General features: G+C 38.6%; 1 protein-coding gene and 3 pseudogenes across 1 annotated transcript; 2 read left to right on the top strand and 2 right to left on the bottom strand.

Annotated features, from left to right (window-relative positions):
• Nucleotides 1–8,111: 8,111 nt before the first annotated feature.
• On the bottom strand, nucleotides 8,112–79,220 carry LOC132294463 (peroxidase 3-like). The gene is made up of 4 exons (XM_059792334.1): nucleotides 79,014–79,220; nucleotides 78,316–78,507; nucleotides 9,170–9,335; nucleotides 8,112–8,518 (listed from the first exon to the last, which is right to left on the bottom strand). Exons 1-4 carry the CDS (start codon nucleotides 79,218–79,220, stop codon nucleotides 8,112–8,114), a joined length of 972 nt encoding a protein of 323 aa, XP_059648317.1.
• LOC132284274 (small nucleolar RNA R71) lies at nucleotides 24,523–24,622 on the top strand (annotated as a pseudogene).
• On the bottom strand, nucleotides 44,264–44,362 carry LOC132282629 (small nucleolar RNA R71; annotated as a pseudogene).
• On the top strand, nucleotides 62,614–62,712 carry LOC132282680 (small nucleolar RNA R71; annotated as a pseudogene).
• Nucleotides 79,221–124,235: the final 45,015 nt, after the last annotated feature.

Below are 124,235 nucleotides of genomic sequence, written 5' to 3' on the forward strand. Positions count from 1 at the left end.
ATGATACCAGAATTTTAGCGAGGAAACCCCAGTTGATAAAATACGTCAACTATTTGTATGGGAAAAACCTCGTGGACTGTGCAGTCTGAAGTAAACCGATCCACTATGCTTGAAACAAAGTACACTAAACTTTGACACTGGTTCACACCTTATCATTCTACCAAACACCAACTGCTGACAATTCTCTAGCTTTGCGACTCCCCGTCCAACAACAACTTGACCACAGGCTTATACTTGCTCTTTGTAGAAGAGTAGCAGGTGGATCAGACAACACTCCTCGAATGCTCCAACCCTTTCAAAGTGTGATCACTTTTACTTCCATTCAACTTCTGGATTTGATGAAAAAGTAGATCTGCTTTTTTCTGATCGATGTAGATGCAACTGTATGATCACGATCAGGGTTTGAACAACACAACTCTAAACTCAGTGTTTATGTGTAGATGTTCTAGGAAGACAAACAAAAAATTCTTTAAGAATTTCTGCGACAAAAATCTTCCTAAGGCTTTTTGAGAATAACAACCTGATAATGCAAAAGTCGTGAATAAACCAATGTATATGACATGGTTTATACAAAGTATAGAATGACCTAATCCTTCTGAAAATAAGGAAAAATTCGTGCATAGGATTTGGTACAATTCTAAACCAACGGGAAAACAATTCAGGATAAGGAAACTAAAGTTATATAATGAACAGGACTTCTTGAACCGGTTCAGACGGGCTAAACCAGTTCAAGTTTGGCAAAAACTTTTCGAAGCCAAACTTGAGCATCTTGAACTGGTTCAAGTTTGGCAGACTTGAAATTTTGGTTCCTTAAGCCTAAACTCATTCTACGGTAAGTTCTGAACAAAATGGAAAGTGTAGAATGTGTCCAACCTTGTTTGGAATCCTTCTTAAAGTGTTGTTCTTACATTTTTCTTCAAAAGATCTTCAAGCATAGTAAGTTTGAACAACTTTCCAATTCTTGTAGTCCCTGTCGAACTTTATAACTTACACAACAAGTAATTTGAATTACAACTTGACTTGAACTTGTTTTGTCTATGATAATTGCCAAAAATAAAATAATATCTCACATTACAATCTTGAAAATAAGAGGTACGCATCCCAAATATCTATTTTTTCTTTCATTGAGGAAATTGGCATTCACTTGTTAGTAACCGAAGTAGGGCCATACGAGATCATAGTCAATTGTCCTCAATTCTTTCTCTGTTCAACAATGGCTATCGATATGCACTTACTTCTTTACATAAGTCTTTCATCATACACATGTCTTCACAAGTCAAGTAATTGATACTTATTAACATAGTGCAAGAATATAATTGTAAAATTATATTGAAGATTAATTAGGCCTATTTCCAGTCTTTTGCTCCCGACACCCCGTATAAGTGGGACATATACTGTATAATGTACTTTCATGTAAATAAAAAATTAAAAAAAATTTATGGCCATGTATACAACATGTCTCTTATCTTAACAGGATTTGATGTGTTAACATGTCCATGTCTTATTTTTCTCATGTCCCGTGTCCGTGTCGAATTATTTAAATGTCCCATGCCTACATTTGAGCTTGTGCCACTTGGGATAGAATTTCTAAGAATCCTGTTTTTTGCATTCTCATATGCTGTGAATGGTGGCTCTTATCTGTAGTTTGCAAACCATTATGTAAAGATGTACCTTCTATAAATTACTTCGCAAGCTATAGTAACTTACCATCAACCCTAAGGTCATGAATCATGATAGACCATTTTTTTGTGTTGTCAATATCCACACCATTTATCAATGAACAGCTAAAAGCTTAATGTTCATGATATTCTAGTACTGCTCCACATAGTACAAATTAGTGGTTCTAATGGGACGATCTCCCATGAGCCTATTTTGAGTAGTTACCAATAAACCTTTCTTTTAGTCCCTAATAGAACCATATACCAGAAAGAATGATGCGGAGATGCAAAATGACCATATTTCCAAGAGGATTCCCCTATGGCTTCCCAATATCATTTAGAAGTAGGTAGATTTTGTTCTCGAAGTATATAATCTAAGAAGCGCGGATATGACACAACGCGGCGACCCGGCAAATCTTAAAATATTAGGATATGGACACGGCGGGAACACGGAAAATAAGAAATATATTTTCTAAATATACTATGTTGTACTTTAAGAAATTAAGAGTAATATTAAGTTTTACAATCTCATAAAAAAAAAAAAAAAACTGTGTTTTGCTGGAAAAAAGAAAGAATGATAGAAAGAGGGTTAAAAAAAAAAACAAACAAACAAACAAAGAGGATTAGGGTTTTGTTAGAAAAATAATTATGCCTTAGTTAAAAATAAAGGTAAGAATCCATAGAAGAGAAAAAAGTTCATGGGGAATAGAGGAAAAAGGAAAAAGAGACGCGAAAAGAAATTTATTATGAAAGGAAAAAAAGAAGTATTTAGGGTTTGTGAAGAACAAGAAGAAGAAAGAAAAGAGGAGGACGAAGAATAAGAGAGAAAAGAGCAGAGAGAGATGGAAAGACCATTCACCAGATGCGAAGCTTGGTTGGTGGGACAACAAGAGAGTCAAATATGATCGTGCAAGAGTTCGAACCTTTGAACTAAAATATAAGAATAAATATCTAATTGTTTGAATATAAAATTGTTTTATGAAACAAGAAGTTTTTATGTAATTGTGTTATTAAACAACTCCTAATATTTGCACTTCAACTCAACGTTGTTTCTAAAACTTTCTTAAAAATCCCCAAAGTGTAGGGCACACGTGTCAGACACGTATCCATGACGTGTCGGAAGCGTCTCCACGGCATGTCTGGATATTCGAAAAAATATAAAATATTCGGACATGTATCGGTATCCGACACAGATTCTTTGCCCTTTTAATTAGGCGAGTCCGTGCTTCCTAGTATATCATCTACGCTGGATTTTTACTTGTTCACTTGGTACTCAAAAGATGAATTACAAAACGTCATGACATTTTCTTTGTATTGTTTGTTTTCCAATTTGGAGGCATTTTACTTTAGAGAGAAACATGAAGTAAATTTAGCTCTTAAAAGCAATATATGTAAATTGAAAATGCTACCCAGATGGTGCCTACATTAATTAGGGTGTTGTTCTTATTTTCAGTTCACTTTATATCACATGTTATCAAAGTATCAAGATAGGATGGTGAATTACTTAGTTGATTGAAAGCTGAGCTTTTTTCACATTTTTCTAGTGTGATTTTTGATTTTCCTTTGAGTTGGTTTGAGATTTTTTGGAATATTGAATTGTTAATGTTTCATTCAACTTCGTGTGTTCTACTTGTGTTGTGATTGTTCGTTCCCGCGAGGTGCTAAGTATGACACTGGTTTAAATGTAGTTGAATCTATATTAACTATTAGATATTGTCGTGATTAGTCGATCTTTTATAGTCACTTAAATACATACATACATATATATATATATATAGATTATAAGTAGGAATTGACTTGCTGAATGATTATAGTGTTTAGAAATTTTTTGTTGAGCTTGTGAGTTCACCCTTTTATCACTTTTAGATGCACTTAGATTTAGCATGCAAAGGAGGATCGGTGGGAGAGATGGAGACTTTCCGGATTTTTTTCTCATATTTATTTTATTATTGTTTATTAGCAAGAAATTTTGTAATAAGGTTCACCGGTTTGGAGCTCCATGTCCATCCCAAGGCATGATAGAGTTACCCTGTGGTTAGCTGTTCTTAACAAATTGCCTGCACTTGCCAATCGATCAATGGCATACAGGCACGTACCGAATCATTGTTCCTTGTGCCTCTCATCAGCGGAATCACTGAATCACCTCTGTCTTTTCTTGCTCATTCACTCCCCCTATCTGGTCTCATATCTAAAACACGTGGTTTTTTACACTCAGCACATTGGAATGATTTTATCAAAGAATATTTCGAATGCCATAAACAAGCTAGCATTCTCAGCATCCATTTACCAAATTTGGGCGGAAAGGAATACAAGAGTCTTTAAGGATCCCTCTTTCTCACAGAATTATGTTCTACAGAAGATCACAAATTCAATCAAGGAACGACTCTTACCTTTGTCAATTAAAGACGTCATGGCTGCTCGGCGTGCCCGTGATGTTTTGATTTACCTTCTTCATTCTTCCGTCCACCACTATGTATATGTTATGGGTAAAGTGCAAAAAACCCCCCTTCTAGTATTGATATAATGTGGTAAAAAAAAACCTCTATATTATCAATTCGGTGCAATTAGGTCCCTAATGGTATAAAATGACAATAACAATAAATTAATAAATATAAATATAGGCCATGTAAAATGACCTTTTTATCCCAAACATCACCTAAACCTAATTTCCCTCAACCCAAACACAGCCTTATGCCCATGTGACACTGTTCATCTTCTTCCCTCAGTCTCCACTTCGATCACCCGCCACCACCCATCACCGCCACACCCTATAAGCATATAGATATACAATTTTAAAGCGGTGAAAAAAGAAAGCAAAGGGAGCAAAGAAAAAGAAAAAGAAGATAGAGGGTGTGCGCCAATTTGTATGGCAGCAAGGATCCCAACAAATTTGTATAATGTGTCAATATACAAAGTCCAAAGAATTTGGGGGAAATTGTAGAGCAACTCGGCAACTGGTCCATCACTTGACCCGAACTCGTGGACACCTTCAATTGGCATTCGATCCACATCCAACATAGAATCACAACATCAATTTAACCCATCAATTATGAGAAATTGTTGCAGAGCCACCATGAGAGAGGGTGATTGGTTAGAGAGAGAAAACGTGTGTTTAAAAGGTAACGGTAGTGAAGACAAAGAAGGATGGCAAGGAGTTGCTCGACGATGATGAAGGATTTACTGGCGATGAAGGACAGCAGCTGAGCTCGGTTTGAATGGACTGAACAAAACGGCGGCCATAGAGAAGATTGAATGTTAAGATTGAAGCTCACCGAACTGATTGTCACCAGATTGAAGCTTTTGGGTCACTACAATTCACGACTGAAGTTCGCCGAATTGTTGAACGAAGCTCGTCGGAGCTAATGGTGTTGAAGCAGCTTTTGGGTCTAACTGAAGATCATCGAAATTGTTGAGTCTTTGAGTGCAGCTCGTTGATCTGAAGTGGAGTACGTCAGAAATGGGTCTCATATGTAACTCCGGCCAGAATGATTCTTCAATGAAGAACACTGTTGGTTCATCTTTGAGGCACACTAGTTTGGTCACCAGTGGTAGTGCATGTAGATGGTGGAGCTTGTGTGGACGTTACCGATTTCAGTCTCTCTGTTGTTAATGTAGATGAAGTTAAGTTGGAGCACGTTGAACTGAGTGAATGTGAAGCTTGCCGGACTGAACTGGGTGAATGCGAAGCTTGCCAAAGTGAACTAGGAATGTGAAGCTTGCCAAAGTGAACTAGGTTCGCCAGAATTCGGGTTGTTGTTCGCTGTGAGCTTCTTAGTTTGGTAGTTGAAGCTAAATTAGTGGAAAATGCAGTTTGTGGAGGTCACAGTTCTGTCACCAATATTGTTCTTATTGGTTAGAGCTCACTGGCCTTCAATACAACTCCAGACGAGATGGGTCTCTAAATTCAGCTTGTCAAAATGGTTGAATCTTCGATGATGGGTCACCGACAAGGTAGAGCAATGAAGCTTACATGAACCGGATGATTGAACTGGGTTTCGATGAGGTGGGTTCGAAGGTCACTATCACTGGTGGAGCAAGCAGAACTTGGGTTCGCCGGATTTAATGGATAGAATGAAACTTAGCCGAAGGAGTTGATGAGGAAGAAAACAACTGATTTTATTTGAGGGGCAAAATGGGAAGAACAAAGGGCAAATTTGGGTTTTTGTATATTTTTTTGCCAAAAAGTGGTCAGAGGGATTAGTTGTGCACCTTTTTTGAATTTTGGGGGCTTACATGCACATTTTCAAAAAATAGGAACTAGTTTTGCACAAAGTCTATATATCGGGTCCACCGGGGGAGGGGGGTTTGCACTTTACCCATATATTATTAAAGCACTTCTCTATTTTGTTCCTACTAATTATGTTTTGTTTAGTTAAAATGTTATATTTTTTGGCTTAATATTTCATCAAGGTAAAATCACAAATCTTTTTCAAAGTCGAATCAAAGTAATCAAAATTTTATTTTTCAAACATTGAAACTAATTGTTAAATAATTTTTAATTCTTGAACGGTGTTTTTTCCTTGCAACTTCTTTTTATTTTTAACATCTGGTTTCCTCTTCTTTATTTTTCTTTTAGTTCTTTTTGACGTATTCTCTCATAACTACTTAAGTCTCATTTTTTGAATTGTATGTTATACTGCTAAGAATAATTTATTAAAAAAAAAATCACATTACAATTTTCTTATAAAATTTCAATTTTTAATCACATATAGTACTGCTTCGGCTTCCCAACTGGGCAATAACAGAAGTCTCACATGCACTGAGTTAACTTCTTTCTAAATTTTTTGAATTATTCATAAATCAATATGGAGTGAATTACCCACTCTTATCTTTGATCTCAACTATGAAATTGATTATACATGTTCTAGAATTATTTTGTGAGCAAGAAGCAGGCCGGTCCTGAGATTTTCAAAATTTTGAGGGGCTCTAGGCGAACTTTCAAATGCGAGGTCTCTATATATAAGGTTTCACCCGTACAAAAAATTTATAATAGTACAAAATTTTCATTAAAATGAACGATAAACACCAAGAGCAGCTCGAAATAATTTCGAGCCTTAGGTGATTTTTTTATTTTTTATAAGAATGCGGATTTTGCATTAAAATGAACGATAAGCACCAAGGGTGGCTCAAAATAATTTGGGGCCTTAAGCGAAAAAAAAATAAATTATAAAAGAGCGAAATTTTCATTAAAATAAACTAGGAGCCTTCCTTAATAATTTGTGGCCATAGGCAATATTATAAAAAGTGACCTTTTAATAATATATTAATATTAGATAATATTTATTTAAAATTATCAGTCTTGCTTTTGTGAAATTAAAAATTACTAATTAGATTATTGTATTTGAGTTTGGATAAAATATACAAATATATTAAATATATAGATATACATAAATTTATAATAACAAAAGTTAATAAAACTAAAAAATAGTTAACGAAAAAGAACAATAGAACCCGATTTAGAAAACCACAATCCAATGCTACTAAAATTCTTTAATAAGATAAAAATAGGTTCAAATCGAGAGTAATGAGTATTGAGTGGAGGAGAAAAAGAACTAAAAATTTGTAATGAGAGAGGAGGGAGACGGCTTGTTGATAGAGTTCAGAGAGTAGAGAAAGTATGTGATGAATAAGAAAATAAATAAAAGATAAAAGCAAGAAAAAGAACATGCAAAAAAAGAAAAAATTGATAAAATCAAGAAAAAGAACATCGAAAAAAGAAAAATTTAATGTCGTTGTAAAAAATGCCGAATGAGATAAAGAGAAAAAAAATTAGTTAAGAATATATATATTTGAGATCGATATTAAAATTCAGTATGAGGAGAGAGAGGAAGAGATACATAATTTATATCATTTAAGGATATAAATCTTTGGGCTCAATATTTCTGTATTGGTTAAAATTTAATTTAAAAACCTGAATGAGGAGAGAGAAAATAAAAAGTTATTTCAGGATATAAATTTTTTATGTTCGATATTAAATTTTTTATGTTGATTATATTTGTAAAAATATTAGGAAATAATTATAATATAACATATATAAGAAAATTTTAAATTTTGAGAACCTTTCATATTGGAGGCCCTGGTCGCCTATGCCTAGGCCGGCCGTGGCAAGAAGTGAGAAGAAATAATATATCAAAATTTGAAAGTTATAAAAGTTGTGTTCTACTTCTTCAATTGTGTTATAATGCTATAGCATGTATAAACAAGCCACTTAATGAAAATAATAAGATAGAAGTATGTTGAATTTTCCAAATTACATTATCTAGATTGAAGGCTTTTGAAGTGGATTCAAAGAAAACCCCATGAAACATTTTATTGTCACATTACAGCAAAATTAAAATAACCAATTACTTTGCATGTTTAATAATTATTTGAAGTAAAACGTACAAAAAATTAAAGAAAGTAGCTTCAGCTACTAATTAAACAGATTCTCAACCTCCAACTCTTAATTAGGAATTAATTAACGACATTGCACTTTCTCCGTATCTCTCCTGAAGTTCCAGTGAGCACTCCGATGGCACCCATTCTCTTTATCGATTGGTTGAACTCGGTGAAGAACTTCGCGGAGCCAACGAGCATCTCATCGACAATGTCGCTAGCACCATTGTTGGTTAAAAGTGCAGCATCAGATTGGAAAACGCCTTGTTGCAGCTTCAAGTTAGTGAAGTAATGGTTGTCGAATGCTAGCGAACTCCCGGGGTCCATTGCAACTGTAGTTGTGTTGTCTGAAAGGCTTTGGCACTTGGTTTTCAATGTAGCAGCATAGGTGGAGTTCAGAGAAGGATCTGCGTCGCCTTTGCCGGTGAAATTGTACAGCCTGTTGCTGAAGAAATTGCAGAGTCCAACACCAATGGTGTGTGCACCTGATCGACCAAAAGCTAATTCTTAATTAAATGTTTCATTAATTTCATGACATGAACATATTATAGATGAACTAGCTCCTAACATTGTGTTTTGAATCAAATCCTTTTGAGAATTGGTTTTCAATCCTTTATGAAATCCCATTTCTGTTTGGAATAATAGAATTTCAGATACTAAATTAAAATAAGTGTACAATTATTTTTTTTTTTGATAACTGGGATACGTGTTCAATCTGGTAAGGCTCGGACTATGTCCACGGTTGTGGGCCCCAGGAATTGCTCGAACCTAGGAGGAATCAACCTTGAGACCAAGACGTTCCGGAGCACAAGTCTTTTTCATTAGGCCAACACCTTGAGATTAAACAAGGGTACATTTGATAAACTACAAAATTCATTTATTTTATTCGTAATTTTCAAATTGTATGAATCTGACCATTTTTTTATGGGATTGGGAAACACGGTTTCAAGGACTCAAAAAATGAAAAAACAATTCGAAGAACTATAAAAGATAGTATAATGAAATCATACTATTTTTTTTTTTTTTTTAACTCCGATTTTTGAAAAAACAAGTTTTGGTAGAGTTTTCTGATTTTCGAAAAACCAAATCAAATAAAATTTTGTGATTTGAAATAATTAAAGTGGCAACACACTTACCTGATAAAACAGCAAGATCCTTGAGAGTGAGAGTTTTGTTGGCAAAAGCTTGTTTGAGGGTGGTGAAGTTGGAGAATGGCGAAGGTATGTTGGCAAGGGCCTCCGAAGCACTAGAAATACGTCCATCTCTTCTTCTAATTAACACGTCCCACATCAATTTATTGAACTGCATGTATGTATGCAACAATTTATTTAATTTCAGTTTTAGCAAACATATAAACCCTTTTGTACACATCCGAACTCGAACTCTTTCATCCATTTTGAGGATGGGCAAGTTATACCGTCAGGTCAAAGACCCCTTGGTTACGTTTGGGCTCTCTCGAGTCTTATGGTATGCTTTTTATTTATTTATTTTTTCCTTCAATATGATTTGAGACTGTGGGTGTCGCCTATTAAAGGCTGACATGGCATGTTGACAAGTCAACACAAGCCTAACCAAATCCCCCGTGGCAATTTGAAAAGTCAAAAGCTTTGAGAAACCTACCCTCGAGCATTCTAAACCCTGGCACCAAGTTAGGCCCACCAAGCCTTGAGGGACCAATCCTCAAGCACCCTAAGCCATGGCATCATTCTAGGCCCATTAAGCCTCAAGAGTCTACCTTTAAGCACTTTAAGCCCTGGTAGCGTTCCAGGCCCATCAAGCCTCGAGAAGTCAATCCTCGACCACCCTAAGCCCTGTCGTCGAGACAGGCCCATCAAGCCTCGAGAAGTCAATCCTAGAGCACCCTAAGCCTTGTCGTCAAGACAGGTCCATTAAGTCTCGAGAAGTCAATCCTCGAGCACCCTAAGCCCTGTTGTCAAGACAGGCCCATCAAGTCTCGAGAAGTCAATCCTCGAGCACCCTAAGCCCTGTCATCAAGACAGGCCCATCAAGCCTCGAGAAGTCAATCCTCGAGCACTCTAAGCCCTGGCGTTAGGCCAGGCCCATCAAGCCTCGAAAAGTCAATTCTCGAGAACTCTAAGCCCTGGCGTCAAGCCAGGCCCATCAAGCCGCGAGGAACCAACCCTCGAGCACTCCAAGCCTTAGTATCATGTCAAGTAACACCATTGCAATAGAGCAGAGCTCTAAGAGGTTTGTTATTAAAACTTGCACATAGCACGAAGAGAAGGTAGGATCTTCGCAGCTATAATAAAATCTAACATTGGGAAATTTAGGAGGATCTTAGATTGGTGGATGAGAAGTCAAGAAGTTCTTTTGCTCTTAGTAAGGCCCAGTTAACAAGATGATAGGATTACACACTATTGCAACAACCCTTACAACCACATTTAATGCTGACCAACCAGCGGTCAATCAGCATTTAATGCCACAGATGGGGTAAGAGTAGTTCGGCGACGTAGTGCAAGGCTCGAGAGAGGGATTAGACCTCTTAGACCCCTAAAAGTCTTAGAGCTGCCCATGTGATCCTGCCAAAGTCATGATAAAAAAAACCAATGGGCTCTGAGTCTATAAATGGAACTACCCCACGAGGCCAGAAGAAGGGAGCTGTGATAGCATATTATATACTGGCCCTACCACCATTAAAAATCTTGTTAGCTGGTCTTCTTCTCCTCCGCCTACACTAAGTACCCCCTCTGTTTCCTTCGTACTTGTATTTTGATATTTCCATTATATATTTATTGCTTGATTAAAAAGAACCCCTACATTTTGGCGACTCTGCTGGGGATATCAGTACAAGCAGATGGAATCACAGGATATGCCAACCCATCATTCAGAGCCCTTTGTTGGGGGGGGGGGTAGTGATGCTCCTCTCCAGTCTCAGTCACCATCACATACTTCTAACGCTCGTGCACCATACGTCACATTGCCAGAAAGCTCGGCAACCCCTTCCATTCAAGAAGAGTTATTGCAGTCTCACCGTGACCTTAATGATCGTCTTGATCGGTTGGAGGCCTTAATCATGGAAAGCGCACGAGCCAAGGCCGCTTCTCCCGCCAGAGTGACCTTGCCTGAGCACGACCAACCAGGCAGCTCATCCACTCATGTACCTCCACTATGGTACCCGCCGAAGCAGACTCAGGCAGCCCCAAAGCCTACCCCAGTTCAAGTTGTGCCTCCAGCCACTTCTCTGCCAGAATATGTCACCGAGCCCATGTTACAGGATTTCCTCATGAAGCATGTCACAACCGCTACGCGCGCCTTGATATTATGCACCGAGCCTCCGTACCCAAAGTGTTTTGCTCAAACTCCATACCCGCAAGGGTACATCATTCCAAATTTCCCAAAGTATGACGGTGTAAAGGGGGATGCTAATGAGCACTTACAGAGATTTATAAAGTCTCTAGGCCAGCATAGCCACGACGAGGTTCTACACCTCTGAGAATTCTCCAAGTCTCTTACAGGACTCGCCTATAGATGGTTCAGAAGCCTCGAACCTGACTCGATCACCACATGGCAGCAACTCTCCCAGAAATTTCATAACAAGTTTGGCCAAGTCATCGAGAGGGTCACTACTCTCTCTCTCGCTAAGGAAAAATAGGAGCCCCACGAGGAGCCCCTTAAATTCATCTCTCGATTTCAAGCATGTGCGAGGGAGTGCTTCGAGGGTGATGAGCACTAAAAAGTGCGCATTTAAACCTGTTAAGCTTAGGTATACTAGTACCTTTATCTATTTTATTTTACCATTTTAGATTGATTTCATTTTACTTCCGTTTTCAGGCACTTATCCCGAAAATAAGCTAACTCAGCCAAATAAGAGCTTAATTGAAGCAATTCTGAGATTTATCAAAGAAAGGAGCAAAATGGAGCAAAGTAGAGCAAAAGGAAGAAAAATGGTGGAATCCAAGATTTTTGATCAATCCAAGATTATGGTTCGATCGATCCAACATGGATCGATCTCAACATAAAAAAGATAGATCCAAACCTTGAACCGAAAACAGAAAGTCTAAAGTTAGATCGATCCAACACCATCCTTTGATCGATCGAACACCTTTATCCTCATCCAAATAATTGACCTTATCCATTTGTACCACCCACTAACCACTTTTGTCCTTTTCCCCATAAATATCTTCAAAATATCTCAGCTTTGTTCTTATCCGGAGAGCTTAGCCAGATTGGATCAATCCAGCCTTAGTTCGATAGATCTCAGCCAAGTTCAATCAATCCAAGTCCAAGGTTCGATCGATCGAACTTCCTCCAGTGCAAAAAAGTTAAAAAGCCAGCTCATTCAAGTTGTCTTGTATCCAATCATTGGGGAATATTTTGTGCACGACCTCAGCTCATTTTGTGTGTCACTTGACCTACGGTTTCTTAGAGAATTAGGGATACAACTTTAGAGGCTATTCTTAGTGTAAAAGAAAAGAGGAGGAAGCTAGAGACACTATTGGAGGCTTTTCATCTTCCAATGAGCTGATTTCATTCATGGAGCTTGCCCTTGAGGGTTAGAGGATCATTACCATGAGTGGCTAGACATCCTCTTGGGGCTAGAGTTAGCCCCAAGCATGCTTTCTATATCTTAATCTTGTGTATTATTGAGGGATTAGTGTTGTAATACATGTTTTGACACTTTGATATATATAGATCTTGTTTATTCAATGATTTATATGGTTTAATGCTTTCAATTAATCATTTCATTCTATCCATATGTCTATGTATGCTAGAATAGATGTTCATGTGCTTGTCTCTAGATTTTGTGTTATTGATGCATGTCTATGTGTATTAATGCTATAGATCTAGAGATTGTCAAAACATAGTACTTAATGGAATGCTCTTGTGATTTAGTAGATGGTTCATACTTATTTCTTGATGGATTGTGCCTCTTCCTTAGTTTAATTTCATGCTAGTAGTGTAGTTGTGGTGTAGTGTAGTGTAGATGTTAGATGAGAGGACAATCCATGCTTGTTGTTTAATGTTCTATGCTTTTGAATGCAAGTAGTATATGTCTCTAACCTTGTGGTGTATTAAGATTGTGAGCTTAATGAAAGGTTAATGGCTTGTTTTGATCTATTGTGCTTTTCACATGTTATTTAGACAATATACGCTTCATTGATTAGATATATTGTGCATTTCACATGTTGTTTAGACATTATATACTTGACCAGTAATTCTTGCTAATTGAATCAACCAAACACACACACATCATTATTGCAACACACATCTCCCTCATTAGTCACTTGCTAATGCCATAGAAATGCATTGCTTGGTGGAAATCTGTAAACCCCAAGATCTCTCTCTCTCTTACTTACTCTACATTGCATTCATACTTAGTTTAATTTAGTTTCTCTCTAGTTTAAACAACCAACCAACCATTTGCTTGATCATTCGACCTACGAACCCTAATCGCAATTCCACAACCTTGTTCGACCCTCACAATCCCTTGGGACGATCCCTACTCGCCCTAGCTATATTTATAGTGAAGGTAGTAGTGGCTTATAAATGTAAAACTTTTGGCCCTCGCTTTAATGCACACTCTTAAGCTTATGGCATAGCGACCGACCATAGTTTTTGGGCCATAAGCTTAAGAGTGTGCATTAAGGCGAGGGCCAAGAGTTTTACATTTATAAGCCACTACTACCTTCACTATAAATATAGCTAGGGCTAGTAGGGATCGTCCCAAGTGATTGTGAGGGTCGAACAAGGTTGTGGAATTGCGATTAGGGTTCGTAGGTCGAATGATCAAGCAAATGGTTGGTTGGTTGTTTAAACTAGAGAGAAACTAAATTAAACTAAGTATGAATGCAATGTAGAGTAAGTAAGAGAGAGAGAGAGATCTTGGGGTTTAGAGAGCACCACCAAGCAATGCATTTCTATACCATTAACAAGTGACTAATAAAGGAGATGTGTGTTGCAATAATGATGTGTGTGTGTTTGGTTGATTCAATTAGCAAGAATGACTAGTCAAGCGTATAATGTCTAAACAACATGTGAAATGCACAATATATCTAATCAATGAAGCATATATATTGTCTAAACAACATGTGAAAAGCACAATAGATCAAAACAAGCCATTAACCTTTCATTAAGCTCACAATCTTAATACACCACAAGGTTAGAGACATATGCCACTTGCATTCAAAAGCATGAAATATCAAACAATAAGCATGGATTGTCCTCTCATCTAACATCTACACTACACTACACCACAACTACACTACTAGCATGAAATTAAATTAAGGAAGAGGCACAATCCATCAAGAAATAAGTATGAACCATCTAGTAAATCATAAGAGCATTCCATTAAGTACTATGTTTTGACAATCTCTAGATCTATAGCATTAATACACATAAACATGCATCAATAACACAAAATCTAGAGACAAGCACATGAACATCCATTCTAGTATACATAGACATATGGATAGAATGAAATGATCAATTAAAAACATTAAACCATATAAATCATTGAATAAACACGATCTATATATATCAAAGTGTCAAAACATGTATTACAACACTAATCCCTCAATAATACACAAGATTAAGATATAGAAAGCATGCTTGGGGCTAACTCTAGCCCCAAGAGGATGTCTAGCCACTCATGGTTGTGATCCTCTAACCCTTAAGGGCAAGCTCCATGAATGAAATCAGCTCCTTGGAAGATGAAAGGCCTCCAATGGTGTCTCTAGCTTCCTTCTCTTTTCTTCTACACTAAGAATAGCCTCTAAAGTTGTATCCCTAATTCTCTAAGAAACTAGATGGATCTCCCTAAAAAAATGTATCATATTCTATATATAGGTAGGTCAAGTGACACACAAAATGAGCTGGGGTCGTGCACAAAATATTCCCCAATGATTGGATACAAGACAACTTGAATGAGCTGGCTTTTTAACTTTTTCGCACTGGAGGAAGTTCGATCGATCGAGCCTTAGACTTGGATCGATCGAACTTGGCTGAGATCTATCGAACTAAGGCTAGATTGATCCAATTTGGCTAAGCTCTCCGGATAAGAACAAAGCTGAGATATTTTGAAGATATTTATAGGGAAAAGGACAAAAGTGGTTAGTGGGTGGTACAAATGGATAAGGTCAATCATTTGGATGAGGACAAAGGTGTTCGATCGATCGAAGGATGGTATTGGATCGATCGAACTTTAAACTTTCTGTTTTCGGTTCAAGGTTTGGATCTATCTTGAAATGTTGAGATTAATCCATGTTGGATCGATCAAAAATCTTGGATTCCACCATTTTTCTTCCTTTTGCTCTACTTTGCTCCACTTTGCTCCTTTCTTTGATTAATTTCAGAATTGCTTCAATTAAGCTCTTATTTGGCTGAGTTAGCTTATTTTCGGGATAAGTGCCTAAAAACAAAAATAAAATGAGATCAATCTAAAATGGTAAAATAAGATAGATAAAGGTACTAGTATACCTAAGCTTAACGGGTTTAAAAACGCACTTTTCAGTGCTCATCACACCCCCAAACTTAAATATTGCTAGTCCCTAGTAATGAACTACAAAGTAAAGGAATGGAATGAACGACTATACAAGTATAAACTAGAAAGCAAATAAATGATAACACCACTTTCGTAGGGAACACAATTGCACTTAGCACATGCAACAAGCCTTTTAAACCCCTAGGTTACCCCTAGTGGACGAGTGAAGTCTCGTGAGGGTTTCCAGAAATGGTACCAACAAACATTAAGCTCATTCTTTCAAAAGAGATACCAATATTGCAAACAAGCATTTAGAGAAAACTACCTCAAGTATGCAATTTTTCAACCCTTTTTAAGCAATCTCCCAAAATTTCAACATCGAGCAAGCAAGTATGGTCCTCCACACATCAAGAAAATGATCATGCAAATCAAAACAACTCTAGAATCCTTTTTGAGTGGACCGGCATCAAATGTGTTGCTATCTTAGCCAACTAAGGAATTAATCACATCCTTACCCTCAAACTAGCACACAAATCTACTACCGATCATCAAGATAAAAAATGGACCTTTTATTAAAGCTTTATTGATCTAGGTGCGCTTATACTTTTCACTCAATATATATATATATTTTTTATAGGATTAAAGATGGAAGTATGGTGTAATATGTTGATCTATTAAGCTTTCTAGTGATCCATGAGATCGAGTGTTAGGTCAATGATTCCCAAACTAGACGGCTTTAGGGCATTAGGCATTCAAATACCCCTACGGACTTACAAGCTCAAATCAACTAGGCTACAAATCAAGACAACCTCCATCTAATCATTTCCCACTTCTTACCTTTTGGGAGAAGTCCTCACTTTTATTGCTTTTGCAACTTCTTTTTTTTTTTTTTTTTTTTTTAAACATTCAATTATTAATCTAGAGTTTGGGCCCTCCACCTTTTGGCGCGAGAAGTTCAGTGCTTGATGAGGCTAGAATCCTGGCTACTTAGTGAAAAGGGGTTGTGGCAAGAATAAAAGCTTTCAATGCACTACTAGCTCAATTGGGATATAACCAATTCAATAATCAACAAAGCATGTACCCCACAAATGAATGCTAGTGTGCACCTGTGCTAGTGTAGAATACTAGAGTGAATCTTAAAACAATCACAAAATCAGGATGATGTGGACCACAAGTGCAAGAATGATATCAATCTTTCGAAAAATTTACTCCTAAATGGCGTCCACGAGGCATACAAGGAGTATTAGACTCTCAAGTCAAGCAATTTTTAAATTTTAAGCAATATAGTCCTCAAAAGAGCAAAATCATAGCTAGTTATGGACCAATCATAGAAAAATCCTCAAATACACAAGACATGCTCAAAATTTATGCAATTTAAAATTAACACTGCAAACCACCATTCCCCCCAAACTTAAATGGCACAATGTCCTCAATGTGCAAAGAGAACAAAGGAAAGAGTATACCAGTGCAACTAAGCAAGAATGATCGGGACTGAAGTATCCAAAGTGGGTGGCATGACCCCCCCAAACTTGGGATTAATTGTGGTCCTGAAAAGATGGCACTTGGATAAATGCATCAGATAACAAAATAGGATAATCAGTGCACAGTGGACATGCAAGTGTAAATGGGATAAATAGATAAAGAAATGAGAGAGGTATAAGGGTGGTCCTGAAAATTGGGTAGGACTCTCTCACTGAAGTCACTGTGATGCACCTGATAGAGTCAAATGGATAGATGTATCAATAAAAGCATACAACATCCATCATAGATAAAAACAACCATAAAATGCAATACATCTAGTGTCAAAGCCAACAGACCTGGCTGTAAAAATAATAATAGTGTTACAAATGTAGCAGACACACAACATAGATATAGAGCATAAAAAGATAGAGAGATTGGGGGTTAAGGCAGAGGGGGCAATGCGAATTCCGTGGATATCTTCGGCTAAACCATCAATGGCAGTTAAGATCTCCACGCAAAGGGAAACAATATCAGCTCTAATGGCTGCCACCATATTCAGATGGAAGGTATTAATGTCAGCTCTAAGGGCAACCAACATATTCTCCAAACTCTGAAGGTGCTCTTCTAGGCGACGTATCTGATTATGAGCCTCAGGTGCGGCTGAAGTAGAGGAACCGTCATTCTTAGTCATGGTCTGTAAAAAGGAAAAGAAAAACTTACAATGGAAGTTAGTATCAGAATAAAGAATTGAAAGCACAAAATAGAAATATGTATGTCAAGTAGGATAGACAAAAAATTTATGACATGAATCTATGCAAGTGATAGAATGTGAAGCATGCTAAGCAATATAAGTATGAAATGCATCCAATGTGGAATATCACAGGCATTGGGTATAAATAAGATAGCATGAACATAATACATGATGAATGAAGTGTGTGTGAGATCTATGAAGTTCGATCTATCATAAAAGAATGTGAGATCGATCACAAAAGTTGGATCGATCAAAAGTAAGTGAGATCGATCTCATAACTTCGATCGATCAGGACACAAGTTCGATCAATCGAATTGTACGATGCGAAAACTGAAAAGTCATAGATCTGTGAATATGGAAGCACGGGGCCCACACGAGCATGGTCGTGGGCCCATCAACACAACAAATTAACAAATTTCATCACCTAAATATGGCCCATACTCCCACGAATCAAATCAAAGCACAATATATAGATATACAAAGCATATATATGAATATAGACATGTATACATAAAAAGCTTAAAACTTCATTCATGACCCACAATCATTATGAATATGGAATGGATCAAACATTGAAACATATTTTTAACCAATCAAAGCTTGAAATCGATGATAGGGTCTCGGATCTTACCTTGAATCAAAGAGAGGAGAAATGAGATGTGAAAAGGAAGACGATCCGAGAAGAGAGGGAGATCGACACCTGGTTCTCGTCGGAGATCTCGCCGAAGATGGAGATGATGCTGAGGTTCAGTGGCTCCTAGGGGTTGGGGTTTGTGAGGGACAGAGGGTTAGATCGATCTATGGAATCGATTCTGAAACCCTCGGTTCTATTTTTTAAAACATCCCCGACAGAGTTCGATCGATCGAACCTCAACTCAGATCGATCGAACTTAAATATATATATATTGAAAAAAAAAAAACTAAAATTAAAAATTTAAAAACAGAAAATATTTTTGGATTTTGAAATTTGAAAAGTCAAAATAAAGTCAAAATAATGAAATGAAGAATTGAGATCGATCAGAACAAGAGTTCGATCGATCAGATAGAGAGTAAGAATATGCAGGTTCTTGGCTTAGAAAATTGGCTAAGTGCTAGAACTTGAGATCGATCGAACTGTAAAATTTTTGGAGATCCTGAGAGCATGCATTTTCAAGTTGGATGCAGGTCCAAAAATTTTCTAAGTGTTGGGACTCGAGATCGATCGAACTGTGAAGTTCGATCGATCGAATGTTCTATGATCGATCTGAAAATAAACTCGAACAATGAGATAGAGAGGTGGTTTGGATGCAGGTTCTGCAGGCTCAAAAATATTCTAAGTGTTAAGACTCGAGATCGATCGAACTGTGAAATTGGATCGATCGAAGGTCTTCTGATCGATCTAATAGAGAACAAAAATATGCAGACTTTCTTAGATCGATGGGACAGATAGTGATTTGGATGCAAGTCGAAATTTTTTATAAGTGTTGGCTGCAAATGGGAGTTCGATCGATCGAAATCCAGAGTTGGATCGATCGAATTCATGCAGAATGCTCAAAAATGACATGAAAGCTCATGCAATCCTCACCAAAGTTTCTTTCAATGCATATGAGAACCAAAAACAAGTGTCTAGACTTTGCAAGAAACAAAATGAAAGATAGAAATGAGGGAGGAATAGGGTTTTGACACCCTACGAATGCTTGTGCTAGTCTTTAACGTCTCTAGCATGACATTGGGTTCTTTTAGCCCGGATCAAAGATCTTGTTGTTCATCCCCTCCTTTTTGGGGTGATAGATACCTTAAGCTCCACCCAACAAATGATTCTTGGAAGAACTTGTTGGATAAAACTCAAAAGAAGCTTTTGATCCTTTGTCAATGCAAACTTCTATATTTTCATACACCGGGTCAACTAGATGTGCAGCCTCTAAATGTCTTTGAAAAACTTGACCTTCAATGTAAGGTTTCAATCTCTGCCCATTGACTTTAAAAATGTTCCCCTTCTTCAAATTTTTGATTTCAACCGCCCCATGAGGTGCAACAAAGATGATTTCATAAGGACCCTCCCATTTGGTTCTTAACTTCCCAGGAAAGAGTTTGAGCCTAGAGTTGAAGAGCCAAGCTTTTTGACCGGGTTCCAAAGACTTTTTCACAATATGCTTATCATGGAAGGCTTTGGTTCGTTCTTTGTGGATTTTGGCATTATCATAAGCATTGTGTCTCAACTCTTCCAACTCACTCAATTGAAGAAGTCTATTCTCTCTAGCTTTGTCAAGGTCAAGATTGAGCTTTTTAACCACCCAAAAGGCTTTGTGTTCTAGCTCAACCAGAAGATGGCAAGGCTTTCCATATACGACTCTATAAGGAGACATGCCAATGGGAGTCTTGTATGCCGTCCGGTAAGCCCAAAAAGCATCATTTAGCTTTCGTGACCAATCTTTTCGGGTGGGATTAACCGTTTTCTCAAGAATATGCTTAATTTCCTAGTTAGACACTTCAACTTGCCCACTTGTTTGACGATGATAGGGAGTAGCCACTCTATGAGTGACGGAGTACTTAAGAAAAAGGTGCCTCAAGAATTGATTGCAAAAATGCTTTCCTCTACCACTTATTATAGCTCTTGGCATACCAAAATGAACAAAGATATTGGATTTAATGAATTGAATAACCACGGAGTGGTCATTTGTTTTGGTAGCACAAGCCTCAACCTACTTGGAAACATAATCAACGGCAAGAAGAATGTATTAAAAACCATAGGACATAGGAAATGGACCCATAAAATCGATGCCCCAAATGTCAAAGATCTCCACAACTAGTATATTGGTCAAGGGCATCATATCTCTCCTAGACATTGTTCCCATCTTTTGGCATCTCTCACATGATTTGCAAAAATTGTAGGCATCTCTATGAATAGTGGGCCAAAAGAGCCCACTTTGAAGAACCTTCAAGGTGGTCTTCTTTGCACTAAAATTCCCACCACATGCAGGAGTGTGACAAAACACTAAGACACATGGAATTTCACTCTCCGGAATGCATCTCCTCACAATTTGATCGGGACAATACCGGTATAAGACAGGGTCTTCCCAATAGTAATTCTGGATATTAGCAAAGAAACGATTCTTTGCGTTCTTTGACCAAGAAGTTGGAAGCTTGACTATTGCCAAATAGTTTACAATGTCGGCAAACCAAGGCATTTTTCCATTGGAAATTTGAAAGAGTTGTTCATCCGGAAAAGAATCACAAATTGGTGAACTACGAAAAGGCTCTATCGACAACCTAGAAAGATGATCAGCCACCACATTTTTTATGCCTTTCTTGTCCTTGATTTCAAAATCGAATTCCTGGAGGAGCAAAATCCTTAATCAACTTGGGTTTTGTTTCTCTCTTTGTCAAAAGATGTCTCAAAGTGGCATGGTCAGAATAAACAACAACCTTAGAACCTAAGAGATAGGATCGAAATTTGTCAAGAGCATACACTACAGAAAGTAATTCCTTCTTGGTAGTGGAATAGTTCAATTGAGCTCCCGAGAAAGTTTTACTTGCATAGTATATAGCGCATGGAAGTTTACCTACTCTTTATCCCAAAACTGCTCCCATGGCATAATTTGAAGCATCACACATAATTTTAAATGGAAGTGACCAATTGGGAGGTTGCATGATAGGAGCTGATGATAATAATGCACGTAATTTATGGAAGGCGTCTAGGCATGATTGATCAAAGACAAAAGGAGTTTCCTTGGCAAGAAGATTACACAAGGGTTTAGCAATTTTGTTAAAGTCTTTTATAAATCTACGATAGAAACCGGCATGACCTAGAAAGGAGCGAACCTCTCTCACCGTTAAAGGTGGAGGTAATTCAGAAATAAGCTCAACTTTCACCTTATCTACCTCAATTCCCCTTTTTGATATGACGTGACCCAAAACAATACCCTCTTGAACCATAAAATGGCTCTTTTCCCAACTAAGAATAAGGTTTGTTTCACGACATCTTTTAAGCACTAAATCCAAATTCTTGAGGCATAAATCAAATGAAGACCCAAAAATAGAAAAATCATCCATGAAAACTTCAAGATACTCTTCCACCATGTCTGAGAAAATTGACATCATACACCTTTGGAATGTGGCGGGTGCATTGCACAAACCAAAAGGCATCCGTCTATAAGCAAATGTACCGAATGGACAAGTAAATGTGGTTTTCTCTTGGTCCAATGGGTCTAGGGCTACTTGATTGTAACTCGAATAGCCATCAAGGAAGTAATAATATTGTTGTCCAGCCAATCTCTCTAGAATTTGATCAATGAATGGCAAAGGGAAGTGATCCTTTCTAGTGGTGGCATTCAATTTGCGATAATCAATGCATACACGCCATGAATGTGCGGTACGCTTAGAGATTTCTTCACCTTTTGTATTTTCAACCATGGTAATCCTCGATTTCTTGGGAACTACTTGAGTAGGACTCACCCATTTACTGTCGGAGATTGGATAGATGATCACAGCATCTAAGAGCTTGACTACTTCCTTTTTAACTACTTCCTTCATGTTTGGGTTAAGTCTCCTTTGGGCATCCCCAAAGGGCTTTGCATTCTCTTCCATAAGTATGCGATGCATACAAATAGAAGGGTCAATCCCCTTAAGTTCCGCTACACTCCACCCTATGGCTTCCTTATTTTCTTTAAGTATATTTAAGAGAGCATTTTCTTGGTCCTTTTCAAGACTTGAAGAGATGATGACCGGAAGTGTGTCTTGTGGACCTAAAAATGCATACTTAAGATTGGAAGGTAGAGTTTTGAGCTCAAAAGTTGGTGGAGAGACTAATGATGGAACCGGTGGAGTGCTAGAAAGTAGGGGAAGAGATTCTATTGGAGTTTTTCAAGATGGGCAATCTAAATTTGCGACGGACTCCATGAGATTGGTTACTTCATTCATTGAATTTTCATCATCAAACCCACAATTACCATACATCTCAAGAAGACAAGAAGCAAGGGGATCATCGGATAAAAGAGATAAAAGATTATCCTCAATTGGTTGTTTTATTATCATGGTGGGAATTGATTCCTCAACAACCTCATCCAACACATCAACAAGACAACACTCGTCTTCATCTATGGGATGTCGACTTGCATTGAAAACATTAAGTTTGACCGTCATGTTACCAAAAGAAAGGTCCATAGCCCCGGATCTACAATTGATTGTTGCATTTGCGGTGGTAAGGAATGGTCTTCCCAAGATGATTGGAATGTGGTTGCTGGGATTAGTAATCGGTTCGGTATCAAGAACTACAAAGTCAACTGGAAAATAGAATTTATCCACTTTGACAAGGATGTCCTCAACCATGCCCTTAGGTGTTTTGACGGATCTATCGGCCATTTGAAGTACTACCGAGGTCGGCTTCAACTCATTCAACCCTAATTGGACATACACGGAGTAAGGAATCAAATTGACACTTGCACCTAAGTCAAGAAGAGCTCTACGAATTTCATGGTTTCTAATTACACAAGAAATAATTGGAGCACCGGGATCTTTGAACTTAAGCGGAGTGTTTTGTTGAAGAATGGAACTCACTTGCTCCGTGAGGAACACTTTTTTAGGGCCTTGTCCCTTGCTCTTCCTCTTTTGTGTGCAAAGATCCATCAAGAATTTTACATAAGGCGGAATTTGCCTAATTGCATCCAAGAGAGGACGATTTATGTTTACTTGCTTGAAAACATCCATCATATCATGTATTTTCCCATCTTGCCTCCCGTAAAGCGAAGTTTCTTTCAACACTCATGAAACCTTGCAATTTGAGAAGATGATGGTGGAGGAGATTGAGATTTTTGATTTGGAACATTTTTATCCAAGGAGATAGGTGTAGAAGTGGGAATTGGATGGGTGACAACTTTTGGTTGTACCGGTTCACTATCTTCCCTTGGTAGTTCAACCCTATTGTCCACTTGTTTTCCACTTCTCAAAGTGGTGATTACTTGCACTTGAGCTTAGGAAGAACACCCCGATGTAGGGTTTGCTTCCATACAAAATTGGGCTTTTGGGTTCCTCTCGGGTTGACTAGGTAACTTACCAACTCCCTTGCATTCAGTGCATTAGCTATAGTCCTAATTTGAGATTCAAGCTTTGATATGGATTGAGAATGCGAATGCAATAAATTGGTGTTCTTTTCTAAGCTCCCTAAAGCTATTAAAACCTTACCTTCAAATGTAGGATTGCTAGAAGGTGCATGAGGATGATAAAAATCTACTTGAGAATCATACATTTGAGGATGCGAGAAGTCATTCATTCTTTGGTAATGGGAAGTAGAAGGGACGAATCCTTGAGAACCTACATTTCTTTTATGAGGTGGAATGTACTTTCTTTGAAAATTCTTAGCTTGATAAGGATTTGAATTTTCATTCCACCTTGGAACATATGCATTTGAAAAAGGGTGAGCAAAAGTAGCATTGACTTGCTCAAAGTGTTCATTAACAACGTGTCCATGGGGACAATTGAAAGTATTATGCAAAACACTTGAACATGTCATGCAAGGCTCACAAAAATGAGAGGTATGATGAAAGGGAGATGAATTGTTAGCCGGTTTTTGATTCAATAAGAATTGATCAAATTTTTGAGAAAGAGTTTTAATCTCGGCTACAATTTCTAGTGGACTCTCTACTTGACACACTTGCAAATCTCTCTTCTTTTCTTTTGAATCATGGTCAAATCGAGAAGCATAATATTTTTGCAAAGAATTTTCGCTCATTTTCTCGAAGAGTTGCTAAATGTCATCTTCATGTTTTCCAAAATATGATCCTCCACATGATGTATCAACAATGTCCTTATGGGTGTCGGATAGACTTTCATAGAAATATTGAACCACTTGCCATTTTGGAATGCCATGATGTGGACATTTGTTTAGCAAATCATTCAATCTTTCCCAAGCCTCATGTAACCATTCTCCTTCCCTTTGAGAGAATTCTCTAATAGAAGCACGCATTGCATTAGTCAAACTTACGGGGTAAAATATTTTAAAAAATTCATTTTGCATTTGTGCCCAAGATGTTATTGAATTTGCCCCCAAAGTGTTAAACCAATGCTTTACTTTGTTTTTAAGAGTAAAAGGGAAGAGAAGTAGTCTAAGGACTTCCTCCGAAACATCCATGTATCTAATGGTGGAACATATTTCAAAGAATTCATTAAGATGCTTGTAAGGCTCCTTATCATCTAAGCCATAAAAGAGTGGACACATTTGAATGGTCTCAGGCTTGATTTCATAATGATTTACCTCAAAATTAGGTAACATAATGCAAGTAGGTGCATGATATGCATGAAGATGGTAATGATCACGAAGGACCATTGGAGCTTGAACTCCGGAACCGTGTTGGTTAGGAAGGAGGTTTTGCATGAAATGTGGATCTAAATAGCCAAGATTACCTTCTAGGTTTTCCATGGAAATGCCTAGAATGAATACTATAACAAGGTCTACATAAGACTACAAATGACACACTAAACACAACAAAACAAGCACTCCTCCTTCACAACAAGTCAATGATCAACAAACTTCCTCCACATACAATGATCCCATACTCCCATGCTTTGATAACAATGCAAAGAATAATTAAAAAGCCTCTACGCGGGCTCACGATTTATCTACAAATGAAATGCAATGCCTCCACGCGGGCTCACGATTTAACTAAGGAGATTGAGTAGAGAAAAGCTCACAAAGGTCCTATAGCACTTCAACTCCAAATTTTTAGCTTAGCTTAGCAATTTTTCAGAATTTTTATTTAGGTTTTTACTTTTTGCTTTGCTTTGCTCCTTAGCTTGGACGCTCCTTTTTCTCCAACTCAATGCACCTAGTCAAAGATGAACAAACACAATAAGAATCAAATGAAAGACAAAAAACAAAGTAAAAACACGATCAAAAGAGTACTAATGCTAATTGAATTCCAGAAATTCGACATTGCCTAATCAAATCAATCCCCGGTAACGGCGCCAAAAACTATGGTCGGTCACTAGGCCATAAACTTAAGAGTGTGCATTAAGGCGAGGGTCAATAGTTTTACATTTATAAGCCACTACTACCTTCACTATAAATATAACTAGGGCGAGTAGGGATTATCCCAAGGGATTATGAGGGTCGAACAAGGTTATGGAATTTTGATTAGGGTTTGTAGGTCGAATGATCAAACAAATGGTTGGTTGGTTGTTTAAACTAGAGAGCAACTAAATTAAACTAAGTATGAATGCAATGTAGAGTAAGTAAGAGAGAGAGAGATCTTAGGGTTTAGAGATTACCACCAAGCAATGCATTTCTATACCATTAACAAGTGACTAATGAGGGAGATGTGTGCTGCAATAATGATGTGTGTGTGTTTGGTTGATTCAATTAGTAAGAATGACTAGTCAAACATATAATATCTAAACAACATTTGAAATGCACAATATATCTAATCAATAAAGCATATATTGTCTAAACAACATGTGAAAAGCACAATAGATCAAAACAAGCCATTAACCTTTCATTAAGCTCACAATCTTAATACACCACAAGGTTAGAGACATATGCTACTTACATTCAAAAGCATGGAACATCAAACAACAAGTATGGATTTTCCTCTCATCTAACATCTACACTATACTACTAGCATGAAATTAAACTAAGGAAGAGGCACAATCCATCAAGAAATAAGTATGAACCACCTAGTAAATCACAAGAGCATTCCATTAAGCACTATGTTTTGACAATCTCTAGATCTATAGCATTAATACACATAGACATGCATCAAGAACATAAAATCTAGAGAGAAGCACATGACCTTCCATTCTAGCATACATAGACATATGGATAGAATGAAATGATCAATTGAAATCATTAAACCATATAAATCATTGAATAAACAAGATCTATATATATCAAAGTGTCAAAACATGTATTACAACACTAATCCCTCAATAATACACAAGATTAAGATATAGAAAGCATGCTTGGGGCTAACTCTAGACCCAAGAGGATGTCTAGCCACTCATGGTAGTGATCCTCTAACCCTCAAGGGCAAGCTCCATGAATGAAATCAGCTCATTGGAAGATGAAAGGCCTCCAATGGTGTCTCTAGCTTCCTCCTCTTTTCTTCTACACTAAGAATAGCCACTAAAGTTGTATCCCTAATTCTCTAAGAAACTAGATGGATCTCCCTCAAATAGTGTATCATATTCTATATATAGGTAGGTCAAGTGACACACAAAATGAGCTGGGGTCGTGCACAAAATATTCCCCAATGATTGAATACAAGACAACTTGAATGAGTTGGCTTTTTAACTTTTTTGCACTGGAGGAAGTTCGATCGATCGAACCTTGGACTTGGATCGATCGAACATGGCTGAGATCTATCGAACTAAGGCTGGATCGATCCAATCTAGCTAAACTCTCCGGATAAGAACAAAGCTGAGATATTTTGAAGATATTTATAGGGAAAAGGACAAAAGTGGTTAGTGGGTGGTACAAATGGATAAGGTCAATCATTTGGATGAGGACAAAGATGTTCGATCGATCGAAAAATGGTGTTGGATCGATCAAACTTTAGACTTTTTGTTTTCGGTTTAAGGTTTGGATCTATCTTGAAATGCTGAGATCGATCTATGTTGGATCGATCGAACCTTCATCTTGGATCAATCGAAAATCTTGGATTCCACCCTTTTTCTTCCTTTTGCTCTACTTTGCTCCTTTGTTTGATTAATCTCATAACTGCTTCAATTAAGCTCTTATTTGGCTGAGTTAGCTTATTTTCGGGATAAGTGCCCGAAAACGGAAGTAAAATGAAATCAATCTAAAATGGTAAAATAAGATAGATAAAGGTACTAGTATACCTAAGCTTAACGGGTTTAAATGCGCACTTTTCAGTGCTCATCAGAGGGAAGCAGCGAGAGTGACCTGGTTGACATTTGCATACAGGGCATAAGCAAAATTTACAGGATACACTTGGTTAACCTTGGATTTAACAGCTTCAGCGACCTCATCACAGCTATACGAAATATTGGCAAAGACCTCGCGCCTCACAAAATAGAAGTCGCTGGACAAGTTACTCGCGAAGATACACCAGTTGCTCCTCACAATGACAGAGGCAAAAAGCGCCGCGTAGCATACGATAAAGCCAAAGGATCTCGCACCGAGCGAACCAATGAGCCTCCCCTATTCCTATTAAGTATGGAAAAAGTGGCCAGCACTCTCGAGCAATGGGTAAAGCATGGCGTGGTTGCACTACCTGTTCCTCCCAAAGAGCCAACCACGCAAGAGCGCGCCAGTCCCAATTTCTGTATCTTCTATCAAGCCACCACACATCCGATGAATGCATGCAGAATGACGAATCTTCTAACAATGACTCAAAGGTGGTGACCTCGAATTAACAGCGCCAAAGGATGTGCGGCGCAATCCCTACCCTCGCCATCGCGGGGTAGCTGTGGTCACATACTATGATAAGATCGAAGAGACTAATCCGATGCAGTCAAACACTCAAATACCACGCAATAAGGAAGAATGTTATGTAGCAGCTTCGTCGAGTCAGCAAACCTCCCAGCAGCCCCCTTTAACTTTTTCTTTTTCTGAAACTGATAAGAGGGTGTTTACTCCTCAGAATCATCCTCTTTATGTTACTGCGTAGGTCAATGGCAAGGATTTCTGACTAGCTCTTCTTGATAATGGATCCTCCATCAATATCTTGCCATGGGTGAATTTCCAAAAGGTTGGTTTACCCTAAGATCACTTTGTCAAAGAATCTATTGAAGTGTACGGTTTCGATAATGAATCTCATCACACCCTTGGTTATGTGAATGTTAATCTTGCAGTAAATAGGTTTCGCGCTCCCACCAAGTTCCATGTCATTAAGGCTGACACATCTTACCATGTACTCCTCGGCGGGGCATGGATGCACCGTTTTGGCATAGTGGCTTCCACCTATCATCAATATTTTAAAGGCATTTTGGGCAACAAGGTCATCATGGTTCCATGCTCCGATAAGCCCTTTGCAAAGCACGAGGCTCACTTTTACTGAGGCTCTTTTTTTGATGATTTGGACGAGGAAGACGAAGAAGGAGAGGCGCATATCATTTGCACCCCGTTGCCCAAGTGGAAAGAGGTCCAGCAAGGTATTTTCTACCTCCCGTAACCATACATTCCCAGGCGTAGTATGGAAGCTACTACTCCTCGAGAATGCAAACGAGTCCTGCTGCTAGATGGGTGATATGTCTACCGCTTGTGACGGTGTGCGGGCTCGACTTCGGCGAGCCCAATTGTTGAACCTGCGTCTTTAGAAGAAGAGCCCTCACAACCTCCAGATCTTGAGGAAATTAATCTCGCCTCTAATGGGCAAGAGCCGCGAACTACTTTCATTTCCTTGCAACTAGACCGTCATTGCATGATAATCTCATCTGCCTTCTAAAAGAATTTTTAGATATTTTTGCTTAGACTTATAGCGAGATGCCAGGGTTGGATCCTCAGCTCGTGACACACCATATTGACACCATACCAAGTTCGCACCCTATCAAACAAGCACCTCGAGTTTATCTCCCAGAGCTCGAGCTTCAGATGAAGACGCTTCAGATGAAGACAGAAGTTGAAAACCTGCTGCTTGCTGGCTTCATTAAGCCGATCCTGCACCCTACTTGGTTGGCCAACATTGTCCCCGTGAAGAAGAAGAATGGCCAAATTCGTATTTGTGTTTACTTTCGAGATCTCAACAAAGCGTGCCCAAAAGACGATTTCCCGCTCCCAATCATAGATACGCTAGTTGATGCAACAGCCGGGCATGCAATTTTTTCCTTCATGGATGGCTATAGCGGTTATAATCAGATATGAATGGCCGAGGGTGATGCCCACAAAATCGCATTTCGAACGCCACTCGGCAATTTTCACTACACCATTATGCCTTTTGGGCTAAAGAACGCGGGTGCTACATATCAAAGAGCCATGACAGCCATCTTTCATGATATGTTGCATCATACCGTGGAAGATTATGTCAATGATTTAATAATAAAATCCAAGCAGCCAGAAGCTTATCTCTAGGATTTACACACAGTCTTCACAAGATATCGGCTATACATGTTACGCATGAATCCTCTCAAGTGTGTTTTTGGGGTAAGTCGAGGTAACTTCTTAGGCTTCTCGGTGCACCGTCAAGGAATTGATTTGGACCCTACTAAGGCTCGCGCAATTTTAGACATGCCCCGCCTTTCCTCTTTCAAGTAGCTCAAGAGTTTTTTGGGTAAGGTTTCTTATTTGCGCAGATTCATACCAGTACTGTTAGAGGTCTCTCACCCTTTCAGTTCATTGATCAAAGGTAATGCCAAGTTTGTTTGGACAGCCGTTCATCAAGAATCCTTTGAACAGATTAAGTCCATCCTCAGCTCCTCGACCACAATGCACCCGCCTATCTAAGGGCAACCATTGCTGTTTTATCTCACTTCGACTGACAAATCCATTGGTGCCCTTCTCGCACAAATGGTTGAGGGGCAGGAGTGCCCAATCAATTATCTTAGCCGGCTCGCTCGAGAAGCAGAAACTCGCTACTCAGCCATTGAGTGCCACTGCCTCGCACTCGTCTTTGCTGCACAGAAGTTTAGACATTACTTTATGGCCTATCCTGTTCGTTTAATCACATGGTGTAATCTATATAAACATCTCCTCTCTAAGCCCATTATCTCTGGAAAAGCATCGCGATGGCTCTTGGCCATCTCAGGGTTTGACATCACCTGCCAAGCATCGTGAGGCATTAAAAGTCAAGCTTTAGCGGATCTACTCGCTGGTCGTCATCTTACCACATAGCTTAGAAGGTGCATTAAGGTGAGGGGCCAAGTTTTACATTTATAATTGCTACTACTACCTTCCACTTAAAATATAGTTAGGGCGAGTAGGGATCGTCCCAAGGAATTGGTGGGTCGTATAAGGTTGTGAAATCGAGATTAGGGTTAGTAGGTCGAGTGATCAAGAGATTGGATGGTGATTGAATTATACTAAGGTGCAATTTAAACTAAAGTAAACAATTAAATGCAATAGAGAGAAAATAAAAGAGAGAGATCTTGGGGTTTAGAGATTACCACTAAACATAACTTTTCTACACCCTTAATGAAAGATCAATGAGGGAGAAAACATGTATTGCAACAATAGTGTGTGTGTGTGGTTGTTTCAACAAACATGGATGACTAATTAAGTATATATTGTCTAAGCAACATAATGGATAGCACAATATATCAAACTAAGCCATTAATCCATTCTTTAAGCTCACAATCCAAACACATCACAAGGTTAGAGACATATGCTACTTGTTTTCATAAGTATGGAACATCAAACAACAAGTATAGATTGTCCTCCCATTTAACATCTAAACTACAACTACACTACAATTAAGCTAATGATATGAAATTAAACTAATTAAACTAAGGGAGAGGCACAATCCATCAAGAAATGAGTATGAACCATCAAATAAACCACAAGAGCATTCTATTAAGCACTATGTCTTGACAATCTCTAGATCTATAGCATCAATACACATAAACATGCATTAATAACACAAAATTTAGAAACAAACACATGAACATCTATTCTAGCATACATAGACATATGGATAGAATGAAATGATCAATTGGAAGTATTAAACCACACAAATCATTGAATAAACAAGATCTATGTATATAAAAATGTCAAAACGTGTATCACAATACAAATTCCCACAAAAATACATAAATCAAGATGTAGAAAGCATGCTTAGGGCTAACTCTAGCCCTAAGAGGATGTCTAGCCACTCATGGATGGTGTCCTCCAACCCTCAAGGGCTAACTCCATGGTAGAAATTGCTCCTCTTCTTGGTTGATGGAAGAACTCCAAGCTTGTGTCTCTAACCTCCTCTCTTATTTTCTTCCTCATTAAGAATATGATATGGAAATTGTGTCAAAAGTCTTTTTGTAAAATTGGCTCATATTCCTTATATAGGTAGGTTAAATGTCACCTCCAATGACCTGGGCTCGTACACCAATATTCCTCCCAATGATTGGATATGAGACAACTTTTAATGAGCTGGAAATTGAATTTTCTCGCACATAGGGAAGTTCGATCGATCGAACCTTGGCTTTGATCGATCGAACATGGCTGAGATCTATCGAACTAAGGCTGGATCGATCCTCTATGACGGCGCCTTTTTGGATAAGGACAAATCTAAGATATTTTGGAGATATTTTTGGGAAAGAGACAAAAGTGGCAGGTGTGGTGGTACAACTGGATAAGATGGAATCTTTTCGATCGATCGAAAGAAAGTTGGATCGATCGAACTTTGTGGGATCTTTGGATAAGGACAAAATAGCTTGGATCCATCTTTAAGTGCTGAAATCGATCAATGTTGGATCGATCGAAGAGATTCCCAGATCGATCGAACTTGCTGAATTTCCACCATTTCCTTCATTTTGCTCCCACTTTGCCCCTTTCTTTGATTCATCTCAAGATTGCTTCAATTATGCTATTATTTAGCTGAGTTAGTTTATTTTGGGGATAAGTACCTGAAAATGGAAATAATACAAAATCAATCTAAAGCGAGAAAATAAGATAGATAAAGAATCTAGAATACCTAAGCTTAAGGGGTTTAAATGCACACTTTTCAGCGATCATCACACCCCCAAACTTAAATATTGCTAGTCCCTAGCAATGAACTAGAAAGTAAAGGAATGAAATGAACAACTATACAAGTATGAACTAGAAAATAATAAAAGGATAACACCACTTTCATAGGGAACACAATTGCACTTAGTACATGCAATAAGCCTTTTAAACCCCTAGGTTACCCCTAGTGGACGAGTGAAGTCTCGTGAGGGTTTCTAGAAATGATACCCATAAACATTCAGCTCATTCTTTCAAAAGAGACACTAATATTGCAAAGAAGCATTGAGAGAAAACTACATCAAGTATGCAATTTTTTAATCCTTTCCAAGCAATCTCCCAAAATTTTAACATCAAGCAAGCAAGTATGGTCCTCCACACATCAAGAAAATGATCATGCAAATCAAAACAACTCTAGAATTCTTTTTGAGTGGACCAACATCAAATGTGTTGCTATCTAAGCCAACTAAAGAATTAATCACATCCTTACCCTCAAACTAGCACACAAATCTAGTACCGATCATCAAGATAAAAAGTGGACCTTTTATTAAAGCTTATTATTCTAGGTGCGCTTATTCTTTTTACACACTTTTTTTTTTTTTTTTTTTCCCTAAGGATCAAAGATGGAAGCATAGTGCAATGTATTGATTTGTTAAGCTTTCTAGCGATCCATGAGGTCGAGCGTTAGGTCAATGACTCTCAAACCAGGCGGCTTTAGGGCATTAGGTGTTCAAACACCCCTATAGACTTACAAGCTCAAATCAACTAGGCTACAATTCAAGACAACCTCCATCTAATCATTTCTCACTTCTCACCGTTTGGGAGAAGTCCTCACTTTTTTATTGCTTTTACAACTTTCTTTCTTCCTTTTTTTTTTTTTTTTGAATAAACAATTATTAACCTAGAGTTTGGGCCCTCCACCTTTCGGCGCAAGAAATTCAGTGCTTGATGAGGCTAGAATCTCGGCTACTTAGTGAAAAGGGGTTGTTATCCACCTTTATCAAGAATGAAAGTTTTCAATGCACTATTAGCTCAATTGGGATATAACCAATTCAATAATCAACAAAGCATGTACCCCACAAATGAATGCTAGTGTGCGCCTATGCTAGTGTAGAATCCTAGAATGAATCTCAAAACAATCACAAAATCAGGATGATGTGGACCATAAGTGCAAGCATGATATCAATCTTTTAAAAAATTTACTCCTAAATGGCATACAAGGAGTATTAGACTCTTAAGTCAAGCAATTTTTAAATTTTAAGCAATATAGTCCTCAAAAAATCAAAATCATAGTTAGTCATGGACTAATCATAGAAAATCATTCAAATACACAAGTCATGCTCAAAATTTTGAATTTAAAAACAAACACTGCAAAGCACCATTACCCCCAAACTTAAATGGCACAGTGTCCTCAATGTGCAAAGAGAACAAAGGGAAAGAGTATACCAGTGCAACTACAACAAAGAATAGCCGGGATAGAAGTATCCAAAGTAGGTCACATAGCCCCCCAAAACTTGGGATTAACTGAGGTCCTGAAAATTTGGCACTAGGATAAAACTCATCAGATAACACAAGGGATAATAACAGTGCACAGTGGACATACAAGTGTAAATGGGATAGTCAAATGAAATAATGAGAGGGGTATAAGGGTGGTCCTGAAAATTTAACAGCTTTCTCTCTCACTGAAGTCACTGGAATGCACCTGATGGAGTCAATCACAGACAGATATAGCAATATACAATATGACATCCAAAAATAAAACTTGTATAAATGATTAAAATAAAGATCAGTATATAATACATCCAAACAGTACCAGGGCCAACAGACTGGCCAAAATAATAATGTATCAAAAATCACAGATATAGAGAGGGATAAGAAATATGAAAAGATCATATGGAGGATGAAGGACGGGGAGGGCGTGCTCCGCGGATGTCTCTGGATAGATCTCACAATGCGGCTATGACATCCATACGGAGTGAAGCAATATCAGCTCAGATGGAAACCATGCCATCCTCTAGAGTCTGAAGACACTCTCCAAAGCTGGGTATCTGAACTAGAGCCTCAGGTGCTGTTGGATTGAGAGAATGATGATCCTGAGCCTGCTCCTCATCATGAACGGGCGACCCAACTGAAGAGTGATGCTCTGGGTCCTTTGCGGGCTGCTTCAAATCTATGTCCATATGCACGGCAGCTGGATCGACTGGTACATCGTCCGCCGCCTGCTTTGCTATTGCTGTCGCTCTCTCCTACTCCTCAAGTTCCTCAGCTGCCTCTGCAGCATCCTCCTGTAGACTCTTAGTAAGAGCCTTATAGCTCTTATCCCAGTCTTTCTTCTTGAATGAATAGGCCCCAGACTCAGTATGCTCTCGGTACTGGAAGGAATAACGCTGGTCCCGCAATATCTGTGTAATGAGATGGCTAAATGGAAGAAAATTAGCCCATTTAGGCTTGGCCTTGCTGATGTGGTCTGTACAGAGCTTCATCATGATGCTCCATATCAGTGCTGGAATGGACAACCAGTGCCCTATATAGAAGGCAAATAGAGCTGTCAGAAAGTCGTCACGCCTCTGTATCTTATGGCCGGCCATGAATACATTTTGGAATAACACTGAATCAAAGAACCACATGTCCTCTGGTAGATAAGTGCCATGGCAAAAGTCTCGCCACCGGCATAGTGACCTGTGAGTGCAACGGCCATGTCTGCATATAAGGGCCTCCATATAGTATAATAGGTATCCTGGAGATCGGTAAGGCAGACATGTGGACATCAGTAAGATCTGGATAGAGTGTCCATAGTGATACTGATAGGGTGGCCGTCAATGGTAGTCCGCAGCTCCCTCAGGTTACTCAGGGTAGGTCGGAGGTTCTGGAAGAACATCTGGACCAACCTCGGGTACACTGGATATGTAATAAAGGCTAATATAGCTGAAATGCCCCTCCAGTCCATGTCATCATATGAAGCTCTTATAAGAACAGACTGGGAGAAGAAGTCTATATTGAAGACCGACTCATGTGCCACTAAAAGGCGTGAGTATCTCGGCAATGGTCGGTGTATGTCCTGGGCTGGCTGAGCTGGTGGTGGTGATGGAAATGGTATATGCTCAGCCTTAGCCTGAGGAGAAGATGATGCATCAGCAGAGGAGTGTAAGCTGCTGTCAGAAGATGGAGACTGAGGTGGAGTAGGCTCTACTAGCTCTTCCTAAATATGAGAGGGCTCTCCTGGCTCCTCTGTCCTCTGCCTAACTCTCCTTTGCGGGCCATGTTGCCGCTTGGCAACAGTCTTTAACCGAGTCATGGCCTGCAAAAGAAAAGAAAACTCAAAAAGGAAGTCAGTGCCGGTATAAAGAATTAAAGCACAGTTTATAGAATCATGTATGTCAAACAAGATAGATAAAACAGATAAGGAACATGAATCTATGCAAGTGACAAGGAATAAGTGACATGATGTGAAGCATCCTAGATAGTATAAGTACGAAATGCATCCAATGTGGAAAACACAGGCATTGGACATATATGAGATAGCATGAAACACAAAAGATAGTGTGTGAAGTGTGTGATGCAAATCTGTGAAATTCGATCGATCACAAAAATGTGAGATCGATGTAAGTTCAATCGATCTTTAAGAAGTGACATCGATCTGTGAAAAAGTTCGATCGATCGAACTATGACGAAGAACTTGAAAAGTCATAGATCTGTGACGTGGATGGCACGGGGGCCTCTCGAGCAAGCTCGTGGGCCCCTCTACACAAAAAATCAACAAACATAGTCACTTTATTAGGCCAGTGACCCCCAAAATAAAAAATCAAAACCAAAAATATATAAACTGATATATACATATATATACAAATATATATACAGGGCTTCAAAGCTTCATCAATGGCTATAATCATCATCATCATCATAAATCTAATATGGAAAGCAGTGATGACATCAAAATAAAGCTCGAAATCAAAAAAAGAACACGGATCTTACCCCAAACCGAGAGAGAAGATGAGATACGAATGAAATCCAAGATCCGGGATGAGAGAGAGAGATTCGGGATGAGATGAAGTCGCCGGAGGGTTCGCCTGAGATGGAAGAGAAGGTTTGCAGTGGCGATGGGCTCTAAGGTTTGAAGATCGATTTCTTTGAAATCGATCGAATGACCCTTGGTGATTAGTGCTTAAATGTTACACATTTCAGCACCTAAACTAGGGTATTTTAGTCATTGCACCTACCTTATTTTCATATTTTAGTTCTAATTTATTTTTTGTCAGTTTCAGGTGAATAAGGTTCAAACGAACTAATTTTGGTTCACTAATGCCTTTTTGGAGTTAAGTAAAGACATTCAGAAAAAGTTCAGAAAATGGCAAAAAGAGGTCGCAGCCCATTGCTCGTATAGTGTGTTTATTCTTCAAAAGCGATGCAAACCAATTAGCCCGGGGCCAAAATGGAGCTAAATAAGGCTTAAAGGAAATTTCCAACTCTGAGGGATCGATCCCCCACTATTCACAGAACTAAAAATGCCCTTGGGGGATCAATCCCCAAGGTTGTGGGATCAATCCCCCAGTACCTAGCAGCATTACGGGATTTTCTTATTTTGGGCTTATTTTTGTAACTTATGGGCTTTAATAGGGTTTGTTACTTAAGGCCCAGTGAGCCATTAGTTTAGGGTTAGTTATTATTTTATTTAATTGAGTTTTTAATTTATTAATTAGATATTATTAGTTTTCTGTATCGTGATATTTTATTCTCTCTGGAAAACGCAAAAGAGGAGAAAAGAACGGGCTAGGGTTTGGAAGAGGAAGCTCAGAGATGATGAAGCAGATGATGGAGATTGTTCCGTCTTCAAATTCGTCAACCATGAGTGGCTGATTCTTCTACTTAGGGTTGGATAAACCCTAATAATGTAACCTATTCTCTCTTGTTTCATACTTTTAGGGGATTTAGTATGTAATTATTGTATAGGCTTGAAATATATGAATCAATTCTTCCAAATGTTTATTTGTGTTAATTATGTGTTGTCTTATGTGTGGTTGATGGATAAACAAGATTTACACTTGAATTCTTTGTAAATTGATTCTTCTGATGTCTATACCTGGTGATATTTAGCAATAGTTGTGAATCAATTTGATGGATATTGCTTATACTAGATGGATTGCTCTACACAATTAGGTTAATTTCTTGTTTAATTAGTTAATTTCATATTTAGTTAGTTTAATTTAAGGTTAATTAGTTAAATTGCAATTTAATTCCTAGGTAAGTAAATCATCCATGCCTGTGTTTGGAATCTATGCTTATTGTCACAATTGCATTATCCTCTAGATTAATGTGTGTTGAAATTGCAACTTGAATTGATAAATCATACTTTGAATTGGTGAATTGCACTACACTTAGTTTAATTGTCGTTAAGTAGTTGATTCATTCTTAAAATTGATGGTTTACACTTTTCATTGCAGTTGTTAGCCACATTTAGATTACACATTATTATTTCCCCAATAGTTGAAAGTGAGTGAGTTAGGGAATGTGCTTAGTGGTGAATCCTACACTCTAAGTCTCTTTCCAATCTTTTAAACTCTACTCTTTATTTGCATCATTTAGTTTAAAATTAGTCTAATCACAAAACCAAACCTTTTTATCAATCACATAAGCACTAAAGTAGAATTCAATTCTGGAAAACCTATAATTGTTTAGATCTCTTGGGACGATCCCTGCTCACTTCATGCTCCATAGTATAAGTGTTTAGTGGCTTTATAAATTTTAAAATACGGTGCCCACTTGACATTATTTCTAAACCTAAAGTGTTGTGCATTATTTTGTGCACACGCTCGGTCGCACCATAGTTTTGGCACCGTTGCTAGGGATCTAAAGGTTTTAAAGAATTGAATTAGACATTAGTTCTTTGTTGATTGTTTACTTTTAAGTCATTTTAATTTTTTATTTTCTCATTTGAATTGTCAATTAGGTACTTGAAGGAAAGTGGAGCAAACCCTGGACTTAGAAGCAATTAAAAAAAAAATTTAAGTTGCTTAAGGACCATTTGTAAGTTTCTCTTTAATTTTTGTGCTTAATTTTTTACTGTCTTGCATGCTTTGGACAGCCCAAGTGGAGGCTTAATTTGAATTGTTTTATTTTTAAGTTCGAGCATACCTTCTTATAGGAGGCATCGGCCCGTGTGGAGGCATTTATTTGTTTTAAGTGCATTAATATTATTGAGGAGTTTGGGAACATCGTATGTGGAGGTTGAAAAATTGAAGTATTGGTGTGTTGACTTATTCTAGTGCATGCATGGTTGTAGATCACTTAATCGTCCTCTTGCTCCTGTAAATCAAAATCTCAAAGTTTTCTTTCGGTATTTAAGAGGTAGTTGTAATGACCCGGTCATTTGACTCCCTTTCCTTTTTCCTGAAATTTTACGGATAAATTTTTTTCGTTTAATTTTCCTTTCTGAGCTCTGTTTCTCATCTCATAGTGTCGTCTCGAGTGCTTGAAAATGGTTTCTGAGACACTTTCATTTGGATTGACAACTTCCTTTGAGGATCGAGTCATTTCCACATTTTTCGTTTTTCGACACTATGCACTATTTCGTCTTTTTCCCTACTCTGTCTTATCCCCGTTTGTCAATTTTTGGCATAACCTCACTTTTCGTGTTCGAAGTTATTTTTTGACTTCACATATCTTGATCTTGAGTGGTTTCCACGAAATACGTATCTTTACTTTTTCAAGAAAGTACTCTGGTTGCTCCCGGTGTCCATAGGGGCATGAATGCACAATTCTTTGGAATTATTTTCTTTTCTTGGGGTGTTTTTCAAAAATATCTTTTGAAGATATTTTATTTTAGGTGTATCTAAGAAAATATCTTTTGGAAGATATTTTCATTCTGGGGCAGTTTCGCAGTTAACCCTTTTTGTAGGGGCCATTGTGCAATTAACGAAAGTTATTGCAAAATATCTCGTCTGGAGCCTGGATCCTTGTATGGAATTCATTTTTACTTTTCGTTAAGTCGTAAATTCATAGAATTTCCTTCTGGTCGTTTTTCTCCAGTTTCAGAGTTTTTGGACCCGGTTGCCGCTGAACTTGTTCGGGGAATAACTTTCTGTTCGGGACTCGGTTTTTGACGCTGTTTCTTCCATTGTTCATATTTTCTCATTTTGAATCTTTTTCATTCATGGAGTTTTGCCGTTTGAGCGCGTTTGCTCAAAATTCACCTTTCCGGACCCGGCGGGGCCCGTTCAGGGCACTTTTTGAGATTTCTTTAAAAGGGGGGTGAAATATTTCATTTTTCATCTTCCCCACTCACCTTGCACGACTAGAGCTCCCATGGCAGCCCAAGGGAGGCTGCCACCACCTCTCAACTCTTTTGAACTTCATTCCTTTGTTAAAAAGTTGAAGTGCCTTTACGTTTTGTGTTTGTGTTGACTACGCGCACCATTACCCCTTATTAGAAACCATTTCTGACCAAATTTCGAGTTCGGGATTGAGGTCAATTTTGGATTTTCATGGGGCTTCTTGGGGATTCATATAGATCGTGTTGTCCCCGATAAAACCTAGGAGTTTCGTCGGATTCGGAGCCGTTTCAATTCGGTGGGGATTTGGGATTTTCATCTCAAATTGAGGTAGGGGGTGTTATAATTTATTTTTATTTTCATATAGCATTCTTTTGATGCTTGTACAACTTGTTAGAATGATTAAATATAAAATCTAGAGATTTTATTATTTAATTTTCTTGTACTGGATCTGATTTTCCCAGTTGCTCATGACTCGGTTTAAACATGTAGCATGATTTTATATTGCCCCTTGATATACTCATTGTCCTGTATAAAACTTAGAATATTTGAATAAGTATTAAATATTTTATTTAATATTTATCTTAAGTGAAAGATTAATTCACATCGCCTTAACTAGCTTGAAATCAATATGTGTTAGCATATTATGATAAGCCCTAGCATGCTCTTCAACATAGATTAATTTGAGAGTATTCGGGTGTGTTTTGAAATCTAGAGAATATTTAATTAATTGATTAATTAATTTATTCCAAGTGCACTATTCACTCCTTTTGAAATCCGGCTTGATATTCATAATGTACATGCTATGTAGTTTCATATATATTAAATCTAGAATATTTGATTAGGTTTTGAAATCTATCATTTATTATTATTGTTCTCGTATTTAAGTTTAATACTCGTGGTTGTATCTTGCTTAGAATGAATTTGTAACTTGACATTGGACTTGCCTTGTAATCTAGACAATTTAATCTCTTAAATAGATTGAATTTCCTTATATGCTTCTATCGTGTTAATCATGCCTCGTTAAGAATTCTTGTTAAACTTGTGAACTTGACTTGAATTCCATGAACCTTATTCTTTTTATCAAGCATCGTGAACACTTGTATCTTGGTTTCATTAATGTACTTAATGAACATGCACATTTGTCTTGGAGTGATTTAATTACACATGTGTTGCTTAGAAAGTAATTAAATCATGTAACTTATACTTGTGGTATGTTTACTTCAATGAACTTTATGCGCTATATATATCTTGGTTGTTGTCTATATAGTTGCATACTATGATTTCTTGACATTTCACATGCCATTATAGTTAAGTACTTAAGGCATGACTTGTGTATTCCAAAATCTTGGTTGTGTATGAAACATGGTAAATGCATATCTTATATTTTTGATACTATCTTGACTTGCACAACATGTTCATTTTGGAACTTGGGATATCAATCAAGTGATGACATGGCTAGGACTTGGTTCTAGTACGGGAGATAAAGAGCTCCCTGTTATCAGTGCGCATTGGGGGAAAGGTACTCTTGGGTTAGTAGCCCTAAATTGATCTCAATTGAACGGCTATCCTATAATGCGCACTAGGGGAAAGGTACCTTTGGGTTAGTAGCCCTAAATTGATCTCAATTGAACGGTTATCTTATAATGCGGACTAGGGAAAAGGTACCCATGGGTTAGTAGCCCTAAATTGATCTCAAGAGAACGGTTTTAATCCGGGCGATATCCGAGTTTTCCACATTTCTTGATTTCACTCTTTAAATTCCAAGTTGCTATGCCTTGAAGATTTAAACTTGTCGTGTATGTGAAATGCTCTAATCTTGTCATTAGCATAGATATTATACCTTGTTCATGATTTCAAGTATACTTCATGTCGTGTATTCCATTCTTGTCTACTAGCATAGATATTATGCCTTGTTCTTGATTCCGAGTATGCTTCTTGTCTTGTTAATTGGATCATCTCAATCATGTAAATTACATTGATAATGTGATTCTTGCATTCTAGTATAAACTTGTCGTGTTCTTTGGATTATCTCAAATCTTGACTTGTTCCATATATGTGCATATATCATAATTCTTGTTGTTGTACTCCATGGTAGCTTGGGATGATCCCTGAGTCTAATCTTTGACATAGACGTTAGGTGGCATGACCCATTTTTAACTATATCATGCTAGTCCTAAAAATCTTAAAGAAATCGAGTCGATGTATGTTCATTCTCTACGAGTAAACTTATTTACTCACCCCGAAGTTACTGGGGGGCTGTTTCAAGTACGAAGACTTGGTTCGTGATGCTTGTCGTTCCGTGGATGACTTTTAGCTCTTAAGTTTCAATTTCATGCAAGTGTTAGCATGAAATACCATTTTGTAGCTTTATATGCTCAAACTTGTATTCTTTGATTCATATATGTAATGTGTACATAAGTACACTCTTTTTATTGTATTCAACATGTATCAAATGAGGTCAGAGGCCAATGACATGTATATTGCATTCTATGTAATTTCTGATTTCATGAAATATTGAGAAAATATTGAAAAATGCAACGTCATTGCTTCATAACTTTTGCATCGGGTGTGGGAATTCCATTTTTATTCTTTCATAGGGTCTTATAAATCATGTTTGAAGTGTGGCTAAGGGCCAAACGGTAATTTGAGATCATTTGATAATTTTGGTTTTCAAATTTTTCGTTTCTTGTTCATTTTTGTCTCTTTGCCCGTTGGGGGGTCGGATTTTGCATCGGTGGTATTTTTAAGCGATGGACCATTGTAGCGCATCTTAATAGGTAAGTTACGTTTGTGTGCATGGTCGTTTTCAAGAAAAACCTCATCCTTGGTGATTCGAGCTTCCATGGACTCATTTTGAAATTTTATTGCATAATCTGATTTTAGGGCATTTCGGGGTTTTCCTTCGGGAAATAAATCTCGGTCTCCACATGATCACTTAGAAAATGTGATTTTAGAGGGGGGTTTCTTTTTTTTGTTTTTCCAAAAAATGTCGTCTTGATACCGGAAATCGATCGCAAAGTTCAGCTTTCTGTTTTTTTTTTTTAGCAGCTTTTTGGACCTCGATGATCAGATTTCATGGAGGGGCATTTTGGGCATCTTATAGTGAGTTATTTTCATTTTCCCTATTAAGTCACATAGAAAACTCAATTTTGAGGGGGGTTTCTTATTTGTGTTTTTCCAAAAAAATTCATCTTCTAGCCCGTTTTTGCTCTTAGTTGTAGATAGTCACTGTAGCAACTTTTAACCCTCTTGTTCAGTTCTGATCTAGGGGCATTTCGGGAATTTCCTTTGGAAAATAAATTCCATTCTTGACATGGTTACATAGAAAACGTGATTTTAGGGGGGGGGTTTCTTCATAAAATTTTTCCAGAAAATGTCATCTCGGACCCGAAAACTCCGCGCCAAAATCTGTTTTCCTGTGCGCATTTGCACTATTTGAACAAGTCTATTGCAGGGGCATTTTGGGGATTTCACGTCAAAAATAAAATTTTCTTTTGACATGATCAACTTGGAAAAATTATTTTGAGGGGGGTTTCTTCTTCGTGTTTTTCTAGAAAACATCTTTTAGTATCTCAAAATGGCACACGAACTTCAGCATTTTGCCCAGGTTACTATTCACAGCCACGGCGACGTCAAAACTTTGTTTTGACTTTTCTCTTCCATCCGGACTCCGAATCAAGTGATTCTTGAGTCTAACTTGATTAATTTTTTGCTATCTTCCCATTGGTGTGCTCGGTAGCACCCGATTTTATATATTTTCATAAATGACCATTTTGCCCCTGGGGGCTTATTCGTCATATTTCTGATCTTTTGCTTCCGCGTCAATTCTCATTGAGTTCCACGACCTCATGGAAGTTCATCAAAGTCTCTTAGAGGTGTGTTGTGCCTTAGGAGACCGTTGACTTGTTTCTTACTTCCACATCTGGATCCGCTATCGGGTCAATCTTCGGTTCATCACTGTAGTACCGAGTTAAATCAAAACCCGGGTCGTTACAGTAGTACTAGGGATAGTCATTCTAATTTTCCAAAATTTGATTTTTCATCACCTTTAATGGAAGACCCAATAGATCCAATTGAAAATCCCATTGTAGATCTTGGTCATGTGGATCATAACGGTGTGCACAACCCACCATAAGTTCATATTATGGATCCTCAAGGTGTGCATCCACCCTTAGTAATGCCACGACCAATCAATCCTGTGGTGTAACAACCTAATCTAGGGATGCCAAGGCCAAATGTTGTTCCCCCAATTAGTGAGCAACAACAACAATATGTTCAAATGGCATACCCTCAACAAGGTCAAATGGCATATCATCAATAAGGTCAAATGCCATATCCTCCACTCAATCCTCTCAATCCTCTAATGGTCCTTAGGGATCGTTATACTCCAAATCAATATAATGCACCCACTTGCATTCAATTGCCAAATTTTTGTGCTCATCATTATGAGATTAAGGCTTCCACCATTAACATGTGCCCCCTTTTCTATGGGTTGAGCAATGAAGAGCCTTATAAACATTTAGATGAGTTCTTGGAAGTTTGTTCCACCGTAAAAATCACGGATGTTCCGGAAGAAGTCCTAAAAATGAAGTTTTTCCCTTTCACTCTTCGGGATAAAGCAAAATATTGGTTCAATAACTTGCGGTCAAATACAATCACCTCTTGGGCACAATTGCAACAAGAGTTCCTAAAGAAGTATTATCCCGCAAGTTGAACCGATGCCATGATAACTTCAATTCATGAATTTAAACAACAAGAAGGAGAACCCCTTCATGAAGCATGGGAACGTTTGAATGACTTGCTACGGAAGTGTCCACATCATGACATTCCTAAGTGGCAATTAGTTCAATGTTTCTTTTCAAGTTTATCCGATGCCAATAAGGGCATTGTTGATGCTTCTTGTGGCGGAAGCAACATAGAAAGAAATGAAGATGAAATTTGGCTTCTTTTCGAAAAAATGAGTGAAAACTCAATGCATAGATCTTCATCTTCTAGGGGTGGTCACCTAGCAAATATAGGAGGAAAGAAAGCTCTAAATCAAATAGACTCTTCCATCCGCTGAGGTCAAAAATCTTATTCAAAGGTTTGATACATTCCTTTTGAATCAAGGACCGACAATTCAATCTTATCCTCATCATTCTAATGAAATGTGCATAACTTGTTCTAGTTACACTCACCATACTTCAAATTATCCTCTTGGACAAATCATACCAAGTGAGTCTCAAGAACAAGCAAATGCCGCTTTCATTCATCAAGGGAACAACCCTTATTCTAATACTTACAATCCGGGGTGGAAAAATCATCCTAACTTTGCATGGAGAAATCAAGGAGACGGTGCAAACCCTCCTCAAACTCAAGGTTACCAAGCAAAGTATGTTCCCCCACATCTCCAAAATCAAAATCAGAATTCTCAAGGTTACCGTCTTTCATTCTATCCTCAGAATGTGAATCAATACTCTCATCCTCAAGCATCAAATTCTCAATCCTATTATCATCCTCAAGCATCAAATTCTCAATCTTACTCTAATCCAAATCAAGCGCTTCCTAAGAGTTCTGCTTTTGAGGACAAGGTCTTGCAAGCCTTAGGTGATTTTCGAAAAGATAATCAATTGTTTCATTCTTACTCTCAATCAATTGCAAAGCTTGAAGCTCAAATCGGGCAATTAGCTAATTCTTTAAATGTGAGAGAGAAAGGTAAGTTGCCTAGTCAAACTGAGACCAATCCTAAGGGGCAATTTATGGCGCAAGCAAGTCCTTCATCGGAATTTTTCAGAAATGAGCAAGTTCAAGCAATTACTACCTTGAGGAGTGGTAGGAAAGTGGATAATAAGGTAGAGGTACCTAAGGAGGACAGTGAACTGAAGCAACCAAGTGGTAGCATCCGTCCCATTCCAAATCATATTCTTATTTCTTTGGATGCTAGTGGTTCCAAAAAGGAAATTCCTTCATCTTCATCATTATATCCCCAATTAGAGAAGCCTTATGAGCCAAAAGCTCCATTTCCTCAAGCTTTGAGAGAGCCTTCATCATTTAGGAGACAAGAAGGAAAAATTCATGATATGATGGAAGTGTTCAAACAAGTAAAAATCAATCTTCCTCTTCTAGATGCAATTAGGCAAATTCCACCATATGCAAAGTTCTTGAAGGACTTGTGCACTCAAAAGAGGAAGAGCAAGGGAAGGGACCTTAAGAAAGTGCTTTTAAAAGAACAAGTGAGTTCCATCATTCTATCTAACACTCATCCTAAGTTCAAGGATCCGGGTGCTCCAACCATTTCTTGTGTTATTGGAAACCAAGAGATTCGTAGAGCTCTCCTTGATTTAGGTGCAAGTATCAATCTCATTCCATACTCCGTTTACTTGCAGTTTGATAAGCGCCGAATATTGCATATTCAAGCGCCCTAAATTGCATTAGTTAAGTCCATTTTTTTGATTTTATTATGTAGATTACCTTCATTTGTGCATTTTTGTTTATTTTTAGGTTCATTGGCTTAAAAGAAGCAAGAATGATGTTTTGTTGAAATTTTGAATGCAAAGGCACAATGCTGAAGCTTGGCAGCAGTGGAACCTGACTTTTGTCGCCATTTTCGACCTAGAAAACTCAAGAACTGGACTTCCATCATAACATGGAAGATTTAGAGCTCTTAATTAGCTTTCTAAATCTTCAAACAGTTTGTCATTTGGAGCTCGGAGCAGAGAGTTATGGCCTTGTTACCAGAGGTGCGCAGAACTGCCTAGCAGCAATGAAATTCTTCCTTGATCTTCATTTTCGACCAACCATCCTTGAGAATTGGATCTCCACCAAAACATGAAGTATTTAAAGCTCTGAATTAGCTCTCCAAATCTTCAAACAGTTTGTCATTCGTAGTTTGGAGCGCAAAGTTATGGCCATTTCATCAAAATAGGTCCGGGCGGAGCAAATGGAGAATAGGCATTCTGCCCAATTTTCGAGTGCTCGAGGCCCAAATTCGAGCACTCGAATTTAGGGCAGTTTGTCTCCAAAAAATCACTATTTCAGCCACTTGTTTCTTGGTTCCTTCATTTTTCTGATTTCCTTCTTTATGAGGTGGTTGGAGATGTTCCTAGGGGGAAGAGAGAGAGCCTAGTTTGGTGGTAGATAAGAGGGATAAGAGCCACACATCTCCTAGGCTAGTTTGGATCAGATTTTGGGGAGAGAAGAGAGCAAGGAGATAGAGTTCTTCAAGCTTGAAGAAGGGAGCACGAAAATAGAGAAGGTCTTCAAGCTTCTTCCTTCTTCCATTGCTCCTATGGGTAACTAAATCTTCTCTAGGGAGGTGATGAAGCCCCTCCCTTGTAAGCATGTTCTAGTGTAGATTTTACTTTTGGGATTTCAATGTATTATTGTTGGTGATTTTATGATCTAGAGCATCATATGTGTTGTAATGAATTCTAATGTCTATACATGATTATTTTGAGCTATTCATCTTGTCTTAGATGGTTTCTCTTCCTAATCATATTGCTTGCGTTTCTATAGTAACAATGGAAGTTAGATCATGGAATGGTTTTAATGGCATGGAGTTTGAGAACTTTGATAAATCATTGCTTAGGATGCCCTTTGATGGTTTATACTTGATTCTTAACTTTGTGTGCTCTCATCATTTAATTAAGGGCTTGATAATCTTTGGCTTAGGGAGCATGTTGAAGAACACACCCTAGTTTAGGTAGTTCAAGCATGTGAATCTTTGATGGATTATTCTTGTTTTTGATTTAATGAACCTCTTGAGGATAGTATAGCAACCAAGGGTTGTTATGTGTCATGACCATCATTTATGTTGATTTTCCCAATTTAATCTCAATCTAGAATGTGTATAGGGTTGGAGCGGATTCATTTCCCTAGTTTTTCTCTACTTGTATTTCATCTCTTTTTAATTCTTGCAAGTTTCTAATTTATGCAATTTCAATATTCTTAGCTTAAGTGACAAACAACAAAACCTTTATAAACCCTTCATCATTCTAGAAAGATTCTAGACACTAAGGTTACCGTAAGACTAGCGCAGTCCCAGTGGTTCGACTTACCCGACCAATAGCCCTATTTTACAATGATTCGTGCTATTGCGAAGGTTGATGTATAGTTGATCAACCGATCACAGTTAAGATTAGGGGACTTGAAGCCAACATCGGTAGTGATCCAACTAGCCGATAGATCAATTAAGAAACTGAGGGGAATTGTTGAGGACATTCTGATTAAGGTTGATAAATTTTATTTTTCGGTTGATTTTGTGGTGCTTGATACTCAGCCAGTCCCTAATCTTACCAATCACATTCCAGTCATCCTAGGAAGACCATTCTTTGCCACCGCCAATGCCACCATTAATTGCAGATCCGGCATTATGGACATCTCTTTTGGCAACATGATGGTTAAGCTTAATGTATTTAATGCAAGTCAACATCTCACAGATGAAGACGAGTGTTTCCTAGTAGATGTCTTAGGTGAAACCCTAGAGGAGACTCTTCCCTCTATTTTCTCTAAGGACCCTCTTGAGGCATGCCTTTGTGAAATGTTTGAAAGTTGTGGTTTTGACACAGAAGGATCCACAAGTGAGGTGAATGCTTTGATGGACTCTGTGGCCATTTTGGATTACCCACCTTGGAAAAGCAAGAAAGAACCTCTTCTTTCACTCTCTAGTACTCCACCAGTTCCTTCTCTCATCTCTCCTCCTACTCTTGAGCTTAAGCCTCTTCTATCCAATCTCAAATATGTCTTCTTAGGCCCAAAAGAGACTCTTCCGGTCATCATTGCTTCAAATCTTGAAAATGACCGAGAGAATGATCTTTTGGAAGTGCTTAACGCTAACAAAGAAGCCATTGGATAGAGTGTGGCTGACTTAAAAGGCATTGACCCTTCTATTTGTACACATCGCATACACATAGAAGAGGATGAAAGGCCATTTAGGGATGCTCAAAAGAGATTGAACCTAAATATGAAGGAAGTTGTCATGAAGGAGGTTGTGAAACTTCTAGATGCGGGAATCATATATCCTATCTCTGATTCCAAGTGCGTTAGTCCAACTCAAGTGGTTCCCAAAAAGTCGTGTTTGCATAGATTACCGAAAGCTGAATTCTGCCACTAGGAAGGACCATTTTCCATTGCCTTTCATTGACTAAATTTTGGAAAGATTGGCCGGGCAACAATACTATTGCTTCCTAGATGGTTACTCGGGGTACAATCAAGTGGCCCTAGATCCATTGGATCAAAAAAAGACCACCTTCACATGTTCATTCAGTACATTTGTTTATCGACGGATGCCTTTTGGATTGTGCAATGCTCTGGCACTTTCCAAAGGTGTATGATGTCAATTTTTTCAGACATGGTGGAGAAGTATTTAGAAGTCTTCATGGATGACTTCTCGGTTTTTGGGTCCTCATTTGATTCATGTCTCCAAAATCTCAAAAAAATGCTTCAAAGATGTCGTGAGACTAATCTTGTGTTAAGTTAGGAAAAGAGCCATTTTATGGTTCAGGAAGGAATTGTGCTTGGATATGTCATCTCTAAAAGAGGAATAGATGTAGATAGAGCGAAAGTTGAGCTGATTTCTGAATTGTCTCCACCTATTACGGTGAGAGAAATCCGCTCCTTTCTAAGACATGCTAGTTTTTATCGCCGGTTCATCAAAGACTTTAGCAAAATTGCTAGACCCTTGTGCAACCTTCTTGCCAAGGAGACTCCATTTGTCTTTGATGAAGCATATCTAAATGCTTTTCATCAACTTCGCACTCTTCTATCATCCGCTCCCATCATGCAACCTCCAAATTGGTCCCTACCATTTGAGATTATGTGTGATGCTTCCGACTTCGCAATGGGTGCTGTTTTGGGGCAAAGGGTAGGTAAACTACCATATGCTATATACTATGCGAGTAAGACTTTCTCAAGTGCCCAATTGAACTATTCTACCACCGAGAAAGAATTACTTGCAGTAGTATATGCCCTTGATAAATTTTAGTCATATCTCTTAGAATCTAAGGTAATTGTGTTTTCCGATCATGCTGCTCTTAGGCATCTTTTAATGAAAAAGGAAACCAAACCTCCCTTGATAAGATGGATCCTACTTCTTCAAGAATTTAACTTTGAAATCAAGGATAAAAAGGGCTCCGACAATGTCATTGTTGATCATCTGTCTAGATTAATGGTTGAATCTTCTCCAAATCTTGAAATTCATGAATCATTTCCAGATGAACAACTCTTTTAAATCTCAAATGGGACGTTGCCTTGGTTCGCCGACATTGTTAATTATCTTGTAACCGGCAAACTTCCGATTACTTGGTCAAAACAAGAAAAGGACCGATTCTTTGCTAACATCCGGAAATACTATTGGGAAGATCCCATTCTGTTTCGTTATTGCACGGATCAAATCATAAGGAGATGTGTGTCGGAAAGTGAAGTTCCGAGCGTCCTTGTGTTTTGTCACACACTTGCTTATGGTGAGCATTTCAGTGGAAAAAAGACCGCTTTGAAGGTTCTTCAAAGTGGGCTCTTCTAGCCCACTATCCACCGAGATGCCTATAACTTTTGCAAGGTGTGTGTTTGGTGCCAAAAGTTAGGATCAGTGTCAAAGAGAGACATGATGCCCTTAACTTCAGTCTTCGTTGTTGAAATCTTTGATGTATAGGGCATAGACTTTATGGGACCATTCCCAATGTCTTATGGCTTTCAATACATCCTCGTTGCCATTGATTATGTTTCAAAGTGGGTTGAGACTTGTGCTACCAAAACAAATGACCACTCCGTGGAAATTGCATTCGTTAAATCAAATATCTTTGCTCGTTTTGGTATGCCAAGGGCTATGATAAGTGATGGAGGAAAACATTTCGGTAATCAATTCTTGAAGCAACTTTTCTTGAAATACTTTGTCTCACATAAAGTAGCTAATCCCTACCATCCCCAAACAAGTGGGCAAGTCGAGGTATTAAATAGGGAAACCAAGCATATTCTTGAGAAAACTGTCAATCCGACCCGAAAAGATTGGTCAAGGAAATTGAATGATACTTTGTGGGCTTATCGGACAGCTTACAAGACTCCAACAGGCATGTCTCCATATAGACTTGTCTATGGGAAACCTTGTCACCTTCCGGTTGAGCAAGAATACAAAGCATTTTGGGCAATAAAAAGGCTCAACTTTGATCTTGATAAGGCTGGACAGAACCGTTTGCTCCAACTCAATGAGTTCGAGGAATTGAGAAATGATACCTATGGTAGTTCAAAAATTTACAAGGCAAGGTTAAAAGCATTTCATGATAAACATATTGTGAAAAAGTCCTTTGAGACTGGTCAAAAGGCTTGGTTATTCAACTCTAGGCTCAAATTCTTCCCTGGAAAGCTTCGAACCAAATGGGAAGGCCCTTATCAAATCATCTCCGTCTCACCTCATGGGACGGTTGAACTTAAAAATCTAAAAGATAAAGGGACCTTCAAAGTTAATGGTCAAAGGCTTAAACCATACATTGATGGACAAGCTCTTCGAAAAAATGTGGAATCCGCCCTCTTGGTAGATCCCATTTACTTTGAAAATTGAGAGCATCTCACGTCTTTCTAATGACGTTAAACACTAGTTGTATCGAGTTTCTCCTTTGTTGCACGTTAATCTACAATTTATTTTATTATATTTATTTTATTTTATTTTTCTTTTCCCTTTTGTACATTTATGAATTTTTAAATTCAAAAAGAAAAAATAAATAAATAAATAAAGTTAAAAAATAAAAAAAATTGTAATGGATAGTGTAGGTTGGTGTTTTATTTTATTTCCATTTTTATTATTATTTTTATTATTATTATTATTATTATTATTATTATTATTATTATATATATTATTTTAGTTTTTCTTTATTCAAAAACATAAAAAAAATTTTAAAAAATAATAATAAAAAATAGTACTAGGTCGTATAGGTTGTTTTGTGATTTTTATTTTAATTTTATTATTATTATTTTATATTTATTTTATTTTAGTGTATATATTATTTTTAGTTTTGCTTAAAAAAAAAAAAAAAAAAAAAAAAGAAAAGAAGAAGAAGAAGCAAAGGATCAATCCCAAAACAATTGAGAGATCAATCCCATTCTTTGGCAAAGGGTAACCCAAAAAAATGCCCAAGTGGATCGATCCCCTATCAATATGGATTGATCCCATTTTACCTTTACCTGTGGTTAGACTTTCTCGTTACATAGTGAAAAAGAAATTTTTTGTCTAAAATTATCGATCCCTTACTTGAGGGATCGAGCATCCCTTTTTAGCCCTCACTTCTCTCCATCGCCTAGCTGCCTCACTCTTACTCATCAACCCTCACATCTCATATCTCAACACCGAATCAAACCAACCCCAACCTCAGGCCGTCGTCTCTGAAATTTCAAGCGCATCTTCCGGTCACCAGCCGTGCTTCTCTGATCGCGGCTGTTCCTTTTCAAGCGCCGTTTCCTGGGTTATATTCTGGCGTCGCATCTGGGTCGCTACTTTTCTCCGGCGAAAAAGGCTGGATCTTTGCGGCGCGGCTGGGTTCTTCTCCGATCCGGCTGGTTCGCGGTTCTTCTCCGGCGATTTTGTGGGTCGCTGTCCAGCGATTCAGCCCTGGATTCTCTCCGTAGATCATGGCTGGTTCTTCCAACGGCGTCGCGGGTAATATTTCTCCGACCGTGATTCGCTGCACCGACGGTCTCTGGGTTGCGTTTTCTTTCGGCGAGTCTCTAGGTTGCGTTTTCTTCCGGCGAGTTGTGAATCGCCGTTTCCTTCTGGCGAGTTGTGATTCGCTGTGCCGGCTGGGTCATTCTTCTTTGATCTCGGCTGGGTCTCTCCAGTGATTTCGCTGTTCTCCGGCAAATTTCGGCTGCGTCTCGCCGGCGGCTTTTGGCTGGTGCTTCTCCGGCCACAATCTCCGCCGATTTGGGCGTCGCCATTCTCTTTTGCTTGTAAAATTAAATAATACATTAAATCATAAAAAAAAAAAATTAATTAAATAAATAAATAAAAAGCATAACAGAAAAAAAAATAATAATAATAAATTAAACAAAAAAATAAATAATAATAATATATATATATATATATATATATATATAATAAAATAAAAAAATATAAAATATATGTTATCGGTATGCCCTTATGCTTGGTTATGCATGTTTTAATTTTTTATACAGGGTTTCATCTCATATCTCTTTGCATCGTGTCATATTATTGGACTGTATGCATTGCTTATCCTATGTGATATTTGATGTGAGTTTGCAAATATGGTTTTACAACTAGGTTTTTGCATCCAAGTTTAGGGGAGCCATCTTTCCTACTGGATCATTGCCGGACTTTATAGTCTTTGCCATCACGGTATACTCTTTTCATCATTTTTTATTGTTCTTATTGCATATTGAGAACAATATACAGTTTAAGTTTGGGGGTAAGGTCATCATGATTCACTCTGTTTTAAGTTGAGATTTAAATGCATGATGAGATTTGAGATGTGTTTGGCAATGATTTCGAACTTTTGAAGTATAGTGCCTTTGAAAATAAGTTGTTAGAGTCTAATACTTCTTGTATGCTCTAGGATGCCATTTAGGGGTAAATTTTTAGTTTTTGATATCATGTTTGCTCTTGTGGTACACATCATCTTGTTGGTTGAAAATGCTTTGAGAGTTGATTCTAGAATTCTACACTTGCACTTGCGCACACTAGCATTTAATTTGTGGGGTACATGTTTAGTTGATTATTGTCTTGGTTTATCCCAATTGAGTTAGTATGCTTTGAAAGCTATCATTCTTGATAAAATGACCTTGCAAAGAAAAGAAATAGAAACACTCACCAAAGGTGAAAAAAAAAAAAAAAAAAAAAAATTGTGATGAGCATTGAAAAGTGCGTATTTAAATCCGTTAAGTTTAGGTATTCCAGAACCTTTATCTATCTTACTTTACCATTTTAAATTAATTTCGTGTTAATTCTATTTTCAGGCACTTATCCCGAAAATAAGCTAACTCAGCCAAATAAGAGCTTAAAAAGGAGCAATTCTGGGATTGAACAAAGAAATGAGCAAAGTGGAGAAAGAAAGAAGCAAAAGGAAGAAATGTGGCCATTTAAGATTCTCGATCGATCAGAGATGAAGGTTCGATCGATTCAACATAGATCGATCTCAGCATTTCAAGATAGATCCAAACCTTGACTCAAAATAGAAAGCCCAAAGTTCGATCGATCCAACACTATACTTCGATCGATCGAATACTTTTATCCTTATTCAAATGATTGATTTTATCCACAGCTGTCCACCCACCTACCACTTTTGTTCTTTTCCTAAAAATATCTCCAAAATATCTCAGACTTGTCCTTATCCAAAAAGCGTAACCCAGTTGGATCGATCCAGCCTTAGTTCGATAGATCTCAGCCAAGTTCGATCAATCCAAGTACAAGGTTCGATCGATCGAACTTCCTCCAGTGCGAAAAAGTTAAAATCCCAGCTCGCTAAAGTTGTCCTCTCTCCAATCATTAGAGAATATTAGGTGCACGACCCCGACTCATTTTGTGTGTCACTTGACCTACCTATAAAAGGAATATGATGCACTTTTTGAGAAAAAGAGACATTAGAGATAGAATTCTAAGGGAGGCAAGTCTTAGTATAGAAGGAAAGGAGGAGAAGGCTAGAGACACCATTGGAGGCCTTTCATCTTCCAAGGAGCAGATTTCATCCATGGAGCTTGTCCTTGAGGGTTGGAGGAGCATCACCATGAGTGGCTAGACATCCTCTTGGTGCTAGAGTTAGCCCCAAACATGCTTTCTTTACCTTAATCTTGTGTATTATTGAGGGATTAGTGTTGTAATACTTGTTTTGACACTTTGATTTATATAAATCTTGTTTATTTAATGATTTGTATGGTTTAATGTTTCCAATTGTTCATTTCACATTTACTCATATGTCTATGTATGCTAGGGTAGATGTTTATGTGTTTGTCTCTATATCTTGTGTTATTGATGCATGTTTATGTGTATTGATACTATAGATTTAGAGATTGTCAAGACATAGTGCTTAATGGAATGCTATTGTAGTTTAATTGATGGTTCATACTTATTTCTTGATGGATTGTGCCTCTCCTTAGTTTAATTTCATGCTAGTGGTGTAGTTGTAGTGTAGATGATAAATGGGAGGACAATCCATGCTTGTTGTTTGATATTCCATGCTTTTGAATGAAAATATCATATATCTCTAACCTTGTGGTGTATTTGGATTGTGAGTTTAATGAAAGGATTAATGACTTGTTTTGATCTATTGTGCCTTTCATATGTTGTTTAGACAATATATGCTTCATTGATTAGATATATTGTACCTTTCACATGATGTTTAGACAATACATGCTCAATTGGTCATCCTTGCTTGTTGAATCAACCAATCACACACACACAAATGTTGCAACACACCTTACCCTCATTAGTCACTTGTGAATGGTATAGAAATGCATTGCTTGGTGGTGACCTCTAAGCCCCAAGACCTCTCCCTATCTCTTTTACTTACTTTTTATTGCATTCATACTTAATTTAATATAATTGCTCTCTAGTGTAATCAACCAACCAACCAACCATTTGTTTGATCATTCGACCTACTAACCCTAGTTGCAATTCCACAACACAATTCGACCTAGCACAATCACACAATCCCTTGGGACGATCCCAACTCACCCTAGCTATATTTATAGTGAAAGGTAGTAGTGGCTTTTATAAATATAAAACTTGGCCCTCGCCTTAATGAACACTCTCCAAACTTGACCGTAGTGCGACGGAACCGGCCAAACTGCATTCTTTCAACATATCAACTGATTAAAAAGGAAGACAAGGAAAGAATGTAAGATGTATGATTAGTTTGAGTTCGTAACCTAGCCATTCCGAGTCATTACGCCCTTAGGAGTGTCTTTACACTTAACGTCCTAAGACCATCTGGTTTGGGAGTCGTTGGCTCAACGCTTGTTACATGGGGTGATTAGAGAGCTTAAGGAACTTGGACATTGCACATGGTCATACATTAAAATAATAATAATAATAATAATAAAATGAAATCAATTAAAAAAAAAAATGTTTGATTGAATAACAAGGTTCATTCAATGTCTTGATGTCTGGTACTATATTTGTATACTAGTTTGAGGGTAAGGCTATGCCATTACTTTGATTTGCTAGAATAACAACACATTTTGATGCCGGTGCACTAAAAAAGGATGATATAATTGATTCAATTTGCATGATTAATTGTTTGATGTGTGGAGGACCATTTTTGCTTACATGATGTTAAAATGTTGAGAATAGCTTAGAAAGGGCAGAAATTTGCATACTTGAAGTAGTCTACTTTCAACACTTGTTTGATATGTGTCATTGTTTCTCAAGTAAGAAAGAGTTGTTGATATTTGTGGGTACCATTTCTGGAAACCCTCACGAGACTTCACTCGTCCACTAGGGGTAACCTAGGGGTTTAAAAGGCTTGTTGCATATGCTAAATGCAACCGTGATTCCTACGAAAGTGGTGTTATCTTTATTTGCTTTATTAGTTCATAGTTGTATATATGTTTGTTTCATTCTCATATATTGTAGTTCATTGCTAGGGACTAGCAATATCTAAGTTTGGGGGCGTGATCAGTGCTTTAATGTTGCACATTTCAGCACCTAAACTAGGTTATTTTTGTCATTGCACCTATCTTATTTTCATGTTTTAGTTTTAATTTATGTTTTTGTCAATTTCAGGTCAATAATGTTTAAACGGACTAATTTTGGTTCACTAAAGCTTTTTTGGAGTCAAGTAAAGACATTCAAAAAAAGTTCAGAAAATGGCAAAAAGAAGTCGCAGCGCATTGCTCGTATTGTATGTTTATTCTTCAAAAGCGGTCAATCTCGGGCCTTTGATGATGATTTCAAAGATGAAGAAGCAAACCAATTAGCCCGGGCCATAATGGAGCTAAATAAGGCTTAAAGGAAATTTCCAACTCTGGGGGATCGATCCCCCACTATTCATAGAACTAAAAATGCCTTTGGGGGATCAATCCCCAAGGCTGTGGGATCAACCCCCTAGTACCTGGCAGTATTACGGGATTTTCTTATTTTGGGCTTATTTTTGTAACTTATGGGCTTTAATAGGGTTTGTTACTTAAGGCCCAGTGAGCCATTAGTTTAGGGTTAATTATTATTTTATTTAAGTGAGTTTTTAATTTATTAATTGGATATTATTAGTTTTCTGTATCGTGATATTTTATTCTCTCTGGAAAACGCAAAAGAGGAGAAAGGAATAACGAGCTAGGGTTTGAAAAAGGAAGCTCAGAGATGATGAAGCAGATGATGGAGATTGTTCCGTCTTCGAATTCGTCAATCATGAGTGGCTGATTCTTCTACTTAGGGCTGGATAAACCCTAAGCATGTAACCTATTCTCTCTCTTTTCATACTTTTTGGGGATTTAGTATGTAATTATTGTATAGGCTTGAAATATATAAATCAATTCTTCCAAATGTTTATTTGCGTTAATCATGTGTTGTCTTGTGTGTGGTTGATGGATAAACAAGCTTTACACTTGAATTCTTTGTAAATTGATTCTTGTGATGTCTATACCTGGTGATATTTAGTGTAGTTGTGAATCAATTCGATGGATATTGCTTATACTAGATGGATTGCTCTACACAATTAGGTTAATTTCTTGTTTAATTAGTTAATTTCATGTTTTGTTAGTTTAATTTAAGGTTAATTAGTTAAATTGCAATTTAATTCCGAGGTAAGTAAACCATCCATGCCTGTGTTTGAAATCCATGCTTATTATCACAATTGCATTATCCTCTAAATTAATGTGTGTTAAAATTGCAACTTGAATTGATAAATCATACTTTGAATTGGTGAATTGCACTACACTTAGTTTAATTGTCGTTAAGTAGTTGATTCATTCTTGAAATTGATGGTTTACACTTTTCATTGCAGTTGTTAGCCACATTTAGATTACATATTATTATATCCCCAATTAGTTGAAAGTGAGTGAGTTAGGGAATGTGCTTAGTGGTGAATCCTACACCCTAAGTCTCTTTCCAATCTTTTAAACTCTACTCTTTATTTACATCATTTAGTTTAAAATTAGTCTAATCACAAAACCAAACCTTTTTTTCAATCACATAAGCACTAAAGTAGAATTCAATTCTGGAAAACCTATAATTGTTTAGATCTCTTGGGACGATCCCTGCTCACTTCATGCTCCATAGTATAAGTGTTTAGTGGTTTTATAAATTTTAAAATATGGTACCCACTTGACATTATTTCTAAACCTAAAGTATTGTGCATTATTTTGTGCACACGCTCGGTCGCACCACTTGGTTCGATTTTTAAAAACATTCCCTTTTTAGTTCGATCGATCACAACTGAATCCCCATATCGATCGAACTGGAATCGATCTCTCCTCTTAAATGACAAAATTATTTTTGAAACTTTTGGATTTTTCTGAATTAAAAATATTTAAAAATTAAAACTTTTTTAAATTTTGGAAAATTAAAATTTAAAAATCAAAAATATAGAATTTAGAAATTAAAAATTAAAAATCAAAAATGTTTTTCGATTTTGTTTGGAAAATGAATAAAATAAAAATAAAAATAAAAATAAAAATAAACAGAAAATTAAAAATGGAAAATTGAAAATTTTTAAGTTTTTCAAAAACAAAATAAAAATAAAATAAAATAAACGGAAATATTTTTGTATTTTTGACAATTTCTTCTTCTTCGGGTTTTTTTTTTTTTTTTTTTTTTTTTTTTTTTTTTTTTTTAATTCGAAACAAACGTCAAAGTCAAAGTCAAAATAGTAAATCAAAGAACAGAGATCGATTTCTCCAAGATCGATCTCAGAAGGACTATGATCGATCGAATATGCAAAAATCTACAGACATGTTCGAATGATGGGACAGAGAGATGATTGGATGCAGGTTGGATCCAGGTTCAAAATTTTTTTAAGTGTTGAGACTGCAGATCAATCCAAGATGAATCGGGATCGATCGAAGAATTTACGATTGATCAGACAGAGAGCTGAAATATGCAGGTTTTCTTCGAATGATTGGACAGAGAGGTGATTGGATGCAGGTATGGAGTTCGATCGATCTAACCTCTTTTGAGATCGATTGAACAGGAACAAAAAGCTCATTTTCAACATTAAAGTGCATGCAATCCTAATCACGATTCCTAGCAATGCACATGAACCTAAAGCAAATATCTAGACTTCACAAGAAATGAAATTTAAAATAGAAATTAGGGAGGAATAGGGTTGTGACACCCTACGAAATGCACTAGTCTTTAACGTCTCTAGTAAGACGTTGGGCTCTTTTAGCCTGGATCGAACATCTTGTAGTGTATCCCTCCTTAATGGGGTGATAAGTACTTTGAACTCCACCCAACAAACGGTTCCTTAAGGAACTTATTGGATTAAGCTCAAAGGAACTTGTGGTCCTTTTTCAATGTGATCTTTGGGCTTCCATGCCCTTTCAAAACAAGATTTTGAATCAACTTTTTTCGAATTCAAAGTTGAAGATAAACCTTTTGAAACCTTGGTTTCACACAAAAACTCTATTCCTTCACATTCATTAGCATGCCATTTCTTTACAACATTCACTTCCTCATGCTTGTCAAATGAATTGGGGGTTGGGTTGAAGATATTCAACTTCACCTTCATGTGGCCAAATGAGATCTTCATTATCCCCGTCTTACAATTAACGTTGGCATTCGCGATTGCCAAGAAAGGACGGCCAAGGATAACGGGAATTTGGCTCTTAGGATTCGGGATTGATTCCGTGTCAATGACAACGAAATCAACAGGGAAGAAGAATTTATCAATCTTAATTAATACGCCATCAATGATACCCCTAGGCTTTTTGATGAATCGGTCGGCAAGTTACAAAACCACCGACGTCGATTTCAAGTCTCCTAAGCCTAATTTGGCATACACCGAGAAGAAGGTTAACACTTGCTCCCAAATTAAGGAGAGCCCGATTAATAACATGGTCACCAATGATGCATGAAATGGTAGGTGAACCGGGGTCCTTAAATTTTAGAAGAGTGTTATGTTGCAAAATTGAGCTCACTTGCTCGGTTAAGACCACTTTTCTAGGTACTTGGCTTTTGTTCTTTCTCTTTTGGGTGCATAAGTCTTTTAAGAATTTGGCATAAGTCGGAATTTGCTTAATTGCATCCAAAAGTGGAAGATTGACTTTCACTTGCCTAAACACATCCATAATTTCATTTGTTTTGGCTTTTTGCTTGTCAATTGAAATGGATCCTTTTAAGGCATCCGGAAATGGAGTTTTTGGTTCAAAAAAAATTTCAGAACTTTTCTTTGAAGTCTCTTAAACACAAGAAGTTTTGAAATCATTTTTCAAAATTTTCTTTTCAAGATCACTTTTAAAATCACTTTTCAACACATTCTCATTTGAAAGATCATGCATATGCAATGGAGGAGGAATATGATGTGAAACAGGACGGGTGTCAACTTGTGGTTGCATCGGTTCACTCTTTTCATTGGACATGCCCACTTGGTTGTCCACAATCTTCCCACTTCTCAAGGTAGTTACCGCATTGACATGCTCAATTGTGTGACCTTCCGATGAGGAATGAGTCTCCACAACACATTATTGCTTTGGTGGGGGCATTCATAGGCATTTTTCCCTTCTCACTTGCATTTAAAGTGCTTGCTATTTACCCTACTTGGGTTTCTAGCTTTGCAATAGATTGAGAGTGAGAATGAAGCAATTGAGTGTTCGCCTCTAGAGTGCCCAAAGCAGTTAAAACTTTTTCTTCAAAAGTGGGGCTCCTAGAATTTCCTTAAGAATATGATTGATTTGGAAAATGAGAATTAGAGAATTGGTTTCCTTGTGATTGATATGACCTATATCCTTGGGATCCTTGGCCTTACATTGGAGGTGGAATGTACTTTCCTTGAAAACTACCTTGGGAAGGGTTTGAGCCTTCCCCTTGGTTTCTCCAAGAGAAATTTAAGTGATTCCTCCAACTAGAATTATGGTGATTGCCATAAGGATTGTTCCCTTGATTAACAAAAGCTGTATTGACTTGTTTATGATGCTCACTTTGCACATGTCCATGGAGACAATTGGAAGTAGAATGTAAGACACTTGAATAAGTTATACATGATTCATTGGATGCATGATAGGAATGGTTAGGGAAGGAAGATACTTGATTTGCCGAGTTTTGGTTGATCAATGATCGGTCGAATTGATTACAATTATAAATCAACCTTCGCAATAGCACGAATCATTGTAAAATAGGGCTATTGGTCGGGTAAATCGAACCACTGGGACTGCGCTAATCTATGGCAACCTAAGTGTCTAGAGTCATTTTTAGAATGATAAAGGGGGTTATAGAGGATTTGTTGGTTTATCACTTAAAGCTATGAATATAAATTGCATAAAACGAAAGCTTGCACGAATTAAAACGAGATAAAATACAAGTAAAGACCACTAGGGAAATGAATCCACCTCCATCCCTATACACATGCTAGATTAGAGCTAAATTGGGAGAAAACAATATATATATGGTCATGATACATAGCACACTTGATTGCTATAATATCCTCAAGAAATTCATTAAATCTGAAGCAAGCATAATCCATCAAAGGTTAACATGTTTAGACTACCTAACTAAGGTATAGCTTAACCACATTTACTTGAATGAAAAACTATCAAGCCCTAGATAAAATGATGAAGCACATGAAGGCAAGAAATAAGCATAAATCATCAAAGGTTTCACCTAAGCAATGATCTATCAAAGTCCTTATCAACATGCCGTTAAACCATTTCATGATCTCACTACCATTGTCACCATGAGAGTGCAAGCAACGTGATTAAAAGAATAAACCATCAAAGATAAATAAGTGACTCAACATTAATCATTTACATACATGAAGATCCATTACAAAAGGCAAGATGCTCTAGACCATGAAAAGACCAAAGATTATACATTGTAATCCCCAAAATAGAACTATACTAAGACATGCTTACAAGGGAGAGGCTTCATCACCTCCCTAGAAGGAGGTTTAGTTACCCATAGAAGCTTTAGAAGAAGGAAGAAGCTTGGTTGCAACCTCTATTTTCGAGCTCCTTAGTTGTAGCTTCAAGAACTCTCTCTTCTCCTCTTCTTTCTCTCTCCACAAATCTTACAAAGATGAGATATGATATGTTTGTGTGGTTCTCCTCCTTTGTAGACATCCTCTCCCACCAAACAAGGCTCAACTCTCTACCAAAAAATATCTCCAACCAACCCATAAAGATGGAAATCAGAGATGAGAGAGACAAGGTGCAAGTGGGCTGAAATGATGGTTCTCGGAGAGGAATCTGCCCGGAGTTCAAGCGCTCGAACTAAGCACTTCGAGCGCTCGAACTAGCACTTCGAGTGCTCGAACTAAGCACTTCGAGCACTCGAAGTTAGTCCAGTGAGCTCCTTCCTCTTGACCTGCTTTGCAGAACTTTGGTAGAAAAGCCATAACTTTCTGCTCCGAACTCCAAATGACGAACCGTTTGAAGAATTTGAAAGCTAATTCAGAGCTTTAAATATTTTATGTTTTGGTGGAAGTCCAGTTCTCGAGTTTGTTAGGTCAAAATGGCCAGCAAAGTCGAACTTCCACTGCTGCCAGAACTTCAGCATTGAGCATGTTCTTATTCAAAAATTCCACAAAACCTCATTTTTGCTTCTTTTTAGCAATTGAACCTGAAAATATATAAAAACCTACAAATGAAGATAATCTACATAAAATAATCAAACAATGGACTTAACTAATGTAATTAAGGGCGCTTGAATATACAATATTCGGCGCTTATCAATCAAGAATTGATTAAACCTTCGAGATAAGGATTTCATCTTGGCGGCTATTTCATTAGAATGGTCGACTTGATGTAAGCCAACACTCTTCCTTCCACTTGAATTCCAACCATTCTTAAAAGATAAAGATCGATGCAAAGAGTTTTCACTCATGCTCTCATAAAGACGCCACATGTCATCCTCATGCCTATCAATGTAAGAGCCACCCATGGAAGCATCAACCATGGCCTTGTAATTATCAGATAAACTCTCAAAGAAATATTAAACTAATTTTCATTTGGGTATGTCATGATGTGGACACTTTCTAAGCAATTCATTGAATCTTTCCCATGCCTCATGGAACGTTTCCCCATCCCCGTGTGAAAACTCTCAAATTGAGGTTCTCATGGCATTGGTCTTAAAAACCGGATAGTACTTCTTCAAGAATTCTTGTTGCATTTCTGCCCAAGAAGTTATTGAAAAAGGCCTAAGATTGTTAAACCAATATTTTGCCTCGTCTTTAAAGGTGAATGGAAAAAATTTAAGCCTTAAGACCTTTTCCGGCATGTCCGTGTATCTCACGGTGGAACATACTTCAAGAAACTCATCCAAATGCTTGGAAGTCCGTGATAGTTAGGAAGCATTTGAATGGTTTGTGGTTTGATTTCATAGTGGTGTGCTCTAAATGGTGGCAATTGAATGCATGTGAGTGCATTATATTCATTAGGCACATAGTGATCTCTTAAAGTAAGGGGAGGGTTAACAATTGGAGGTGCAACATGGGCACCTTGATTGCCTTGAACTATGGGAGGTTATGGAACAAACATTGGCCTAGGCATTCCCAATGGAACTTAGCCTTCTTGTTGTGGTGGCTGAATGAATGGCCTCGGCATGCTTAATGGTACTTGCATGTTATCATGATGCATATTGGGGTGGAGGATACCTTGTTGGTCTATGTGACCAAGGTCCTCCACATGGTCCTCATTATGTACTTCCATTATAAAAGTAGAATGATTAAAATTACCCCTTCCCCTAGGTGTACGAACAATGGATTCTAAATTCAAATTAAGAGGGACAAGAGTAGAATTTAATGACCTTCGACCATGCATGCACAAGCAAGACACAACAAGCAACAAACAATCAACAATCACTTCACCTTCGCAACAATTCAATTAGCAACAAACTTCCTCCACATACAATGATCCCATACTCCCATGCTATCAACAATATACAAAGAACAATAAAATTGCCTCCACGTGGGCTCACAATTTATCTAAGAATTGAAATACAAGTCTCCACGCGGGCCGATGATTTAAATAGAGATTGAGTTAAGAAAAAGCTCACAAAGGGTCCTTTAGCACTTCAATTCATTTTTTTCAATTTTAGCTTTGCAAAAAAAAAAAAATTAGATTTTTAGCTTTTTCCTTGCTTTGCTTAGCTCCTTGCCTGGAATGCTCCTTTGCTCACCTTCTAGCTCAATGCACCTAGTCAAACAAGAACCAACACAATAAGTAACTAAAATGAAAATGAAAAAAAGTAAAGACACGATCAAAAGAGTACTAATTCCTAATTGATTCCACAAATACGACATTGCCTTAATTCAATCCCTGGCAACAGCGCCAAAAACTATGGTCGTTGTCTTACCATATAGCTCAGAAGGTGCATTAAGGTGAGGGGCCAAGTTTTACATTTATAATTGCCATTATTACCTTTCACTTAAAATATAGTTAGGGCGAGTAGGGATCGTCCCAAGGAATTGGTGGGTTGTATAAGGTTGTGGAATCAAGATTAGGGTTAGTAGGTCGAGTGATCAAAAGATTGGTTGGTGATTGAATTATACTAAGATGCAATTTAAACTAAAGTAAACAATTAAATGCAATAGAGAGAAAATAAGAGGGAGAGAGATCTTGGGGTTTAGAGGTCACCACTAAGCATAGCTTTTCTACACCCTTAATGAATGATTAATGAGGGGGAAAACATGTATTGCAACAATAGTGTGTGTGTGTGGTTGTTTTAACAAGTATGGATGACTAATTAAGTATATATTGTCTAAGCAACATAGTGGATAGCACAATATATCAAACTAAGCCATTAATCCGTTCTTTAAGCTCACAATCCAAACACATCACAAGGTTAGAGACATATGCTACTTGTTTTCATAAGTATGGAACATCAAACAATAAGCATGGATTGTCCTCCCATTTAATATCTAAACTACAATTACACTATAATTAAGCTAATGACATGAAATTAAACTAATTAAACTAAGGGAGAGGCACAATCCATCAAGAAATGAGTATGAACCATCAAATAAATCACAAGAGCATTCTATTAAGCACTATGTCTTGAAAATCTCTAGATCTATAGCATCAATACACATAGACATGCATTAATAACACAAAATCTAGAGACAAACACATGGACATCTATTCTAGCATACATAGACATATGGATAGAATGAAATGATCAATTGGAAGTATTAAACTACACAAATCATTGAATAATCAAGATCTATGTATATAAAAATGTCAAAACATGTATCACAATACAAATCCCCTCAAAAATACATAAATCAAGATGTAGAAATCATGCTTAGGGCTAACTCTAGCCCCAAGAGGATGTCTTGCCACTCATGGATGGTGTCTTCCAACCCTCAAAGGCTAACTCCATGGTAGAAATTGCTCCTCTTCTTGGTTGATGGAAGAACTCCAAGCTTGTGTCTCTAGCCTCTTCTCTTCTTTTCTTCCTCACTAAGAATATGATATGGAAATTGTGTCAAAAGTCTTTTTGTAAAAGTGGCTCATATTCCTTATATAGGTAGGTCAAATGTCACCCCCAATGACCTGGGCTCGTACACCAATATTCCTCCCAATGATTGGATATGAGATAACTTTTAATGAGCTGGAAATTGAATTTTCTCACACTTGGGGAAGTTCGATCGATCGAACCTTGGCTTTGATCGATCGAACATGGCTGAGATCTATCAAACTAAGGCTGGATCGATCTTCTATGGTGGCGCCTTTTTGGATAAAGACAAATCTGAGATATTTTAGAGATATTTTTGGGAAAGAGACAAAAGCGGTAGGTGTGGTGGTACAACTGGATAAGATGGAATCTTTTCGATCGATCGAAAGAAAGTTGGATCGATCGAACTTTGTGGGTTCTTTGGATAAGGAAAAAATAGCTTGGATCCATCTTTAAGTGCTGAAATTGATCAATGTTGGATCGATCGAAGAGATTCCCTGATCGATCGAACTTGCTGAATTTTCACCCTTTGCTTCCTTTTGCTCCTACTTTGCTCTTACTTTGCTCCTTTCTTTGATTCATCTCAAGATTGCTTCAATTATGCTCTTATTTAGCTGAGTTAACTTATTTTGGGGATAAGTACCTGAAAATGGAAATAATATAAAATCAATCTAAAGCGGGAAAATAAGATAAATAAAGGTTCTAGAATACCTAAGCTTTAGGGGTTTAAATGCACACTTTTTAGCGCTCATCACTCGCTCAGTTCCCTGAACAGAGACACGAACCTCTCAGTGAGATATTACCCCTTGATGAACTCCAAGTGGCAGCCATGCAGAGTAGGGAGGAAGAGTGCCAGCTTGCTTTTGACGGCTCTTCTACTACCAAGGGAAGAGGAGCAGGAATCGTCCTCACATCTCCAGCTCAACAAGTTACAGCGGTTTTTAAGCTTGCTTTCCGTTGTTCTAACAATGAAGCCAAGTATGAAGCACTCATTCTTGGTCTCCTCGTAGCCCTGGACAAGGGTATCTCAAGGTTATGCATCTGCGGGGATTCCAAGTTGGTTGTTAAGCAGGTAACTGGTGAGTATGCCATTCGCGAGCCCTCGCTCGTATCTTATCGCACCATCATTCAGAGGCTCCTTGCTAAGTTTTCTTCAGTACGGTTCATGCATGTACCTCGCTCCAGTAATAGGTATCTTGATGCACTTGTAACATTGGCTTCTAAATTAACAATTGTAGATGATGTGACTCAGGTCCGCATTACTAAACGCATCGGTCCCGCTACCATCACCGAGCTTTTCCCATTCCCAACCATTCTAGATGACGATTGGTAAGCCCCAATCATCACTCAACTCAAGCAAAAGATAGGACCATTGCCCCTCATGCAGCTGAAGTCATTCTAACTATTGCAAGAGCTGTTGTACTTCCGTCTACCCTGTGGAACTTTGGCTAGATGCTTAGAATCTCAGGAAGCGGAGGCCGTCCTTCACAAGACTCACGAGCAACATTGTGTTACCCCTCTCACGCTGTATCGACGGCTCCAGCGTCAGGGTTATTATTGGCCAGATATGGCCATGCAGTCCAACGCCCTCCAGCGCACCTGCTCCCGATGTCAGGCCATAATGGATGAGACCGAATCTTGTGTCCTCGAGGTTGGGGATTGGTGGTGCCCTTTTGTTGACTTTCTATTGCATGACATTCTCCCTGCAGATAAGCAAGTCGTGGCCAAGATCAGGCAAAAATCAGCAAGATTCGAGCTCAGGGAAGGAGAGCTTTTTCGACGCGCTCTTAATGGCGCTTATTTGCAATGCTTGTCCCAAAATGAGGTCGCAGAAGTCTTAAAACAGGCTCACCAATTCGAGCATCAGGGCATACGCAAGCTTTTCGCACATTTACTATATAAGGGAGTTTATTGGCCCACTATAGAGTGCGACGCCAAGTCTCATGTGCAAAAGTGCAAACCTTGTCAACATCATCATCATCAAATTCACACTCCGGCTATGCCCTTTCACCCCATTGAGGCTCCTTGGCCATTTCATACATGGGGGTTAGATCTCATTGGCCCAATCCACCCGCCAGTGCGAGGGCACATGTGGATCCTTGTAGCAACAGAGTTCTTCACCAAATGGATAGAAGCCATACCACTTAAGCATGCAACCGGTGGGGCTGTCACTGAATTTATACGAGAAAATATCATCTTTCGTTAAGGGATTCCTCAGTGTATTCTCGCTGACAATGGCACACCTTTTGTAAATCGAAAGGTTAAAAGGCTACTCGCGTAATACAATGTCCAGCATGTGCCCTCGTCGCCTTACTACCCCTAGGGCAATGGCCAGGCTGAAGCCTCCAACAAAAATATCATCCAAATTTTGAGTCGGACCATTGAAGAAAGCCCTACCACGTGGGTTGATCAGTTACCCCTGGCGCTTTGGGCATATCGTATTTCTACTATATGCTCCACTGGGCAAACTTCGTTCTCCCTTGTCTATGGAACTGAGGTTGTCTTACCCGTAGATATTGCAATCCTGGCGACACAGCTCACCTCGCGAAGTGGGATCCCTATGGCTCGAGATAGCGAATTGGAAGCTCTCGATGAAAGGCGCGAAACAGCCCTTCAACATCTTCAGCAGTATCAGCGCAGCATAGCACGAGCGTATAACAAACACATCCAACCTTTACAGTTCAGACCAGGTGAACTTGTTCTTAAGGCTGCCCCACACGTCATGCAAGGGCTCTCAGCTCCCAAGTTTTCACCCAATTGGGAAGGTCCTTACATTATCAGGACATCTAGCGATAGGGGTTATTATACTCTCGAGGACTCTGATCCTAGCCCAATTAACAATGTTTGGCTGACACCCTATTTTTGTTAATCCTTTGTTATTTTACAAAAAATACTTAGCAAATTGTTATCCTTATTCAACACATGATTATTGCTATTCACAACAAATAAGAGGGGGAAAGGGTGCACAACGAAAGGAACATAAATGGAAATTTTCTTTTCATTATCTCACATTAAAATTTTCTGAGTTCTCGACTATTACATTCATAAGAGAGGGCCTAACCTATGTACGAGGTTAGCAATGACTAGTCATCATTGATCTTTTGCGAGTATGCTATCATCATTTCCAAGGTTTCGCGCTCTTGTGCAAGCTCCCCCTCCAACTTTGCAATGTGAGCTCTGCTTTCTTAAAGGCGAGGTGCAAGAAGCCGCTGCTGTAGGCACTTCTGAGCTATGAACAGTCTGCGTCATAGCCATGAAACAGGAACTTGGAACTTCTGCACATCATCTAGAAGAAGAGTGGCATCCTTTACGAGGTCCTGATTAATTGCACCTTGTTCGATCTCCACAAAAATTTCTAAAATCCTCCCAAGGCACAAATACATGGATTGTCGCACAAGTAGATAGCGTGAGGACAGGAATTGTGGCACCTCGAGATGATGTGCAAGGGCAGCCTCGAGCAGTTTCATAAAGGCTTGAGGAAATGAAGGCATACCCATCCACTCTACCATAGGAGTGACACTTTGTTCTATGGCATATTCTCCTTCAGCCCCAAGCCCAGCAGTCCCACGTCGTTCTTCCTCCTCACTCCCCAGTACTTTTGTTCCTTGCAAATTCAGTTCGTCACTGAGAGACGAGGCTTGCCTTGACTGTTCATCATTCTTCTCACCCCCATGCACCGAGGGGTTGGGCGAGACTGGAAGGTCTCCCTGAGGAGAAGGCTGTTTCACTCCATTCATAGCCTCGACCTCGGGGGAAAGAGAGTTTTGCACAACACCTTGTGTTTCCATTTCTTGTGCTTCTTCCAAATGTACAGACTCCATTTCTCTCAGAGGGGAGGAATGGTCTTCCTCGGGCTGATTAGCATGATCGCGGACATTGTGAGGAGACACCACAATGTCATCGCCCCTGTTTGTGGCTACAAGGTCCTCGCCCAAGTCTTTTGTCATCTCAGAAATTGGGATCTCCGAGGCCTCAACTTCTGTAGGTAACTGGGTGCTATCTCAAGTATTCTCAGCTCCCTCCCTCGCAAGCCCCGTACCTTCCTCAGTTCCCATACCATCTCGAGGACGTTCGGATGTAGGTACATAACCTCGCATCATTTCCACCACTTCAGCAATGTGAGTGCACAAAGGCATGTCTCGTATAACAATGATAGGCAAGACGTTCATTGCTAGAGCTTCTAACTCTTCCTCCTCTATCCTTCTTGCTGCCTCCTCCTGACCACAATAATGTACAGCAGTCTCGCCTAAGGCTTGCTCAAAGTCAAAAATAGGTAAATATGGAAATTCACTGTCAGAAGCCAATACCTCGCCAGAACTTATGTCATGAATGGTGGTGTCAACTTCACCATCTCGCACGCAGTGCAGCCTCTTCACTCCACCTCGACTTGGCCCAAAGGCAGCACCCATTGAGCCATGTTCTCCTGTGAGGGGCTGTCCTCCAACACCCTCAAAGGAGGAATCAGTATCCACTTCCTTGCTGCTTGACATCTCATCTCTAAGTGGAACCCTGCTAGTTGAAGGCATTGGGTGATTTGTCTTGGGAGGTGCAGGTGTAATGACCCTGGATTTTTCAACCCAGTACGTTCTGTGACAACCTAGACTGGATCCAAGATGCGGAAGCAAAAGAAATGAGACAACAGTCTTTCAAGGCACAACACACCTCTAAGACACTTTGATGACCTTCCATGAGGTCATGGAACACAAATGAACCACGAAATGAAGCAAGAATGCCTAACCCGAAAAGAAATGAACCAAGGGGGAAATGGTCATTTTACACTAAAATGGGTGCCACCGTGCACACCATTGGAAATACAATGAAAAATGAACAAGGTTAGACTCAAGAATCGTATGATTCTGAGTCCGAACATAAAAGATATGAAATTAAAACCAAGTGGCCTTCTCCGTTTAGAGTTACCACAAACCTATTTTACTATAACTGGAATAACTCCCACTATAGGTGAAGTTTTGATGAATGGTTGGTTCCATTGGAAAGCTAACCTCAAGCTTTTGAATTTAGAATTAAGAATGGACCAATTTGGATTAGAGATGAAGGAGTTATGACCTTTTGAAGTAGGCTTAAGAAAAATGTCCAAGGAAAAGATGCAGAAATTGTTCCTAGGGAGGATCGGTCGACCGAACCCCCATCGTCGGTTGGCCGAAATGGCCATTTCCTTAAAAAGGCTACTGGAATGGGAACTCGAGCATCATCGATCGACCGATGGTGTTCCATTAGCCGGCTAAAACTCCTGCTGCTGCTGAAAAAGCTGCTGCAATGTGGCTGTGAGATGCACGGTCCGTTTCTAAGGCTCTATATGGTTTCTACATGATCCGAACATGTTTCAAAACACTTCCTAGGCCCGTTCAAACATCTAAAACAAACCAAAATAAGAAGGAACTCGAATGGACACCCCATAGATGAATTTTTCATAAAAATTCATAAAATCGCCTAAAAATGGGTCAAATGTCGGAACTTGAGAGTTTTGTGCAATGTGGACGTGCACGCAAAAAATAAAAGACATTTAAGGCGCGTCCCAATGGTCTGCGGCCTCAGAATATCTCAAATGCAAAATATGACCTCTCAACGGCCAAAAATGCCTAAAAACACAATAAATGAAACCAAAATGCGAAACTTAGAACGAAATGGTGTTTGCCCCTTGGCCACACCTCAAACATGATTTATGAGACCTTATGAAATAGAAAGAATGGAATTCCCACACCCAATGCAAAAGTTATGCGACAATGACTTAGCATTTTTCAATATTTTAATAAAAGTCCTTGAAAACGAAAGTGCATAGAATGCAGGATACATGTCATTGGCCTCCGGCCTCATTTGATACATGTTAAATACAATGAAAAGGGTGTACTAATATACACATTACATACACGAATCAAAGAATACATGTTTGATACATATGGTTACAAAAATGGAATTTCATGGTAACACTTGCATGAAATGGAAACTTAAAAGTTATAAGTCATCCCAATGAGCGCTAAGCATCACGAACCAAATCTTCGTACCTGAAATGGTCCCCCAGTAACTTTGGGGTGAGTAAACAAGTTTACTCGTAGAGAATGAGCATACATCGACTCGATTTCTTTTAGATTTTTAGGACTAACATGATATAGTTCAAAAGGGATCATGCCACCTAACGTCTATGTCAAAGATTAGACTCAGGGATCATCCTAAGCTACCATAGAACAATATCAACAAGATTCATGATACACACACGTATATGAAACAAGTTAAGTTTGGGATAATCCAAAGAACACGATGCGAAGGATACTTGAATACAAGAATCACATTATCAATGCAATGTACATGATTGGGACATACCAATTAACATGACAAGAAGCATACTTAGAATCAAGAACAAGGCATAATATCTATGCGGTTTAACAAGATTGGAACATTCCAATTAACACGACAGGAAGTATACTTGAAATCACGAACAAGGCATAATATCTATGCAAGTAACAAGATTAGAGCATTATAATTTACACGATAGGAGTTTTACACGAAATCAGGAATAAGGCATAATACCTATGCGATTAAACAAGGATGAAACATTCTATGAAACACGAAAAGAGTTATACATGAATCAAGAATAAGGCATAATATCTATGCAAGGACATGGCATAAAATCTATGTAATTTACATGATTAGAACATTTCACATAACATAAGAAATTCTTAAATCTTCAAGAATAACACTTGAAATTTAAGGACTGGAATCACGGATGACGCATAAAATCTATACAATGAAACAAGATCGGCGCATTTCACATAACACGAAAATTTAAATCTTCTAGGCATAGCAACTAGAAATTTAAAGGAGTGAAATCAACCAATGTGAAAAACTTGGATATCACCCAGATTAAAACCATACTCTTGGGATCACTTTAGGGCTACTAACCCATGGGTACCTTCCCCTACTGTGCACTATAGAAAACAGTTCCTTTGGGATCACTTTAGGGCTACTAACCCAAGGGTACCTTCCCCCATTGCGCACTGAAGTATAGGGAGCTCTCTATCTCCCGTACTAGAACCAAGTCCTAGCCATGTCATTTCTTGATTGATATCCCAAGTTTCCAAAATCAACATGTTGTGCAAGTCAAGATTGTATCAAAATATAAGAAATACATTAACCATGTTTCATGCACAACCAAGATTCTGGAAACACGCAAGTCATGCACTAAGTTCATCAACAATAATGGCATGTGACATGTCAAGAAATCATGGTATGCATCTACAAAGACTACAACCAAGTTATAAAGCACAAGTAATCCATGAAGTAAATATACCACAAGTATAAGATTAATAATTTAATTACATACCAAACAACACAAGTGTAATTAAACCATTCCAAGACAAATGTACATGTTCATTAAGTACATTAATGAAACCAAGATACAAGAGGTCACGATGCTTGATAAAAGATAGAAATCCATGAAATACAAGTACAGTTCACAAGTTTAACAAGGATTCAATGTCAAAACATGATTAACACGATGGAAGCATATAAAGAAATTTAATCTACTTAATGGATTAAATTAACAAGATTACAAGGCAAGTCCAATATCAAGTCACAAGTTCTAAGTAGAGTATAACCATGTGAATTAAGTTCCATACAAAGCAATTAATTAAATATAAGTTTCAAAACTTATCCGATTATTCTCGATTTGATGCACGTGAAGGAACTTGTCAAGCAAATCATGAATACAAGGTTAGAAACTTAATCAAGACCAATGAACCATGAAATGGATTTTAATTAATTAATTTAATTAAAATCTCTAAGTTTTGAAATTCATCTAAATGATCTCAAATTTATATATGTTATGCAACATGTCAAGACTTGATTTACTAGCACGATACAAACGATTTCCATACAATGTACGGCCATGAGTATTAAACTCTAATACTAGAAAAATAATAAATGAAAGATTTCAAAACCTAATCAAATATTCCCGATTTAATATATGTAAAACTTCATAGCATGCACATCAATAAAATGAAGCCAAATTTCCAATGGAGTGAATAGTACACTCGGAATAAATTAATTAATCAAAGTAATTAAATATTACTAAAATTCAAAACAAGTCCGATTTCTCCCAATTTCATCTATGTTGGAGAGCATGCTAGGGCCTAATATAATATACTAACACATATTGATTTCAAGCTAGTTAATGCCACATGATTTAATATTTTATTCAAGATAAATAGTAAATAAAATCTTCATTACTTGTCCAAATGATCTAGATTTAATATATGTCAATGATCATGTCAAGAGGCAATTTAATCTCATGCCACATGTTTAAACAAAGCTATGGGCAACCGGAAAAATCAAATCTCATACAAGAAAATAATTAAATAAAATCTCTAGATTTGATACAAAGTCATGTATATGAGTTGTATAAGCATCACAAGCATGCTATATAACAAGAATCATAAATTATAACACCCCCTACCTCGATTTGAGATGAAATCTCAAAAGCCACCAAATGAAAACCACTCCAAATCCGACGATATCGAAGGGTTTTGTCGGGGACAACACGATGAACAAGAATCCCCAAGAAGCCCCATGAAAATCACAACTTGACTTCAAATCAGAATTCAAAATTTGGTCAAAAACAGGTTCTAACAAGGGCAAAAGGTGCGCGCCATCAAGACAAGCATTAAACGTTAAGGCTGAAGAGTTTTCACTCGAGGGAAGTGGCCGGAAAATGAAGAACAAAGGTGGCAACCCCTTGGCAGCCATGGCTGCCGGCCAAGAGAGAGGAGAGAGAGAAGAAAATTCTGATTTTTCTCTTTAAGTCCCCTATTTATAGAATAACCCTAAAAGTGCCCCGAAAGGGTCCCGCTAGGTCCGGAAAAGTGGATTTTGAGCAAACGCGCTCAAACAGCAAAACTCCATAAAAAAAAAAGATTCAAAATGAGAAAATATGAATAATGGAAGAAACAGCATCAAAAACTGAGTCCTAAGCAGGAAGATATGCACCGAACAAGTTCGGCGGCAACTGGGGTCAGAAACTCTGAAACTGGAGAAAAATGACCAGAACGGAATTCTAAGAGTACACGACTCGACGAAATGTGAAAATGAATCCCGTACGAGGATCTAAGCTCCAGATAAGATATTTTGCAATAACTTTCGTTAATTGCACAATGACCCCTATAAATAGGGTTAACTGCAAAACTACCCCAGAATGAAAATATCTTCCAAAAGATATTTTCTTAGATACCCCTAAAATAAAATATCTTCAAAAGATATTTATAAAAAACACCCCAAGAAAAGAAAATAATTCCAAAGAACTGTGCATCCATGCCCCTATGGACACCGGGAGCAACCAGAGTACTTTCTTGAAAAGTAAAGATACGTATTTCATGGAAACCACTCAAGATCAAGATATGTGAAGTCAAAAACTAACTTCGAACACGAAAAGTTAGGTTGTGCCAAAAACTGACAAACGGGGATAAGACAAAATAGGGAAAAAGATGAAATAGTGCATAGTGTCAAAAAACGAAAAATGTGGAAATGACTCGGTCCTCAAAGGAAGTTGTCAATCCAAATGAAAGAGTCTCAGAAACCATTTCTGAGCACTCGAGACGACACTATGAGATGAGAAACTGAACTCAGAACAGGAAAATTAAACGGAAAAAATTTATTCGTAAAATTTTAGGAAAACGGAAAGGAAGTCAAATGACTGGGTCATTACAGCAGGTATGGTGTTTCCTTCCTGCATGGGAGCAACTGTTGGCTCCGCAGTACTCACCGATGCTCGCTTGAGAGTACGACGAACATTTACGTGCGCGGGAGCTCTTGACTTGCGCTTACGAGTAGGTGCTGGGGCCACCTCGACCTCAGTTTTAGTACTCGCTGCAGCAGGTTGCAAGGATTCCCCTTGTTGTGAGGCAGCCGGTGCGAGGTCTGGCGCAAAGCTGCAAAGCTCACCTCTGTCAAACTCTACAGGAGGCCTCAATTTGAAGTCTCCTGTATAGGTCACCAATGCTTTCGCTCATTGGACTAAGCTAGAACAAAAATCTTTCCAGCTTGCCAGTTCTATGGCCCAAAGTGAGCGAGCTGTCTCTGTGCACATGGGCACTCTATGCCTTCCTGGCAAGAATAAAGCGCCGAGGCCTTCTCGCAGTAACCCTATGTGATCTGCTGCAAACCTCGCAAAACCAAATTCATAAGAGTCCTCGCCTCCAGCAAAGATATACTATGAGGGCACTCCTTTGTCATAGCCAAATTGTAGAGGCACCCGGCGAGGATTGTAAGTCTTCAATATTTGGCTCCCCTCCCATAAGGCAGGCAAATAACCAAGAGTGGTGACTAGCAAGAACACTAGCACCTCGTCCGCATTTAGCCGGTGTGCCCCTAGGGGAATGTGCTCACCATGGTCAAAATACATGGGCAAAGTCAATGCCCTAGGCAAGTTCATAGAGTAAGGGTGAGAGATGAATTGGAAGCTCTGGTCCAAGGCATACCCGAGTCGTCCTCAAGGGGAGCACCCACACCACTTCATACCTCGCACGACTTGCTCATCACTAGCTAAGTCAGCAGGACTCGAGGCATAAGTCTGAAACCTCTCGTAGAGAAACATCTGCAAAAAGAGAGTCGAGGCATAACAACCATGCACATAGCGACCAACAGAACGCACCATGTCATCCCCTACCAAGTCCAGGCAATAATAGAGTGTCCCTAAAAATAGGGGTGCGAGTGCAACTTTGACACCACTCGCTAACTTCACCACGAGGTCCACCAGGTGAGGTAAGAGAGCATCTTCAGGGGTACCCTCCACAATGTACCTCCAAAGCCAACACAACAAGTAGGCCGCGAGACCAGAGGAGTGGTCAATCTAAGGACCAGGAATCCCTTTTAGACCTTCTTTTGAGAGATCCTTCCTTGACATGGGAAAGTCTCTGAAATAATATCGTACCCAGGCACCAAGAGTGGCCTTGCGTGTGCCTTTGCCTCGAGAAGCACAACGAACCCCTTGTTTGCCCCAAAGAGACTTAAAATCTTTGATCTTATCCAGAGCCATTTCCAGATCTTGGGATAGAGTCTCCTCCTCTACCGAGAATTTCCACGAACCAGGATTTTCCACACCTTGGAAGGGCAATCCTAGAAGCTGACTTACATCCTCGATAGTGGGAGTAAACTCTCCCCACGCGGTGACAAAAGTATGCGAACTCTAACTCCACCGCGAGAATAGCTCCCATAAACCTGCCACATCGTGAGGAATATGCAGTCGGTGAAACAACTTTATACTAGGCAGAAGGCTCGTCTTCTCTAAAATTGCCTTGTGCAAGGGATCAGCAAGGATCGCGTCCGTCCATGCCTCCCAACCATGACAAGGGCTAATGTGGTTCACGAAATTCACAAAGGATAAAGGGTAGCGCCCTTGCTCGACACCAAATCTATAAATAGTGTCTGTAGGAATTTGCAAGGCTAGGCTAATGCCCACCTCCTCTTCCATCAACTCTACCACCTCCAATGGCTCGCCGGTAACTACTGCCTGGTTTGCTCGATGCCAAAATAGATCGTGCTTTTCCAAAGAATGGTGCCTGTCGCCATTCTGAATCCGCAGGCACCTTAAGGGGAGGGCAATCCTTCTTGCTCAGCTCCTGCTTCTTGATAACCATGGTGGCAGTCTCATAAATCGAACAAATAAAAGCAAAAATTTTAAGTTTTTTGCAAAGTTCTCTTTTTATTCGTCGGCGATAATGGCAACAACGGCAAAACAGTAAGATTTTGGTTTTATCTTTTCATGAGTACCCTCTCACACCATCCTTTCCCCTTTTTAAATAGCTGTCTCACCTCGGGAACCCCCAAAAAATTAAAGCGGCAACAGACGACACATTAATGGTTGGAGGCGACCTTTCAAGCTCGCATCTTTTCACTGTACTCGAGGCAATAAATGCCCTAGCCGCCTAGCCTTTGCATGCGCACCAATTCACTATGAACCGTCGCACATGCAGGGGGACAAAATGTAGGTGTCACTTATTAAAGGCTGACATGGCATGTTGACAAGTCAACATAAGCCTAACCAAATCCCCCGTGCAATTTGAAAAGTCAAAAGCTTTGAGAAACCTACCCTCGAGCATTCTAAACCCTGGCACCAAGCCAGGCCCACCAAGCCTTAAGGAACCAATCCTCGAGCACCCTAAGCCCTGACATCATTCTAGGCCTATTAAGCCTCAAAAGTTTACCCTTGAGCACTTTAATCCCTGGTAGCATTCCAGGCCCATCAAGCCTCGAGAAGTTAATCCTCGAGCACCCTAAGCCCTGTCATTGAGACAGGCCTATCAAGCCTCGAGAAGTCAATCATCGAGCACCCTAAGCCCTATCGTCAAGACAGGCCCATCAAGCCTCGAGAAGTCAATCCTTAAGCACCCTAAGCCCTGTCGTCAAGACAAGCCCATCAAGCCTCGAGAAGTCAATCCTTGAGCACCCTAAGCCCTGTCATTAAGATAGGCCCATCAAGCCTCGAGAAGTCAATCCTCGAGCACTCTAACCCTTAGCGTCAGGCCAAGCCCATCAAGCCTCGAGAAGTCAATCCTCAAGCACTCTAAGCCTTGGCGTCAGGCCAAGCCCATCAAGCCACGAGGAACCAACCCTCGAGCACTCCAAGCCTTAGTATCATGTCAAGTAGCACCATTGCAATAGAGCAGAGCTCTAAGAGGCTTGTTATTAAAACTTGCACATAGCATGAAGAGAAGGTAGGATCTTTGCAGCTATAAGAAAATCTAACATTGGGAAATTTAGGAGGATCTTGGATTGGTGGATGAGAAGTCAAGAAGTGCCTTCGCTCTTAGCAAGGCCCAGTTAACAAGATGATGGGATTACACACTATTGTAGCAACCCTTACAATCACATTTAATGCTGACCAACCAGCGGTCTATCAGAATTTAATGCCACGGATGGGGTAAGAGTAGTTCGGCAACGTAGTGCAAGGCTTGAGAGAGGGATTAGACCTCTTAGACCCCTAAAACTCTCAAAGCTGCCCACGTGATCCTGACAAAGTCATAATAAAATAAACCAATGGGCTCTGAGTCTATAAATGGAACTACCCCATGAGGCCAGAAGGAGGGAGCTGTGATAGCATATTGTATACTGGCCTACCACCATCAAAAATCTTGTTAGCTGGTCTTCTTCTCCTTCTCCTACACTAAGCACCTCCTCTGTTTCCTTCGTACTTGTATTTTGATATTTCCATTATATATTTATTTCTTGATAAAAAAGAACCCCTACTGAGACTTACTTGGAAGGAAACTGAGTCTCTGGCAGCTAAGGTGACAATATCTGTGCATGAAACTACCCCTAGACATGTCTTCTCTAATTGGGTCTTTATTTCATCAATAACGTCGAATCCAGCCAATGATTGGTTTGGAACTGCGTCCTTTTCAGCTGTGTTATTTGTCGTGGAGTTTATCAACACTGAGGCATCACAACCCTACAGAGAAATCAACCAACCAAACAAGTCTTTAGAAAATAAAATAAAAAAATAAAAATAATGATGCATCATTTATTTCATTGAGCCAAGTTTGGATAATTCTCAAGGAAAGTGAAACGAACATTTGACACCCGCGGGTGAAGACCTGTGTTTTACCAGACCGTGTGGAGGGGACGCTTTATACAGTATCTCAAAATTTAGTCGGAACAAATTAAACTCCTAATACCGTTATTGCCTAATATATAGTATGTTTGAAATATAAGCAAAATGAACACTATTACAATATTGCACTAGTCCGAGCTCTCAACCTTTCCTTAACAGAGGAAACATCATACTATTTTGACTAATGATTGACTTATGAGCTTTAATAATGACACTACAACCATATATATATATTTCAAGCATATACATATATGTGTACATGTGTGTGTGTGAGAGAGAGAGAGAGAGAGAGAGAGTATTAATTATAATAAAGCACAAGGCAATGCTGAAAAGACATGTCCTACCCTAATAAAGCAATCATGAAAATGCATCCTTAGAAACTTAGCAGGAAAAGCTGAATTGTTAGCCACATGTTTCAATGTAATGTTCTTCATGATCTGCTCGGCGAGGGGACAACTGTTTTTATAAAAATTCTTCCTCAGCTCACCTCCATGGCTAACTCCTAGTACTCCAAAGACAACAATAGTTATCAAAAAGAAGTTGGCCTTCATCTCTTTGAGTGTGAGTGTATGTGTGTGTGTGTGTGTGTTTTGTGCACCTCAAAGCTTCAAGCACGACGCATGCTTATATATATAACCCAACAATCTTCGTCACCGCGTTATCATCAATAATTTTCATTGACATCCTTACATGAGAACAGGTAAGCACTACATTTTAATGAAGCATGCAGATCACAGAGAGATATATATTTTCAAGTTGACCGGTACGTTTTGCATCGTTGCGTGTGTACGTATGTGTGTGTGTGTGTGTGTGTGTATATATATATATCGATATTTCTAAACTATTGATTAGGTTTTTCTTTATAGTTTTAGTGAACATGTCTAAGATTAGGTTTTGTTTAAATTTCATCAGAAATTTTATCATTGCATGTTATTCCACTATAGATGGTCTTTAAAGAGACCAATATGTGAGTCCATATTCATGTTGTTCGGCTCCTAAAAACCAGGCTTCCACTTTCCATGTGAATGGAAAGTGGGAGTGGATATCGGGCGTGCCAGGAACTGCTATCATTCCAAAGTGAGTATCCGAACAACTATCCAGTAGGAAATTGTAAGGATCAGGCGCTTGTAAGAAGGACTGGAATTACCACCTTCAAGGGTTCTTTTTGCCTTGAAAAAGGACTTTTGGACTGATCTATGGCTAGTGGAAAGGAAAGCTGTATTGAAAGTGCAGGACTGGAAAGTAAAGGAATTGAAGTGCAGGACTTGGAAAGTAAGAAAGATAAGTGCAGGACTTGAATTAAACATAATAAAATTGCATTACATGAATGTAAAGATACATGAATATAAGGAATTGAAAGTGTTGTTTTGCTATGTGATTTGAACAGGGTTTGCAAACTAGCTCTAAGTGTTCTATTTATAGAGCTCCATGCATGCATTAACTAGTTGTGGCAACTTCAGCAGCTTCCACGTGGAATGTTTCCGGACTGCCATATGTCCCATGATTCCTCAGCGATTGTAACTTCTTCCATCTTATCCATCTTCTGTTGTAGACTTCAACCACGTCCTCTCTAGTCTTCAACGAATTCGCGTCATGGGTAGTTTCAGAATGAATTCCCACATGTTCTCTATGTGACTTGGCAAGTGTCCCATGATTTTGTTCTTCTTCCTCACGTCATCAACTCCTTTCCTTAACTTCAGACAGGATTTCACCAATTGCTGCCCTGTCACCCATGACCCTTAATAACTTCCCTTGGTTAGTGGTAGTTTCCTTATAGGTTTCCACCACTTTCAACCAATATATTCCTATTTAGCCAAGTGTTCCATGACTTCTAGTAGTCTTTCACTTCTGCTAGAACCTTCCTTTCATGGCGTCGTGGTTTCTAACTTCTGATAAAACTCCTCATCGTGCATAACTTCCATCTTAAGACTTTCCTTCTGAAGTTTGGAGTTCATGGTGCCATGACCACCTTAATTTTAGCAACTCCTCCATCGTGGATAGTTTCCCAGAGAATATTTGTACACATCTATATTTCTCCAACCTACCTCCCTTTCTTCTGTAGACCACGGTTTCCTTGATTTTAGGCTGAACCTTCCATATTAATTTCATGGCGTCATGGTCACCGAGTTTACATCGTAGGTTATGGTTGTTGCTCACTTCCTTAATTTTAGCAACTTCTCTTCAACCTTGACTTCCTCTGGATTTAGACCTCATGGCTTCATGGACTCCCTTTTCACGGTGATTCCTTCATCGTGGGTTTAAGCCTAATATATATATATATATATATATATATATATATATATAAAGAAATAAATTAAATCCCACGTCTTGCTAAATTTTAGCAACAGAAGTTGACTTGGCTGAACCATTGTTGAAATATCCTAAAAATAAGGAGAAAGTTGCCTCCACGTCCCCATGACTTAGTCAACTTTTATTTAAATGAAAAATACCCATCTAATTGGTATCCTACTAAAATAGGATCTTCCAAATAAATTCAACTTTAACAAAATTAATCCATCGTGGCAAGTTTAATAAAGCTCGCCATGTGTCGATAAATTATTGTTTGGCTGACTTTAGCCTTCTTATGAGATTGTACTCATGATAATAACTCCACGCCATTTTCTTTTCCTTCTAGGACATTATATCCTAAATTTGGTAAGTCCTAAAGGGACTCGCCACTTGTATTTTAATTTCCCATAATTTAAATATTCCAAGGTGGAATATTTATCAATATTGTAGTCTAACATGGCAAGTTCCATTGGAACTTGCCACGTACCTCTTTTCTATTTAAGGAACCACATTAACAATTCCATGTCACACCCTATTTTCCTTGGACAATTAGAATATTAAATCAATATGGTAAGCTTTGTCAAAACTCGCCACTTGTCTCTTTTCCATTGGGTAAAATAATGGAATAAACATATGCCCCCAAAATTCCATGCCTTGTAGAACAACTTGAAAAATAAGGCGTGGGATTTGATTTCTGCCATCCGAATACCATCATGGTCGCTTGATTTTCCAACCCTAACCATAACTAATTTCTCGGCTTCCATCATAATAATTTCCTTTAATCACCAATCTCCTAGATGCCGTGTGCCCCTAAAAGACCTATTCGCTACTTCCGATAAAAATCTCTTTACTTTCCTTTTTTGAATTTCAAATTCCAATTGAAACCCTTCCAATAGTACCTTTAGGTTTTTGGACACTCAAGATAATCATTAAAAGGAAACACGTGGCTGCTCCCCCTATATTTTCTGAGAACATCCTCTCCAATCACTGATTTTCGTATCTTCAAGGAGATCCTAACCATTTATGGCATAGAGCCTTCAACCTTTTCAATCCTCATTATTTCCTTTTCGTTTTGAAAGTCCTCCTCTAACTACCCCTCCTAAAAAGGCGTCTTTGAACTTTGAAAGATTTCACCGTAAACGAATAAAATCTTCCACGTGTTATTCGGCTGGTCTCTTAATTCTACCCATGTTAATCTTTCCAGCCGCCAAACACATTCCATCTCCCAATAAACCTCTCATCCATTTATGGCATTACACCATCCAGCTTCCAAAACCTTTTAAGACTTCCTTTTGAATTTTGAAAACCCAACCACCCATCCTAGGAAAACGCCCTCAGCCTTTTACTTCTTTCCTTATCGTTTCTATATATATATTCCCTCCATCCTCATCGTTTGCCACCAACTCTCCTTCTATCATCTTTCCTCCTTCTGAAACCCTAAAGGACATCTCTACCCACAAAAAAATTACAGACCATGGCTCCCAAGAAACCTTCCAAACCAACTACTAGCTCATCCCTGCCAACTCCTTCTATTTAAACCAAAACCAAAATTCGAAGCCATAGTCACCAAGTTCAAGTACTCTTGAAGTCTCTAAACCCTGCTAGACTTCATCTTGAAACTCTGATTCACTTCAAAGATTCCTCAGTTGGGTTGGGTCCAGCCTTTGCCAATGTAGCCCCCTCTGAACTAGCCGAATTCTATCCTTTCGGTAAGTCCCCTCTCCCCTTTGATTCAGAGTTCTCTCTTATTTCAAAGAAAGGGAAAAAAAAAGTAAAACCCTCATTCAGCATAAGAAATTGGCCAATATATCGTTCATCCTGGTCTTCATGGGTGAGTCATCTTTCCAAGGACGAGAAATTTTCTTCACAGTGGAAGAAACAGGGCATCTATGACATTATCCAAATCAGTAAGTCCTCCATAACACTTGATCCGAACCTCCTCTTTCCAGCCCTTTTCTTTTGGTCTTCAACCACCAATTATCTGCATCTTAAATGTGGAATGATGTCCCCCAATTTGAGAGATGGAGATGACGTAAGTGCCACCCTCTTTGTTGAACAATTCCTCTTTCTAACCAAGACCACCAGAAGTAAGAAGTTTATCTCCTCCCATCTCTCTTTTATTAAGCACTGTAGGAAAACCGGCCCAGTTCAAGAAGATGAGCACATTGCTTTCCTGATTTGTTGGCTTTCTGGCCACTTGCTATGCGTTCCATCTAGCCAAGTCACAAAAAACTTTGTTCAAGTGGCAGTTTCCCTAGCCAGAAATAGAGACTTAGCATTAGTTCCCCTTGTACTTTCTCATTTATACAGAGGTCTTCACGATCTCCTTACTTCCAAGTTTTCAAGGTTCCAAGGCTCCTTCTGGTTGTTCCAAATGTGGCTTAAGGTGTACTTCCAAAATAGAACTTCACCCCTAATCACTCCAACTGGAAAATCCCTTCTGTGCCATTCTTTGGCAACCACAGATCCTTCTCCTTTCAGCTTTGCTGAAAACTTTGAATATTTCTACAATCAATGTGAGACTGGAAACGATGAGTTCTTTGATCCATTCACTGCCATTGGTCGCATGCCATCATGGTTGGTTCCATCTCCTGAAATGTCTACCAAGAAACATTCTGAAGATTGGAAAAATATTTAGGCCAGCTTCCTTATTGCTCGTGACCTCCATTACAGCACTGCTTAACCTACTTTGAAGAATAGTTTATGTGGCGTTGAGTTCTACAACCCAGCCCAACTAGCAAGGCAAATGGGCTTTACCCAAATGATTCCTTTGCCACCCTGCAAATCTTATAATAGATTCTTTGACCAACATGTTCGTCTTCCAAATACTGAACAATTTGCAGTGATTGACCAAGCCTATGCAGCAGAAAGAGCAGCTTTTAATTTCAAAGGCCATACTAGCAAGCCTCAATCAACCAATGAATTCGATGTATGGTGGTCAGCTTATATTTCCTCCACCCGGAGCAAGAATCATAAAGCTGTCTGTGATTCCATACTAGCATCTTTCAAGCCTCTGTCTCCAGGTATTAATGTATTTACTATAAATTCCATTCCCTTTTGAAATCCATCAACCCTCCATATACTGAGACTTGGTTAATTTCAGATGAAGAAGAGGAAATACTCGAAGAAAGTGAAGAGGAAGAAGGTGGAGAGAAAACCACCACAGTGGCTAGTAAAACTGAGGGTGTAGCCGAAAGTGGTGACGTAAGTGTTGAGAGTCTTTCCTCAAATGATGATGATGAGGAAGTGGAAGAAGTTGAAGAGGAAATACCAGAAGAGGAAGAGGATGTTTTATACAAAGCGAAGGGGAAAGGAAAAACTTCTCAGGTACTTCAACTTGGTTGAACTTGACTTTCCATTTTCTGGACCTTACTTATATTTCCTCTCGCATGGACTGGCCATTGTCAAAAAGGAATTTCAGCCCCAACTATCCTTTTCTGATGAAGATTCTTCTGATGGTGAAGTTGGCATTTCCAAAGGGCAAACCACTACTCAGCATTCCAGCAAAGCCCTAAAAATGCGTAGCCCTTCCGGAAAAGTTATTAGAAAGGCTAAAAGGAAAACCATACCTGAACTGGAAAAAACAGAAGAGTTCAAACAAACCAGAGACCCCCCAAAACACAAGAAACCAAAGTCATCCAAAGAGCTTGTTTTGGTAAGTCTCAATCCCTACCCTTCTCCATCTCATTTCTTTACAGTTTAAAACATTTGTAACTTCAACTTGACCAATAGGGCTCTACTATGGGACACAATTTCATGAATATCCACCTGGATCAACAAGTTGCACAAGGAGAGGATTTGGCCCTTCAAGCTTCAATTATGGAGAGTTTGACCATCAAGAATGAGAAAAGTCTGCCCATTCTAACTTCCACTATTGGAATATCTATTCCTTCCGGAACTGGTGGAACTTCTACTAGTCATACTCCTTCCATCCCAGAGGCAAGTCTTCATTCCTTTACATTTCGCCTCCTTTCTTTCTTTCTATCTAATAAAAACTTGTTTCCATTTCAGGCAACTCCTTCCTTATCTACCTCAACCTCATTTATGATGCAAAGGAGAGCCCTTCCAGCCTTGGCTGATCTTTACAAAGTGATCAAGGCCACTAAATCTTCCAATACTTCCACTTCAAGTGCCAGTGTCCTCACACTTCCAGGACCTTCAGATGATGCTATCATGGTAGCTAAAGAGAAATTATTGACTTTTCTTGCCTATGATGTAGAAGATGTGGTTTCTTTCCACCAAAGTCTAGCCAGCACTATCATGACCCTCAAAAAACATTCTGTATTTCCAGAATCTATCCAAATTGCTTTGACTAAGCTGCAACGTCAACTCCAATTCATTGTCAGCCATGTAAGTTCCAGTACTTCCATAATTTCTGAGTATGAAAAGGAAGCCAAGCTCAAAGATAAGGCTCTTGAGGATTTCCAACTCTCCTTAGAATCATATCCAGAAATCAAGGATCGGGCAGAAAAGTTTATGATCAAGAAAGAAGAACTGAATGAAGAACTGGCCAAAGTTCAAAGGGAATTGGAACAAGTGGAACGTGAAGAACTTGAATTGGACCAAACAGCTAATGCCCTTGTCAATGCGTCCGAACCTTTAGGGAAAGAATGGGAAAATCGAGTTGAAGCCTTTCCTAAATTTCAGGATGCAAAGGTTAAAGCAGTGGCTATTCTTGGAGAAGCAAGGAAAATTTGGAATGAACTTGGAGGTGTTCTTGCCTCTATCTGATCTCATGTGGTTCTCTTTGTGGTTCTATCGTGTGGTTGTTTTTTTGGAAAACTTGTGGATAGAAAATAAGTAATGGATACTTTTGCATGGCCAATCCTAGGTTTAGGAGGCCATTTTTGAGTTTTGTAATGAAATCCAGTATCTAATGAGATAACATTCTATTTCCCAACCCTTTGCATGTGCCTCTTTTACAATTTATATGGAAAAGAAATTTCTAAGTCACTGAAACTGGAAAATTTCTTCACATATATTTACAATAAGGCATAGCCATATAATTGGCTTTCCATAACAAAGGAAATTCAAAGAAATAAAAGAAATTTCCATAATGGAAATGCATGTATATACAAGTAAGATGAACAATTTCCAGTATGAACAGAACCTGGACTATGTAGTGTAGCCACTTTCTCGCTGAAGACTTCCATACTTAAGAAATTAACTAATCTTGGAATTTCAACTAAGTCTGCCTCATAGCCTTAGCTAATGTACTCTTCTAAATACTTAGCTTTTCCTTACTAGAATGAATCCTTCTTTCATTTTGACTTAGCTACCAGAATGACCAAAGTATGGTCAACATTCCTCCTTTCTAACTTTCTGGTAACTTGGAAAGGAGTGGTACCAGCCACATTATGTGGCTGGTTGAATGAGTGTTGCTTTCCAATCTTCATAGATGGAAGGGTGGTATTCTTTCAAGTACACACCATTCATAGGATGTCTATGAGACCCTCCATCTATATCCATCAATCTATAAGCCCCTTTTCCAAAGACTCGTTCCACTAAGTAAGGACCTTCCCAATTAGGTGTCCATTTTCCATATTCCAAACTTTTAGCCCCAGGTGGGAACTTGACCTGCCATACCAAGTCTCCTTTTACAAATGTCTTTGCCTTGACCTTTTTGTTGTATGCTCGCATGACTTTCTTCTTTTGAGCAATAATATGATCCACTGCATTGAGACGGATCTCATCAAGGTCTTCCAATTCTGCCAACATGGCATGGTTGTAATCCGCTGGAGTTAGCCTATTTTGGAAAGCCACCCTTGCAGATCTAATAGTCATCTCCATTGGAAGGACGGCATCATGCCCATATATAAGCATATATGGTGTGACGCCCGTACTTGACCTTTTTGAATTCCTGTAAGCCCAAAGGGCCTCAGAAAGTAGGTGATGCCACTCCTTTGGATGATTCTCAATCATCTTTTCAAGAATATTGAGAATTACTTTGTTGGAAGCTTCTGCCTGCCCATTTGATTGTGCAAAATATGGGGTAGAACTGATTACTTAGACACCACACTCAACACAATAATCTAAGGCCTTACTCCCAACAAAGAAAAGACCTCTGTCAATAGTGATAGCTCTGGAATTCCAAACCTATGTATGATGTGCTTTTTGATAAAATCAATCACTGTTGACTGTTCACAAGTCTTTAATGGAATAGCCTCAACCCACTTCGTGAAATAATCTGTCGCCACCACTATATGAGTATGGCCATCTGAAGATGGAGGCCTTAATTTTCCAATAAAATCCAAAGCCCATCCTCTAAAGGGCTATATTTTTAACTACCGGCTGCATATTAATAGTTGGAACTCTTTGGATAGGGCTATGTTCTTGACATGAAATGCAAGTTTTTGCAAACTCTATGCAATCTTTCAATATGCCTTTCCAGTAATAGCCATACCTTCTAAGAAGCCACCTCATCTTGATTCCAGCTTGATGTGCTCCGCATATTCCAAGGTGTGATTCTGCCATCACCCTCATAGACTCATCCTTGCCGAGGCATCTTAACAAAATTCCATCTTCTTTACTCTTCTTGTAGAGATCCCCATCAATCAGAATGTAATATGGTGCCAAAAGCTGAATTCTCTTATCCACTTTGCTACTAAGCTCCTGCAAGAATTGGATAATTGGTGTTCTCCAATCATCTAAGTCTAATCCATCTATATCAACATTGAAAACCTCCCATGGCTTATTAGCAGGTTTGATTCTTTCTGGCTCTTTAGATTAGAAATGACTTGCAATCTCATACCGTAACTCTACCGAAGGAAGAGTCCTTCTTTTGACTGTGATCAGAGCTTCTTCCACACCCGGTGGGACTTTCACTCAAGAGGCTAATTGTGCTAAATCATCAGCCTCCGTATTTAAATGTCTAGGTCAATAATTGAGTTGGAAATCACTAAACCGGCCAAGCAATTCTAAGGCCAAAGAATGAAAAGGCCTCAAATGCCAGTTAAGACATCTATATTCTTCAGAAATCTGACTAAGTATCAAGTTGGAATCTCCAATAATCTGGACCTTCTCCACCTTTAGCTCCAGCAGAATTTCCAGCCCAATAATTAGTGCCTCATATTCAGCTTAGTTGTTTATACACTTGAAATCCAAGAAGAAAGAAAATGTGGTTTTCCTCCCTTTTGGAGAAATGATGATTATTCCAGCTCCTCCTCCATCATGGGTGCTTAATCCATCAAACATGAGCGTCCAAGGTGTATAGTCAAGGTAGAGATTATCCACCTCGTCACATACTTCTGGATCAATATTGGTGGAAGGATGATCTGCTAAGAATTCCGCCACCGCCCTTCCTTTGACATCCTTTTGTGGAATATATTTAAAGGAGAACTCCATTAAGGCCAATGACCATTTTCCAATATGTCCAATGATCAAAGGTCTGGAAAGCATATACTTGATCAAATATGTTTGAGAAATTATATACACGGCCACTGGCAACATGTAGGTTCTCAACTTCATAGCTGCATAATACAAGGAAAGACACAACTTTTCAATGGAAGTGTACCTACATTCCACTGGAGTAAGCACCCTACTTAAGTAGTAAATGGCCTGCTCCTTCCCCCATTCATTATTCTGAGCTAGAAGAGATCCAATGGACTCATTAGCGGCCAATAAGTATAATCTTAAAGGCCGCTTCTTGATTGGAGGCATCAATACTGGAGGGTTGGCCAAGTAGTTTTTCATACCTTCAAAAGCTAGTTGGTGCTGCTCTGTCCACTTGAATTCTCCAACACCTTTCAGCTTCAGCAATGGAGAGAAAGCATGAGTCTTTCCAGCATGGTTGGAGATGAACCTCCTGAGATATCCAACCTGGCCAAGAAATCTCTGTAATTCTTTCTTCGTGGCCGGTGGCTTTGCTTGAATGATTGCCTTTGCTTTGTTTTGATCTATCTCAATACCTCTTTGATGGACTAGAAAGCCCAAGAAGTTCCCAGCTAAAACCCCAAAAGCACACTTCAAGGGATTCATCTTTAATTTGTGCTGCCTCATCCTTTCAAAAGCCATCTTCAAACTATGGATGTGTTGACTTTTAATCGAGGATTTGATGACCACGTCATCAATATAGACTTCTAAGAAATGGCCAATCATGTCATGGAAAATGGTATTCATGGCCCTTTGATATGTTGCTTCGGCATTCTTCAACCCGAATAGCATGACAACCCATTCAAAGGTTCCAATAGACCCTAGACACCTGAAGGCTGTCTTAGCAATGTCTTCTTCTGCAATATAAATCTGGTTGTACCCGGAATGTCCATCCATAAATGAAAGAATTTCATTCTTGGCAACAGAATCTACCAATTGGTCAGCAATGGGCATAGGATATTCATCTTTTGGAGTTGCAAGATTAATATTCCGAAAGTCCACACATACCCTTAATTTACCATTTTTCTTAATAACTGAAACTATGTTGGAAATCTAGTCCACATACCTGGCAGTTCTTATAAAACCAGCCTTGTGTAACCTTTCAATCTCTTCTTTGACCTTTAGAACAACTTCTTGGGACATCCTTCTTGGAGGCTGCTTGAAAGGCTTTTCCTTAATTGGCAGTTTGTGCTCTACCAGCTCTCTAGAAAGTCCTGGCATTTCCTTATACATCCATGCAAAGCAATCTTTGTATTCTTCAAGTAAGGAAATTAATTCTTCTCTAAAGGTTGGTTCCAAAAGCTTACTGATGTAAGTAGGCCGAGGGTCTTGCTTTGTTCCAAGATTAACTTCCAAAAGTGGATCTTGCACTTCGGCCTTGAGATCATCTAACTTCATTGGCGCTGTCTTCAAGTCTGCTAGTTGGATGGCATCCAACCTGTCTTCAGCACCTTTCATAATCTCCAACACATTGGTTGAAAATGAAGTACCAGCAGCTGCAGCCCTTTCCAGTCGTAATTCGGCTAAATATGCTTTCAACTTGGCAAGGCAGCAATTAACCGCCTACCAAGAATTCTATCTTTTCTAGGTTTCTCTTCCATAGAAACATTTATCAGAAATGTAGCGCTGAACACCGGCCTTGGGTAGTACTATTAGCCTAGGTGTTCCATGGAAAAGCTCCCATACATCCTCTTCAGTGAGATTCCTTCTCATGGTGGCCTTCTTTGGACGGCCTTTACTATCCATTCCAATAAATCTGATTGGAACGAATTCATCATTGTATAGCTCAGCATCTGCATGGTAAACTCTCACCACAAATGGCCGGCTATCAGCTTCCACCACTTTCACCTCATCTCCATCCCAAAATATCAGCATTTGAAGGAGTGAAGATGGAATGCAAAAGTTTGGGTGAATCCACTCACGGCCTAAAAGCAAGTTATAGGCCGTTGTGGACTCAATGACGAAGAATGCCGTAATTGAAGTTCTATCTCCCACCGTTAACTCCAACGGTAGAATGCCTTGTGTCTTCACTATTCCTCCCATGAACCCACTAATGGATACATCAGTTGGAATGATATCTTCAGGCAACTTTCTAAGCATGCGCATAACATTGGCTGGAATCACGTTCAAAACTGAACCATTGTCTACCAGAACTCTTGCCAAAGGTCTCTCTTCCACTAGCACCTTAATATAAAAAGTTTGAGTTGCTGGGTTATGCCATATGGTGGCTTCTCCAACACAATTTTCTTTGGAGCTGTAGGGCTGTTTTCTTTAATTACAACCCCTTTTGATTTATGAAGATGCTCAGCTTCTTCCTCGAAAACTTCTTCTATATGGATACCATTATTTGGTTTCATTATGATTGGCTCAGAATTAGACTATCCAGGGCTTTCCATAGGAGGACTTGTATCTACTACATCTCCTTCCATTGAATTTGGCTGATTTGGCTGTGGCTCAAAAAATAAAGGGAGAACCACTACCATATTGCAAGTAAATTCACCTGGAATGCTCCCGAAGCAAATCTTCTTGCTACTGCTGGAAGTGTTAGAGATTTCCATGTCTGCTTCATCTTTTGTAGGAAGAACGTCTGCCAACAAAGAGTCCCCCACTTCTGATTCAAGATCTAGCAAGTCATCAGGATCTCCGTCTCCTCCTTTTGTTAGAAGTTCAGATAAGACTAATGGTTTAGCCATCTTCTTTGGCCATTTAGTCCAACCATGGTCTTTCTCCCATAATTTTTTTCTATCAGCCCTTTTCCTTTGCTGCCTTCGTTTTTGTGTGTGGGTCATATAGGAATCATCATGAATAGGGAACTTGGGATGATCAAGTCTCTTCCACCTATCATTTTGCAAATGGGAGGCTTAACCATTCTTAAACGGAGTTGCTCGCTTCCTTTCTTGACCCATACTTCCAAGGCCAATCTTGGCCTAGAACCTATGTCACCTTCAAAGGTTCTGCCACGCCAATTGTTGCTTTCATACCTTCTGCTAGGATGGAAACTTGCCATATAAGGAACCCTATCCCTTTCCATGCTATTTGGAAGGAATTCTGGTTTCCTTGCTGCTGACCTTCTTTCTGTATAAATCCAGCTTTCCTTCTCTGCAATGGTCACAGTAACAGAGTTTTCTACCTCTTGGAAAGTCAGCCGGTCATAGACCTTCCGTTTTTGTCCTCTGTCACTGTTGGAAAGCCTTTCCTTTTGCTCCTCTTTTGGAAAATCCCTATGGTATCCTTCATTCTGAATTTTACACTTAGGATAACAACCTTACTGGATCAAAGCTATCTGAGCCTCTCGGAGTTGTCTTTCCAACTCGGCCACTGTTTTCTCCATGGATGTTATAGCTTCAAGAACTCCCAATTTTCCACTGGCTTTTGGATCTGCCAAGTCCATCTTTTTCCTAGAATGTTCTGAAGCAAGAGCAGTAACGTTTATAGCAGCGACCTTAGGAAAAGGATTTCCATCAACGCCCATGACTTTTATTTTTTCTGGAAACTTCAACCTGCCATCTTCAATTGCCTTTTGCACAATATTGCGAAAAATAACACAATTATTAGTGGAATGCCTCCACGAATTGTAAAATTTGCAATACTCTTTCTCGGCCATTTCAGAGGCCGATGGCATCTTATGGCCTGTTGTGAAAATTAGTTGCTTGTCAGCCATGAGTAAATCAAAAATCTTCTCGGCTTTGGAGATGTCAAAAGAGTAACTCTTGGAAGGGTCTGCCCCCTTCCACTTGGAACTAGAAGCAGCCTGCAAGTTAGCCGTGGCTGATTTTGGTTTCGTCAAGGCCTCACAAGTATAGGCCTTCTTTATGTTGAGCTCGGCTACATTTACTTCAAACTCCCCTTCAGTTTCAGTGGTTTATGCCTCATAGTTAGGATCACGATAGTAGGTGCCCTTGGAAGAGCTCTTCTTATCTTGCTCCTCACGAAGGAGCTCTTTATACTTAGCCACTTTGCCAGCCAAGTCGAACAAGTCATAGAATTACACTCCTTCAAACTTCTTACGGAGTTCGAATTCTAAGCCGTTCACGGCCATCTTCACATATTCTTCTGGCGGCAAAGACAAATTACATTTGAACTTGGCCCGCCTGAATCTGGAAAGGAAGCTCATTATAGACTCTCCAGGTAGTTGATGAAGTCTGGAAAGGTCTGCCATGGACACTTCAGGCTCAGCTCTATAGAACTGAGTATGGAATAAATCCTCAAATTGCTGCCAACTTTGGATGGAGTTGGTTGGCAAGTTGGAATACCATCTGAAAGCATAGCCCATCAGTGTATTTGGAAATAAGCATATCTTCAGCCATAGATTAGCCGTTGCTTCTCCATACTGGACAGTGAACCAGCTAATATGTTCCAATGTAGACTGTTCGCCCTCTCTATTGAACGTTGCAAACTCTGGAATTCTAAAATTCCTTGGAAATTCAACTTCATCAATGAACTCTGGATAGGGCTTTCTGTAAGTTGGCCTTCCACCCTTTCGAGTTAGGCCAAATTCCTATTGGAGGAATTCTGCAAATTGGCCTCTATCAAGCGCCATAGGCTGTGGAAGATTGTTGTCTGGCCAACCTTGAGGTTGATTGGCCACTTAATGCCCCCCACCCACCATAGGTAGTGGGTTGGCATCAACATAGTTATTCCTGCCATGGTTCCTTCCTCCTTGGTCAAGAAGTGGCTCCCTTGGAAAAGGTTGCCCCCCAACCGCCATTAGAATGACCATTGGTGGTGGCCTTGGAGGAGCAGGTGCGGCTGGTTGGATGTTCATAGGTGGAGCATTCTGTTATGCTTGAGGAATGTGGTATGGCCATGGTTGGCTAGGCTGATCATGCCAAGTCTGCTGTGGAAACGCCACATGTGGAGGATTCTGAACTTGCTGAATGGCTGGCATGGGCGCCACTTATGGAACAGTCACCTGTGCCACTGGAGCTGTCACGGGTGCAACTAAAATATAAGTCTGTGGCATTGGAACGGTCACAGATGCAGCTGGAATGTAGGTTTATGCCATTGGAAGGAGCGGCCACACAGGTTGTTGAAAGAAACTACCTTCAACAAATGTAGCCGGCCTGCTAGCTTGGAAGGCCGATTGTGGGGACCTTTCTGAATTGTTTGGCCGAGGGGCCAAAACTTGAGATAATCCTCCAAAGGACCTTTCCAACATGGACTCGAACCTTTAAGAGATTGAGTCCACCATTTCTTCTAACTTCCGCTCGTTAGCTAGAGCGGTTTTTGCATGATCTTGACTAGCTTTGGATTGATCTTTCACAACTCTGGCTAAGTCTTGGGCGACACTAGCTTGGTCTTGTGTAAACCTATCTTGCTGCATTGCCATCATGCGGATGTTGTCCATGATAGGTCCATTTACCATTTTTTGGGCAAACCTCTCCACCATAAAATCTTCATCAGGTGCAAACCGTGAACCTTCAGCTGGAAGGTCACTGGCTTGCAACTCTTCAATCTCGGCAGGGTCTTGGACAGACTTGCCCTGCCTTCTTCCACTGGCCATTGAACAATCTGTTGAGATGTCCCACCGGGCGTGCCAAGAAATGTTCGACTCGCGAAAAAGCACTAGTTCCACTTTCCAAGTGAATAGAAAGTGGGAGTGGATATCGGGCGTGCCAGGAACTGCTGTCGTTCCAAAGTGAGTATCCGAACAACTATCCAGTAGGAAATTGTAAGGATCAGGCGATTGTAAGAAGGACTGGAATTACCACCTTCAAGTGTTCTTTTTGCCTTGAAAAATGACTTTTGGACTGATCTATGGCTCGTGGAAAGGAAAGCTGTATTGAAAGTGCAGGACTGGAAAGTAAAGGAATTGAAATGCAGGACTTGGAAAGTAAGAAAGTAAGTGCAGGACTTGAATTAAACATAATGAAATTGCATTACATGAATGTAAAGATACATGAAAGTAAGGAATTGAAAGTGCTATTTTGCTATGTGATTTGAACAGGGTTTGCAAACTAGCTCTAAGTGTTCTATTTATAGAGCTTCATGCATGCATTAACTAGGTGTGGCAACTTCAGCAGCTTCCACGTGGAATGGTTCCGGGACTGCCACATGTCCCATGATTCCTCAGCGGTTGTAACTTCTTTCATCTTATCCATCTTCTGTTGTAAACTTCAACCACATCCTCTCTAGTCTTCAACGAAATCGCGTCATGGGTAGTTTCAGAATGAATTCCCACGTGTTCTCTTTGTGACTTGGCAAGTGTCCCATGATTTTGTTCTTCTTCCTCACGTCGTCAACTCATTTCCTTAACTTTAGATACGATTTCACCAACTACTACCCTGTCACCATGACCCTTAATAACTTCCCTTGGTTAGTGGTAGTTTCATTATAGGTTTCCACCACTTTTTACCAATATATTCCTGTTTAGCCAAGTATCCCATGACTTCTAGTAGTCTTTCACTTCTGCTAGAACCTTCTTTTCATGGCATCGTGGTTTCTAACTTCTGATAAAACTCCTCATCGTGCATAACTTCCATCTTGAGACTTTCCTTCTGAAGTTTGGAGTTCATGGTGCCATGACCTCCTTAATTTTAGCAACTCCTCCATCATGGGTAGTTTCCCAGAGTATATTTGTACACATCTATATTTCTCTAACCTACCTCCCTTTCTTCTGTAGACCACGGTTTCCTTGATTTTAGGCTGAACCTTCCATATTAATTTCATGGCGTCATGGTCACCGAGTTTACGTCGTGGGTTATGGTTGTTACTCACTTCCTTAATTTTAGCAACTTCTCTTCAACCTTGACTTCCTCTGGATTTAGACCTCATGGCTTCATGGACTCCCTTTTCACGGTGATTCCTTCATCGTGGGTTTAAGCCTAATATATATATATATATATATATATATATATATATATAAAGAAATAAATTAAATCCCGCGTCTTGCTTAATTTTAGCAACAGAAGTTGACTTGGCTGAACCATTGTTGAAATATCCTAGAAATAAGGAGAAAGTTGCCTCCACGTCCCCATGACTTAGTCAACTTTTATTTAAATGGAAAATACCCATCTAATTGGTATCCTACTAAACTAAGATCTTCCAAATAAATTCAACTTTAACAAAATTAATCCATCGTGGCAAGTTTAATAAAGCTCGCCATGTGTCGATAAATTATTGGTTGGCTGACTTTAGCCTTCTTATGAGATTGTACTCATGATAATAACTCCACGCCATTTTCTTTTCCTTCGAGGACATTATATCCTAAATTTGGTAAGTCCTAAAGGGACTCACCACTTGTATTTTAATTTCCCATAATTTAAATATTCCAAGGTGGAATATTTATCAATATTGTAGTCTAACATGGCAAGTTCCATTAGAACTTGCCACGTACCTCTTTTTTATTTTAGGAACCACATTAACAATTCCATGTCACACCCTCTTTTCCTTGGTCAATTAGAATATTAAATCAATATGATAAGCTTTGTCAAAACTCGCCACTTGTCTCTTTTCCATTGGGTAAAATAATGGAATAAACACATATATATGTTTTAATATATATATAGCACGTAACATTAATTTCACTGGCTTTTTTGGTTTTTTTTTTTAGTTAAAGGTAAGCTTGTATTGAAGATAAAATAAATACATGAAGCCCTCAAAGAAGAGGGGAAAACAAAATCACATGAAGGCCGAGGCCATTAACAGAGACAAAAAGATAACAAAAGGTTAAAGGACCTATACAATACACAGCAACCATTGAAACATAGCAAAAACCAAGTCTTGTTACTTGTGAACAAAGAAGGGAGACACTGCTATCTTCCAATAACAGCTTCTTGTACCTTCTAGAACCTCAAAAACCAGTGATTCAGCTTTAAGTAATCAACCAATAGTGCCCATAAGCTGCTCCACAAGCCTGTGCAAACAAATTGTGAAGATCAACCTCAGCTGAAATCCCCTTAACTCAGCACAGTTTTTTAACTTAATTGCTACTAGTTTAGCTTGAACACAGGATTTGACTTGTGAGAAGATGTGATTAGGGCTGGAGTATGCATTTCTGAATGCTCTTCTATTTCTCTCCAACCAGAGATAGTAGATTGCTATAGACAACAAAAGTTTATGAACTAGAAATCTTCCAGAGGACCAATGAGTTGAGCACCAGTTAATCAGCTCATTCCAGTAGTTGGGTAGAATATAGAATCCTACAACCTCTTGTATAGCAATCCAAACATGTGAACTGAAACAACATTTGAAGAACAAATGATCCAGTGATTCATTCTCAGCTATACATAGATTACACCTGTTAATATAATGCTTGTGAAGCATAGGCTTTGAATCCATTGTATATAGTCTACCTCTAACAGCAAGCCAGACAATGCAATTATGTTTAGGGATGTGATGTTTAAACCAAATTAATTTGTGCCAAATAAAGGATGGAGAAGAAGGAGCAAAGTAAGCAATAGTTTGGAAGAATGAGTAAGCTCTAGGAGAACTAGGCAACCAATGAATACTATCCATTTGCTCTGAGGGAGATTGTAAAGAGTACAGCTGAGAACGGAAATTAACATACTGAAAAAATTGAGGGTAAGCTAGAGATAGAGGGATCATCCAATGTCCATTGGAAATTAGGCTATCAACTGTGGCTGAGGAGTCCAATTCAAGAATTTCCAAGTCATTTAATCCCAACTGATTTACAATTGGGCCCTTTGGAAGCCAAAAGTCCAGCCAAAGCTTTGTGTCCTTTCCGCAGCCAACCCTAAAATAAATGATACTTCTAGCCATTTCTCTGAGCTTTAACAGGTTCCTCCAAAAACTAGAGCTGAGTGAGGTTGCCTTTAGGTACCAGAAACTCTTCTCCTTAATAAGATAGTCATAGGACCAAGCAACCCAAAGACTTTTCTTCCTTAGACATAATTTCCAAATATGCTTAAGGCATGCAATTCTGTTAGAGAGCTCGAGGTCAGGAAATCCCAATCCCCCATAAATTTTAGGCCTACATACTGCATTCCAGGCAACCTTAGCTCCACTTTTCTTCATCTCAACCCCAGACCAGTAGAAGCTCCTAAGAATCTTGTTAATTTCATCAAAGACCTTCCTAGGTAACACAAAAGCTTGAGACCAGTAAGCTTGAATAAAACACAGCACTAATTTAATGAGGACTGCCTTTCCAGCATAAGAGAGAAACTTAGATGTCTAGGAGCCAATTCTTTCAGTGATTCTTCCCACAAGTGTTTGACAATCCCTTGCCTTAATTGCTGTAGCAGAGAGGGGCATTCCCAAATATGTTACTGGTAAAGTACCAGCATCAAATTGCAAGAGTGATAAAATAGAGAATTTTGTGTGAGAATCCACCCTTGAAAAAAAAATTTTGCTTTTAGTAGGGTTAAGTTGCAGATCAGAAAAGGAACAAAACAGGTTAAGAGCATTCACCAAACTTTGCACTGAATCAGAATTTGCATGAGAAAACATCAACAAGTCATCTACAAATGAGAGATGAGTGATACTTAATTTTCTGCACCTCCAATGATACTTGAAGCTAGGATTTTGCCTGACTTGGTGGTTAATTGTGAGAGTGAGAACCTCTATTGTAAAGACAAAAGGCAATGGAAAGATGGGATCCCCTTGTCTAATGCCCCTCCTGCCCTTAAAAAATCCAAACAATTCACCATTGAGGGAGATAGAATAAGCTGGGGTGGTGATGCACTGAGATATCCAATGAATAAATGTTGATGGAAAACCAAAGAGATGTAAGAAGTCAAGGATAAACTGCCAATGAATTGAATCGAAGGCTTTCATGAGGTCAATTTTTAGAGCACAATTAGGGGGATGGTTAACCTTATTGTAACCATTCAATAATTCATGGGCTAGAATAATATTTTCAGTGATATGTCTCCCTTTAATAAAAGCATTCTGGTTTGGGCTGATTAGGTATGGAAGTAAAGGTGCAAGCTTGTTAGCCAACAGGTTTGAGATGGTTTTGTAAATAAGGTTGCAGCATGAGATTAGTCTAAAATCATTAACTGTTGAGGGATTAGGGATCTTTGGTACTAGGGCAATGTAAGAACAATTGATCTCAGTGAGCATTTTGCCAGTGAGGAAAAAGTCTCTAACAGCTGAAATGACATCCTGACCAATAATATGCCATGTGTGTCTGAAGAAGGTTGAGTTGTATCCATCAGGACCTGGGCTTTTGAATGGGTGAAATGAAAGTATGAAATTTTGAATCTCAAGGCCAGTAGGTATAGAGGTGAAGGTAGGAAGGACATGACTAGGAATAGTTTTAGTAATGAGATGGGAAAAAGATGCCATACCTTGATAATGTGCATAATCCTGCCCAAGAATAGTGGTGAAATGGTTGAGAAATTCATTCTTCATATCCTCCCCAAATAGTTGAGAGCCACATGAGTTAAAAATTGATTGGACTTTCCTTCTGTTAGCCTTTGAACCAAAACTCCTCATGAAGAAGGCAGTATTCTGGTCCCCCTCCTTGAGCCAGTACACTTGGGCTTTCTGTTTGTAGAATAATTCTTCTGCAAGTGAGAGCTCAGTGAACTTAGAAGATAGCTCCTTTTCATTCAATCTAAGTGAGTCATCATTAGGGTTGAGGTCCAAGCTTCTTTAACAGAGTGAAAGCTCCTCTCTGCAGGCTGCAACTCTAGCTGAGATATCACCAAAGGATGCTTTATTTAGCAGCTTAAGAGGTTGCTTCAATGATCTCAGTTTCTGTACCAGTATGAACATTCTAGAACCATAGATCACTCTCTACCATTCCTGAGAAACAATGTTCAAAAAGGAGGGATCTAGAGTCCAAAAGTTAAAGAACCTAAATGGGATGTTTCTTTTAGGAGTAAGTTCTCCAAACCTTACCACCATTGGGGAGTGGTCAGAGATACCCTGTGGGAGGAACTCACATTCAGCTTGTGGGAAAAGGGAAATAAAATTGTAATTAACCAGGACTCTGTCCAGCTTTCTTGTGATATTGGCACATCTATAACTCCCATTTGACCAAGTGTGAAAAACCCCAATGAACCTCATGTCTTGCTGCCCATTTCTATCCAAGCACTCCTTGAAATCCTGCATTCCTGTTGTCCATCTAAAAGCTCCTCCAAAAGAGTCATTCACATGGAGCAAGACATTAAAGTCACCCATCAAAATCCATGGCTCACATGAAAGGCTAAAAGAATTTAGTGTTCTCCATAGATATTTCCTATTTACTGTGGTATTAGCAGCATAAATAAATGAAGCCAGTACCTTCTTTTTGAGATCAATAAGCTCAATTTCACAGTTAATTACCTGACCATGCTCTACTGTTCTGAGCATTAAAACTTTCTGAGGATCCCATAGAGCCCAAACCCTTCCTAAAACTGAGGATAGGTAATTGCATTTGATTTGCCACTATGGGGCAATGAAGTGATGAATAGACTGCATATGAGCAAACTTTGGTTTCCAAGATTGCTATAAGACTTAGCTTTGATTCTCTAATAAGACACCTAATCTCTATTTGCTTGAGGGTAGAGTTAAGCCCTCTAATGTTCCATGCAGTCCAATTCATTTGGAGGAGGGTGAGAGGTTACAAAGACCCTAAACCCTTTCAAGGAAACACTGCTAACCACTGGTTTGGTGACTTTAGGCCTTTTTGCAAGTTTTGAATGTTTTGCATGAGTTGGTTTTCTAGGCTTCAAAAATTTATCCATAATAGGGATATCCTCAGTGTCTTGATGATTCTGTGAAGAGATTTCATCAGATGAGGAAGCTAGGTCTTCTGAGTAATCTTAGACCCCATTGTTATCATCATGAGAAAGAGCAGCAAATGAATTAGTGATCTTGACCTCTGAAGAAGGAGCAATTACAGGACTGTGAGATTTTGGATTATGAGGTGAGAGGTCAATGACTAAATTGATAGCTTTTGTTATTCCTTTCTGAAGTGAAGGTGGGTGATTTACATTCTGCTCAAAAGAGCTTTGATGACCATTAGTAGAATGAAACTTGGGATTTGCTTCAACTAACAATGGTGGGTTGAGGGTTGGTTCTATAACCAATTGAGGCATGGTAGTTGTGTTCATTGTTCTCTGGGGGTTGGGGTTAGGAAGAACAGCTTGTGAAGGTAATGCTTTAGAGACATCCACCTTGATAGGGACTGTACTTTCAATATGTGGATCAAGAACAGGTTGAGTGGAGATTGAAGACGATACCACAGATTGGGGGTTGGAAGTTGATGCATCCAGCTGTGCGTTGCAGTCAGAGTTGGGGAAGGGGTTAGGGATTGGCTGACAGTAGCTTTTACCTCTCCTCTTGGTGACAATTTGCCATTCTTGTGAGATGGGGGGAACAGGGTTACTCTGAACATTAATGTGCTGAGAGAACAATTCCACTACATTGATCATTGGAATGTCCAAAGGAGGAACAAATAGAACAAATAGGAGGAATCCATGGATATTGGACCTTCACAGTGGCAGTATCACCGCATTTTAGGGTTACAGGAAAGGATTTAGGAAGTGTAGAACGTGGATATATTTCAACACATACTCTAGCATAGTCGATTCTACTCTTTTCTTGAGTGGTGGAGTCAGCTAGAATAGGTTTCCCTACTACACTGGCTATATAACTAAGTCCCTTAGAGGACCAAAGCTCAAAGGGAACATTAAAAAGTTTAATCCAGAGTGTAAAAGACTTCACAGCATCAGAGTGAGGTTGTGCAGAGGGATCATGATTCCAAAGTCTGAGAGAGACAGCTTTACCAGCAAGAAACCACTGCTCTCCAGAAAGTATTGAAATGCAACTATCAATGGAGTCAAATTTGAAGTAGAAAATACCTTCAGAGTTGGCAACTACATTCCTTAAGCCTCTTGAGTCCCAAAGCTTGTGTGCTTGATCTGAGATAATTTTGTACGGCATTCTTCTCTTGAATGTTCCCACCAACCAAGATTCCCAATACTTCAAGCCACTGCTTCTAATCTCCTCTGGTGGATCCACAAGAATCGAGTCATTTCTGGTTGAAGGTTTGAAATAATGAAGCTCCCAATTAGAGGGTTGAGATTTTGCCACTGATGACCAGCTTTTTGAGGTCTGTTCATTTCTCTGTTCTGATGTAGCCTCAGGACGAAGTGGCTCAATAATAGGATAGTTAGATTGTAACTGGTTTGGTAAAGAGGTTGGTAAAGCAATTGGTTGACAGGTCAGTTCGTTCTCTTAAGAACTGTGAACATGTTCTGAAAAGTGGGGAGTGGGTTGAGCCGAAAAACCTGGAAAAGGCATTGTCACATCACAATTCAAATTCAAATTTGGATCAGCATTGTTTAATCCAACTGCCGGTGGCGCGTCAGTGATACTTGCCGGAGCCGCTTGTATTCTGCTAACAAGATCTCCATTGGCAGGAGCAATCTCTTTGATTCTCTGAAGTGCAACTTGTAACCCTTCATCCTTAACCTTGAGGAGCCTTTTGAGTCGATCAATCTCTTTCAGTAGCTCAAATTTAAATGCATCCATAATGGTTGTATCCGCTGATTGCTGCGATGGGCGTATGATATCTTCTGGTTGCTGCAGTGAAGAGATGGGTTTAGGATGAGCCTTTTTACACTGAGCAAGTTCCTCACTAAGCTGTAAGATGGTTTTGTTCCTCTCCTTTATCATCTCTAGAGCCTTCCCCAAGTTTTCATCTTTCCATTCCAGCTGCTCAGTTAGTCTTTCAATTTGATGCTCTGGGGAGTCATACAGTCTTGGGTTGAAATTCTTTGGTAGCTGCTTGGGTGTGGTCTGGCTTGTAGAGGCGGGTTTGTTGGTAGCTTTCCGATGCTGTTGCGGTTTGATGGTAGGTTTAGATGGGGTGGATGCATCAGAATTAGGGACGTTTATGGTTGTAAATGATGGTCTAAGTGATTTAAAGGTTGGTGGGGGAAAGTGAGCTGGAGATTCTCCTTTGAGAGATGGTGGAATTGGAGGCTCAAAAACCTCGATTTGCAGTGGAGCGAGTTGTGATGTGGGTGGATTGATAGTGTGAGAAGGAGTACTTGCTGTAGTAAATGTGTGTTTTCCATTGGGTGAGGACTTATGGGCATTAATGGTGATCTGGTCTGATGGGTTACAGTGGATTTTACTTCTATTTGGTTCACGGTTGATGTGGTTAGATGGGATGAATGGTGGTTTCAAATGGTTGGGAATGAGATTACTCCGGGAGGGCTTCAGGGATGGAATTAGAGAAGGTGAGGTTTCATGGCTTGTTACTAATTTCACTGGCTTTACATGCACATGCATGTTCACATTTTCAGACTTTCCTAACTTAATTGGCTTCACCTTAGTACTCCTCGAATTCAATCAACTCTGATTATGATTTATGAATCCATTAATTTATCTAAAAATCTAAGGGATGTGATATATAATTAATTGAATTGATCCACCTTATTATTAGGGTTTCAATCAAACATGTCGTAGAGTGCTCTTTTTGTACATAAAAATTAATGAAAAATATCTCGTTAGTTGGTGACGGCTGGTTGCTTAAACTACTGTTCCTATCTACCCAAAATTAAAATGAATTTAATTTAATTAGAGTTTTGGGTTTAAATTTGAAATACAGCTAAATTGATTAATCCTTGGTGTTTCCCTGGCCCACTTCGAAGGATTAAGGTACAACAAACAATGGTCACATCTCTCTTGATCTCTCTCTTTTTTCTTTTTTTCTTTTTAATAATAAAGTGTAAAAATATAAAGGCCTTCAAAAATGAAGACAAAATTAATAAATGACAAAATTAGAGGAGGAAAAAAAAAAAAAAAAGTGCCACAGCATAGAACAGATTAAGTAAAAGGACAATCACTTCATATATATATATATATATATAATAGCTGAAAATTTTCAAAAAAAAAAATTAGAATAATAAAGATTAATTTTATTAGCACATAAGGTGTGGTTTATCCATTCTGGAGTAGGTAACCTCCTAGACACATTATGCTGATGCTTCAAGCATAATAAAGTGAAATTAAAGTATTCGATGTTGTGAGACAAATTTCAAAGTCAACCATACTAGTTTAAGATTTCTTAACCGTGTTTTCGGATACTAGTTTAAGATTTCTTAACCGTGTTTTGGGGTACTATTATCATTATTATTTTTAGTTTTACTAATAATATTATTATTTTTAATTTATAAAATAAAATATTGTTATTTTTAATTTATAAAATAAAATATTATTATTATTATTATTATTATTATTATTATTACACCGTCATTGAGAGATGATGGACCAATAGTACTAGTTTGCATGAGAACGGAAAACACGTCTAGGAGAAGTTTAATTAATGTGATCAGACGTGCATCAGAATAAGACGTGAACTGCAACATTCACATTGACAAAAATGTCTTAAGAAATCCAGTCAAACGAATGGTAATGTATTTGTGTTAAAAAAATAATAAAAATAAAATAGTAATGTATTTATTTAATTTAATGCAACCCACAAAAGAAAATATTCTCTCTTTTCACTACAAGAAAAATCACTTTTAATCACAAGTGAAAAATATATTTCACCACAGTTTTTTTTATTGTGGTAGTGCGAGTTGCACAATGTTAAATGGTTGTCAAATATAATATGGATAAGTAACTTAGAGGGGTGGATAGGTTTAACTTGCTCTTTTTTTCGATTTCTACTTAAATTAAATTTACCGAAATAAAAGTAAATCAATCAAAGCACAAAGCAAAAATAAATGCAAGTAAAGTTAGAGTGACACCGAATTTTAGCGCGGAAACCAATTAGAAAATCTCTAAATTTTATGTGTTATCCTAAGCGTAAAAAGATTCACTATGTATGAAGCAAAGTACAACGAATTTTGACTTAGGCTCACACTCCTTCTTCACTCTACCAAGACGAACGTCCCTAACTTTGTGACTCCCCCATCTAACAGCTCTCGACTTCAGACTTACTCCTTACACCTTGTAGAAAGATTGCTGGTAGATCAACAATACTACGCAAATGCATCTTGACCCCTTCAAAATGTGATCTAAACATCTTTCTTCTTCAAATCTGAATTTGTTGTAGAATGAATAAATTATACTTTCGTTGATCGATATTGATAATATCTTCAAACTCGTACTTCGATCAAAATAAGAACAACACCCTAAATCACTCGTGTGTATAGTGTGTATGCTCTCAATGAAAAATACTGAAAAATCTCACAAAGATGGCTCTCAATTAAATCAGAATTTTGTATGCGAAAAGCCGTGAAATCCTAAGTGGGAAAACATGTTTTTATAGACTTTTGAAAACCTAATTTAACTTGGAAAACAAGTGAATTTCGTTCATCACCAATATGGTAAAAGCCTAATGCACAATAGGAAGTCAAAATAGAGTTACCAAAACTATCTGCATATCTTGAACCAGTTCAGAGTGGTTGAACTGGTTCAAGTTGGCCAATAAGATTTCGAGAAAAAACAACGTCAACACTTGAACCGGTTCAGGGTGGTTGAATCGGTTCAAGTTGGCCAGATTTGAAAAACATCAATTTTGAACCTCCAAAGTGTCCTCACACACTCTCTTACCTTCCTAAAGCATTGTTCTCATCATCCCAGAGTGTATCAAAGTATGAACATGATCACTTCTTTAATTCCGCTTCCGATCTTGATTCTTATGATCTTAGATAAGAATCAAGATCTTAGAGTTTGATTTTAAGTATCATTTACCCTTTTGGGACATGTATTTGCATAATGTTCTTCTTCGTTACAGAGCCAACACTATACATGGTTTTGGATTTTCAATAGAAGTTATTTTTTCGTTTTTTGAAGTATTTCTTTTTAGGAAAATATTTCCTATTTCAAAAAAAAATTATATTTTCTAAATCCATTTTTATACCTTTTTTTTTTTTTTGGATGTATTTCTATTTTTTTTCTTCTATATGTTCTTTCCTTACATCCCCACTGGGTTGGCATGTCAAGAAGATCATAACAAAAGTTTGAATTTTTATTTAATTGTTTACGAGATTGTCGTTGTAGTTTACTATTTAAACAAATTACATCCTTAAGGAATTTTCAAGCTACTGGCATGATTTCTCCAAGGCTGTTTTAATCCTCAAGTGGTTATCCTTCTTCTGATTTCATCATTTCATGAAAGTGGTAACTTTTGAATGTACATATTTTTGTGCATTTCATTATTCGGATCCCTTGTCTTGTAAAAGTATCTTTCAAATTCACAAGTATACTCTTCAACCAAACATTCTATCTTATTGTAAATATGGATTTAAAGCATTTTTCCTATTGGATGGTCATGCTCACCCTAATATTTTTCAAGTTCGACTGTGAATGATAACAAATAATGCCTGGAACTCACTTGATGGTGTTTTGTCTGCTACGCAAGTAGTTTTAAGATATGTTTCTTAAATTTAGAAATCGTGATCTAAAGGGAAATTGTTTTGTTCCTTGTAGTGTTGTTTAAATTTTGAAGGCTTGGATTATATAAAGGCTTTCTATCTTTAATAAGATAAGAGTTTGTTATTATATTTTATTTTGTATTTATTCACGTCCTAAAATTCAGGGCATGACAGAGACTCAAAATAAACAAAAATACAATTGAATCATCAAGTTTTGACTCTGAAATATTCCAACATTACAAATTTATATCTCACAATTGTCAAAGAGATTCATACAAATATTTTTAAATTTGGTTGGTCCCAATTTTTCATAACTTCACTCTGAAATCAAATGGATTTAAAAGATAGAGATTTAATGAAGTAGAGGGCAAGATAAAGATATAAAAAGAGTTTGGGGTCTAACTACTATTTTTGTTCAAATTTTGGGGTCATATCATAATATTTTTCCATGTCCACGTTAACTTTTGGTTGGTTTCAATTTTTTTTTTTTTGAAGCAACACACTCCACTGACTAGTAATAAAGGCTTGATAACTCCACTGATACATAAATATCCCTAAAATTTATTTATTTTCCAACAAGAAGCTTGCTTTTGGGACTCTAAAAGTCCAAGTCTTTAGATAAAAGTTTGAAATATGCTATTACCAGGGATGTAGAGACGTGAGTAGACCTGTCAATGGATCGGATTTTGATCCGAATCCGATCCAATTAGTCGGATATGGATTGAATAAAATATCCGATAACCCGTTTATGATCCGAATTAGTTAACCCGTTACCTTAACAAATCGGATATTGATTTTATCGATCCGATCCAATAATAATCCGATCCGAATTAAAATTATATATATATATATATATATATTTTAAGATTCTAGCCCCAAACCCATCTCTAAGTCCATATATATATATATAAGAGTCCAACCCCAAGCCCATCTCCAAGCCCACTTATTATTCCTAAGCCCATTCCTCATTAATTTATGTAAACCCTAACTCACAACACTCTCACGCACACAGTCACGCTACCCTTGCCGCAAAACCACCATTTTCCCCAAGTACTCCCACAGTCCCAGTAGCAAATCTAAAGCACAAATAAGAAAAACGAACCCATCGATCGGAGACCGCTGCAAAATATTACTCCCCTCAGGTTAGTGTTCTTATTTTATCTCTCATCCGATCTCACTTCTCTCTTCATATAGGCATGATCGAAATTTGAAGGTTTTTATTTTTTTTTTTTTTGCACGGCGTGAGATTTAATGGAAGTGAAGATCAGTGCGTACACATGCATAGATTCGCAAATGCAGATTTTTTTTAAATTTTTTTTATTGATATATATAATTTACCTGTCCTATTTTACCCTAATTTGTGTTCTTTTTTTCTTTTAAATATGTGCTTTGCAACACACTGCATAAATATATACTCTGGTAACTGCTCAGTTGTTTGTTCAATGGATCATTATTATTTTCTTTTTTAAATTATTTGCAGTTGGGAGTTCACACACAGTGCGTACACTTACATAGATTCGGATCGGACACCCGATAAACAAACAAATCGGATACGGATTGACTCAATGAAAATCCATCGGATTATCGGACCGGATCGGATCACTCATTATGCTTATCGGATTTGGATCGGATCGGATTGACCATAATCCGGTCCAAATCCGATCCGTTGATAGGTCTAGACGTGAGGTAGAGATAAGAACTACAATAATTTTTTTTTTTTTTGGGGTGGAACCAATACTTACCTACTCACTACATGACATCATATGGTGGGTATCACACCCCATTCAATCATATATTCCTTATTTAACATCTCCAAATTCCAAGAATGTGTCACTACTCTCTCTCTCTCTCTATATATATATATATATATATATATATATTATTTTTAAAAAAAATTAAAAATAAATAATAAATAAATAAACATAATAAATTATAATAATATGGGAATTTGCAATATATATATATATATATATATATATATATATATATATATATTATAAAAATCCCAAAAGAAAATTTTATTATTATTAAAAAAGAAATACCTAAAATTCCCTTAAAGGAATTTTGGGATTTTTATAAAAGGAATTTGGGCAAAATTGTTGACCAAGGCACAATTTGCTACAAATTTTTGAAATACAGGGATTTATATGCACTTTTAAAAAGTAATGATGTTTCTTGTAGATTTTTTTATATAGCGGGGGTGTTTTTTTGCACTTTATCTTTTTTAAAAGGACAATACTTAACTACTCACTAGTATTAAGAGCTCCCTTCCAACTGTTGATGTGGTCTAATTACAAATGCACTTATCATTTATTTTTCTTATTTATTACTTTTTTGACTTTGTAATTAAAAATGATGTGTGCATTTGTGATCGGACCACATCATCAGTTAGAAGAGAACACCTACTCATCAGTGAGTAGGTAAGTATTGTTCATTTGAAAAATATATATAGAGAAAGAGATAGAGCAACGATTCATTCTCAAAATTCAGAGATGCCGAATAGGGAATATATGACTATGAGTGGGGTACCACCCACCACATGATGTCAAGGTTATGTCATGTGGTGAGGCCTATTAGGATCACACACACACACACACACTATTAGAAAATAGAGCAAATGAAAGCACACACACAAGCAAGAAGAGATTTATGTTGTTCAACACATTGCCTACGTCCACGAGCAAAGAACGACCACCTCTACTTCAATACTTTGGTTACACGCTCTTTCTCTTCTCACAAACTCAACCCATTTTTGTCTCTACAATTCTCTCTCTCTCTCTCTCTCCACCCTAATCTCTCACACCCATCTCTATTTATATAGTCTTCAAACTCATTCCTTATTGGACAAGAATTCCCTAACTTGTCTACAAGGAGTTACCATATCAATCTTGTTCCACAACTTCCTAAATTGAAATAGAAAACTCATGTATGCACATATATTAGACGTGATGGACCGGTCCAAATAGGGTAGTTCCCAACATATCGACTTTAGTTTCTAGATTTTACAATCTGCAACCATATTGGATAGGTCCACATAAGTTGGATCAGTCTAACTCTTCCATAACACCATATTCACACAATTCGAGCCACAAACCTAGCTAAAAATCTCCACCTTGGCTCAAATTCGATCTTCACGCGCTTCTTTATAGATTCACCTTGACCAAAAACCCTACCTTGAACCTAACATCTTCTTTCTTCTTGCCATTCTTCGTTATTCCACCACACTCGTCTATTCCTAGCAAATTCCAAGTTCATATAATTGAACCTAGAATCTACTCTCGCATCACCAAATCGAACCCTTCTTACTTCTGAGAGGTTATTGAAATTTCCAAAACTTCTTCCTTCTCTTGCCACTCTTGATCGTCCACTCTAATAGTTCTTGAAATAGGCTTTTATTCTTTCTTTGTAATTCTTTCTCCTAGCATAGTATTTCCCAACAAAATATCGAGGTTATTGACTTTCCTTAGCAAAAGTATAACACGCAGCCTTCTTCTAATCTTCATCAAAGCATTCTTCACTTTACACCAACAACCCTTGGAATTCAATACTCCCAAAGAGATCATTGGTGGCTTCCAGGGCATGTGCACAAAATAATGCACAACAATTTGAATTTGGAAATTAGTGTCAAGTGGGCACCATGTTTTAAATTTATAAACTACTTAACACCTATACTATGTAGTATGAGTGAGAAGGCATCGTCCCAAAGGATTAGGAGGTCGTATTGATATGGAAACAATATAGGGTTAGTAGGTCGAATGATCAAAAATTGGTTGTTTGGTTAATTAAACTAAAACTAAACTAGCAAGCTTAATGTAAACAAGTAAATAAAGGATAGAGAAAATAAGAGAGAGAGGTCTTGGGAGTTAGAGGTCACCACTAAACATCACTTTTCTAAACACTCAATGTATAATTGATGAGGGGAAACATGTGTTGCAATTATAGTGTGTGTGATTGGTTGTTTCAACAAGCATGGATGACCAATTAAGTATATATTATCTAAGCAACATAGTGAATAGCAAAATATATCAAACTAAGCCATTAATCCTTCCTTTAAGCTCACAATCCAGACACATCACATGGTTAGAGACATATACTACTTGCATTCATAAGTATGGAACATCAAACAACAAGCATAGATTGTCTTCCCATCTAAGAAACTAAGGTAACTACACTACAACTAAGCTAAGGACATGAAAATTAAACTAATTAAACTAAGGGAGAGGCACAATCCATCAAGAAATGAGTATGAACCATCAAATAAACCACAAGAGTATTCTATTAAGTACCATGTCTTGACAATCTCTAGATCTATAGTATCAACACACATAGACATGCATCAATAACATAAAAGCTAGAGATAAACACATGAACATCTATTCTAGCATACATAGACATATCATTGAATAAACAAGATTCATATATATATTAAACGACACAAATCATTGAATAAACAAGATTCATATATATATCAAGTGTCAAGACAAGTATTACAACACAAATCCCCTCAAAATACATAACATCAAGGTTTAGAAGGCATGCTTAGGGCTAACTCTAGCCCCAAGAAAATGTTTAGCCACTCATTGATGTAGTCCTCCAACCCTCAAGGGCCATCTCCATGGTAGGAATGCTCTTCTTCTTGATGACCCTAGATGAATAGAAGAACTCCCAAATGGTGTGTCTCTAGCCTCCTCTCTTTTCTTGGTCTCTAAGAATGTTATGATATGAGATATATATGATGTATAAAGTGGCTCAAATCCTTATATAGGTAGCTCAAGTGTCACACACAATGGTCTGGACTCGTGTACTAGGGCTCCCTCAATGATTGCACCATTTGCCAACTTTTATGAGCTAGAATCTGATTTAATTCGCACTTGAGAGGGTTCGATCGATCGAACTTAGGTGAGATCTATCAAACTTTGGCGAGATTGATCCTTCCATGGCGGCGCTTTTTTGGATAAAGACAAATCTGAGATATTTTTGGGATATTTTGGGAAAGAGACAAAAGTGGTAGGTGGGGTGGTAGGTGAGGATAAGATTAAACAAGTTCAATCGATCCGAGGAAAGTTAGATCGATCAAAGGTGGTAAATTCTTTTGGATAAAGACAAATGCTTGGATACATCTTGATGAGGTTTAGATCGATCAATGTCAGATCGATCGAACATTGTTGAGATCGATCAAAGATACTGCTTCTCCACACTTTGCTTCCATTCAGCTTAAGTTTGCTTCATTTATGCTCTTATTTAGCTGAATTGACTTATTTTGGGGATAAGTGCCTGGAAATGGAAATAACACAAAATTAGTCTAAGGCAGAAAAATAAGATAGATAAAGGTCCTAGAATGTTCAAGCTTAACGGGTTTAAATGCGCACTTTTCAGCGCTCATCACACCCCCAAACTTAAATGTTACTAGTCCCTAGTAATGAACTACAAAATAAAGGAATGAAATGAACAATTATACAACTATGAACTACATTTAGCATATGCAACAAGCCCTTTAAACCCCTAGGTTACCCCAAGTGGAGGAGTGAAGTCTCGTGAGGGTTTCTAAAAATGATACCCACAAACATTAAGCTCATTCTTGCTAAAGAGGAACCAATATACAAAACAAGCATTGGGAGAAAACTACCTGAAACATGCAATTTTTCAACCTTTTCCAAGCAATCTCCCAAAATCTCAACATCAAGCAAACAAGTATGATCCTCCACACATTAAGATAATGATCATACAAATCAAAACAACTCTAGAATCCTTTTTGAGTGGACCGGCATCAAATATGTTGCTATCTAAGCCAACTAAAGAAATGATCACCTCCTTACCCTCAAACATTACACAAATCTAGTACCGATCATCAAGATAAAGAGTGGACCTTTTATTAAGGCTTTATTGATCTAGGTGAGCTTATTCTTTTCACTCGATTTTTTTTTTTTTTTTTCTAATCCTAAGGATCAAAAATGGAAGTATAGTGCAATGTGTTGATCTATTAAGTTTTCTAACGATTCATGAGGTCGAGCGTTAGGTCAATGACTCCCAAACCAGACAGTTTTAGGACATTAGGTATTCAAACACCCCTAAGGACTTACAAGCTCAAATCAACTAGGTTACAAATTAAAACAACCTTCATCTAATCATTTCCCATTTCTTACCTTTTGGGAGAAATCCTCATTTTTTATTTGCTTTTGCAACTTTTTTTTTTTTTTTTTCAGCATTCAATTATTAACCTAGAGTTTGGGCCCTCCACCTTTCGGAGCGAGAAATTCAGTGCTTGATGAGGCTAGAATCCCGGTTACTTAGTAAAAAGGGGTTGTTATCCACCTTTATCAAGAATGAAAGTTTTCAATGCACTACTAGTTCAATTGGGATATAACCAATTCAATAATCAACAAAGCATGTACCCCACAAATGAATGCTAGTGTGCACCTGTGCTAGTGTAAAATCCTAGAGTGAATCTCAAAACAATCACAAAATCAGGATGATGTGGACCACAAGTGTAAACAAGATATCAATTTTTCAAAAAATTTACTCCTAAATGGCATCCACAAGGCATACAAGGAGTATTGGACTCTCAAGTCAAGCAATTTTTAAATTTTAAGCAATATAGTTCTCAAAAGATCAAAATCATAGCTAGTCATAGACCAATCATAGAAAATCCCTCAAATACACAAGTCATGCTCAAAATTTTGAATTAAAAAAAAAAACACTGCAAAGCACACATTACCCTCAAACTTAAATGGCACAATGTCCTCAATGTGCAAAGAGAACAAAAGGAAAGAGTATACCAGTGCAACTATGGCAAAGAATGGTCGGGACATAAGTATCCAAAATGGGTGGTATAATCCCCCCAAACTTGGGATTAACTATGGTCCTGAAAGATAGCACTGGGACAAAACTCATCAGATAACAAAGGGGATAATAACAGTGCATAGTGGACATGCAAGTGTAAGTGGGACAATAAATGAAAGAATGAGAGAGTAATAAGGGTGGTCCTAAAGAATTTGGCAGCACTCTCTCTCACTAAAGTTGTAATACCCCTAATTTTAAAAGGATAGTCTCGGCATTTATTTATTATTTTTATTTATTAATTTGATTTAATTGTTTACCTATGTGTCATGTGTTTTAAATTGAATTAAGTTATCTTTTATTATTTAATTGGCATTTTATTGTTTAAGTGTTTTTAATTATTTAATTGGGTATTTAATTGGAATTAATTAGTTAAGTGGATTTAATTATTTAATTGTTTTTTTTCATTTAATTCTGTTTTAAGTTACAGTTAACTTTGGGGTTGGGATTTCACGTATAGGTAAGCCGCAACAGAGATAGTTTCATGGGCCGACTAGGTTTAGAATTAGGGCTCTGTCTCTGATTAAACACAAATTAGGGTTTATGTTTTTACGCCTATATATATACGGTTATAATCTGTATCAAGGGTTGGAAACAGACATATGCACGTACCAAAGATACAGAGAGAGAAACAGAGAGCAGTTGTGGGAAAACAGAGTGAGGTTTAAGAGGAATTGTATAGAGAGGACCAAGGAGGTTGAGTAAGGATTAGAGACAGAGTTATAGGGAGCTTGGCGGCATTCAGAATTGCCAGAAAACTTAGAGACGACACAGGGATTGCAAAATTGAAATCACAGGCAAGTTCTTCTCTTTCTCCTTCCCTTTGGCTCATGTTCTGTGCACCTAGATAGTCTCTAGGGATTAACTAATTAGTAAATGAAACTTATGTGTTTAATGTATGCTTGTTGATGATTCGTTTGCATTGAATTCAAATATGTTTACAGTTCGTGTATTGTTGCTCCCAGTTCTGTTCATTAAAGCATATTATAGTCTGTTGAGATCTTAGTTACGATTCTTGCTTCTATCTTCTGTAAACAAACCCTAGGGATGTTAAAGGGATGTTATAAGACTCCTAAGATCAGTTTGTGAAGAGAAACAGAGAGGTTGGAATAGAATTATAATTTCAGTTTTATTCCTAACGCGGGTTAGTTCGGTAGCAAATTTAATCTCTGTAATTTATTTTAATTGTTGTTATCAAGCCATTGGGATGCTACTGAGTATCAATATGAGACCTAAGTTTGGTTTTAAAAACTAACAGAGTTTTAGGAATAAGCCGGAGAAGGAGCACAAGAGCTGGAACAATGCACCGGGGACGAAGGCTCTCAAAGGAAGTGAGAGCCGGCTCCATAAAAGTGGGAGCCGGCTCCCACAACAAAGTAGAGCCGGCTCTAGGGAGTCCTAGAGCCGGCTCTAGGCTGGAAATAGAGCCTGCTCCAAATTTTGGAGCAAGCTCCCTTTCTATTTTTGATTTATTTTAAGTTTTTTTTTTTTTTTTTCTACGTATTATATGCACTGTTGGAGCATGGAGACTATTGAAATGAATTTGGAACTTTACAGAGGGATTAAGGAATGAAGTTTGAGTGTTATTAAGGCTTTAAATTAATTAAAGTTTACTTTTAAATTGTCGGGACAAACAGGGTAAAATTAAGGCACTTCCTATGTTGTTAACAAATGGAAGTTGAATTAATTGTTGAATTAAATTTCAGCAATTTGATGGAATATAATGTGTTTATAAAACTTGTGTTAGAATGCATTCAAGTGCATGATAAGGTCTTTTAATTATTAATTTTGATCTATGCATGCTTAGGAGGCTAGTTGCTGAGTTATTAAATCGTTTCCTGCAACTATATGGTTAATGCTTGGATTTAAATTGCCGAATTATTAAACAATCTTCTGAAATTGTTATAGCAATTTATTGGATAATAATAGGATTATTTAACCTATTCACATGCATGATGGAGTCCCTGACATATTAAATTTGAACTATGCATGTGTTGGATGTTAATTGTTAGAATAGTTTATTCTTCGATGCAATTACATGGATTACTACTGGGTTTTATTTGCTAGATTGTTAAGATTCCTTCTGCAATTATTGGATGGTGGTTTTTGGTCTGTAAATTATTGAACTGTTATATATGTTGTAATTTACATGGATATGGAGGATTGTATGTACCGGTATGGGACGGTGACATACTAGGGACGGTTTAGCTCAAAACGCATAAACCTAACCTAATGGATTAATGGAATGGATTGAAAGATATCGAATCCTAATTGTGACTAAGTCAGATCAGCTGTAAACAAGTTGGATGACTTCCTGCATTAACAGATGGTAGTTAAGTCATATCAACTGAATAAGTTGAATGACTAACTAGTTGGTTTATTGTATAACAGTTTAAATAAATAGTTGAATTGCATACCCTGGATTTGGACGGACTTTATATATATGTTTATGGTACCACGAGTTGAGCTTGAGTCTCAGACTCGTTGGTTAGGGTGCGTATATGCAGTGGATGCGTAGCTGGTTATAATAGGTTGAGGTGTACCCTGTTTGGTCTAGGTACTCATGCCCACCTTTGGGTGCGTATTCGCATGTTGCCTTCTATTCAGGTTGAGACCCCTATTATAGACTAGTGAATGTCCCTTAGTGTGGATATATTTATACGTATGGACTAGATAGATATTGTGAGGTGTCTACGGTGTATCTGCGTATTGGGTCACTGTATGGATTGCAGTTAGATTAGAACTTGCTCGTGGGTCTGACCCACTCCTTTATTATTCTTTTCAGGTATAGGATGGTTCCAGCCTTAGAGCTCAATCGTGCTTGTCAAAAACAGTCTCACTTTCATCAGATTACGTAGGACTTTCCCCGATGTTTCTAGTATTATCTATTTTCAGTTTCAGTCTCAGTTGAATTTTTAGTTAGGGGTCCATCAGTGGATTCCCAAGTTGTAACTTTGAAGTTTTGGAGGATTGGAGTTTCAGTTTTCAGTTACACATGGAGGATTTTATTATTATTATTTCTTGCAGTTTTATTCTATCTTTATTGTTCTTTTTGTCATCCGTGTTCGTTTTAAAATACTTTAATTGTTTGATATTCCCTCGGGTTTGGGCCTGGGCCTGATCAACCCGTGTCTCGGATCCGAGGGGTATCACAGTTGGTATCAGAGCACTCCAGGTTCAAGTGTCTCTAGGACGTTTCGTACTAAGACTTCCGCGTAGCGTTTTTTTATATAGAGCTTATGTTTAGGATTCGTTGAATTCTTTTACGGTTCGTTTAAACTCGTACTGATGTCTGTCTTTCTATGTTAACAGCATGGTTAACACTGGAAGAGGACAGAACATGAACAGTCGACAGAGGAGAGCGGCACGTAGACAGCAGGAACGTCTACAACGTCGACAAATGGAAGAAGAGCATCAAATGCCAGGGTTTCAGGAGGAGCAGGAGGAAGTTCAACAGACTCAGGGTCGGGACAGAGATCCAGAGATTCCTCCACACCTCAATGACCTTGTTGCTCGGGCTATAGAAGCTGGGGTAACAGCTGCACTTTGGAATCAGCCTCAGGTACAGCCGGCACCGCTACTAGTACCAGTGGTTCAGACGGATTCTTGGGGAAAGGCTAGGAGCTCTTTCATAAAGGGGAGTCCACCTGTGTTCTCAGGCTCCACCGATGCGAGAGCAGCTCACCAATGGAAACAGGACATTGAGCATCATCTTCGTTTGGTTCAGTGCACGGAGGTTCAGAAGCAGATACTTACTACTTTCAAGCTAGTTGGGGATGCACTACAGTGGTGGGAGTCAGTTACCACCCCAGAGGAGAGGATGACATTGTCTTATGATGAGTTCAGTGTTCGCTTTGACGAGAAATATTTTCCCTATGCAGTCAAGGCAGCTATGAAGACCGAGTTTCTAAGTCTGCAGCAGGGAAACATGACAGTGGCGGAGTATGAGTAGCAGTTCACACGCTTGTCTCTCTTTACACCGGAGGAGGTGGATACAGAGGAGAAGAAGCGTAACAGTTTCGTCAAGGGACTGATGTGGTCTATCAAAAGAGGTATTACAGGTAGTCCAGCGTATACTACCTATGCTCAGGTGGTAGACGCCGCTCTACAATAGTATCAGTTGACTGTGGACATCAGACAGGCTCGTGGTGAGAAGCGGGGTGATAAAGACTCTGCTAATCAGTCAGCTGAAAAGGGGAATGGCAATGGTCACCGGCAGAATGACAAAGGCAAGTTCCAAGGGCAACAGCCTTGGAAGAAGCACAAGGGTGGTTCAGATGCTCACCAGAATGGGGCACCTATTCAGAGGCAACAGAATGGAGGACCACAGGCAGGACAGGGTCATCCACAGGCTAACCGACAGAGGAGGCCATTTGGTACTTTCCAGGGTAGTTGTTATACTTGTGGAGAGTATAGTCATACCACTAGGCAGTGTCCTAAAGTAGGACAGGGACAGAGACAGTATGTGCAGCAGAGACAGAGGGCACCAGTGCCTCTACCAGCTCCACAGGTTCCACGGATTCAGGGACAGACACATCTGGCTTTACCAGCACCGCCGCAAACTCAGGGACAAGCACCACAACAGTTGCATTATGGCAGGGTGTATAACCCCAAGCCACAGGATGTTCAGGCACCTCAGACTATTGAGGGTAAGTTTCCTATTCATGGTTTACATTGACGTGTTTTATTTGATACGGGTGCTACACACTCATTTGTAGCTAGGACTTTTGTTGCTTTATCTGGGATGAGGACGAGGGTATGCACTAGACCTCAGGGTATTTCTACACCATTGGGTGATACAGCTATTATACATGAGAGTGATGAGCCTGTGACACTAGATATTGGCAGACTCAGATTTCTAGCTAATCTACTGGTCCTGGACATGCACACTTATGATGTGATACTTGGGATGGATTGGTTGTCTCACTACCATGCCCAAGTTGATTGTTTTGATAGATCTATTATTTTTACCATACCTGGTCAGGATATGTATGTAGTAGCTATGCCACGTTCTAAAAGAGGCGGTAGCACCTATTTGTTCCATGTGGAGGAGGAAAAGGATGAGGGGATTACTGTGTCATTGGATAACATACCAATTGTACAGGATTTCCCAGATGTATTTCAGGAGATTCCAGGGTTGCCACCTAGTCGCAAGATTGATTTTGTGATAGACTTAGCTCCAGGCACTGCGCCTATTGCTAGGGCACCCTATAGGATGGCACCGGTAGAGATGAGAGAGCTGAGGGATTAGATTCAGCAGTTACTCAGCCAGGGTTTTATTCGTAGGAGTACATCACCTTGGGGAGCACCGGTTCTGTTTGTGAAGAAGAAGGATGGTTCGCTTCATCTATGTATAGATTACAGGGAGTTGAACAAGGTTACGATTCATAACAAGTATCCTTTGCCCAGGATTGATGACTTGTTTGATCAGTTAAGGGGAGCCACATACTTCTCCAAGATTGATCTGCGTTCTGGGTATCATCAGCTGAGGGTTAGGGAGCAGGATGTTCCTAAGACAGCGTTTCTCACGAGATATGGTTCTTATGAGTTTCGTGTTATGCCGTTTGGGATGACTAATGCACCTGCAGTGTTCATGGACTTAATGAATAGAGTCTTTCGGGCTTATTTGGATTAGTTTGTTATTGTCTTTATTGATGACATCTTGATCTATTCTCAGACGGAGGACGATCAGGCTAGACATCTTCGCATAGTCTTGCAGACACTTCGTGAGCATCAGTTATATGCCAAGTTCGAGAAGTGTGAATTTTGGCCGCGGGAGGTGAAATTTCTGGGTCACGTGGTGTCAGAAAAGGGGATAGCAGTGGATCCGGCCAAGGTTTCAGAGGTGGTTGAGTGGGGATAGCCTACATCACCTACTGAGATTCGGAGTTTTCTCGGTCTGGCAGGATATTACAGGAGATTCATCCAAGGGTTCTCCAAGATAGCGAGACCACTCACTCATCTGACCAAGAAGGGTGTACAGTTCGTGTGGGATGAACACTGTCAGCGAGCTTTTGATAAGCTGAAAAGGAAGCTGACTTCTGCACCGGTTCTGGCTACTCCGCAGAGTGGGATAGAGTATCTTGTTTACACGGATGCTTCGTTGCAGGGTCTTGGATGTGTATTGATGCAGGAGGAGTGACCGATTTCTTATGGATCTCGGAAACTTAAGCCTCATGAGCTTAATTATCCAACACATGATTTGGAGTTGGTAGCGGTGGTCTTTGCCTTGCGTATTTGGAGGCATTATCTGTTGGGTGAGTCCTTCAGATTATTCAGTGATCACAAGACTCTGCAGTACTTGTTCACTCAGCGGGAGCTGAATATGAGACAGCGCAGATGGTTGGAGTTTGTAAAAGACTATCATTTTTCTATACAGTACCATCCAGGGAAAGCGAATGTGGTGGCGGATGCACTCAGTCGCCGACCTGTTGGTAGTCTTTCTGCTCTATTCGCTATTGAGTGGAATGCTTTGAAGAATGTAGATGAGTTGTCAGATGCTTTTATGGCTTGCATGGTGGTTACACCTTCCATCATTCGCAAGGTTTTACCAGCACAACTCACCGATCAGCAGTGTGTCAACAAGGTCGCAGAGATAGCTTCCGGAGAGGTTCCATTCTACTATGTTGGGGCTGATGGAGGTTTAAGGTACAAGGGACGGTTAGTGGTACCTTCTGCTGATAATTTGAGGAAGGTTATGATGACTGAGACTCACCACTCTGAGTTCTCTGTTCATCCAGGAGGCAATAAGATGTATCAGGATATGAAACGGCAGTTTGGTGGGCAGGTATGAAGAGGGACATTGCTCTTTTTGTTTCTCAGTGTAGTACTTGTCAGATGGTTAAGATTGATCATCAGAGGCCGCCAGGAGCTCTATAGTCACTACCAATTCCGGAGTGGAAATGGGAGAGCATATCTATGGATTTTGTGGAAGGGTTGCCAAATTCTTTCAAGGGGCATAATTCCATATGGGTCATTGTGGATAGGTTGACCAAGTCAGCTCATTTCTTGCCTATTTGCACTGACTACACTTCGGAGCAGTTGACGAGGCTTTACATTTCAGAGATTGTGAAGCTACATGGCATTCCATTGTCTATTATATCGGACAGGGATTCGAGCTTTGTATCTGGATTTTGGAAGAGTTTTCAGCAGGCTTTAGGTACGGAGTTACACCTTAGTACTACTTATCATCCTCAGACTGACGGACAGACTGAGAGGGTGAATCAGATTATGGAAGATATGCTTCGGTCGTGTGTTCTGGATTTCAAGGGCCACTGGTAGGCGTTATACGGTCGACCGTGTCGATCACCTGTTTGTTGGATGGAGGTTGGAGAGAATCGATTCTTAGGTCCTGAGTTCATCAAGGATACCTCTGAAAAGATTGCTCTTATTCGAGATCGCATGGGTACTGCCCAAAGTAAGCAGAAGAGCTATGTTGATCGTCGCACTCGTGCTTTGGAGTTTCGGGTTGTGGATCAGGTTCTTCTCAAAGTATCTCCTAGGAAGGGTGTTATGCGCTTTAGGAAGAAAGGGAAATTGTCTCCGCGGTTTGTCGGTCCATTCATGATTACGGATCGAGTTGGAGATGTTGCATATCGGTTGGCACTGCCGGATAATTTGGATCGCGTACACAACGTATTCCATGTGTCCATGTTGCGGAAATTTCTGCGAGATGAGGATCGATATCAGCATATCGATGTTGGGGAGATTGAGTTGCAGCCGGATGCAACTTATTTGGAGCCACCATGTCGTATTGCCGATCGTCGGGATCAAATCCTTCGCAATAAAGTTATCCCTTTGGTTCGTGTGCAGTGGAGTCATCACAATGAGGCCGAGTCCACTTGGGAACGGGAGGATGTCATTCGCTCGCAGTTTCCTGAAATATTAGAAAAAGGTAAGAGCGAATTCCGAGGACGGAATTCCTTTTGTTAGGGGGGAAGAATGTAATACCCCTAATTTTAAAAGGATAGTCTCGGCATTTATTTATTATTTTTATTGTATTTTTGCATGATTATTTGGATTAATTATTTTTATTTATTGATTTGATTTAATTGTTTACCTATGTGTCATGTGTTTTAAATTGAATTAAGTTATCTTTTATTATTTAATTGGCATTTTATTGTTTAAGTGTTTTTAATTATTTAATTGGAATTAATTAGTTAAGTGGATTTAATTATTTAATTTTTTTTTTTCATTTAATTCTGTTTTAAGTTACAGTTAACTTTGGGGTTGGGATTTCACGTATAGGTAAGCCGTAACAGAGATAGTTTCATGGGCCGACTAGGTTTAGAATTAGGGCTCTATCTCTGATTAAACACAGATTAGGGTTTATGTTTTTACGCCTATATATATACGGTTATAATCTGTATCAAGGGTTGGAAACAGACATATGCACGTACCAAAGATACAGAGAGAGAAACAGAGAGCAGTTGTGGGAAAACAGAGTGAGGCTTAAGAGGAATTGTACAGAGAGGACCAAGGAGGTTGAGTAAGGATTAGAGACAGAGTTATAGGGAGCTTGGCGGCGTTCAGAATTGCCGAAAAACTTATAGACGACACAGGGATTGCAAAATTGAAATCACAGGCAAGTTCTTCTCTTTCTCCTTCCCTTTGGCTCGTGTTCTGTGCACCTAGATAGTCTCTAGGAATTAACTAATTAGTAAATGAAACTTATGTGTTTAATGTATGCTTGTTGATGATTCGTTTGCATTGAATTCAAATCTATTTACAGTTCGTGTATTGTTGCTCCCAATTCTGTTCATTAAAGCATATTATAGTTTGTTGAGATCTTAGTTACGATTCTTGCTTCTATCTTCTGTAAACAAACCCTAGGGATGTTAAAGGGATGTTATAAGACTCCTAAGATTAGTTTGTGAAGAGAAACAGAGAGGTTGGAATAGAATTATAATTTCAGTTTTGTTCCTAACGCGGGTTAGTTCGGTAGCAAATTTAATCTCTGTAATTGATTTTAATTGTTGTTATCAAGCCATTGGGATGCTACTGAGTATCAATATGAGACCTAAGTTTGGTTTTAAAAACTAACAGAGTGTTAGGAATAAGCCGGAGAAGGAGCACAAGAGCTGGAACAACGCACCGGGGACGAAGGCTCTCAAATGAGGTGAGAGCCGGCTCCATAGAAGTGGGAGCCGGCTCCCACAACAAAGTAGAGCCGGCTCTAGGGAGTCCTAGAGCCAGCTCTAGGCTGGAAATAGAGCCTGCTCCAAATTTTGGAGCAGGCTCCCTTTCTATTTTTGATTTATTTTAAGTTTTTATTTTTTTTTTCTACGTATTATGTGCACTGTTGGAGCATGGAGACTATTGAAATGAATTTGGAACTTTACAGAGGGATTAAGGAATGAAGTTTGAGTGTTATTAAGGCTCTATATTAATTAAAGTTTACTTCTAAATTGTCGGGACAAACAGGGTAAAATTAAGGCACTTCCTATGTTGTTAACAAATGGAAGTTGAATTAATTGTTGAATTAAATTTCAGCAATTTGATGGAATATAATGTGTTTATAAAACTTGTGTTAGAATGCATTCAAGTGCATGATGAGGTCTTTTAATTATTAATTTTGATCTATGGATGCTTAGGAGGCTAGTTGCTGAGTTATTAAATCGTTTCCTGCAACTATATGGTTAATGCTTGGATTTAAATTGCCGAATTATTAAACAATCTTCTGAAATTGTTATAGCAATTTATTGGATAATAATAGGATTATTTAACCTATTCACATGCATGATGGAGTCCTTGACATATTAAATTTGAACTATGCATGTGTTGGATGTTAATTGTTAGAATGGTTTATTCTTCGATGCAATTACATGGATTACTACTTGGTTTTATTTGCTAGATTGTTAAGATTCCTTCTGCAATTATTGGATGGTGGTTTTTGGTCTATAAATTATTGAACTGTTATATATGTTGTAATTTACATGGATATGGAGGATTGTATGTACCGGTATGGGACGGTGACAAACTAGGGACGGTTTAGCTCAAAATGCCTAAACCTAACCTAATGGATTAATGGAATGGATTGAAATATATCGAATCCTAATTATGACTAAGTCAGATCAGCTGTAAACAAGTTGGATGACTTCCTATATTAACGGAGGGTAGTTAAGTCATATCAACTGAATAAGTTGAATGACTAACTAGTTGGTTTATTGTATGACAGTTTAAATAAATAGTTGAACTGCATACCCTGGATTTGGACGGACTTTATATATATGTTTATGGTACCACGAGTTGAGCTTGAGTCTCAGACTCGTTGGTTAGGGTGCGTATATGCAGTGGATGCGTAGCTGGGTTATAATAGGTTGAGGTGTACCCTGTTAGGTCTAGGTACTCATGCCTAATTTTGGGTGCGTATTCGCATGTTGCCTTCTATTCAGGTTGAGACCCCTATTATAGACTAGTGAATGTCCCTTAGTGTGGATATATTTATACGTATGGACTAGATAGATATTGTGAGGTGTCTACGGTGTATCTGTGTATCAGGTCACTGTATGGATTGCAGTTAGATTAGAACTTGCTCGTGGGTCTGACCCACTCCTTTATTATTCTTTTCAAGTACAGGACGGTTCCAGCCTTAGAGCTCGATCGTGCTTGTCAAAGACAGTCTCACTTTCATCGGATTACGTAGGACTGTCCCCGATGTTTCTAGTATTATCTATTTTCAGTTTCAATCTCAGTTGAATTTTTAGTTAGGGGTCCATCAGTGGATTCCCAAGTTGTAACTTTGAAGTTTTGGAGGATTGGAGTTTCAGTTTTCAGTTACACATGGAGGATTTTATTATTATTATTTCTTGCAGTTTTATTCTATCTTTATTGTTCTTTTTGTCATCTGTGTTCATTTTAAAATACTTTAATTGTTTGATATTCCCTCGGGTTTGGGCCTGGGCCTGGTCAACCCGTGTCTCGGATTCGAGGGGTTTCACAAAAGTCACTGGAATGCACCTGATAATAGAGTCGATATATCAATACAAAAATATGACATCCCAAAAATATAATCATGCATAAAGCAAATAAACAAACAATATATGGTACATCCAGTATCAGGGCCAACAGACTAGCTGCAAAAATATAATAATAGCAGTATCAAAGTAACAGGCAAGATATCACAGATATAAATATGACATAGATAATAAAGGAAGATAAAGAAATCAGGCAGAGGAGGTAGGGCGAGCGGAGCGCGATCCCCAGATGTCTCTGGATATATCACGCAGCGCAATCATGACATCTACACAGAGAGAAGAAATGTCTGCTCGAAAAGAGGCTATTGCATCCTCCAATGTCTGGATACGCTCTCCTAGGTCGGGTGTCTGTGCTGGAGCGTCAGGTACGAATGGATCAGAAGACTGATGTACATCTTGACTCTAGTCCTGATAGTGTACTGGCTACCCTGCCAGAGAATGATATTGTAGCTCCTCTAGAGGCTGCTGCTCCAGGTCTATCTCCATAGGTGCTGCAGCTGTTGGGATGTCTACTGTTGCTGCGGCTGCTGCCTCCTCTTCCTCTGCTGCCTCCTCTGCAGCTATAATGGCCTTCTGCTTCAAGCTCTTGTTCCAATCCTTCTTGCCGTAGTGGCAAGCTTCGAACTTACTATGCTCCCATGGATAAAATAGATAGTGCTGATCCCGGAGTATCTGAGTAATAAGGTGGCCGAAGGGAAGGAACTTAGCCCGCTTGGGCTTGGTCTTGTTGATATAGTCGGTGTAGAGCTTCATCATGACACTCCAGTAAAATGCTGGGATAGAGAACCAATGCCTCGTGTAGAATGCA

This window comes from Cornus florida, unplaced genomic scaffold, assembly GCF_030987335.1.
Source record: "Cornus florida cultivar Cherokee Brave unplaced genomic scaffold, ASM3098733v1 CherokeeBrave_3.0.0_Hap2_Chr01, whole genome shotgun sequence".
Taxonomy (NCBI): domain Eukaryota; kingdom Viridiplantae; phylum Streptophyta; class Magnoliopsida; order Cornales; family Cornaceae; genus Cornus; species Cornus florida.

Excerpts from the sequence above, each read along its gene's own strand:
- LOC132294463 (XM_059792334.1), bottom strand. The coding sequence starts at position 79,220 with ATGAAGGCCAACTTCTTTTTGATAACTATTGTTGTCTTTGGAGTACTA. Across the intron at positions 9,336-78,315 it reads GAGACTCAGTTTCCTTCCAA|TTCAATAAATTGATGTGGGA; the intron begins GTAAGTCTCAGT and ends ACATACATGCAG. Across the intron at positions 8,519-9,169 it reads GGATCTTGCTGTTTTATCAG|GTGCACACACCATTGGTGTT; the intron begins GTAAGTGTGTTG and ends TTGGTCGATCAG.